The sequence below is a fragment of the Schistocerca nitens genome, chromosome 1, assembly GCF_023898315.1.
Source record: "Schistocerca nitens isolate TAMUIC-IGC-003100 chromosome 1, iqSchNite1.1, whole genome shotgun sequence".
NCBI classification, from domain to species: Eukaryota; Metazoa; Arthropoda; class Insecta; order Orthoptera; family Acrididae; genus Schistocerca; species Schistocerca nitens.
Genome location: NC_064614.1, coordinates 1,005,751,948 through 1,005,896,126, shown reverse-complemented (window position 1 = coordinate 1,005,896,126; position 144,179 = coordinate 1,005,751,948). Strand labels below are relative to the sequence as shown.

Here is a 144,179-nt window from a genome sequence, read left to right as displayed (position 1 = left end):
ACAGTTTACATGACAGAATTAAATATGCGGTGGTAATTGAGACCCATAAAAGTACTAAAGTAGTGTATAAGCTTTCTAGACGTTAAAACTACAAATGCTAGGCAATAGCATAATTTCAAGGTGTATCACAGAGAAACCACGATGGATATAATCTACAATAAGTAATGTCGCCCAAACATGCATGTTGCCCAATGTGATCAGCATTTTATTAGAAAGCCATGAGGTAGACAAAGCATTGTGAATTTTGTGATAGGTATCTCAAAAGAACAGTTTCAAGACGTTGATAATAAATAAAGTCTCCACATATAAATTGAAGAAAAGGAGGGGGCATACTGACGCAGAAATTACCCTGGCTAGAGATGACATAATGAGGAAACTAAAACATCTCGGTACTGTACATCCCTAAAATCTTCGACAGAATAACCTAGAAAAAAGTGAATATCACTTCTGTACTCAAAAGGAATTGAATAGGTTGATGTGCCAAACAACCAACAAAGTGGATGCTCTGTCAAGGCCTGGGACATACAAAATTAACTAAAACAGATGTCATTAATTTTATATTGGGCAGATTGGACATAATTTCAACACCAGATTTAAAGAGCAAAATAGGCCGACGGAGAGCAATAATTTCACAGTGGCAACACTTTTCAGAGAGAATTCCCATACTATTTCAGAGGCTGACAAAGCTCTACAAATGCTTCATACAAGGAAGAAAGCAAGTTGAAAATGGTTCAAATGGCTCTGAGCACTTTGGTACTTAACATCTGAGGTCATCAGTCCCCTAGAATTAGAACTACTTAAACCTAACTAACCTAAGGACATCACACACATCCATGCCTGAGGCAGGATTCGAACGTGCGACCGTAACAACAGCGCGGGTCCGGACCGAAGCGCCTAGAACCGCTCGGCTACAGCGGCCGGCAGAAAGCAAGTATTTGGGATCTACAAGAGAAAATGGAAATATACACACATGCTAAAAAAAAGAGTTCAACAGTATGTTGAATGACCAAACAGAATTACATAGGATAAGGTTTTTACGGAATTTCAAATGAATATTTGATGAAATGGAGTGGTATAATTGTAACAAATAAGTGAACACGTATTTTGATATTGCATGTATTTTATTAAATGGTAGCTTACATCTTTTATAATCTCGTGGGAGTTCTAAATTTCAATGAAGGAAATTATAAAGTTCTGACTTCCATTTTATATAATGACTTATTACATGAAATGAAGTAAACCCGAAATATGCATGTGTGCAAAATAAAAGACATACTGGTTTAGGATAATATGATTAAACTTGCCGACAAAAGATGTACATTATTGTACTTAGGCACCACGAGCTGCCTCTATAGGTAGACAGTGATGGCTGTTGGCGGCATTTCTTTCAACTGCTGTTCATTGTAGACTGGACAGTATCAACTCACCGTTTGAGGGCAATGTTCTATGGAATATACCCGTGATTTTTATATTTTCGTACATGTTCTTTACTCACTGATGAGGGTGAAATGTTGTTCTTGTACGAGTCTACTATGACAGCAGTTATATACCTTAATGACAAACATAAATGTTAACAAAAAGGTGTTGGGGTCCCTCAATTCTGTCATAGAACTGCTAGAAGCTACTTTGCCGGATTTGCAATCTATCAAAACCGCTCCCCCACCACATCGAAATATCAGTGTCGCTACTACGTCCCTTGTCAGTCCTTGTCGTCACATCGACGCCTAGAGGTTAAAGTCATCCTGTGTGGATGGACGATATCTTCATCGGCACATTGCACTATGACGACCAAGACATAAGAACGAGGACATCGCTCGATATTACTCCTACGAGAATAACTAGAGGAATCTACGCCACATTGCCTACTGCCTGGAATAAAACATGGGCAACGACTATCTTTTGGAGGTTCACTGTATCTCTCCACAACACTCCAGCATCATCCACAGTGCCACCAACAGCCCACACACCAGCACCGCCATCGCCAGCAATCGCAATATCCGCCGTAACATCGTAACAGTGACACCAGCCGTAACATCGCCAGCAACTGTAGTAGTCACATCATCACAAAGGGCAGCCACAACTCTGCCAGCAACATCACCATGTACAACGCTTTAATGGTACCTTGGGACACAGCCATCCCACAAACTCCCTTCCACATCTAACCTAAACCTATTGTCAAACCAACATAAAGCCCAGTACAAGACAGTGTCAAGGTGAAACCAAAATGACTCAGTTAAAAATATCATACATTGATGGCATGCAGGTCGATATCAATCCATAACTTCAAAAAGCAGTGTCTTCCTTTTCGTTATTATTAAGCAGATGCACCCCGAACTCTTAAACCCGATGATACTCCTCAGTGACATTCAGCATATTCCTACCATCATTGTAAACCCAGCAATTCATCTCCAGTGGAGATTATATCATCATCAAAACCAATGATCCGCGGTTCCATTCACACCTACACAGAATTAGCCCATCTTTTCGAGGAAAACATTCATAACATATCTCACAAATCCTCCGCCAGAATACAACGGCCCGTATGCTGACCCGCAACGTTTACAGTAGAAGCTAAAAAGTGCAGTGAACTCATAACCAGGAATTAGTGTACGCAAGATGTAGAGTCTTGTACCGCAAGGAAGCGAGGGAGAGGACATTGCTATGGGTGGCTGGTATCCTCTTTTTACAACATAAGTGCACACGTGGATTAATATCTTTCTTTATTTACATGAACTGGAAACATTTACCTAACTTGAATAGAGTCGATGTTTTGTGGTACAACCTCATCAGTAATAGTCCTTTTGTAGACTGATGTAATGTCAATATCGGTAATCTTGCTATTACAAACTTTAGTTTCTCACTGCTAGTAAAGTACAATACTAGTTGAGGTAAACTAGCCCTGCTATAGTCACTAATCTTGTCGCTATGTACAGTCGTAGCCTGTGACAAAGTAGACCTGCTCTGCGAGTAAACTGACAGACGCCAAACTGGATGATTGATTGAGGCTCTCCAGTCAGTGGCAGTGGCCTAAATACATGCTGTGGAGAGGGCGTTGGCAGCCCATTGCTCGTATGTGCGTCTCTGCCCTCTGTCGTGATAGGTGCACTTGATCCAGCGCCTTATAACCGATCTTCACGCTTCATCTTTGCCGACTGGTGTGCTGGCGAAAGCTTACGCCATCACACAAGGCACTAAGCATTGATAATGGACCTTGCTGCTTTGTAAGAGTGTTTCAATCGACATCATAGAAAAGTTTATAAAAAGGCCCTGATCTACCGCAGGAGGAATCCTCTGGAAGTATTTGGAACGAAGACACAAACTTACTGGTGTGAGGGTTACCTTCACCACTGCTTGAGCGAGAATTACAGGATCCCACACACATATCCTCACTGCAGACTACATCATGATCACAAACAATCCTTGAACTTAAAATGTCCAACAATTCAGTGGTGGTGCTGTCTTAGAGAAACCACTGTGTTCGCTGGCCTGTTTCAGAGACTCTTAGCCATGCTGCGGGCTGTTAGTCAGATCATATACCCAGAATATGCTTCTCTTGTGGGATCGCTTCGTGCTGGTAGGGCTTTCCTAAAGCCTTTCATCTGGTTTGATACAGCGCACCACGATTTATTCTCACTTAACGTTATCTTCATCTCAAAGTACTTACAGCTCACGTCCTCTGTTACTTCAATGTCTACATTTGCACTTCACAACTCACCTTACAGTGTGAAACCTTGCGTCACTTTAGCGCCAGCACAATTGGACAATCGGCTGCTGAATGGGAGGACTGCACCAGAAGGTGTAAAAAGAAATTTTCTGAAGCTTTGTTCACAGTAGTTTATTAAAACAGCAGTAAAAAATAAATAATAAATGATAGTGTGGAACAGTTACATAAGCCGTTCACTGCAACAGTTGAAGGGTATTAATTAACTTACAATTCGTAAAAAAATTTTTGAAGTCCATTTAAAAGCATACAAGCTAGCAATGAAAGACAATCAAGGACAATTTAAAATTAGTCAATTACTCAAAGCAAACATTATTAAGATAAAAAAAAATCTGTAACTCTGTGCAGCTATACGAAGTTCTTTGATATCGAAATAAATTTATCAAGAGAAATTTGAAATTAGCAAATCTCAGAGGCCCACACATTTGATGCAGCGTCTCAGACTGTGATACAAGATGTAATTTAATAAACTAAATACTTAAGTGCGGCCTTGTAGGTGCATATTAGCAATTCATCATTTACTTAATAACAAAAACACTTAATTAGAAAACAAATACAATATAACTTAGATGAGCTCAAAGACTCAGATTAATAAGTTAATCTAGCGATGATACATGAAAGGAGAGATTACAGAGAGAATGTACTCAAAGACAAGAAATTCAATGATTAAAGGGTTCCTTCAAAATTTAGTTAATACAACTATTACACAATTCTGACTTAATAAGATTCAGGCTACAAATCCATTACGGAGGACATACGCACTTACTATAAAACCACAATTGGTGGTGGTTTCAATGAATCAGATATTACAATTTCAATATTTCTCGGGTTATAGCTTATTACATTCGGTCTCAGACTCCTCATAGGGATCAGTCCAATCACAGACCACCAGAACATACAGGATACCCGGAAGCTCATTCTAGAACACAGAATGAGAAACTGTTTGACACTGGCGTAACGTAAGGAGATGGGGGGGGGGGGGGGGAGAGGGGAGGCACAATAAAATTTTATAGTCAGAATACAATTGCCGGCCGGTGTGGCCGAGCGGTTCTAGGCGCTTCAGTCTGGAACAACGCGACCGCTACGGTCGCAGATTCGAATCCTGCCTCGGGCATGGATGTGTGTGATGTCCTTAGGTTAGTTAGGTTTAAGTAGTTCTAAGTTCTAGGAGACTGATGACCTCAAATGTTAAGTCCCATAGTGCTCAGGGCCATTTGAACCAATACTACAATCGTATAAATAACAAAGTATCACACAGCAAGCAATGAGAAATACAGAACGGCTTGAGGGAGCTTTGAGGTAAAGGTAGGAGACAGTACTTGAGGCCAAGCTATTTAAAGGATTTGCCTATAACTGTAAATTCTATTGCACGTACACGGGTAGAATACCCGCTAAATGCTGCCCCTGATGAGCAGGCTATACAATTACCAAGTGCCAGGGAACTACCTACAGGAAATGACTGAGCTCAAACAGTTGGCCATTAGAAGACAGCTGCTAGCGGACGAAAACAAATTTCAGTTACACTTAGCACAGTATAACCCGTCTTGAACTTGTGTTACATCCCTCTCAAACAACGCCAACAAATGGCTCGCATCAAATAAAATATTATCTTTACTCGAAATCACTTGAGATTTTGTCACCCAATTTCAAAACAGCAGTATTTACGGCCGCCAAATTTTAACCTGAATATGGAGGTCCTTTTAAATAACAGACAGTACTTCACTTGTATCACTGAACACTTTAACACTTAATCCAATAATTACTGCAATACAACCCTGAATAAGGTACAGTTTCATAACAATATGATCGCTTAACCAAAAGCACTAGCGAACATTAAGAGTAGTTAAGTTTTGTCACGATAAATACACTTTCACCATTCTGTAAACAGAATCACGAGACCTGCTTAAGCAAGGCGGCAGGTTGAAACAGTTAAATTTAACTTCGCTCCAGTAACGTAACGTCGGACGCAGTTTCGATAAACAGAAACCACATGGCACCTTATACTGGTCGAACAACAGTTTCAGGTTTTCTCACCAAACGAATTAGATCAAAGTTTCCTTTTGACGATCCAGCGATTTGTCCTAGCCAAGGTGCACATAATTTGCGAAGCTGTTCCATCCGCCAGCAGCAGTAATTGCACAATCGGCCTTTGGTTCCGTGCATGACATATCGACGGCCCATTTCCGTCCTCTCGCTGTTGGCCCGCACACGTCGCGCAAATTTCGCATCCTGGAACCACTACACGAAACCTGCGCCACTGTCAAACTGCCCATCGCGATTTCGTGCCCGGCATTTCAAACCCAGAAGTGCGCGCCAAATCCTCCGACAAAGATTCCAGCGGCGGGCTGCGATGATCGACAGCGGCCGGATATGTCTGGGCCGTGGCCCGACCGTGGCGCGAGAAACTCATGCGATCGGCACAGCTGGTGCTGTAGGCGGAGGGAATTTTGAGTACCAAAGCCACTCATCCTCTCCTGTCCCAATGACGAATTGACCAGGATGGTGGTTTACAGGCCTCCATGTGACTTCGAATTCAATTCAACCTTCAAGGTCTTTTCGCGAAGTACATGTAGGAGGAAGCGATATGAATAGTGACTCTTCTAGGATCGTACATTGTCAGAATTATAGCAGGAAATACACAGTGATGCTCTATGACACACGTATAGCATCTCTCACTGGAGTTGAATGAGCATTTCCACGACGCTTTCGCACTTATTGACTGAACCTGAGGCGACACGAGCTGCTCTTCTTTAGCTCCTCTCTATTTGCTCTGTCAATCCTATCTGATACGGGACCCAGGCTGACTAACAATATTGAAGTATCGGTCGAACCAAGGCTGTATATATTTTACAATATCCAACTTACCCTATAATTCTTATACTCTAAGACTTTTGCAGGACTGTGGAAGCTATTATTTGATGTCTTAACATATGTTCTACCATGCAGTCCCTTATTCTAGTCACTGTTTTTCCTACTCCATTCCTCACCGACTCTGCGAAGGTTTCTTATCCTGTCAATCAATTTTCAGCATTCTTGCCGAACGCCATATCTTAAACGCTTTGGTTCTCTTCTGTTTCGGTTTCCGCACACTCGGTTATCAGTGTCACACAATGATGTGCAATTGAAGTAATTTTTTAGAAATTTCTTCCTCAAATTAATCCCTATTGTTGTTATTAGTAAACTTCTGTTTACGAGGATTGCCTTATTTGCTTGTGCTAGTATGTTTCTTATATCCAACGTGCTTCGTCCGTGATGTGTTATTTTGATTCCAAGATAGCAGAGTTCCTTCGCTTTTTCTGCTACGTGCTACGATGTTACGTTTATCACTAATTTAATCTCTGCTTCTTCACATTACTTTCTTCTTTATTTGGTTTACTCTCGATCCATATTCTGTGAAAATGATTCTGTTCATTCTATTCAACATGCTAAAACACTACCAAAAGTCCTGTAAAATTTCGTCACAGGTTCATTTAGTTCATGTGAAAGCGTCACGGGCGTGCTTAGCCAACGCTAGTGGCAGATGCCGCAAGAGAGGCGTTCTGCATGACCCTATGGTCCACCATTAAAAGTCAGATAACATACGTTCCTAGAAGATTCAACCAATATATATCTCTCGAAAAGACTATCAAAATAAAATTAGAGAGGTTCGAGCTTACACGAAAACTTATCACCAATCGTTCATCCCGCGAACCATACGCGATTGGGATAGGAAAACTGGCACAGAAAGTACTCTCCGCCACATACCATAGACATTGTAATTCTGCCTCATATTCACTGAGGATAGCAATGTAGTCAGCAAATGTTATCAACGATATCCTTTTACACTAAGTTTATTGCTATCTCTTAACCGTCCTTTTATTTCCGTCATTGCTTCTTTTTTCTTTAGGGTGAATAGTAGAGGAGAGTGACTGCATCCCTGCTTTTAACCCTTTTTAACCCGGACACCTCTTTCATGGTCTTCCATGTATACATTGTGCATCATCTTGCCCTATAGGTTATACCTGTCTCTCTGAGAATTTCAATAGTCTGGCACCATTTTTCGTTGCTGAACGCATTTTGGAGGTCGAAAAATTGTGGGAAACTGTCTTGCCTCCATTATCAACTGAAGCATGACAACTGCTTCTCTTTTGCCTTTAGATTTCCTACCTCAAACAGATATGTATCTTAGATATCACCAATTTTCTTTTCCATTCTGTGAATTATTCATGTCACCAACTCATTCTAGACAATTTATTAATCAAACGAGACATCAAATTAGCATTTGTGAGAGGGTAGAAAGCCTCTCTTCAGTGAACTTGTTAAAGTAGTCTAACAGTAACCTCTGGAAAATAAGAAAACATTTTGCGTTGTTACGTAGTCACGAACAATTGCCGAGAAAGCGACGGGCGCTGGCAGTGTGTTTGTTAGTGTGTCATAGCCTTGCAAATAGCAAGCAGGTCGTGAATAGCGCACCTCGCTGGCAGCAAGTGTGGTTGCATGGTGGAGCTAGTATCTGAACAATGTAGAGTAATTAGTTATTGGGAAAGTGATTTCTTGTCAACATGCAACTTTGTAATAAATGGTTTGATATTTTTATGAAGGTCAGCGTTGTGAATACTGTAACTGATACACCGGAGCGCCAAAGAAACTGATATAGGCATGCGTATTGAAATACAGAGATTTGTAAATAGGCAGCATAAGGCGCTGCTCTCGGCCACGCCTACATAAGACAAGTGTCTGGAGCAGTTGCCAGGTCGGTTACAGCTGCTATAATGGCAGGTTATCAAGATTTAAGTGAGTTTGAACGTGGTGTTACAATCGGCGCACAAGTGATAGGACACAGCATCTTCGAGGTAGCGATCAACTGTGGATTTTCCCATACGACCATTTCACGAGTATACCGTGACTATAAGGAATTCGGTAGAACATCAAATCTCCGACATTGCTGCGGCCGAAGATACATCCTACAGGAACGGGACCAGCGACGACTGAACAGAATCGCCCAACGTGACAGAAGTGCAACCTTTCCGCAGATTTCCTCAGGTTTCAATGCTGGGCCATCAAGTGTCAGCGTGCGAACCATTCAACGAAACATCATCGATATGAGCTTCTGAAGGCCCACTCGTGTACCCTTGATGACTGCACGACACAAAGCTTTACGCCTCGCCTGTGCTCGTCAACACTGACATTGGACCATGACTGGAAACGTGTTACCTGGTTGGACGAGACTCATTTCAAATTGCATCGAGCGGATGGACGTGTACCGGTATGGAGACAGCCTCATGAATCCGTGGACCCTGCATGTCAGCAGTGGACTGTTCAAGCCGGTGGGGGTTCCGTAATGGTGGAGTCGTGTGCAGTGCAGAGTGATATGGGACACCTGATACTTCTAGAAGTGACTCTGACAAGTGACACGTACGTAAGCATTTGGTTTGAACACCTGCGCCCATTCATGTCTATTGTGCATTCTGACGGACTTGCGTAATTCCAGCAGGACAATGCGACACTCCACAAGTCCAGAATTGCTACAGAGTGGCTCCAGGAATACTCTTCTGAGTTTAAACACTTCCGCTTGCCACCAAACTCACTAGAGGTGAACATTATTGAGCATATCTGGTATGCCTTGCAAAGGGCTGTTCAGAAGAGATCTCCACCACCTCATACTCTTACCGATTTATGTACAGCCCTGCAGGATTCATGGTGTCAATGCTATCCAGCACTAGTCCAGACATTAGTCGAGTCCATACCACGTCGTGTTACTATACTTCTGCCTGCTCGCGGAGGCGCTACACGATATTAAGCAGGTGTACCAGTTTCTTTATCCTGCATACCGTCTACTTCGTCACTTAACAGTCTCCATAAGCTTGAATATCAGAGTGGCTTATGTACGTAATCAATGTCATACAGCAGTACCTGATCAAGAACCAACCACCTATGACTGCACTGGGAGAAACTACTTGGAGTATCAGGCTCAAATGGCTCTGAGCACTATGGGATTTAACATCTGAGGTCATCAGTCCCCTAGAACTTAGAACTACTTAAACCTAACTAACCTAAGGACATCACACATATCCATGCCCGAGGCAGGTTTCGAACCTGCGACCGTAGCAGTCGCGCGGTTCCAGACTGAAGCGCCTAGAACCGCCCGGCCACTCCGGCCGGCACCAGGTTAGTATAACTTTCAAAAGACAGCGATAATTTACGATGAGTTAAGATCTTTCTGCAATCCGAACACTGATTACAGTCTCAGAACACCTGGCGTCAACACTGTAGACACAATGGTAGTATTTATGAAGTGAGGTTTATCTTTCTAACTATCGTAAACCTCTGACGGTTTGTTGCTAAGTTTGAACTCAGTCTGTATAACTTTTGTTTCGAATTATTTCTGGACAGCAGAATGTACGCCAAATACTAGTGAATCCATCAGAACTCTGCAGAAGGTTACAGAAAAACTGTCGTGAAATGTTTGGAAAAATTAAGGAGAATGTCATAAAATGTTGAGCCTGATGATTACTCTGTTTAATAATTTACAAATGATGTTTGGAAACCATTAACTACATAATAAAACAGATTTATTTATCTTTGCTTGTGTCATTTGATGAGGTACTTTCATGGGCAACTCCTGCAACACCCTACAGCTAAATGGCGCTACCTGCTGCCTAGTGCTTCCATGACAGCATGCAGAATCCGAGGGCTGTCTTTGGGTTGCCTGCCTGCAGGCGCCAAGTAGAGTTGCCTCTGTGAGGTACATTCTTAATATGCTACACAAAGCTGTGCATGTGGTACCGAGAATGTTGCTGGGGAAGGAGACCTAATAGGAGCCCTTTGCCATTTCATTCATGGATCTGTCAATGTCACAACCTTCCATGACCATGTCACAGGAAGCCTCAAAATAGGAAGGCTGCAAAAACACAAACAACCATTGCCGCTTTGGATCATGTTCCAGTTTCGTCGAATGATTCTGAATAGTTCCTAGAGGTTCCATGCAGAATTTGCAGGTTTGTTACACATCAAAGGCGTCAGATCACGTTCAGTGGAACTGCAGTCACAAAATGTCATTAGAGATGAAGTGAATCGTATAGGGTGGAGTCAGCAGTGTTGAAGGTTGTGAAAACGTCGTTCTGTTGCACATTACACTGCAATTTCATTTTCGGCCACAAAAGTGAATGCCCCAAGGGGAGGTGGTTCCATTGACGCTCTTTATGCAACATACTGGAGTCTTTCCAGGTCTCCTCTGAACGACAGTGCAATGTTTTCTCGGGCACCCAGAAGTAAATTGCAATTTCGACGCTGGGTGTCATGGTTCTGACCTCCATCGTAATGGCATCATGACAAGATGGGAGATGTTATTAAGGGTGGGGTGTCGTATGGGGACTTTGAGTCGTCTTGTCTGAATGTATTCCAATTGACCTTGTTATCTGATGTGAATCAATTAGTCATTCTCTAAAATAAGGAATTAGGAATTCGATGAGTGCAAAATGTGACAAGAATCGCAATTAATTCGTTTTATGGTGCTAAAGTAACTCATTAATTATCTGACAAGTGCTAGTACTTCTAAAGTAAAAATTTGGCATATACAGCTAAAAGGTCTGTGTAAGGTTCTAATGATCGCATGTAAAAATGAAACAACTGCAGTCGCAAAGTCGTACTGTGATTGTTGTGATTTTTGTATGAAAAACAGATGGTAGGGCTACTAGAAAGGAGAATGCGTTGCACATTTGACCAGAATTGGAAGCAAACAGATCAACCAAATCTCAAAGCAAGCCATCAGAGTGAAACTTGACATTATTGTAATTCTATAAAACTGCGAATCGTCTCGCCGTCATGGCTCCGTCTCACAGTAGTCTGACAGTGAAGGTTCCCGGAGACGAAGTAATTTTGTAATGACTGGCTACTAAAAGAAATACTGATATTTCTGAGATTTGCGTTCTTTTTTTGTGCTGGACTACGGATATTCTGGGTGCTGACCAATAAAAAAGATGCTGTAATGCTGGAAAAAGTCATCTCACTCTCTATCTATCTCATTCTGTGGGCACATCATATATTTACAGTAGGAATGGATGTTGACACACGAGCATACTTCACATCAGCAAAAGCAGAATCTCGAAAGCACAGTCGAGTTTCTTTCTCAGACTTCCAGTTTATTTAAATTACCTAATCCTGGCTGTTCTTGAATCATCTTTTCGTTTTCATGGACCTGACTTTCAGTGGAAACCCACACTTACCAAGCGGTCCCAGACTGAAGGTTCTCACTCCGTTTTCTAGATGTTAGCTGTTTGTCCGAAATAGTGCTTTTCCTGAACCTTGCTCAACACAGTATTTCTCCTCTTTCCACCTTCTATGTTGCCTCTGGGGCGCCTGGCGTCGAGTTGCTGCAGCTCAGAAGGAAAGTGTGGTCAAGTGAGTGGTGTAGTTCCCCTGTAGATGGTCCCCATATCCTGCAAAGGAGCCTTGCTGGTCGCCAGGTGGTGGCAGATAATTAACTACTAGCAATCACTGGTACTATTATGTATTTCATTCCTGGTGTTGATTAATTTTTCTGATCTAATGGGTTTTTATATTCTGATTTTATATTAGTTATGGGTCAGTTTTCGAAAAAAATAACAGAGATGTAACAGTATGATGGTCTTCCCATTGAGTGACATGTCACGGTGGCATTGAAAAGAATTATGGTGAATTTTGATGATCTTACACCTCATGTGAACTTTTGAGGTCTGGCCGTTTTTTTGTTTTTGTCGACACCTTAGCGTCTGAAGTGTTTCCGAACCGGAGGGTGACAGCGCAGGGCGTCAGGCTTTTGTACCATTACAGACGAAGGTTGTGGGCATCTTGCAGCCAAATTTTACTCTGCCGTGTGACAATAAGGAGAAATGATGGGATTTCAAAAAAGTGACTCTTTAATTCTTTTTCTCAGCGCAGACGTTCATGAACATTGAACTAGAGTATTGTAGTTTCCCTCATTTTATGAACCTGGAAGCAGTTTTGTGATTTGGCTATTCTGGGAATGTAGATCATTTATTCTCTGAAGCACTTATGTCTCGGCCTCGATAACCTAAATCTGAAAGCTATAATGAAGTTTTACGTATTTTTTAAAATGCAAAGCATTCACAACTTATCTTGGTATAGTAATTTAGCGCCTCACACAAGCGTGTTACATTGAGTGAAACCATCTCTTGCACTACTCGAAGTCCAGGATGTTCCCTCTGATAGCGTATCATCGGTAGCCTTCATATTTTGTCAATTCGAGCTTGTGCTTTGCCTCCAATGACCGTGTCGTCGACACAACGATAAAGCCAATCTGCCGCTCTTCATTAAGGGCTTAACTGGCCAAAGATAGGCAAAGACGTCACATCTGATCCTCTTAAGGAAACCACACCATTGTTCATGTGTAATGATTGATGGATAGCACAGAAAATTACGTTTTAAAGGCAATGATGTGAATCTTGGTTGATTCCAGGCTTTTGGAAAAAACCACCAACAGTATTAGAAAGAAAAGTAGAAAGATATCGTAATGTGAAGTTCCTGGTTTTTAAACTGTTTGGCAACAATGGGGATTAAATACGAAACATCGTCGCAATCTTGTCGACGTCTATGGCGCTGTGATGGTGATGGTTCACAAATGAGGACATGCGGCGTCGTGTACTACTATTTGGTGCAGATCCCACTGTAGTGACAGATATCAAAATAGGTGATCAAGGAATAGAAAAGCAATTGAAATCGCTCAACAGAGGAAAGACCACTGGACCTCACGGGACGCCAGTTTGATTCTACACAGGGTATGCCAACGAATTTGCCCTCCTTCCTAGTAGCAGTGCATCGTAGGTCTCTTGAGGAGCGAAGCGTTCCTAATGATTGGAAAAAACTCAGGTCAACCCCGTTTCCAAAAAGGGTTGTCGAAAAGGAGCATGAAACTACAGGCCTATGTATCTGACGTCGGCCTGATGTATAATTTTGGAAAAAATTGTATGCCCTCGTGTTATATTATTTGTGCAGACGGAAATATCCGTGATAGGAACCAACGTGGGTTCCGAAAATAGCGATCGTGTGACACCCAGCTCGCTCTCTTCGTCCTCGAGACACAGAGAGCAGCAGATACAAGCGCCTAGGTGAATACCATGTTCCTTGACTTCCACAAGGCATTCGATACATTTCCGCACTGCCAGATATTAAACAAAATAGGAACTTACGGAATACGAGGCCGACTGTGTGACTGGACTGAAGAGTTTCCTGCAAACAGAACAGAGCAAGTCATTCTGAACTGCGAGAAGTCTTCAGACGTAAAGGCAAATTCGATAATGCCCTAGGGCAGTGTTATAGGACCATTACTTCTCATAATATAAATAAATGACGTAGTAGGTAACGCCGGAAGTTCCATTAGACTTTTCGCGGATACACAGCGAAGTCGCGACGCTGGAAAAGTTCAACGAAATGCCGGAAGACCTCCAGAGGATCGATGCTTGGTGCAGGCAGTGGTAATTGTCTCTCAGCAAATACAAATCTAACGTATAGCGAATATTGCGAATACAAAGACAGAAAGACTCTTTACCGTTTTATTATAAAATTGCGGAATAATCACTCGAAGCAATTACTTCCATAAAATATCTACGGGAATGCGTACGGACTCTATGAAGTGGAACGACCACATGAAACTAACTGCCCGTAAGGCAGATTCAAGAGTGAGAATTCTCATGAAATGTATTTCATCAACAAAGGAAGTATCTTACAAAACACTCGTTCCACCAATACTCCAATTTTGTTTGTCAATATCGGATCCTTACCAGACAGGACTGATACAGGTAATAGAGAAGATCCGAAGAATAGCAGCGGCTTTCGTTACAGGTTCATTTAGTAAGCGCGGAAGGGTCATGGAAATCCTCAGTCAACTCAGTGGTAGACACGGCAAGAGAGGCGTTCTGCATCACACTATGTTACGAGAGCGAACATTCCTAGGAAAGTCAAACAATATATTGCTTCCCCCTATGTATATCTCTCTAAAAGACCACGAAGATAAAATTAGAAAGATCTGAGCCCACATGGAGACTTACCAGCAAGCGTTCTCCCCTCGAACCATACCCAACTGGAACAGAAGAGGGGGGAAAAGGCGTTGGTACACAGAACACCTTCCACCGAACACAGTAAGGAGCTTATACATAGATGCCGGTTGCAGAGTACCAACTTTCATATATCCACTTCCTTTCATTCCACACTGATCCAAGTACAACTCAGCATTACAGAAACACTCATCACAGTCATCTACAAGATACTGATATGTTTGACATTTGATGAAAGTAAGGTAATGAATAACGGCAAAGTACTTTCCTTTGCACAAGAGGGCAATGATGGATTCCCATGCCGCCTTGGCGTTGCAGCAGTTATCGAAGTTACTGACTTGGGAAATACAGAGAAATATGACGAATAGTTTGCCTGACTCAATACTTTTAACTTACTTCGCAGCACAGACATCTAATTGTTAATGAGTTCGATAGTATGTTCTCCACTTCCCGTTTCGTTTTTACGCTTTCTTACAAGATCATATTCCCCACGTGGTCACGTCTAATATTCCGAGTCAACCACAAGCTGCGGTTTTAGAGTACGGGTCTATTCGCTCTCGTCACGCCGAATTATTTCCGTAAAGTGGGAGCGAGGCAGTCTAAAATGAACTTTGCCACCGCCTGCCTGACGAACACATCGCCGCTCAGGTGGGGCTGTTATTGCATTCCTGGCGGTCTTCATAACGCGCTGAGGCAGCCGCGCGGAAGTCCCAGCAGCTCGATGACGCACTTCCGTCTCACTCCTGTACCTTGTTTCCGGAAGAGTGCAATTTTGCACGAGCAGAGTTATGTCTCAAAATTTCTACAGATCTAATGCAGTGGCTCCCACTATTTCTGAGACCAACACCCCTGAGTGCAATCAGATATTAGCATGCCTCCTCCCTTCTCCCCCCCCCCTCCCCTCCACCCCGTCGTAATAACATCATCATTATTAGCGTCTAACTAAACTTCAGTATGAAAAAGAATTAGCTTTGAACACTTCCCTTTTTTTAAAGCTACGAATGATAAATAATGTTTACATATTTCGGTATTTTATTAAACCACGAACTAATGAGTCAATGAAACAATACACAGGGTGTCCCATTTATCTTGACCACCCTAAATAACTGTTTGTCCAGATGGAAATTACAGAATGTTTCAAGCAGATGTTCTTTAGCCGTCAGGGAAAGATCAATCAGCTTGATTGCCTTCATTGTAGCTTCGTTTTTTACAAAGATGTGAACAGCGGTATGACTTTTTTAAATGGCACCCTGTATTTTTTATTCGGTAATTCATTTTCTCTCCTAAATACCTATTCAATAATGTATCACAGTGTACCATTCACTGTAACACAACGCTATTAATTACATAACACAGCATTGATTTTGAGCCCGGGATCACAAACTCGTCCACTTGCTGGAGTTGTCAGAAAACAAATGAAAACCAAGTAAAAAGAAAACACAAAATTGACTTTGAATCTCCTGTACCATTGTCCAGGAGTAGAAGATTCAAAGGTGCTGAGAGTGGTGACCCTGGATACCGAAACACTGCTGCACTCATTGAATGAAAGAATTACTTATTGCTTCCAGTGTTGCCTGCTTAAGAGTACTATAAGCAAGCACGATACGTTCCTGCATGTCCTCTGAAGTTATAGGAATATCGCGATAGACAACGTCTTTAATGAATCCCCAAAGAAAAAAGTCCAGAGGATTTAAATCAGGATACGTAGCAGGACAAGTAACTGTTCCTCCTCGTCCAATCCAATGCATCTGGCAGGATATCTGCAATTCAGAACACGACGTGCACGCAAGGCATTATGTGCTGGACATCCATAGTGTTGATACCACATAAACATTCTGGTTCTTAGCGGCAGCCGGCCGCTGGCGGCCGAGCGGTTCTAGGCGCTTCAGTCCGGAACCGCGCGACCGCTACGGTCTGAGGTTCGAATCCTGCCTCGGGCATGGATGCGTGTCATGTACTTAGGATAGTTAGGTTTAAATAGTTCTAAGTTCTCGGGGACTGATGACCTGAGATGTTAAGTCCCATAGTGCTCAGAGCCATTTTCTTAGCGGCATTTAATCCAGAAGAGGAGGAAGAATTCGTCTGAGGAAGTTGGCATACGCTGCGCCGTTTAGACTACCATTGACGAAATAAGGGCAATAATAGTACTACCAAGCATCCCACACGAGACGTTAACTCTCCATTGACGCTGATGTTCCACCAGTCTAAGGCATCGTGGGTTGTCCCTCGACCAATAATGCATGTTCCTTATGTTTACCTATCCTTTGTTTGAGAAGGAACATTCATCAATAAATAGAACATTGGAGAAGAAGTTCGGGGTGGCGAGGATTTGCTGCTGTGCCCACTGACAGAACTGTGCACGATTCTGGAAATCATACCCATGCAATTCTTGATGTAAGTGCACATGGTAAGGATGGAACCGGTGACGTGTAAGAATACGACGTACACTGGTTTCAGGAATGTCAGTCTCGTGCTCAAGCTTCCGTGTGCTCACATGTGGATTCATAGCGACGGAAGCGAGAACAGTAACTTCGGCAGCTCCGTCTGTGCGAGTGCTACGACGATTGCGTTGTCGTGGGTGGAAGCTTCCCGTATGCTGAAGCGTCGCAACAAGACGAGAAAACATCCATCGGGAAGGTGGGTTCTTGTCAGGATATCGCTCTCTGTACAGTTCCGCTGCCCGCGTAGCATTTCGCCTACCTTCAACAACAACAACAACAACAACAACGACAATATAAGAAACGTTATGTCGATGCAGCTTGTAGGAAGGATAGCCTTTACTGTACGCCTACTCTATACAACACTATTTAAAAGAACTAAACTACTATACTAAATGTACCCATAGACAAGAAAACAGTATTGCAATTACTGTTCTGTTGACTTACATTCCCCATAGATAAGTAGCATTTCTACCTTCTCTTTGCTGGTGCATATTCAACCCACACAACTCTTCAACGGACGATGGTTGACGGAATGACGGGTGTGCATTCCACTTATGTTTACATTAGTCCTCTGTCAATGTGGATGTGTTCCATTACCCCGACACCCGCACTAAGCGCTGGGAGCGTCAACGTCAATGCTGTGTTATGTAATTAATAACGTTGTGTTTGAATGAATCGTACACTGTGATAGATTTTTTAATAGGTCTTTAGGAGAGAAAATAAATTACCGAATAAAAAATACAGGGTGCCATTTAAAAAAGTCATACCGCTGTTCATATCTTTGTAGGAAACAAAACTACAACAAAGGCAATCATGCTGTTTGATGTCCCCCTGAAGGCTAAAGAACATTTGCTTCAAACATTTTGTAATTTGCATCTGGACAAATCGTTATTTAGCGTGGTCAAGATAAATGGGACACTATGTATACGGCTTATTTCTAATAATGCGCTTTTTATGAAATGGGGAATCAGTTTTAAGTGTCGCGTTATGCTAACTGCAACTGTTTCTCAGACTAGAAGGCTAACGGTCGTCATTGAGGGCAGACACCACTCCTCTTCCTAGCGGCATTTGTTTCACACAATTCTACACACCATTTAAAATCAATCAACTTAAAATGTGTAAACTATACTTTACGTCTGTAAATCGCCTGATTTCAGGTCTCCTTTTTTCTGAACTGTCGTAAATCGGAAGCTTTCGGGCTGTCAATGATTTGTGTCTGATCGCTGCCACTAATAGTCATAACACAGTGTAAGCCCTACAACGGTGTAATGGCCATTGAATGGATACTGTTGTGCTGTGCTGTCAGTTTATGAGGCGGTGAAGGCTATGTGATGTTTGTATCTCAATTTTACTGTCATTGATGTAAGGTACTAAATGCAAAGTAAGTGTCTAGTGGGTGAACTATGTGAGGAAGCTGTAACCTCCACAAGTTAACAGCAAACTGTAACCTCCACCACATTGTGTCACTCGTTAATGCAAGTAACTGAAAAGAAAAATACGGGACGATTGCATAAGTTACCATTTATTATACAGGGTGAGTGAAACAAGACTTTACAACTTTGGAATGCTATAAAAATTTATTGAGATAACAAACAGGATCGGTAGATGTGTCATTTTGTAGCAAACAATCTCAAGTTTCACAGAAAAGTGTCAAGTGTCAGTTCGGTTCAACTTGACTACCATTTCTGACGTGGGAAACATCCAATCTGTAATCAATTTTTTACGTTGGCTAAATTGTTTGGTAGGGCAGGAACATCGACACGGTCTTTAATGAAACCACAGATAAAGAAATCCAGTGGAGTCTAGTCTGGGGTACGAGATCGTCAAGCGAGTAGCCCTTCAAGGCCAATCCACCGTCCTGTGAAGCGATTAGCCAGGGAACCTCGAAATTCGGTGAGGAAATGAGGTGATGCAACGTCTTGTTGGTAGTAAATCATCGCATCTCGGTAATGTTTATCGACCTGCTCTAGAATTACAAGTTTTCAAGCATAGTGAGATGCACAATACTAGTGACAGTTTTCTTCATGTAGAAGAAAGGGCCATACATTTTAAGCTTATTAAGGGCACAAAACACTCTATCCGATGCAACATTTCCGCACAGAATTCCCCACGATCAACCTTATTTCCATAGCTAATGTGCTGTGGCATTATGAATTTGTATAGTTTGAAGCGTAAACGTCTTCGCAGTACTCACCAAACAGTTTTTTTGGAATGCCAGCATCGCGAGACACATATCGCGTTGGTTTTTGTAGACTGAGGCAAAGCTCTCTCTAACCTGTTCGACATAGTGATCAACACGCGGGCGACCTGGTTTTTATCATGTTCCAGCGAACAACCCTTCTAAACAAAGTTCTTGGGCTAAAAGTAAATTGTAGGCCTGCTTTGAGGTCCTTAGCGTATTCTGTGCGAAATTTACACCTAACAGTTGTTGCAGAGCTCGTTTCATGTAACCTCACGAACACTTCGCACCAAAGAAAGCAACTACTTTAACTGTGCCCTACGGTGGCGCTCCTAGTGTCGGAACGGGATACTGGCGCACTACGTGAATCAAACTTCAGGGTGTTAGGTGGAAAATGATATACCTGCCGATTCTGTAAGTTATCTCAATAAATTTCTGTATGATTCCAAAGTTGTAAAGTCCTGTTTCACTCACCCTGTGTAATAAATGGTAACTTATGCAATCAGTATTACGAAATAACAATGACAGTAATGATATGTCAAAAGCAATTTAGTTTCGCGACCGAAAGAAAGTTGAACGCTTTTACTTTTACGCCTCAGAAAATTACGTTTTACAACTCAGGTGATAAATATTCCCGCGTTGCAAACCACTCATCTAAAGAATGAAACAATGAAGAATTTGCTAAGTTCAGAATTAGACGATAACGATTTCGAAACAAATTTTCTGATATTTCACTGTGATTCATAAGCCCTTAGGAACGAACTGACCAAGATACGTGTGAAGACCAGTACAATTGCATCAATGGCATTGTGCAGCATAAAAACCTAATATAAATGAGGTGTGTCTTTTAAGTAAGTACTGTTTTGAAATAAAAATAAAACAGCTACATTTTCATAGCAGTTTTTTTTTCTTTTGCACGATAGCCTGTAATTTAAATTACTTTTATACATAATTTCCACCAATATTAAGGCACTTGTACTATAGTACTACCAGCTTTTCTATACCATCCTTGTAGAAATTTGCCGCCAGATTGGGTAACAACTGCAACACGATTGTTTTGGTATCTACATAGTCATCACGGTACTGACCACACAGACGCTTCTTCAAATGCAGAAACACGTGGTAATCATTGGACGCTAGATCAGGGCTGTACGGGGGCTGAACGAGTTGTTTTCAGCCGAGTAATCAGACCAGCTCTTGAGTTCTATTGGCTGCGTGTCGACAGGCATTGTCAGGAAACAAACCGATCCCCTTATTACCACTCAGTGCCTTTTGTTTTTGATTGCACGGTGCAGTTTTTTTAAGGTCACAGTAAGTCGTGGAATTTATGGTCTAATCACGAGGTAAAATATTCACAAGCAACGCCACCTTCCTGTCCCAAAAAATAGTGCACGTGATTTTCCAAGCTGAAATTATTTGCTTGAACTTCATTTTATTGTGCGATGTTGACCGCCGCCATTCCATGGATCACTGCTTTGATTTAGGTGTAACGTAAGCCACCCATGTTCCGTCGCCTGTGAACATTTGGCTTTAAAACTCGTCACCGCTCTACGAAAGTCAAAGAACTGGCTAAATGCTTGCTTTCTGCACCTCTGCCAACATTTTCGATACCATAATTTCCCATAATTTAAGCGTTCCCTAACAGTTACAAAAAGCGCACGTCTTCACACTTGATGAAACTTGTCATATAACGTCAAAATCGTGAAGCTTCTGTTGTCTCTCACTTTTTCTTTGAGTTTTTGCACCAAATCGTCAGTAGTGGCTGAAGTGGCCCACTTTGTTCCTCATCACGCAGATTCCAATGGCCAGCTTTGAAAGTTATCGACCGCTCAGTACCATCCCATCGCCCATAATGTCTTCTTTATATACTTCACTCAAGAACTTTAATTGGCTCGGCCCTCCCGCTTTCCCCCGCTGCAGGTAACTGGCTCACAGCCAACAAAATGGTTCAAATGGCTCTGAGCACTATGCGACTTAACTTCTGAGGTAATCAGTCACCTAGAACTTAAAACTAATTAAACCTAACTAACCTAAGGACATCACACACATCCATGCCCGAGGCAGGATTCGAACGTGCGACCGTAGCGGTCGCTCGGCTCCAGACTGTAGCGCCTAGAACCGCATGGCCACTCCGGCCGGCCACACCCAACACAAATGCCACGCTACGCCCTGCTGTCTCTAAGCGGTGTACCCAGTTCAAAAGACGCCTAACGTCGCCAGGAAGCGCCGCGAACATTTTGTCTGTAACAAAAGTTGTTCCCCACGATGTAATGCATTACCCCAAGACGTTTGATACAAGGACTTTCAAACATTTCGAATATAAACGGCGTAGAGAATGTGCCACACTTAGCAATAGGCGTGCGAATTCTCACCCCAAATCAAGACAAAAATGTATCTAGCAAAACCTAGTCCCGGATGCAGGTTTCATAGAAATTGTTTTTTCAATTAAAACATCAAATTGTATCCAGTTTACAGTTCCACAATGCTATATTTTGTGTATTTATTTCTGTTACTGTTACCTTTATTTAAATGTTAAGACATAACATGAACTTCTAACAGAAGTAAACGACCACATTGTTTCCCCGAAGACACAAATAAAGCCAGCGGAAAACAATAGTTGATACAGTAACATCGTCTGTATCCAGTGAGTTACAACACACACAGTAGCTAGGCTACACTAGATTGTAAGTTACGCCTAGCTCAATAATTCCATGCTGTACATTTGACGTCCCGCTTTATCTTCACAAAGCCGGTACGTACACCTAAGAGCAAAATTCGCTTTAGAGACTACGAACTTGCATTTACAAACACTTTGCAACTCGTTGGATCATACTTTTCTGGACCTTGCGCAACACACCTGTATCTACCATTACCAAAGCGGCATGCACACGAAGTGTTAGGTCATATACATCCAATGGTACTACAAACGTGTGTCTTTAAGTGTTCACAATAAATTATAATCTAATGGATTAAGCTCCGAGGTACGTGGAGGCCAGAACATTGGACTTCCACGACCAATCCATTTCGCTTGAAACGTTTCATTTAAATAGTTACGCACATTAATTCCAAAATGTTGTGGTGAACCACCATGTTGAAACCATAGCTGTCGTCGAACACCAAGTGGAACGTTTTCTGATGCGTCAAGCAAAGTATTGCAAAGAAACGTACGATACAGAGGCGTATTCATGTTGTCCCGCAATAGATGAAGACCCAAAACCACTCCTACCACGATTCCAGCCCACAGGTTTATGCCATTGCGTGCCTGAAGGCCACGTTGACGCATGAAATGTGGCTTCCATCAGATCAGTAATGGCTGTTGTGAAAACTCAGTTCTTGTGTCTGCGTTTGCTTAAAAAGATTCTGCCTTGAAATTTTTGGTAAGGTCTTATGGGACCAAACTGCTTAAGTCATCGGTCCCTAAGCTTACACACTACTTAATCTAACTTAAACTAACTTACGCTAAGGATAACACACACATCCATGCCCGAGGGAGCACTCGAACATCTGGCGGGGGGAGCCGCACGGACCGTGACAAAGCGCCTTAGACCGCTCGGCTACACCGTGCGGCACTGCCTTGAGAAAACACAAGTTTGCTCTTTTTTTTCTCCTGTACATGTAGGGCGACCAACATTTGATCACACATTTAAGGGAAATGAGCAACATCTGCCCATGATGTTAAGGGAGGTTTAATGGATATTTAGGGGAAGAAAATTAACTGCACGACTACATCACACGGGTTCCGGGGTTCGATTCCCGGCGGGGTCAGGGATTTTCTCTGCCTCGTGATGGCTGGGTGTTGTGTGATGTCCTTAGGTTAGTTAGGTTTCTGTAGTTCTAAGTTCTAGGGGACTGATGACCATAGATGTTAAGTCCCAGAGTGCTCAGAGCCATTTGAACCATTTGAACTACATCACATTTTCTTGGAATGGGTGACAATGGGGATGACGAAACGGGCATTCATTGCTTACATACTTTTACTCTGTTATACAACATCGTATTTTTGGGGTAACTCCACAACGGAGAAAAAGTGCACATTATGAAAACTGATACACTTCAGAAACACACGAACGCATATGCGTACGCTGAACACTATAGTCGTTATGATTACGAAAAGAAGGCTACACAAAGCGGAACGTTTAGTGTTGACTGTCTGGCTCTTTCAAATCGCACCGAATTAATTGGTAAATAAATAAAGTAATGACCTTGTTTAAACATAAGCCTCTCTGTAAATCACTTTGGCCAATTCTTGTTATTCCGTGTGTTACTTGTGACGTAGCTGCTAATCAGTACGAGGCGAGCGCATCAGTGTAGTGTCAGATTGTCGGTACATTTAATAACCAGGAAACAAGTAAAAATTCCGCGTCTCACTATTCTTCTAGATACGTACGCCACGGAATTCTTTTCCCACTGTTCGCATTTCCTTCTTCCGTTGAAGTAAATACAGGAAAAACAAACTATCTTTACGATACAATCGATCATTATACAAAAACGTTTCTAGATACACTTTGTGATCGAAAGTATCCGGACACCGAGCTGAAAATGACTTACAAGTTCATGGCGCCCTCCATCGGTAATGCTGGAATTCAGTATGGTGTTAGGTCACCCTTAGACTTGATGAGAGTTTCCACTCTCACAAGCATACGTTCTATGAGGTGCTGGAAAGTTTCTTTGGGAATGGCAGCCCATTCTTCACAGAGTGCTACCCTGAGGAGAGGTATCGAGGTCGGTCGCTGAGGACCGGCACGAAGTTGGCGTCCAAAGCATCCCAAAGGTGTTCTGTAGGGTTCAGGTCAGGACTCTGTGCAGGCCAGTCCATTGCAGGGATGTTATTGTCGTGAAACCACTTCGCCACAGGCCGTGTATTGTGAACAGGTGCTCGTTCGTGTTGAAAGATGCAATCGCCACTCCGAATTGCTCTTCAACAATGAGAGTAAGAAGGTGCTTAAGGTCGTGGTCGTGGTCGTGCGGTAGCGTTATCGCTTCCCGCGCTCGGGTTCCCGGGTTCGATTCCCGGCGGGGTCAGGGATTTTCTCTGCCTCGTGATGACTGGATGTTGTGTGATGTCATTAGGTTAGTTAGGTTTAAGTAGTTCTGAGTTCTAGGGGACTGATGACCATAGATGTTAAGTCCCATAGTGCTCAGAGCCAAGGTGCTTAAAACATCAATGTAGGCCTGTGCTGTGATATTGCCACGAAAAACAACAATGGGTGCAAGCCTCCTCCATGAAAAACACGACCACACCATAACACCACCGACTCCGAATTTTACTGTTGGCACTATACACGCTGGCAGATGACGTTCACCGGGCATTCGCCATATCCACACTCTGCCATCGGATTGTGTATCGTGATTCGTCACTGCACACAACGTTTTTCCACTGTTCAATTGTCCAGTGTTTGCGCTCCTTACACCAAGCGAGGCGTCGTTTGGCATTTACCTGCGTGATGTGTGGTTTATGAGCAGCCGCTCGGCCAAGAAATCCAAGTTTTTCCACCTCCGCCTAACAGTCATAGTACTTGCAGTGGATCTTGATGGTGTTTGGAATTCCTGTGTGATGGTCGTGATAGATATCTGCCTATTACATATTACGACCCTCTTCAACTGTCGGCGGTCTCTATCACTCAATAGACGAGACCGGCCTGTATGCTTTTGTGCTGTACGTGTCCCTTCACGTTTCCACTTCACTATCACTTCGGAAGCAGTGGACGAAGGGTTGTTTAGGAGCATGGAAATCTCGCATACATACGTATGACACAAGTGACACCCAATCACCTGATCACGTTCGCAGTCTGTGAGTACCGCCGAGCGTCCCATTCTCCTCTCTCACGATGTCTACTGACTATTGAGGTCGCTGTTATGGAGTACCTGGCAGTAGGAGGCAGCACAATGCACCTAATTTGAAAAACGTGTTTTTTTGGGGGTGTCTGGATACTTTTGATCACATAGTGTATATCGGTCAGGCAAACTGAACTATCAATAGAACTTTACGGAATTAATATTTATCATAATAACGACCACCGACGAAATCTGAGGGAGGAACAAGCGGACAATAAGAGAGTCGGAAAGATTAAAAAAATAATGCTATAATACGGGAGATCCCGGGAAATATGGAAGAGCTGGTTTCTCTCAATACGTGTATCAGTGAATTTTTACTAGCAGTAGCTTCCCTTCAATGTCACATGACAGTAGATGTATTTCTGGGGCTGTTATGAATACATTCAAAACATTTTAATAAAATGCGAACTTTAAAAGCACATATTGATGTTCATGTAGCTGTCTGCTACCTGCAATTCAGTTGGTTGGTTAGTACAGTTTGTCATATGCAAGTAATAATGAGTTCTCACTATACATCGCTTTATACAATTTAGAACGAAAACTTTTTTTCTAAAACGACACTATTGGCTTTCTGGATATTTTATACTTTATTAATGGTATTTATCTTATTGCTACTAATTTATGTGTTAATTTCTGCTGTCAAAACTGATATTTTGGGGCGATCCTTTACTAGCCTGTTATGATTGTTCTCGAATAATGTCGCTGGTTGTTGATTGTGAGGACATGTTTCTCCTATTGTGTTTTATAATTTTGTGAGCGTGTGTGGCGAAGAGCTCTATGTAATTCGTACTTACTTTTTGTGGTCTCAAAACTGCGACCAAACTCGAACTTCTATTGCAGTGACTACCATGTGAACGAATCTAATGTTACCTCCTTTCCTTCAAATGTGTACTTAATCGGAGAGTTAAATTTTACGTCTATCTTTTATCACCTTTGTAGCTATATTTTTATTTCCCATACAGTTACACGAAGATACGCTAAAGACAGATGATAATCCATTATCGGAACGTAAATAAACACTTCCCAACGTAGGAGGAGGTACAGTTTGCAGGGTCTTCAGGCTCTTCCAACGCCATTTATCAACATTTCTTGCTGTGTTTCCGTTCGACTCTGTGATGACGACTCTGTTAACGGTTTTTTTTTCTGGTTTGAAGTATCCTACGACGAATTTCGCTACTGCGCAAACCTCTTCATCTCAGAGTACCTACATCCTCAATTATTTGCTGGATGTATTCCAATCTCTGTCTTCCTACCCTCTACAGTCCTCTCTAGTACCACAGAAGTTAATGCCTGATGTATTAACGGATGTACTATCATTCTGTCCCTTCTTCTTGTCAGTGTTTTCCATATACTCCTGTCCTCTTCGACTCAGCGCAGAACCTCCTCATTCATTACCTTCTCAGTCACGTAATTTTCAGCATTTATCTGCAGCACCACATCTCAAATTCTCCGATTCTCTTCTGTTACACTTTTCTGACAGTCCATATTTTATTACCATACAATTCTGTGCTCCTACCGCACATTCTCAGAAATTCCTTCCGCAAATTAAGGCCTATTTTTGATAGTAACAGACCTCTTCTTGGCTAGGAATACTCTTTTTTCATGGTCTAGTCTGATTTTTAACTCGTCCTTCCTCCGTCCAGTATGGGTTATTTCGCTGCCTAGGTAACAGAATTTCTTAATTTCGTCTACTCCGTGCTCCACAATTCTGATGTTAAGCTTTTCGCTGTTGTCATTTCTGCTACTTTCGTCTTTCTTCGACTTTCTCTTAGTTCATATTCTATACTCATTACATTGAACAGATACTGTAGTTCTTCTTCACATTCTCTGAGAATAGCCGCGTCATCAGTGTATCTTGTCATTGATATCCTTTCATCTTGAATTCTAGTTCCACTCTTGAACCTTTCGTTTATTTCCGTCACTGCTTCTTCAGTCTATAGATTGAATAGTAGAGGGGGAAGGGGGAAAGACAACGTCCCTGTCTTACGCCCTTTTTAGTTCAAAAAATGTTCAAATGTGTGTGAAATCTTATGGGACTTGACTGCTAAGGTCATCAGTCCCTAAGCTTACACACTACTTAATCTAAATTATCCTAAGGACAAACACACACACCCATGCTCCGCCGGGACCAGCAACACAGTCTATGACCGCAGTGCCCTAGACCGCTCGATATCCTTTTTTCTTTTATTTTAGTGCGAGCCCTTTGTTCTTGGTCTTCACTCTTATTGTTCCCTCTTGGCTTTCGTGCAAACTGTATATCACGCCTCTTTCCCCATAACGTAACCCTATTATTTTCAGAATTTCGAACATCTTGTGCCATTTGACAACGTCGAACGCTACGCTTTTTCCAGGGCGACAAATCCTATAAATGTGTCTTGATTTTTATTTAGTCTTATTTCCATTGTCAACCGCTATGTCAGAACAGCCAATCTGGTACCTTTACCTTTCCTAAAACGAAATTGATCATCATTTAAGAGATCCTGTGTTAATTATAGACAATGAACAAAAAACGGGAGGCTGAGTGGGGGGTGGGGGTAGAAAATGAAGGGGATGGCGAGTTCTGTGTGTTTCTGTTGCTGGTGACAGCTACTCAAGCGCCGGGCGGCTGCTAACTGGCGCTGCTGGAAGCTGCACTGCGATTGACGTCTCTGCAATTAGAGGACTGAAACTCCTAACAACGTCGCACTAAGACACTATCGGAGAAATCAACTATCTGCAGTAACAGAGTTAGGACGAAGTACATTGAAAGTGATCCAACTGATTTTTGAATCAAACAATTTTCGTTCATTCTTTTTTTGAACCGTCGTCTTTCCGAAAGCGAGTCCAGAGTGCTAACACAGTGCTAATTCGCTCGGTGAGAGAAGTTCTGCTTTCTGCCCCCTGTAAAAAAGAAATATGTTATCCTGGTTAATCATGGCACACTCCTTAGCAGAACATCGTGTCGGCCGGCAGTCAGTGATTTTAACTCCTGACGTCGATGGCAGACACAAGCCCCGCCAGGGTAGCCGAGAGTGCTAATGCGCTGCTTCCTGGACTCGGGTAGGGGCGCTGACCCCGGATCGAATCCGCCCGGTAGATTAACGACGAGGGCCGCTAAGCCGACCAGCCTGAATGTGGTTTTTAGGCGGTTTTCCACATCCCACTAGGTGAATACCGGGCTGGTCCCCAAGTTCCGCCTCAGTTACACGCTTCACAGACATTTGAAAACGTTCGTACTCTATCCTGACTTAACTAGACACAGACAGCTGGGGTACACTACTTCCATCCCAGGGGGTTTCGGGGTGGCGTCAGTAAGGGCACCCGGCCACCCTCTGCCATTAACACTGCAAAATCCGTACTAACAAAGCCGATCCCGCGTTGGAGCGGGACACAGGCCCCTAGAAAGAAAGAAAGAAAGGTCGATGGCAGACACAACTATCGAAAGCTCGAGTTTTTTAATTGGAGTGAAGCGGCACGCAAACTGAGAAGTTATTAGAACACAGTCGTTAAAACTGATTATTATCGACCCAGTTTGTTCTACACTCGAAAATCAACTAAGGAAACTTTTGCGTACTCTCAAGGAAGAAGAATAGTTTCTTTGAGAGTAATTCACGATCTACAGACGTCAGTCTGCAGGAGGAATGTTTTAGACGCAATAGCGCGGAAAAATACCACGAAATTTGCTGACGGGTCGTCCTTTGGAGAGAGCTACTGGACGGGCTGCCCCCAGTCCTGCTTGATCATGTCGGCGGCCTTCTCGGCGATCATGTAGACGGGCGCGGCGGTGTGTCCCGAGGGCACGGCGGGCATCACAGAGGCGTCGACGACGCGCGCGCCCCGCACGCCGCGCAGGCGCAGCCGGCTGTCGACGACGGCGCCCATGGCGCAGGTGCCCGCCTGGTGGTGCAGGTTGAAGGCCAGCTGGCGCACCGCGCACGCCCAGTAGCCGTCCGAGCCGAAGGTCTCCCGCTCGCAGCCCGGCGCCGGCACTCGCAGCAGCCGGCTGTGGTAGCGCCGCAGCGGGCCCGACTCCCCCAGCGACGCCGCCTGTAACAGCGCCGTAGCTGCTGCAGACAGTGTTCCGACATAGCTCACCGAGCAACCACCGCAACTAAATCCAAACAAGAAGAGAGAGAACTCTGCGATATATAGTGCCGATGATGCAGTTCTGCTAGCAGACAGTAAAGATAATCCGCAGGCATTTTAACACATATTTAATGTGGCAACCGGAAACATAAATAGGGTCATGTCCATACAAACAACCAATCGTATGACCAAAACTGTTGATCCAATTAGATACAACTAGAGGTAGACGGAAAAATGACTTTTGATTATCTTGGTATTGAAGTGTCCAGCAATGGAAACGTCGAGAGGAAGTCAGAGAACAAGCAGAAAAAGCAAATAAAGCTTCAGGGTGTCTAAATGATACTGTTTGGAAAAATAAGTGAGCCGTGGTAAAAATTGCTGTTCAGAAGAGCGCGCTGCAGCACGTAGTGTAAAGCAGTCGCCCTCCGTTTCTGGCGGTGGCGCCGCTGTGGCAATCGCAGCTTTGGTGTCTCCCTCTGCTGGGAAAGGGGAATGGTTGCTTGTTCAGGTGCATTTAAGGGGCGCTATCAGCAGGGAGGTTAGTCAGTCAGTCTGAGTCGAGGCAGTCGGGGTGAGTCTGGGTCAGTCACTCGTCACCAGTTGCTGGTCTGTCTCTCGTTCGTATTTGTGCGGCAGTGTGTCTCTCTGTCGTCCGGAGTGCTAGTATGTGTTAGGCCACCAGTCTGCTCGAGTTGCTCGGGCAACGGTTATTGGCTGTTGAATCAATCGGGTGGTTGGTCGCGCACTGAGACACAAGATGACTTGTCTGCCTTGAGCGTCGGCGCATGTGAGGTCCCCACGTGAGTCCAGTGGGCCGCGCCGTATAGAAAGGGGTAGTGGCTTCGCGGTCGACTCGAGAGCAACAGGAGTCAAACCACGGCATCGGGCTTGCCGGTGCGAGCTGCGACGCCGTGAGACGGGAGATCGGCGCGCCTTCCTGCGTCCGTTGAAGCGGCTGGCAGCGGACGGTTCGGGAGAGGGTTTTGGGGGTGCTGCGCCAGGTCTTCGCCAGAAATCACAGTTTATTAGAAGTTAAGTGATTGGACATATGTGATTTCATTTACTTGTTAAATTCTACTTGTTTCTTGGTCAGTCTCTCCTCCCCAGCTTTCTCGTCTGTCTCCCGTCCGCATTTGTTAGGCAGTTAGTGTCTGTCTGTCTGTCTGTCTGTCGGTCTGCTGTACGTTAATAGCTGCCTCTGTCACGTTTGTCGCATTCGGTGTTAACGAATTTATTGCTTAAGGTGTAAAGGCCGAATTCCTGAAATATGTTTTTATCTTGCATATCATCTTGAGAGCCGGTATATGTGTAATGTGGACCATGTTGGTTCATTTTATGTAAAACTGCACTTCATGGATTTTATTTAAATGGTCATTTTGGTATATAACGTTCCCACCCTTCCACCGTAAGAGTGTTAAAAACAAGTTGCACTTTCAGTGGCAAATAATTTTAATGTTAGTGTTTTGTACCATTTCAATCCCTCCTACGGGGTGCATAGTTATGTGTTTGTGTGAGTTGTTAAAAATTTAGTTCAAAGTTATCTGGTTTGTTGCAGATTTGCACCAGTGTGGTCTTTCAGAGGTTGTTGTGAGCGGTCCTGACTACGGCCGTGTTAAAAGGGAGCGGCAAGGTTCTCAGCCCGAAAGCTCATACTATCAAATGCCTCTGAATGAATTGTAACTTGATATTTACAGGGTACTTTCTGATTATAATTTTAAATCTGTTTAAAAAAAGGCTTTTAGGAATAAAATTTCCATTTATAGAAAAAAAATTAATTTGTTTCATCAGTTACCAATTGGCAACTACTTCCACGCTCACATAGTGTGATTCAATGTGTTAATGTTCTCGATAAATCGCTAGTAAATAAAGTAAATTCTTAAGAAAAGGTTTTGAAAGTAAATTCACGGTTCAATAAGCATATACAGTGAAGCGCAAAAGAAACTGGTATATGCGTATTCCAATACAGAGATATCAAGTAGACAGAATACAGCGCTGAAGTCGGCAGCGCCTGTATAATACAAAAAGTATCTGTCGCAGTTTATCGAGATCTAAGTGAGTTTGAACGTGGTGTTACAGTCGGCGCACGAGCGATAGGATACAACATCTCCGAGACAGCGATAAAGTGGGCATTTTCCCGTAGGACAATTCCACGAGTGTACCGTGAATATCAGTAATCCGGTAAAACATCAAATCTCCGTCGTCTCTGCGGCCGGAGAAAGATCCTGCAAAAACGGAACCGACGATGACTGAAGAGAATCGTTAAACATGACAGAAGTGCAACCCTTCCGCAAATTGTTGCAGATTTCAACGCGTGTTAGCGTGGGAACAATTCAACGAATCTTCATCGATATCAGCTTTCGGAGCTGAAGGCCCACTCGTGTATCCTTGATGACTGCACGGCTCAAAGCTTTACGCCTCGCCTGGGCCCGTCGACACCGACATTGGACTGTTGGTGTCAGGAAACATGTTGCCTGGTCGGACGTGCTTCGTTCCAAATTGGATATAATGGATGGACGTGTACGGGTATGGAGACAACCTTATGAATCCGTGGACCCTGCATGTCAGCAGGAAACTGTTCAGCTGGTGCAGGCTCTGTAGTGGTGTGGGACATGTGTAGTTACGTCTAGATACAACCTGACAGGTGACAAGTACATAAGCATCCTGTCTGGTTACCTACATCCATTGATGTCCATTGCGCACTGCGATTGACTTGGGCAATTCCAGCAGGACAATGGGACACCCCACATGTCCAGAGTTGCTACAGAGTGGCTCCAGGAGCACTCTTCTGCGTCAAAACACTACCGCTGGTCACCAAATTCCCCAAACATGAACGTTATTGAGCATATCTGAGATGCCTTGTAACATGCTGTTCAGAAGAGATCTTCACCCCCTCGTACTCTTATGGATCTATGGACAGTCCCGCAGGATTCGTGGTTTCAGTTCCCTCCAGGACTACTTCAGACATTAGTCGAGTTCATGCCATGTCGTGTTGCGGCACTTCTGCGGGCTTGCGGGGGCCCTACACGTTATTAGGCAGGTGTACCAATTTCTTTGGTTCTTCAGTGTAGATGTAAAGGCAAGAATATTCAAAACGGTAGTGAAACCAACTATGATACATCAAAAACAGAATGACTGTTGGAAACCACTGACATAAAAATTCTGTGAAGGATTACTAAGAAGATGCCGCGAGATAGAAGTGAAATCATCAGAAAAGCATGAATGGAACGAACACCTAGACAAGATGAAGATTGTGAAAATCGTAAGAATTAAATCCAGGGAATAGATGGAGCGACACCTTCAGGGTAGACTGAGGAGTACCGAAGGAAACAGGGTTTAGCCTAGAAAGGAAGAAAGGAAGGAAGGAAGGAAGGAAGGAAGAAGAAGAAGAAGATGATGATGATGAAAATATAAAATTGGAAAACAATATTGCTAGTGAAATTCTCTATGTAAATTGCCTCAACCTCTTTGCACTGTGTCCATCTCCTGATAAATTTCCTAATTCAGTCGTGGTGCATCGCGCATCGCCTCCAAAACTTCGTCCTATGACGAAAATTTGACTTCGCGTCGTTGCTCCTTGGTTAGGTAAAATAAGTGAAAATCACTTGGAGCTACGTCAGGACTGTACGGTAGGAGATCTCCCAGCTCAATATTGAGATCTTGAATGCTCTGGATTGTTATTCCACGCCTGTGAAGATGGCTGTTATCCTGAACCAAATTACATCTTTTCAAAGCTACAGTGTCCTGTTCGTTCTTGTTTTGGGTTTCGGGTCTCGCAGTAGATCTCAAAGGATGTCACTCTTCGCTGTTTGACCTTCAGATGTGTAATCAATCAATAGTGGATATTTCATATTCCATTATACCGCCATCACCAATTTCCCTGCAGAAGCCTGACTGTTACTGTAGGTGAAGGTGGATGTCTCTACACCGTGCTCTGCTGCTTACTCTGTGCTTCGTAGTGATGGATCCACGTTTCATCAACGGTTGTTATGAGGATGAGAACATCTTCTCATTCCTTTCAAAATGTCTTAAATGTAGTTTCGACCTTTCGAAATACTATTTTTTGTGTTTATAGGTCAGCTGACGGGGTAACCTACAATCACAAGTTTAATGACTCGCAGGCGATTGTACACGGTAAATTGTAGATAATGTTCAAATCACGCGCAATATCGGCAGATATCGTACCATTACAATCAGGATTCCTTGGCTCAGGTGACACGATGCTCCTATTCGCTTTTTAAGTGATTGGTCCACCTGAACGTTGTTCAACGCATACAGATACACATCAACTTTCTAAGCAATATGTGGACTTGTAAATGTTCGCTGCCATTCTGTACAACTATCTCAGTTGCCACATCACCTCCTTTTCACAAACTTGTCGCAAGTACATATGCCTTTTCCCTTTCTAGTAAGTATTTTTCTTACTACTTCCAGAATCGATAACAGCACACCAAGAAATCTTGGAAATAAATAATTATGAAAATGATACCCAGTACCAGTGTTTCTGAGCTATATGTGTATCATAGCCTAATTACTGCCTTCTCTCTTTACTAGCGTGTTTCGAGATGTACGGGTCCGCTGTTTTCTAATTTGACAACCAGGATGGCCTTTCTGTCACCGCAGTCGTCAGTTACACTAATCGAGGGATTTAGTGTGCACCATCTGTTTGAGAATCGTTAAACTTCGTTCTGTATGTTAAAATGCTTTGAACTGTTTCGGTGTCGCCCACTATGAGATGGTGATTGGACAGCAGCCCAGTATTTGTACAAACGAGCGTGGAAAATCGCCGAATAACCAGAGTCTCGCTGGCTAGAATTCTACACAAACGGTTTTAAATGCTCCACGTAAGATATGATTCCGGTCACGCTAGCCTCCCTGCCCCACAAGCTGTTACGCTGCATGTCAAGCCACACGGCCAGGTCAGGCTGTTTATTGTTCTGCGTTGAGTTATATACTGTCACATATGTGCCAGGTCGCAAATAATCTTGGCAGCTTCAGCCTATCCAAGATACAGAAAACGAGTCACCCTCTTCATGTCTTCACTGGTGATCTGATATGAGCAGGAATTCAGCTGTTCACTGAACCAGCTCAACTTATGTACAAGATCAACAGTGGCATTAAGGCATGTCAATGGGTCATTCCTGTTAACCTGTAAATCATAAACTCGAATTACATCGTATTTCGGTTGAGAACACTTTTCGACTTATACATTGTAGCGGAAGGGACTTACCTGGCGACCTGGCACATATGTGACAGTATATAACTCAACGCAGAACAATAAACAGCCTGACCTGACCGTGTGGCTTGACGTGCAGCGTAACAGCTTGTGGGACAGGGAGGCTAGCGTGACCGGAATCATATCTTACGTGGAGCATTTAAAACCGTTTGTGTAGAATTCTAGCCAGCGAGACTCTGGTTATTCGGCGATTTTCCACGCTCGTTTGTACAAATACTGGGCTGCTGTCCAATCACCATCTCATAGTGGGCGACACAGAAACAGTTCAAAGCATTTTAACATACAGAACGAAGTTTAACGATTCTCAAACAGATGGTGCACACTAAATCCCTCGATTAGTGTAACTGACGACTGCGGTGACAGAAAGGCCATCCTGGTTGTCAAATTAGAAAACAGCGGACCCGTACATCTCGAAACACGCTAGTAAAGAGAGAAGGCAGTAATTAGGCTATGATACACATATAGCTCAGAAACACTGGTACTGGGTATCATTTTCATAATTATTTATTTCCAAGATTTCTTGGTGTGCTGTTATCGATTCTGGAAGTAGTAAGAAAAATACTTACTAGAAAGGGAAAAGGCATATGTACTTGCGACAAGTTTGTGAAAAGGAGGTGATCTGGCAACTGAGATAGTTGCACATAGATACAGAGGATTTTGTAGGGGAAAAGAAAGGATTCCAAGGTGTAGTCAAAAACGGATCACCTTTGCTCGTACATGGTGTGCCTCCGAAAAGTCGCCAGTTGCATTTTGTCTGGGGTTTAAGCAGCTGTTTCCAATTTCGTATTTGCAAATGTGTAACTGGAGTCAGCACAAATGTGTTTCCATGCAACGTCCCATGTCAATGAAAAGTGTCAGTTTGTTTCCTGTTACACAAAAAAAGGATTGTTAAAGTGGAATTTTACTTTGCCATGCGATATAGCGGTCCCAAATCAGTCTAGTTCGATATTATATTTCACGGCATGTATTAACAGGGAGAGTGATGCACGAAGATTAGCCAGCACTCCCACTGCGACAGCATCGCCCTGGCCAGTGCTGATTCCTACTACCATGCAGCAGCAATGTTCAGTCACTGCTGGAGACGGTTTCTTCTTCGTGTTTTACCGTCCCCCGTTAATATATATAGCAAGAAAATTTAATACAGATCGGAACAAAGACGAATGGGCAAGCAAAACTTGGCTTAAAAGTCATTATGTTTGTAACGCTAAACAAACCGACGCTTTCGGTCGACACTAGGAGTGACATGAAAGATGTAATGAGCTATACTTGTTTACTAAACCGAAATAGTGGATATCGTCAAAGCACCTGGCGAAAGGCGCCTGACGATTCTTTGGAAAGTCACCTTCTACAGTGGAATGAAAAATGTCGTCTAACTGAAAGGTATAAAAAGGAAAGATTGTTGACGGAAATAACGATTCTGTTGGACAGTCTCGCCATTTCAGCCCTGCCCTGCGACCAGTTTACGTAATCTCGGCCGTCAGAAGCCTATCAGACTCGTTCGCAGATTGTTGTTGTGGTGTTCAGTCCAGAGACTGGTATGATGAAGCTCTCCATGCTACTCTATGCTGTGCAAGCTTCTTCATCTCCCAGTACCTACTGCAACCCACATCCTTCTGAATCTGCTTACTGTATTCATCTCTTGGTCTCCCTCTATGATTTATACCCTCCACGCTGTCTTCCAATACTAAATTGCATGGATTTGCATTCCTACTCCGAATTTTTCTTTTGTTTCCTTTACAGCTGGCTCAATATACAGATTGAGTAACATCGGGGATAGACTACAGCCCTGTCTCACTCCCTTCCCAACCACTGCTTCCTTTCATGCCCCTCGACTCTTATAACTGCCATCTGGTTTCTGTACAAATTGTAAATAGCCTTTCGCTCCCTGTATTTTACCCCTTCACCTTCAGAATTTGAATGAGAGTATTCCAGTCAACATTGTCAAAAGCTACTGTCTACAAATGCTAGAAACGTAGGTTTGCCTTTCCTGAATCTATTTTCTAAGATAAGTCGTAGGGTCAGTGTTGTCTCAAGTGTTCCAACATTTCTATGGAATCCAAACTGATCTTTCCCGATGTTGGCTTCTACCAGTTTTTCCATTCGTCTGCAAAGAATTCGTGTTAGTATTTTGCAGCCGTGGCTTATTAAACTGATAGTTCGGTAATTTTCACATCCGTCAACACCTGCTTTCTTTTGGATTGGGATTATATTCTTCTTGAAGGCTGAGGGTATTTCGCCTGTCCCATACATTCTGCTCAACAGGTAGTAGAGTTTTGTCAGGGCTGGATCTCCCAAGGCTATCAGAAGTTCTAATGCAATGTTTTCTTCTCCCGGGGCCTTGTTTCGACTTAGATCTTTCAGTGCTCTGTCAAATTCTTCACGCAGTATCATATCTCCCATTAATTGGCAGATTAATGGTCGTATTTGTTTCAGCAATCTGGAATTCATTGTAGAACATACACTACTTCTTCTACAAAGGACTTTTCAAACATTATGCAATAATCCATTATCAAACAGAAGTTTTACTTGAACTCCATAGTGTTTTAACAGAGCAGGTATCGTGTACCTTTTTCTTCCTCCAGTCTGGTGAACGACGAATTGATCTAGTTTTAGGAACACCGAGAGTTTAATGTATAATCCAAACAATGGTGTGTCAGAGGTGAATTTCTACTGAGCACCAGAATAAACTGTAGAACAACCAAGGAAATTATTTTTCTAATCTTTCGAGTAACCATGAGGCTACATACGTTATCACAGAAGTAAGTGCCAATTTGTAAGTAGATTTACACTGTATGGCTGTCTTCTTACTTTAAAAGTGTGTCATTTTAGCAATTTTTTTTATTTTCCCAATCTCCTATATGTTCGGTACGAACCAGAAGCTATTTTGCTGCTCTGATTTTCGCAAGTATGTTATTGCCTACTAATAGAATTTGATAGGTTTACTTCGTGATTGCGCTCTGTTGCACAGTATACCGTACAGACACTGCCGGAAAAAAATTAGTACACTTTTTCAGATGTTTCCAATTCACACAAGATTTACTTTTGCAACAGTGCACGTATAGCACATGTAACGATCACGTTTACAGATCAACAGCACAAGCGGTTCTGAGGTGCAAAGCACCGAACCATGCTGAAACGCCCGTATCAGTTACTTGGTGTAGACTCCAAAGACGGAAATGCAGGTGCTGACCCTGGCAGCCAGTCGATCGTACAGATGGGGAATACTGTTCTGAGGTACGTTATGCCATGCATGATCGACCTGTTCACGCAGTTCTGTGACAGTTGTAGGTTGGCGAATTGCACGAGTCGCTTCTCGTCGCATCATATCCCACACGTGCTCGGTTAACGACGGGTCCAGATATCGTGCTGACCAGGGAAGTTTCTGAACATCTTTCAGAGCACATTGGGTTCCACGGGCACTTTGTGGGCGAGCGTTATCCTGCTGGAACAGCACATCACCTTCCTGTTGGAAGAGTGGCAAGAGAACGGGTCTGACCATATTCTGATCGTGCCGAGCACTGGATTACGTGCCCTCCAGAAGCAAAGGTGAGTGAGATTTGTAGCTTATCTCACCCCAGACAGTAAGGCCTTGGTGGGGGCGGTGTGTCTTGGAAGAACGCACTCTACGAGACAGCGCTCAGCCTGTCTTCGTCGTACGCACAAATTATAACACTCCCGTCTGCTACTGTTATACCATAACCTTAAAGTGGGAAGCAGATAGTAAAATGGAACTATTCTGTTAGAGTAATTATGGTATAAAGCAACAGAGCAGTGTTACCCTCTGAGAGGAATTTTGTTTGTGTTGACCCTGAAATACCTAACGGAGGTAGCTTATCGGAAGCGAAAGTCAGAATTACGTAAATATTCAAACAATAACAAACAATATTTTACCTATTTACACTGTTCAAAGAATAAAGAAAACGGCCGCCAGGCTAATTAGGCAAGAGAATGATTGACATTCTTGTTCAAGAGCCGGCCGTGGTGGCCGTGCGGTTCTAGGCGCTACAGTCCGGAGCCGCGGGACTGCTACGGTCGCAAGTTCGAATCCTGCCTCGGGCATGGATGTGTGTGATGTCCTTAGGTTAGTTAGGTTTAAGTAGTTCTAAGTTCTAGGGGACTGATGACCTCAGATGTTAAGTCCCATAGTGCTCAGAGCCATTTGAACCATCTTGTTCAAGAAAATAGGTATGAGTAGCTTTAACGGGCAAACACAACCTCTACTTTGCCACACGCGAGTGTAATGAACTCTGGCATCTGAATACAGTATGTTCACGTTAAGGTTGGAGCTACCAGATCAGAACAAACTATTTGCATAAATATAACCTTATAATGCTACTCACTATTACTTTCAAGGCTTATTCAAACTGAATGGTCTTTATAACATTACTTTTAATATTCACTGTAGAATCATAAATTGCACATAGGTTCAGTATTACTTTTCAAACATTTTCCTAGTTGACATAAAATTGTAAATGTAGTTCACTGCAAAATTATGAACTGATTACAGGTTAAGTCTCTCTCAGCTACATACTGAATGAAAGAAAGATAAATGGAATTCACTAACAGGTTACTTCTCACTGTCTTTTGAATAAAGAAATTATTGTTTTCATAAATAGTGGTCTTCCTATTAATCGTTATCTAGCATGAGCACTATAGATAGACTGTTGGTCCTGTTACGCCATTAATGTGCACTTTTAATACACAAGTGGAGCCCAATATTGTACAGAATTTGACTTGAATAGCAAGAGTAAGTAAAACTTTCTATAATTAAGTAACTCCGTGCATTTGAACTACTTTCAATGGAGGGGGGGCCCTTAATCTTGACCACTGTAGTGGAGCAAACTAAACACACTGTCAATACACTAGAGAAACAAGTACTTAGCAAGCATGAACATATAACTCTCAACAGTTGCAGTTCAGAACTTTTACTGCAGTGAAACACAACTTTGAGATATTTGTAAGATCCTTTCAACAAACAATATTAATTTTTGCACACTCTAATGCCATATTAATTTTAATATGCCTTCAATAAAGGACACTCGGTAAATACTTTGGCGTGGGAGGGGCCCTAAGTGGATATGTGACTCAGGATAAATCACAGTAGGTACAAGAATTCAGCGAAATTTTACCTCATATTTGTGTTCACTATAACATCCTATGAGCTGATCATGTGTTCCATTACAGTGATAGCGCTATGTGGTTGCGATTGCATGTTTGTAGGTGGATTCGCAGTTAGAATTGCTGGCGATGATAGATGATAGATACCAATTCCAGAATAGTTCCAGGTCCTTATCCATCCATCCGAGGCATTGGAAAGCATAAGGAAAAGCCTCTCTCAGAACCAGCACAATACCCAACTTTTACATGAGCAGTTGATAGTTTGGTAGCTCGTCCCGTACTGACTCTTGGTTCCACCTTTTTCTACCTAGGCCAACCACAATTTGAACGCGCTACACAGTTCCGTTTCCGAGGGGAACCACAACACCTTTTCCATACAAAATAACTAAGAACCCTAAGTGGAGGTCAGCAGTTTACATAACAGCAAGCAAATATTTTAAATAAAACAGAACATTTGCATATATGGTAGTTCTAAACAAAATATTTTAAATAAAATTATTTAATTTTAAAGATAACCAAAGAGATTATACGAAGAAGACAAAAGATCATTACAGAGATTATACTTCATTACAGTATCGAATTAATCGTACACTAATTACAGAAGTTCAACGATGGGATGTTGAACAAAATAGAAAGCTAAATCAATCAACAAAAGGTATGTAGTGTCTAAACTATGGTGTTACAAAATTACCATCACTTCCGCGCAGGCAGAATCCGCGCCGGCCGGTGCGGCCGAGCGGTTCTAGGCGCTTCAGTCTGGAACCGCGCGACCGCTACGGTCGCAGGTTCGAATCCTGCCTCGGGCATGGATGTGTGTGATGTCCTGAGGTTAGTTCGGTTTAAGTAGTTCTAAGTTCTAGGGGACTGATGACCTCAGATGTTAAGTCCCATAGTGCTCTGAGCCATTTGAACCATTTGAACGAAGCAGAATCCGCTTTTACCGTTGAAGACCACTGTGCATCCATCTTCCAAGGGATCCTCTGAAGGCACCAGTCGAGCCGTGCTTGTCGATCCTGTGGCTTGAGCGAAATACGAGCTAGAAGTGTAAGTGCCCACAGTTCCACTGCTAATAACCGGTTCGTAACACTATGTGTTGACATGTCTGGGCTCACAAGCCCTCTTATCTGTGCTGTGGTAGCTGCGCGATCTGGCACTGCTGGCCTTACATTACGATTCTGGCGGGCGTCAGTGATGCATGGACGTCCAGAACTCCGTCTACGGGTGAGAATGTTCACGTGACTACTGATAACAGTATCTCTGCAGAACTCACGTCCAAGTTTGTGGCATTTCCCCAAAGGACCATGGCGCCACTCGGAAGGCCGCAACCTGACCCCTTTCAAACTTGCTCAGTTCCCTGTAGGAGGTAGGAGTGCACCCCGTGGCGTGGTTGCCCGCTTGCTTCACACATCTGCACCACCCTGAGCCTTCCGGCTGTGAGCATTCCCTATAAAATTGTAGACACAGATGACCCTCTAGTAGCTATACTACTACTCTATCTGTAGGCGGACGACTTTGGAATCATTAGCAGTACACCTATTATCACCTTGAAGGCAATAGCGTCATCGGATCAATATCGTCGTCGTCTTCTTAAGTGTATTATTTTTTTTATTCTGTAAGAAATAAAGTATTCCATTACCTTTTATAACTAACGAAATCACATTTTCATTTAGTGCAATATTTCATCGTGTGGAACGACTGAGGTTCAAGTTCGACGGTTACTCATTATTGCTGCACTAGAAGAATGCTCGTGTTGTAACGTTATTGAATGATAGTGTTTTACTTTTTCTGCTATTAGTACCAGAAACAACCCACAATACTACAACTTACGTAGTTTCGTTTCAACACCAGTTTATTGATTAATTCCGTTCATCAACAACATTTTAAATTTATATTGCTTAGCAAATCATTTACATGTACCATGACGCTAATGAAATGTATTTTAATTGTCTGCTTACTCATGATTGTAATGAAAGTGATAATTGGATTTTTATTAGTCACCTACAACGGAGACATGTTATGTTGTTTCAGTCCTCTCAGTGTTAGAACAAAATGTAATTGAATACCCTACTCATAACCACGACCGATATTCTCCTTCGAGTAGCTGCAGTGGAAAAAAATTATTAACCTGTGGTTAGCAATATCTTGATTATAGTATAATTTCTATTTTCCGCATGTCTAATACATATAAAATACCGAAGTTTCTTGGTAATTATTTCATCTGTAACGTCGCCGGTGAATTACTTGTTTGTTTTGGCAGACCTGTTTAGCTACGTATGTTAATTTATGATGCGCCTGAAAACTGAATAAATTTTTGCGATAAGCGTAATTGTTAACGGGGTGCAAACGCACCGATTGAAAGTGACCATAATAGTCACCGTCTGATGTAGGCTCGAATGTCGTAAGTTCGCTTACCTCTGTACCGCGGTGTGATATTACAGAAATTAACATATTAAAAAAGGTGTTACAAAAAGGTACGGCCAAACTTTCAGGATACATTCCTCACACACAAATAAAGAAAAGATGTTATGTGGACATGTGTCTGGAAACGCTTAATTTCCATGTTAGAGCTCATTTTAGTTTCGTCAGTATGTACTGTACTTCCTCGATTCACCGCCAGTTGGCCCAATTGAAGGAAGGGAATGTTGACTTCGGTGCTTGTGTTGACATGCGACTCATTGCTCTACAGTACTAGCATCAAGCTCCTGCACATTTCAGTCGAAGTGTTCGTACGCTTCTCAACAACAGATTCGGTGACCGATGGATTGGTAGAGGCGGACCAATTCCATGGCCTCCACGCTCTCCTGACCTCAACCCTCTTGACTTTCATTTATGGGGGCATTTGAAAGCTCTTGTCTACGCAACCCCGGTACCAAATGTAGAAACTCTTCGTCCTCGTATTGTGGACGGCTGTGATACAATACGCCATTCTCCAGGGCTGCGTCAGCGCATCAGGGATTCCATGCGACGGAGGGTGGATGCATGTATCCTCGCTAACGGAGGACATTTTGAACATTTCCTGTAACAAAGTGTTTGAAGTCACGCTGGTACGTTCTTTGCTGTGTGTTTCCATTGCATGATTAATGTGATTTGAAGAGAAGTAATAAAATGAGCTCTAACATGGAAAGTAAGCGTTTCCGGAAACATGTCCACATAACATATTTTCTTTGTTTGTGTGTGAGGAATGTTTCCTGAAAGTTTGGCCGTACCTTTTTGTAACACCCTGTATATAGTAGTTGGTTATATACAGGGTACGTCAAAGTACTTATTACAGGCTTCTAAGGTTCGTAGAGGGGCTTACTAGAATAAATTTTGATAAGACACCCATGGCCGTAAATCTACCGATTGAACGCAAAGTATATTTGAACCTCGGCTTACTTTCAGACTTTCAAACCAGTCGCGGTACGCAAACAGCGGAGACAATGAGTTTCGACCTGTGTGCTCTACAGGAGCCCCTAGCGTGGACACTATTCCGATTCCTCGTCATCAGGTACTCTTTCTTCTATGTCACGAATGACGTCCCCTTCAGAGTCTAGAATATAGCCCGTTCGTGGAGCACCACAGTTAACCCTCTCTGTTGTGAATGTACCAATTTCCCGCAGCTGTAGCTGTGTAATTTCGTAATCAAAATAGGTACTGAAAACTGCACCCTCTTCCCAGTTTGTGTGCGTACCGTGAAACGGAAGATTCAAATGTGACTCAATTTTCAAACTTATTTTATATCACAACCTTCCATTTCCGGACATACGTTTTTTTCTTCTTCTGAAAATCCAGTTTTAGTCCTAGGGCCTGCTCTGGCCTCACCATATCATCTTCGGTCTTCCCACACTACCCTTGCTCCATCATTTATAACCAATTGCTAGTTTAAGAAGTCTTTGTGGCGGTATACGAAGTACATGCTCTCCCCGTATTTCTTCTGTATTACAGTGCCCTTCGCGTTATTGGTTTCCACCGTATCGTTCCCTTACTACCTCTTTTCTAATTTTTTCTTCTCTAGTACAGTCTTTCACAGATCTTAGAAATTTCATTTCTGATGCTTCTAGTTGCCATAAATCTAAATTTTTCGGCGTCATACTTTCCGTCCCATATAACAACGTTGGAACTGACATGACTTCATAAAATTTCAGCTGTATGCCTTTCCTTGCTTTATTCTTAAGCGATCTCCTTATTGTGCCACGTGTACACTGCTAAGCATTAGTTTTCTTCTGTATATCTGTATTTTAATCATATCATACAATAAATTTTTGAAATGAGCTACCTTTTCCACCGTTTTATTATTGAGGATTATTTTTATTCATATTACGTGAATACCTAAAAAGGCCATGATTCCCAGTTTTATTGGTAGATATAGTCAGATTGTAGCTTGCACCAATCTCATTTAGTTTATACAATTCCATTTATAATTTATCTTCACTATATTGTTGAGGATTATTTTTATTCATATTACGTGAATACCTAAAAAGGCCATGATCCTAGTTTTATTGGTAGATATAATCAGATTGTAGCTTGCACCAATCTCATTTAGTTTATGTAATCCCATTTATAACTTATCTTCACTATATTCTATGATAACTTAATCATCCGCGAAGAACAGCGTATTAATACATTTATTCCTACTAACGTTTATGCTTGGTGGTGTTCTAGCTTTTTCCCATTCTCTGACCAAGTCGTCCATACAGATATTGAATGTTGGTGATACGCTACATCCTTGCGTTATCTCTTTACCCGTGTCAATTCTAATTCTGGTGTCCTTATGTAGACTTCATCCGATTGCATCTGAGTTGAAGCAAACGTTTTTTCATGATCCACAAATGCTGTTTGAGCTTCCAGATTAAATTCTCGTCTGTTTTATGTTGTCTGTTTCAGTGCAAAAACACCATTTATATGTGACCTTTCCTTTCGGAAACCTGCTTGTTCATTCATTTAAATTACATCCGACTATTTCGTAGGCCTATTTTGTAGCCTTTCATTTAATATTCTGCTATAGATTTTCTGAGCAATATTCAGAACGCTTATACCCCACGGTTTCCTCATCTATCTCAAATTGCTAGAAGCCTATAATAAAAATTGCGAAACTGCCTGCATTTATGTGAAATATTTATGTCACAGAATAAACATTCAACACGATATGAGGTACCAGAAAGAGGAACGAGTAATTACAGAATATTTACAAAACACGAAGATGTAAATATGTGTTCAAATATTCAAGCTCTTTGCATAAAAATTAGACAGAAGCTACTATGAAACTTCCTGGCAGATTAAAACTGTGTGCCGGACTGAGACTCGACCTCGGGACCTTTGCCTTTCGCGGGCAAGTGCTCTACCAACTGAGCTACCCAAGCATGACTCACGACCCGTCCTCACAGCTTCAGTTCTGCCAGTACCTCGTCTCCTACCTTCCAAACTAAACAGAAGCTCTTCTTTCAGCAGTGCTAATTCTGCAAAGTTCGCAGAAGAGCCTCTGTGAAATTTGGAAGGTAGGAGAAGAGGTACTGGCAGAATTGAAGCTGTGAGGACAGGTCGTGAGTCAAGCTTGGGTGGCTCAGTTGGTAGAGCACTTGCCCGCGAAAGGCAAAGGTCCCGAGATCGAGTCTCGGTCCGGCTCACAGTGTTAATCTGCCAGGAAGTTTCATAACAGCGCACACGCCGCTGCAGAGTGAAAATCTCATTCTATAACCTACTATGATCTGCCAGAACATCATGACCACCCACCTACTGTCGATATAAACCCGGCCATGTGATTGCAGAGTCACCTGGCGAGGAATGACAGCTAATCAGAAACACGCATGATGAATGAGTAAAATGTGGAGTATGACCGAGGACAGACTGTGATCTCCCGCAGGCTCGGAATTAGCATTTAGGAAACTGCACGACTTTTTGGATGCCCGATGAATGCTGTGGTGAGTGTCTTCACCGAGTGGGGAAGCCAAGACTAAACCGCGCCCAGACGTCGTGGGGTTGGTTGGCCGCTTATTACAGATGTCGGATCTTGTAGACTGGGTAGACAGGTAAAACAAGAAAGGTGTCGAAATGTTCCGGAACTGACATCAGATTATAATGGTGGGTAGAGTACAAGTGTGTCTGAACACACAGTGTACGGAACGCTCCTAACAATGGGCCTCCGAAGCCGACAGCCCATTCTTGTACCAACATTAACACCACGACATCGGCAACCGCTACTGAAATGGGCACGTGACCATCGGCAATCGACGTTGGCGCAGAGACAGAGCGTTGCATGGTTTAATGTATCCAGATACGTTCTTCATCACGCCGATGGGAGAGCACGATTCAGTCGTCTTGCAGGGGAACAGCTCCTTGACACCTGTACTGCGGGTTCAGTCGAACTGACGGCGGCTCCACGGTGCTCTGAGGAACATTCACGTGGCCATCCATAGGTCCAGCGGACCTCATGGAAGGCACCATGGCGGCCAAGGATAACGTACATTGGTTGCAGACCACGTCACTCCTTTATGAGGATCATGTTTCCCAGCGGCAATGGCATTTTTCAACAAGATAATGCACCATGTCACAAGATCAGAAGTGTTATGGAATTGTTCGAGGAACACTATGGCAAATGGCAATTTATTTGCTAGCCCCCCAACTAACAAGATCTGAAACCCATCGGACACGTCTAGGATGTTATTAAATGTGGCGTCAGAGTTCATCGCCTCCTGCCCGGAATTTTCGGGAATTAGGTGACTTATGTATGCAGATGTGCCAACTCCCTCCAGCGACCTACCGAGGCCTCATTGCTTCCATGCCACGATACGTCGTCGCTGTTAACCGTCCCACAGGTGAACATACCGGCTATGAGGTAGGTGGTCATAATGTTCTGGCTGATCAATGTATATCGAGGGTTTGAGAAAAACTTCACGGAGATTAAAGTATTTCGTTCAGAGTCGAACGTCATGCTATATATCCTCAAAAATGTTTTCCTCGCGCAATAATTTCCTTGCATATAGTGCAAAATTCATTCAGATGTTCTCACAGAAAGACGTTTAATTTCAATGTTGATAGCGAAGCAGATCCGCAAAACAGTGTACTTCTCTTAAGTCGCATTCGAGTTCGCGTGTGGTATACAAACTTACAACTGAGAGATGGTCTTTTCGTCAACTATTATACGATAAGGAAACGAACATTCATTTTTCTATTGCTGAGCTAGTATTCACTATCAGCGATAAGCTGCAAACTTAACATGCCTTACAAAATTGTAATATTTTTTCCTTTGTTTCCTGTGCCGTTAGAGTAGTGCTGTTAGGCCGGTGCAGTCAATAAAACGCGATGCACATTTTTACTGAGTGTCTCTGCATTCTGTCAGCCAGCGCCTTTGTGCTGAAGCTCGGTGTCCGGCCGAAAGAAGGCCCTGGATAGCTCGGTGACAAGAGCATTTTCTGCGAAAGAAAAGTGAGTGCTTGAGCAACGACTTCGTGATTGAAATATGTCAGACTGTTTCGAAAATTTGTTATTTTTTTTATTTGTGGCTGTAATTTTCAGCAAGTGTAGTCTATGTTTCAAAATAAAATTGAGTTAACAGTTGCAAATTAATTTGACATCTTAAGAAACCTGAAAATTTGGGATGATATAAATCTTTAGACCTTCGCTATACATTTATGTGAAGTATAAGATGTGTATTACACAAACTTATTTAATATTGGTTTAGCAGATGTCAATTTCTTCTTCCCAGAAGCATGATAACATATGTCCAAAAATGAACACATTGTATTTGATTTCTGAAATCACAGACTGAAAATCTGCAGTAAGTGAATCACATCTATGTACATTCCAAACTGTTATTCTAGCAGCAAGGTCTATGAAAAGTTATATGTAATACATGTACACTGTATGTACTGATTATAAAAAGAATAGGTTGATTTTCACATTTTATAATAGATGCTATGCAGCCAAAATAGTGCCTCCTTTTAATGCAAGTTGATCATTCAACAATTCTTTTCAATGTAGGTGGGAATGCTTATATATTTCATATTCTTCTAAAAGGCTTATTTTATAACCCTTGTCAACTATACATAAAATTTCCATGATAAGCAAGGATGGGACAGGAAAGGCCTAAAGATTTGAAATACCTCTCATTTCGTAGGCTTCTGAAGAAGACAGATTAATTTGTCGAAACCGGTAAAGCGAAATAATAATATATTTTCAACTGACGACTGAATTTTTTTATCGCTAACACCGATCCCCTTAAACCCCTGTATATTGTCCTATGAGAAATGAGATGGTCTTCTCCATGAAAATTTTGTAACATGTGTGAGAGGAGACAATTTAGACATAAATGGTTAGAAAAGCAGGACCAGTAAGAAGAAATACCGAAATAAGAAGATCAATTTGGTCTTTCAAGTCAATTGGAAAGTGTTGGTCACAATACGCGAAACGTACACAAAATATTTCTCAGAAAATGTCAAAACATCATGTACAGTTGCACTGTATAAAACCAGTTTAGTGTGGAAAAATTTGAAGATAATGACTAAAAATGACTTCATAAGCCGAAACCGGCTGTGAAAAGAAAGAAAAATTAAAGAAATAACCGTCTAAGTAGAAAAATGCTGCATTCATGCGATAAATATTTGGCGGTGGCACCCTCCATGACTAAGATGTACAACTATCAGCAAGATCGCAGGATCGCAATCAGGCACTGACAAGGGGAGGCCACGACGTTTGGAACGCGGATTTACTGCAAACTTCGTACATTCGTAGTACTCCATGAGGACAACAAAATGTGTAAGCAGCAGCTTATGCTTATGTATGCCTGTCAGTGATTTGAGAAATCCCTTATATCTGGAAGGAGCCCGAAACTTCTTGTTACCTGGAAGTTTTGACCGGCACGGACGGCTTCCGAAAGATGTACAAATAATCGTCGTTTTCGGCATTATGAGTACAAGTTTCATGATGGTATTTTTCGAAAAAAACATGGAAAACATAAAGTTAAACGGCACCAGCTGCATTGAATAAATGCTATTCTTCCGCATACGTAACGTCTTTTGAGGTTTTCCGTGGAAAAATAAACCTTGTTAACGTTTTCATAAACTTCTCTTGCAGACGATAATTTCGAAGCAAACCATGCATAACGCAGCATTTCCTTAAATATCGGCGATGATAATTGGTCATGTAGTATCGACTGTATTTTAATAGCGTCTTAAAAACAACCAATTTCTCGTTCTTTGTCGATTATATACGAACAAATTTGAAGACACGGACAAGCATACATTTTCAGTATCACTTTATGCGTTTGGTCGTTTACTAGTCAACAGTTATGAATATTATATTATTTGTGATAGTAAAAATTTGTACACTGCCAAATAACATTGTAAATGTAAGAAAATTTCATCCAATTACACGTCTTTTCCCATTATATCAACTGTAACATACATAGTAAACAAAATGGCTGTGTTAGAAATACACTCCTGGAAATGGAAAAAAGAACACATTGACACCGGTGTTTCAGACACACCATACTTGCTCCGGACTCTGCGAGAGGGCTGTACAAGCAATGAGCACACGCACGGCACAGCGGACACACCAGGAACCGCGGTGTTGGCCGTCGAATGGCGCTAGCTGCGCAGCATTTGTGCACCGCCGCCGTCAGTGTCAGCCGGTTTGCCGTGGCATACGGAGCTCCATCGCAGTCTTTAACACTGGTAGCATGCCGCGACAGCGTGGACGTGAACCGTATGTGCAGTTGACGGACTTTGAGCGAGGGCGTATAGTGGCCATGCGGGAGGCCGGGTGGACGTACCGCCGAATTGCTCAACACATGGGGCGTGAGGTCTCCACAGTACATCGATGTTGTCGCCAGTGGTCGGCGGAAGGTGCACGTGCCCGTCGACCTGGGACCGAACCGCAGCGACGCACGGATGCACGCCAAGACCGTAGGATCCTACGCAGTGCCGTAGGGGACCGCACCGCCACTTCCCAGCAAATTAGGGACACTGTTGCTCCTGGGGTATCGGCGAGGACCATTCGCAACCGTCTCCATGAAGCTGGGCTACGGTCCCGCACACCGTTAGGCCGTCTTCCGCTCACGCCCCAACATCGTGCAGCCCGCCTCCAGTGGTGTCGTGACAGGCGTGAATGGAGGGACGAATGGAGACGTGTCGTCTTCAGCGATGAGAGTCGCTTCTGCCTTGGTGCCAATGATGGTCGTATGCGTGTTTGGCGCCGTGCAGGTGAGCGCCACAATCAGGACTGCATACGACCGAGGCACACAGGGCCAACACCCGGCATCATGGTGTGGGGAGCGATCTCCTACACTGGCCGTACACCACTGGTGATCGTCGAGGGGACACTGAATAGTGCACGGTACATCCAAACCGTCATCGAACCCATCGTTCCACCATTCCTAGACCGGCAAGGGAACTTGCTGTTCCAACAGGACAATGCACGTCCGCATGTATCCCGTGCCACCCAACGTGCTCTAGAAGGTGTAAGTCAACTACCCTGGCCAGCAAGATCTCCGGATCTGTCCCCCATTGAGCATGTTTGGGACTGGATGAAGCGTCGTCTCACGCGGTCTGCACGTCCAGCACGAACGCTGGTCCAACTGAGGCGCCAGGTGGAAATGGCATGGCAAGCCGTTCCACAGGACTACATCCAGCATCTCTACGATCGTCTCCATGGGAGAATAGCAGCCTGCATTGCTGCGAAAGGTGGATATACACTGTACTAGTGCCGACATTGTGCATGCTCTGTTGCCTGTGTCTATGTGCCTGTGGTTCTGTCAGTGTGATCATGTGATGTATCTGACCCCAGGAATGTGTCAATAAAGTTTCCCCTTCCTGGGACAATGAATTCACGGTGTTCTTAGTTCAATTTCCAGGAGTGTAAAAAAAGTGACGAACGGGACTCGATCGATCGATCCAGCCATTACGGGGCTAGAACGCCAACCATTTTTTTATCTCATTTTTGTTGGCTTTCGTTCGTTGCATCTGCTTGGGGTGACGCCATAAGACACCCGTTTAAGTTAGTTGTTGATCGATTAACTCAGTTTTTTATTACAGAAGGTAGCTAACCCTCTGACCGAACACGCTGAGTTACCGTGCTTCTACCACTCGGCTGCCACCGCTTCAGGGTAAAAATGGCCCCGCACAGGTATATGTTTGACGACCTAAATTATCTTGCGATTTTATCAATAACTCTTGAGAAGTACACGCTACTTCGTACACATTTTATTGTCCTCATGGAGTACTTCGATTGTACGAAGTTTGCAGTAAATCCGCGTTCCAAACGTCGTGGCCTCACCTTGTCAGTGCCTGATTGCGATCCTGCGATCTTCCTGATAGTTGTACATCTTAGTCATGGATGGTGCCACCCTTGTGAGACATGTGTGTGCCCGTCCCCTAGACAACAACCTAACCGACAAATTTCAAAATTTACCAGAGACTTTACTGAGTCCCTTTACGTGTATTACGTGTACAGGGATAGGGACAAGGTTGCATAAGGTAAAACGTACATCTTTCATTATCGCTAGCTACAGTACTACTCCGCGTGTAGAGTGGATCATTCACCGTGCTTCCTCGCTCATTTTCATGCTGTGCCATCGCCTATTATGTAGCATTATTAGTACTACTTTTACTTAACAGCCGTGAAATAATTTTCCAACTCCGAGTTTCCTCCGTATCGGCTCTACAACGACACACAGCGCATTGTAACAACCACTCGCCCAGAGAAAACCACTCTCAGTAACCTTTTACATTTTGTGCTAGCCACCTGCCATTTGCGATTTACTTCGTGATCGATGCTCACTCGTGGTAAAATTTGCTGTTTGAAGAGCACGCCGCAGTGCGTAGTGTAAAGCAGTCGCCCTCCGTTTCTGGCGGTGGCGCCGCTGTGGCAATCGCAGCTTTGGTGTCTCCCTCTGGTGTGAAAGGGCAAAGGTAGCCTGTTCACGTGCATTTAAGGGGCGCTATGAGCTCGCTAGGGGGCGAGTCTGGTTAGTTGGTCAGCCGGGTCAGTGTGGGGCAGTCAGTGTCTGTCTGGCGTCCGGAGTGCTAGTATGTATTAGACCGGCAGTCTGCTTGAGTTTGTTCAGACAATGGTCATTGGCGGTTGGATCGATCGGTTGGTCAGTCGTGCACTGGGACAAGATGACTCGTCCGTCTTGAGCGTCGGCGCATGTGAGGTCGCCACGTCAGTCCAGTGGGCCACGCCGTATAGCGAGGGGTAGTGGCTTCGCAGTCGACACGAGAGCAACAGGAGTCAACCCACGACATCTGGGCGGCTGGTGCGAGCTGCGACGTCGTGAGACGGGAGATCGGCGCGCCTTCCTGTGTCCGTTGAAGCGGCTGGCAGCGGACGGTTCGGGAGAGCGTTGGGGGTGCTGCGCCAGGTCTTCGCCAGAAATCGCAGTTTAATAGAAGTGATTGGAGATATGTTGTTTCATTTTCTTGTTAAATATTTCTTGTTTTCTTGGTGAGGTCACCAGCCGCTTTATTTTGGGGTCGTCCCACCATTCTTTTCCGTTTGCCCACCCGCGGGAAGGTGGTTATTTGTGAATTGGGTGGTCCGTTTCTCCCTTGTGGAGTAGGGGCGGGTTAGAGCAACCTGCGGCTGGTGTTGTTCAGTTATCTCCCTGTCCATCTGCCATACGTTAATAACTGGCTCTGTCATGTTTGTCGGATTCGGTGTTAACGAATTTATTGCCCGAAGTGTAACGTCCGAATTCCTGAAATACGTTTTTATGTTGCCTATCATCTTGAGAGGCGGTATAAGTGCAATGTAGAGTATGTTTGTATATTTCATGTAAGACTACATTTCATGGGTTTTTATTTAAATAGTCATTTTAGTATATAAAGTTGCCACCCTTCCACCTTAAGAGTTTTTTTTTTTTTTAAATCAAGTTGCACTTTCGGTGGCAAGTAATTTTTTTAATGTTAGTGTTTTGTACCATTTCCATCCCTCCTACGGGGTGGATAGTTTATGTGCTTGTGTGAGTTGTTAAAATTTTTAGTTTAAAGTAATCTGGTGTGTTGCAGATTTGCACCAGTGTAGTCTTTCAGAGGTTGTTGTGAACGGTCGTGATTACGGCCGTGTCAAAAGGCAGCGGCAAGGTTCCCAGCTCGAAAGTTCATACTGTCAATATTTGTTCTTTCTGCCTCTGAATAAAACTGTAACTTGATATTTTGAGGGTGCTTTCTGATTATAATTTTAAATCTGTTTCAAAAACAATAAAAGGGCTTTTAGGAATAACATTTCCATATGTTGAAAGAAATTTGTTTTCATCAGTTACGCACTGGCAACTACTTCCACGCTCACATGGTGTGATTAAATGTGTTAATGTTCTTGATGAATCGCTAGTAAATAAAGTAAATTCTTAAGAAAAGGATCTGAAAGTAAATTTACGGTTCAGATGTCTCTCGCTAAAAACAGAGGCTCAATTGTGGCCCTCAGTAACGCGAAAGCTCCAACATTCTAGCGACAAATGCTTCCTGTGCCCGGACCTGCACTGCCCCGGGCCGCGGCGCGCCTCTTTGATCTCACAGTGCAGCAGGAATGGTCTGGGGACCGGCGGTAAATCGGCCTAGCGAGGTGCGGCTAACGTACAAACTTGATGCCGTGCACGAGCGCCTGCAGGTCCCGCTCGTCGTCGTAGTAGTTGGCCCGCAGGACGGGCGCGTGCAGCGGGTTGCGGCTGCGCAGGCGCACGGAGCCGCGGGAGCGCGGCCGCAGCAGCACGGCAGCCAGGGACCAGGCGTCGGCGCCGCGGGCGGCGGCGGCGCCCCACACACTCCGCCACGCGCCGCGCCGCCAGCCCACGAGGCGCCGCAGGAAGCCCAGCGAGTCGCCGGAGGGCGCTCCTGCGCCCATCACCAGCTCCACGTCAGGGCCCGGGCCCTCCGCCAGCGGCGTCCGCACAAACGCCAACGCCTCTGCGCCGCCTGCGTAATCAAAAAGGACACTTTTTTTACTCCTCAAAGCAAATTGCCTTTCACGTACTACATAAGCGCTTTTTCTGCAGTTGGATGGGAAACGATTCGCAGGCAGGCAGGCAGCCGTCATCGCTTGTGCTCGATAGTGTGTCGACTGGCGTACCAGTTTAAACACTCTGCAATTGTACTGTACGCCAGGATCACAATGACCCTCAATTAACTGCTGGAAACATTGCCTGAATATAGTATATTTTGTAATGAAACGACTTTTATACAGGAAACGCATTTTGTTTCTCCAATGTCACGTTCTTTTTCAATCAACATTAATATTAATGTATCGAAATCCGAGACTAACAAGGGGAGGACACGACGTTCGGAACGCGGATTCACTGCAAACTTCGTACACTAGTAGTACTCCAAAAAAATGGTTCAAATCGCTCTGAGCACTATGGGACTTAACATCTGTGGTCATTAGTCCCCTAGAACTTAGAACTACTTAAACCTAACTAACCTAAGGACATCACACACGTCCATGCCCGAGGCAGGATTCGAACCGGCGACCGTAGAAGTCGCGCGGTTAGTAGTACTCCATTAGGGCAACAAAATGTGTAAACAGTAGCGCGTACTTCTCAAGCGTTATTGAGAAAATCGCAAGATAATTTCGGTCGTCAAACATATACCTGTGTGTAGCTCAAAATGGCCCAAATGGCTCTGAGCACTATGGGACTTAACATCTGTGGTCATGAGTCCCCTAGAACTTAGAACTACTTAAACCTAACTAACCTAAGGACATCACACACATCCATGCCCGAGGCAGGATTCGAACCTGCGACCGTAGCGGTCACGCGGTTCCAGACTGAAGCGCCTAGAACCGCACGGCCACACAGGCCGGCCCTGTGTGTAGCCGTTTTTATGATGAAGCGGCGCCAGCCCAGTGGTTTGCGTTCATGTTCTGTAATCGCTGAATGGAGTCCCGTTCTTCAGTTTTTTTTTTCCCAACACATTTCGTTACTATTTATATTACAATTGATGTAATGGAAAAAATACGAGTAGTCAGATAAACTTTTATTAAATTTGCAATGTTATTTGGCAGTCTACAAATTTTTGTTACATAAATAATATAATATTCATAACTATCGAATAGTAAACGACCAAACGCACAAAGTGATACTGAAAGTGTACGTTTGTCCGTGATTTGAGGAATCCCTTTTACCTGGAAGGAGCCCGAAAATACTTGTTACCTGCAAGTTTTGATGGGCAGAGATGGCTTTCAAAGGACGATGGGAGGGCCAGGCACGAACCGGGATAGAATGAGGAGCCGGCCGAAGTGGCCGTGCGGTTAAAGGCGCTGCAGTCTGGAACCGCAAGACCGCTACGGTCGCAGGTTCGAATCCTGCCTCGAGCATGGATGTTTGTGATGTCCTTAGGTTAGTTAGGTTTAACTAGTTCTAAGTTCTAGGGGACTAATGACCTCAGCAGTTGAGTCCCATAGTGCTCAGAGCCATTTGAACCATTTGATAGAATGAGGATCATTCGACGGTTAACTCGCATAGCGGTGAGACCTTGCTTATGTAGCAGGAAGAACTAATGTACGTGCGAATTGTTCGTGAAGTATAAAACCTTACATCATGACTAGAAAAATGGCAGTAACACCCGGTTAGTCGAGAACTGCGGACGAGGAATGTCATGAGTATTCAATCCATAGTGCAGCTGCGAAACGTCGGTTGAAAGATGCGTTCGTATATTGTGTTCGGGCTCCTTCCAGGTATAAGGGATTTCTCAAACCACGGATAAGAATACATTTTCAGTATCACTTCATGCCTTTGGTCGTGTACTAGTCGATAGTTATGAATATTATATTATTTATGATAACAAAAATTTGTAGACTGGCAAATAACATTGCAAATTTAATAAAAGTTCATCCGAGTACACGTATTTTTCCTATAATGTGAACTGTAATACAAATAGTAAAAAATATGACTGTGTTGGAAAAAAAAACCTGACGAACGGGACTCGATCCAGCGATTACGGGGCATGAACGCTAACCACTCGGCTGGCGCCGCTTCATGGTAAAAATGGCCACGCACAGATATATGTTTGACGACCGAAATTATCTTGCGATTTTCTCAATAAGGCTAGAGAAGTACGCGCTACTGCTTACACATTTTGTTTTCCTAATGAAGTACTGCGAGTGTACGAAGTTTGCAGTAAATCCTCGTTCCAAACGTGTCCTCCCCTTGTAAGTAAAAACTGTCAAGGAAACTTTTTCAATGATGGAACTTGAAAATAGTCCGGGTTTAAAGACTTTATTTGTAGTTTAATTAGCTGAAAATGCTATTCATTTTTTGAAATCCTCATATGAAATATTTTGTGGTTTTTTCAGTTATTAATAAATCCTTTCGCACATTTTTCGACACTCTTGGAATATAGACAACAATGTTATCGGCAACTGGCAGGCCTCTTCTGTTAGGAACAGCTGTGTTCCGACAATGACTGTGCTTTCCGAGGACTGATTTCTTCATCGCAGTCTTAGGATTCGATGGACTGATCAGTTTCATTATTGTCCATAACTGCCCCAGGAACATCAGCTTCAGGAATCACTTTCATCACAAAAGTCACTTATGTCACTTTCACGATTGACTTCTTCTAACAGTGCTTCCCATATAGCATCTTCCGACGGTAAAATGTCACTCTACGTTCCATTTTTACATAAATGTACGCCACTTTCGGCGACAGAACTGTAATCCTTCAAAAATATTTCTGTCAAATTAATTAAATAGCAGTGTCTCAGAACTACTAGGACCACTTATTGCTGAATTTACATTGGTGTCAGCGGAGTAGGTACGTGTAATGCCGCATGCACAGTTACCAACATAAAACTCCAGGGTCGGAGCGACCTGGGTGTACAGTTCTACCGAAATATTAAACTGTCTTAGAGAAGAGCAAGAGAAAATATGTATTTCACAGAGCTATGACCAAACTCAGTCTGAAACTTAACAAGCTGACTCAACAGCTCTGATACTTTTACGATATGTTGTACAGTCGCGAACGAAAACAGTGAAACAAAAATATAGAATTTATTTCTGCAATTGCAGCCTATCATCGCATAAAGTAGAATTATTCATTTCGATACTAGTATCCGTCTGCAGTTCCGATTAAAACAAACGAAGTCTTATATTCCAGAATGAAATTTACACTCTGCAGTGGAGTGTGTGCTGATATAAAACTGTGTGCAGGACCTAGACTTGAACTCGAGACCTTTGCCTTTCGCGGGCAAGTGCTCTACCACCTGAGCTTCCCAAGCATGAGTCACGATCCGCCCTCACAGCTTCAGTTCTGCCAGTACTTCGTCTCCTAGCTTCCAAACTTCACAGAAGCTCTTCTGCGAACCTTGCAGGACTAGCACTCCTGGAAGAAGGGATATTCCGGAGACATGGCTTAGCCACAGCCTGAAGGATGTTTCCAGGAATGCTAATTCTGCAAGGTTAGCAGAAGAGCTTCTGTGATTTTTGGAAGGTAAGAGACGAGATACTGGAAGAACTGAAACCGTGAGGGGGTGTTGTGAGTCGTGCTTCGGTAGCTCAGATGGTACAGCACTTCCCCGCCAAAGGCCAAGGCCCCGAGTTCGAGTCTAGGTCCGGCACACAGTTTTAATCTGCCAGGAAGTTTCATAGAAGCGTTATGTTATCCTAGTACGATTAAGTATTTATTGACGATGACATTTTGGTTTAACCATATCATGCTACGTGGTAATCAGATCTGTGGTACGAAATCGATAGTCTCTCCACCGATCGTAGACTGGAGTTGAAGAAACAAATTCTATAATTCAGGTATTGATGTTCGACATCTGCATTGCAACTGGGTGTTGCAGTGTGTTCATGATGGAGACGTCGATCACTAACTCCTCATTTTTTTCTGTTGAAGTTTGTCTGCATTTATTGGGGTGCGTACACTTGCAAAATAATCGACGCTGGAGTTCTGAAAAGCCCCGTCAGTTACATCAAGAGCCTATGTGTGATGTGAAAACAAGACTGTGGTCTGCCATTAGAGTAGCAGGAATTATTTTACCGGTGTTTTTAGACCAAACAGTAATGACTGGTAGGTACGCAAGAATATATGGCGACCTACCGCTATTTTATACAATGTAGTGCAGCAGCATACGTAGTGAATGCAATGAGGAAAACCCACATTTAAGGATCATTCCCGCCACAACTCACAGTTTGAGACAGTCACTTGCAGCACTAACAGATATCAACAGCCTGTCATACGCTCAGTCGACACGGCAAAGCTACTTTTTGTAAAGTTGCAGTCTGAGATTGACCACAGCTGAGTATTCGATACTTCTGTAATAATTATGCGCGCTAAATTTATATGCTAATTAGCTTAGAACCAGCTGCTCTACTATCGTAAACTGTGTTGACTGCACAGATTTTTTTCCTTAACTGAATTTTTATGTTGTTCACGAATTACAACATTATCTAGACTTTTCACACTAGTTAAGGGCATAGATGCACGGTCTTTTCCAAACGTACTTCTAACAAAAAAGCGGATCTGGTGGCTCGAGTCTGAGGTTTTTCTTGATACTGTCTATTGAATTCTTGTGGTGATATTTCCGTAGTAACTTTGATCCCCCCTACATAAAAATTTTCATCCTCTATTTCATCCCTTAGGGGTTCAATTTCTAAAAAGCATTGAAAGACGTATTTTTTATTACTAATCGAGAACTGAAATACCAGTTTTCGTAGACGTAGCTTTAAAATGCATTAGTAGTATTTTAATAATGATTTATTTCCAAAGAAGCTTTCATGCACTATTATACTCCCTTAGTGGTTGAATATTCAAAAATTCTGAAACGCATATTTTTTTTTACTTTTGACTGAGAAACGAAATACCAATTTTTGTAGTTGTAGCTCCAAATTTGCATTAATAGCCACATAATTTCAAAAAGCCTTTCGTACCCTATTTTACCCCCTTAGGAGTGGAATTTTGACAATCCTTTCTTAAACAGTCCCTACAGTATAAGATCCACAGCCTCACAAAATTTCCAGTTTCAGTCCTTAGCGGTTTGTAACCGAGAAGTCAAATGCCAATTTTCATGGATGTAGCTTTAAAAATACTTTATTAGCTTTGTAATAAGGATTTTTTTTTAAATCACCCACTATTTCGCACCAATGGCGATTAAATTCCCAAAAATGCTGAAAGACGTATTTTTTTATTTCTGACCTAGGAGCCAAATACCAGTTTTCATAGGTCTAGCTCCAAAATTGCCTTAACAGCGACAATTTTTCAAAAAAACCTTTCATCCCCTATTTCACCCCATTGTAGGTGAAATTTCGAAAAGTCTTTTCTTACGCTACTCCTACAATATAAGATCAACTCCCTCTGCAAATTTCAAGTGTTTATCCTTAATGATTTGGGTTGGGCGATAATGAGTTAGTGAGTGAGTCAGTCTGTCAGGACACTGATTTTTATATACAGAGATGATATTTCGTACAATATTAGTCAAGAAAACGCAACAATTCTGTGCAGCGCTTCCTTTAAAATCAACACTACAATGAAATAACTGAATCCATAGCGAAAGTGTCAGTGAAAGTTTGTTTACAAGAAGCATGTACACTACCAATACAACATCATAGGCCACCGTCCGATTTAATTTTTTTCTTGCAGCGGTGCTACACACTGGGCCTTCACACCGTCCATATCTGCGTTGCTCTTCGGGCTGTGTCCGATCGACTATCGTGCAACACAGTCACAGCGTCCTCCAGAAACTCTATATTTACACTGTGAAGGATGTCGACGCCCAGAACAAACATGGTTAGGAACGGGAATGGGTCACCCTAATCTACTGAATACCCGTCTTTACCCCTCAGGATTATTCGGCGTTGCACGGCGCATAATGAGGAAAGATCAATACTAGCTTGCTCGTCCTCGCTGTTCCCATTCTCACCATAGCCGTCGTTGGATGCATGATAAGATTATGGTTTTTCACATTCTGTAAACGAAGTCTGTCATATTGCTTATGAGCATGTTCACAAGGCGTGGACAATACGAAGCGATAGTCTACCTCCATATACCGTCTTTTTCGATGGTGCCGAAGCCCTCTAGCCGAAAAATACACTCTAAAAAGTGTATTTTTCGGTAAGAGGACTTCTGTACTGTCGAAAAAGACGGCATATTGAGACAGAATATCGCTTAGTATTGTAAACGAGTTGCGAGGGTCGTCTTCAGTCCGAAGATTGGTTTGATGCAGCTCTCCATGCTACTCTATCCTGTGCAAACCTCTTCATCTCCGAGTAACTATTGCAATCTAAATCCCTCTGAATCTGCATATTGTATTTATGTCTTGGTCTCCGTCCACGATTTTTATCCCCCCCCCCTTCCCCATCCCGCTTCCCTCCAGTACTAAATTGGTGATACCTTGATGACTCAGGATGTGTCCTACCAACCGACCCCTTCTTCTAGTCGGACTATGCCACAAATTTCTTTTGCCCCCAATTCTACTCAGTGCCTCCTTATTAGTTACGTGATCTAGTCTTCAGCATTCTTCTGAAGCATCACATTTCGAAAGCTTCTATTCTTTTCTTGTTTAAACTGTTTATCGTCCATTTTTCAGTTACATACTTGGCTACACTCCATATAAATACTTTCAGAAAAGGCTTCGATGTCAACAAATTTATCTTTTTCAGAAACGCTTTTTTGCCATTGATAGTCGGTGTTTTATATCCTCTCTACTTCGACCATCTTCAGTTATTTAGCTACCCAAATAGCAAAACTCATCTACTACTTTAAGTGGCTCATTTCCTAATCTAATTCCCTTAGGATCACCTGATGTAATCCGACTACTTTCCATTATCCTCGTTTTGTTTTTGTTGATGTTCATCTTATATCCTCCTTTCAAGACATTGTCCATTCCGTTCAACTGCTTTTCCAAGTCCTTTGCTGTCTCTGACAAAATTACAATGTCATCGACAAACCTCAAAGTTCTTATTTCTTCTCTCTGGACTTTAAATCCTACTCCAAATTTTCTTTTAGTATCACACATTGTTACGTTGTAATTAAATCTCCAATTTTAAATCCCTGGCCAAATTAATTGCTAAGCTTGGATGTCTCGGCAAATACGCTACTACAGTACCTTTTCAAGTCTTTTGCATGAATTGACAAAATATCTCTCTATAAATAAAAAATAATATAAGAAAATCATTACTGACACTTATCACGGCCTAAGCATATCGTACTCCATCACAAGATATAACTCGACTCTCTCTCTCTCTTTCTCTTTCTCTCTCTCTTGCTCTCTCGATCTCTTTCTCCAAGGCTGCACTTCACATAGAAGCACAGGTTCTACTGACAGTGTTTCGCAGCGCAATCTCTTTGGCAGAGATGTTGGCCGCTGTACTCATATGCGATGCCACTGAAACTTTAATTCTGCGCGTGACATCCAAAATATTACAAAAATTACAATTTTCTGAATAGAACAAAACCCTTATACGCATAAGTCCGGCAGATGTGATTACAAATGCTTTGGATATGGCGAAGAACTGCACTTGATTTCCTTGACGCTCGTTCGAGCTTCCTACTCTCGAATTGCCATGTCGTCTACTAGATACACGAGCATCGCTCAGACGCCCCCTGTAAGATGTGGCCCGTGAACAGAAGATGAAGGGGAGTGCGAAAATGAAAGTTGATTCGACAGAACATATATTGAGTGCGAAGGACAGTGGTCGTAACAACATTTGACAGAGATTTTCATTAGATACTGATAAAGTGCTGCGCACTCCTGTCTTACATAAACGCCACCACACATATGAAGGCACATGTGTGCAGAACACGGAAAAGTGTCAACTTTGATGCATTAGTAGTTACAGTGGAAATTCCGGTAGTTCAAAAGGTCTTCGTGTATTTACATTAATATTAGGTGTGTGATTTCGCGTTTTATGACAGGCGCTTGTAAACCTCATAGACGTCTCCAACAATTTGCCTCATCCTACGGCTGTAGCGCGAAACAATGAAAGACAAACCGCTGAAATACGGGCGTTACGAGTATCAGCTTTATTCATGCCATAGACGTGAATGAGTGTAGATGAAAAGCAGATATACGGACCAATACATATCGGATATATGTTACCTACCTATTACTATGCACTTTATTAGGCGTGCGTATTGTGATATTGGTGACAAGTCACTTTACTGAGAAGGAAAAGAAACTCTAGGAAATTTATTAAGAACTACATCGAGGAAACGTTATTTAACTTGTATGAGTAAATCCCCAGAGTTTTAGCGAGCTTTCGTTTGTTACTGAAGGAGGCGCTAATATATGGAAGGCATTGTAATCGTTTCAGCATTATGCAAGAATTATACATTTTTTGATCAAACAGTGCAAAGGAAGTAATGTTGCAACTCAGAGATGCACCAGAAGCGTTGGAAGGCGAGACGTTTCCAATAATTATGTTTGTTTTGTAATGGGAGCACAGTCTGAAAAGTCATTGTAATACAGCGCCCAAAGTTACAGAGGCGCGTTTAAATTACTCTAGACCCAGTTCTCTTATTTAATACATGTTACGTCTGCAGTAAATGAAAACTGTGCGTAACTGCAGGCGGGCAGCATTTTGCTGAAATGTAAGCCCAAGATGACTTGGCATGAAGGGCGGCAGAACCCAACATAGAATATCGTCGACGTAAGGGCGCAACGGATGACAACCAAAGGACTCTTGAAATGGAAACAAATGGCACCCTAGACCTCCACGGTTGGTTGTCAGGCCATATGCCGAACGACAGTTAGGTTGATTTTACGCTGCTGTCCAGGACGTCTCCAGATGTAGCTTCACTGGTCATCGGAGCTCAGTTAGAAGCGGAATTGATCACTGACGACAATTCTACGCCAATCAATAAGATTCCAGGTCAAAGGTAACGTAAGATAATGACCGCCTGCACATGACGAGCGTTTGTACAGCTTATCATCGTGCTTGCCAGACGCTACCATGGTCAATGAAGTCGCCGGATCTCTCCCCTACTGAGAACGTTTGAAGCATAATGGGCAAGACCCCACAAACAACACGGAATTTTAACGATCTAGCGCGTCAATTGGAGAGGTTTTGGAACGATATTCCCCAGGACGACATCCAACAACTCTATCAATCAATGCCAAGCCGAATAACTGGACCAACGGGTTACCGTCTTACTTGATTTGTTGAGCTCTTTCCCTTGAAAAAACATCCCATTTTTCTGAAATTCTGTGTCTGTACATGTACATTACATCTACCTATTTTCGTCCCATTCGGATAATTCCTTCGTGATGTGTCGTTTCTCTTGCCTTATAGTGTTATCTATAGTATTTTATTATTTATTTAGCGTTTGGCTAATACAGACATACCATGAAATTAAATTACATATACATATGTACATATTGACACACAAGAAACTTAAGTTTGTCTTTACAGCTGAATATCCAGTCCTTCAATCCAGCGCACTGCATCTGGAGTTGCTAGCAGGAAGTCCTCTTTGGCGCCGTGATAGGATCGAATCCTGCATTCACTGACAATGTGGTGAATAGTCTGGTATGGAGCCCCGCTGTCACAGACTGGATCAGGCAGCTTCTTCCACTTAAAGAGAGCATCCCTGCACCGGCCATGGCCGGTACGGATTCTGTTAAGCGTAGTCCAGGACTTGCGTGGTAGGTCGAATCCACTTGGAAGTTTAGCACCTGAGAAGATGTTATGCAGGTGCACATCTGTCACTGCTTCCCACCGACCTTTCCATTCTTCAAGAGGTTTGAAATCCTTAGCAACCATGTCAGCAGCATCGCACAGAGTTGCTCACGTCCGTAGGTTTAACCTTAAAATGCCCTACACTTGCCTCCTCGGTGGTGCTAATGGAGCAACAGTGATTACAGGCATCCAGACTATCCATAGGATCTCCTGGCAATGACATATCAACTAAATAGCAGAAACATATTTTTTCAGAGCTCATTAACAAGAAACATTGGACCAACTATCTATAGTAGTAGTTGCATGATCAAATCCATTTCGAACCTTTTAAGCCCTAGGTTGCTCTAAATTTTCATCAAACGGTAGGTCTATACTGTCAGTAATCCGTAGCAAAGAACTGTTTGCGATTGTCGTTGCTTTGCTGGTGTATGAAATTATGAAAGGAGGAAGGAAGCATAGGGTTTGACGTCACATCGACGACGAGGCAATTAAGGACGGAGCGCAAGGGCAGACTGCAGAAGCTTCAAACGAATTATCCCGGGATTTGCCTTAATAAATTTATGGAAGCATCGGAAAACAGAAATCTGGGTGTCTGGACAGGGATTAGAAGCGAATACGAGTGCAGTTCCTTATCACTGCATCACCTCGCTATTAGGTACAGAATGGTCCATCCATTTTGGGAGATGCATCAGATACCGATTATTTCCATTACTAAACCGACACTGTGATTGACGTCTGGGCATCAAGTCACTGAGACCCCCAAGAATTCGTGAAGCAACAATATTTTTTACTCTTAGGTTGAAGGTGACGTGTCGCAGATGACGTAGCACAAGTATCAGTTTCACAGGTACGAATAAAATTCACATAGCTCGACAAATCAAACTAGCTCCTAGAACAAGCAAGCACAAATTTGTTGAGCATAAACTGAAAACTCACAGTTATAGGAGTCATGAGTGTTGTTATTAAAATTGGTTCCTGACGTAGGAACCCAAGAAGTTTCATCTGTAAATGGTTCATTTATGGATCGATTATGTGTTCGGTAGCGCTTTCCATTACACTTCATATCGCTGTGAGTCTTGTTCATCGCCTATCAAGGATTCGGTAGTTCGAATTTTCTCTTAGTAGTCAGTCTCACCTAAACGATGGCTGGAATATCTACAGCCAAAGAAACAATGATGTCGCTGCTACACACCCGCTTGCTACTATTATCCCCGAGGGTGCAAGAGTTTTAATCATTGTCTATATGCCGCTCATGTCTTCCGTCTGCTTATGACGTCACTTTGGCGACAGTATGGAAGGTTGCCATAAAACGTGCAAGAGCAAGATGGATGCTTGTAACTAAAAACAAAATTCATTATCCACTCTGGACGAGGCGCTTATCCAGCAGTGAATTCCAAATGATGCTGATAATAACAGAGAATCAAACGGTTAACATACCGCTCGTCCACCCGTTTACATCGGGTTGTTTTAAACACCGATTGTCGTTGAAGTAGCTACTCTGTTGCTATTATGACGCTGTCATTGTTTGAATCTAATATCTGACATGATGAATCCGGAAGCGAGAGATAACATAAAATGGTTGACGTTCATCCGAACGCAGCGGGCAGGTACACTGCGCATGTTGATTACATCGTCGACTTTTATCTTAAAGGGGGGACGTTGATGAAATTGGCCAAAAATGCAAATTTTCGATTTATTTTTTATTTGTTAGTACAACTCATGGAAAATGAGTTCCCAAAGTTTCAGTGTTGAAATCGCAAAAAAATGGTTCAAATGGCTCTGAGCAATATGCGACTTAACTTCTGCGGTCATGAGTCGCCTAGAACTTAGAACTAATTAAACCTAACTAACCTATGGACATCACACACATCCATGCCCGAGGCAGGATTCGAACCTGCGACCGTAGCGGCCACGCTGTTCCAGACTGTAGCGCCTTTAACCGCTTGGCCACCACGGCCGGCTTGAAATCGCATCCGAAGTACCTGAAAATTAATTAAAAGTGCGACACGGCCTCCGCGACACGCCCACGTTTTGAAGCAGCACTTCAGTACCAGCTCAGTGAACAACGATTCTGTGTATTACTTTCAACTAAACGTATGCGGGATGCATCTAGAAGGCCGTGATACATACTCTTTGGTTTTACAGATCGTCTTTGACTTTGTTCCGTAACTTATAAACAATAACAAACTAGTTGCATCGTTTATGCCGAAGCAATTCTTTTTTTGCCTTGTGATACTGATGGAGATTTATGATGCAACTTATGATGCAGTTGTTGTATTTAATGATGGGAAAGTCGGGAGGATAAAGGTGTTAGAAAGAATGGGCTTCAAAATAGGAAATTTTACTCAAGACATCCTGAGAAAAATAGATTTAGAGCGCATCTCTGCAGACGAAAAGTCAGTTGAAGACCTGGTAACGGAATGAAGACAGACAACAAGAAGCCAGAGGAAAAGCCTTGAAAGGAAAGACGACCCAGAGTACAAATGTGGTGCCTTCTGAAGAAGTGACATAAGGAAAAAAGTTAGGTTGAACTTTAAATTGTGTTTCCTGCACAGTTTTTTTAATGTTTATGTACTTTTTCCTTCAGATTCTATGAATGCTAGTATTATGAAATTTTGTACACATATTTCTGTAAACCTAATAAACGTTGTCTCAAGAGCAAATTTTGAAATTCTGATTTCAAGCTGAGATATGGGACAAAGTGCTTGGAATTTTGCATGAATTTAAAATTGTACTTGTGGAATTATAATTAAAAAATTATGAAAATTCTCCTATGTGACCTATTCCGAAAACCCCATGAGAGAAGCTTACATCATATAAACAAATGAAATAGAGAAATTTTTGTAGAAATATCTTGAATACTTTATGAGAAAATGGAACATACATTATTTTTTGAAAATAAAACTTCAAATTTCATAAAATGTTGAATACATATAATCAAAGGATTTTATATGTAAATGTATTACTTTCGTGTAAAGCGTGGTACAAAATTTCATTACCACATCTCCAAAACTGTGGATTAGGTGCATTTTTGAAATAGTGTGTGTTTTTCATCAACGTCCCCCCTTAACGCAGTTCCACGTAGTGCCTGAGTGCAGTTGCTCTGCAGAAGCACAAATAATCCAGTAGAGGAAACAAACCCACGAAGAAACTGCACTTTTTAAAGAAAGTTGTTAGCAGATCGGATTCAAAGCTTTAAATCTCTGTTACGAATACTCTGTAAAAGGCATTAAAACAATAATACAAACTCCCAGAAACATAAAAGAAATTTGATCCATTTGGTAACTTAACTTCGAACAACTTATGTCACTATCTTGTAGCATCTTATATACATACACTCCTGGAAATTGAAATAAGAACACCGTGAATTCATTGTCCCAGGAAGGGGAAACTTTATTGACACATTCCTGGGGTCAGATACATCACATGATCACACTGACAGAACCACAGGCACATAGACACAGGCAACAGAGCATGCACAATGTCGGCACTAGTACAGTGTATATCCACCTTTCGCAGCAATGCAGGCTGCTATTCTCCCATGGAGACGATCGTAGAGATGCTGGATGTAGTCCTGTGGAACGGCTTGCCATGCCATTTCCACCTGGCGCCTCAGTTGGACCAGCGTTCGTGCTGGACGTGCAGACCGCGTGAGACGACGCTTCATCCAGTCCCAAACATGCTCAATGGGGGACAGATCCGGAGATCTTTCTGGCCAGGGTAGTTGGCTTACACCTTCTAGAGCACGTTGGGTGGCACGGGATACATGCGGACGTGCATTGTCCTGTTGGAACAGCAAGATCCCTTGCCGGTCTAGGAATGGTAGAACGATGGGTTCGATGACGGTTTGGATGTACCGTGCACTATTCAGTGTCCCCTCGACGATCACCAGTGGTGTACGGCCAGTGTAGGAGATCGCTCCCCACATCATGATGCCGGGTGTTGGCCCTGTGTGCCTCGGTCGTATGCAGTCCTGATTGTGGCGCTCACCTGCACGGCGCCAAACACGCATACGACCATCATTGGCACCAAGGCAGAAGCGACTCTCATCGCTGAAGACGACACGTCTCCATTCGTCCCTCCATTCACGCCTGTCGCGACACCACTGGAGGCGGGCTGCACGATGTTGGGGCGTGAGCGGAAGACGGCCTAACGGTGTGCGGGACCGTAGCCCAGCTTCATGGAGACGGTTGCGAATGGTCCTCGCCGATACCCCAGGAGCAACAGTGTCCCTAATTTGCTGGGAAGTGGCGGTGCGTTCCCCTACGGCACTGCGTAGGATCCTACGGTTTTGGCGTGCATCCGTGCGTCGCTGCGGTCCCGTCCCAGGTCGACGGGCACGTGCACCTTCCGCCGACCACTGGCGACAACATCGATGTACTGTGGAGACCTCACGCCCCACGTGTTGAGCAATTGGGCGGTACGTCCACCCGGCCTCCCGCATGCCCACTATACGCCCTCGCTCAAAGTCCGTCAACTGCACATACGGTTCACGTCCACGCTGTCGCGGCATGCTACCAGTGTTAAAGACTGCGATGGAGCTCCGTATGCCACGGCAAACTGGCTGACACTGACGGCGGCGGTGCACAAATGCTGCGCAGCTAGCGCCATTCGACGGCCAACACCGCGGTTCCTGGTGTGTCCGCTGTGCCGTGCGTGTGATCATTGCTTGTACAGCCCTCTCGCAGTGTCCGGAGAAAGTATGGTGGGTCTGACACACCGGTGTCAATGTGTTCTTTTTTCCATTTCCAGGAGTGTATATCAAAAACAGTTTTCCATCACCGCGGTTCTCAGAGCTCCTGAAGGTAGACGTTGACTGTGGATATTGTATCACAGACACATTCCCTTTGACTGTTCAGAGATGTCACTAAACCCGCCCAAATACATAAACAACCATGCAAGAGAAGCGCCTATTTGAAGGAGGGGGTCCACAGCCGATCAGTTCCAGTCATTCCACGAGGAAAGAGGTACATGGCTCATGTAGTCTATAGTTCAACCATGCTTAGACTGTCAATACCGCGGTTCGAAAACGTCCGCGTTGTTGCTTTCTGCCAGGAAGCGCTCTCAGTAATGGAAGTGTCCAGGCGCCTCGGAGTGAACCAAATCGATGTTGTTCGGACGTGGAGACAGAGAGACAGGAACTGTCAATGATATGCCTCGCTCACGCCGCCCAAGAACTACTACTGCAGTTGATGACCGCTGTCTACGGGTTATGGCTCGGAGGAAACCTGACAGCAACGCCAGCATGTTGAATAATGCTTTTCTTGCAGCCACAGGACGTTGTGTTACGACTCAAACTGTGCCCAATAGACTGCATGATGCGCAACTTCACTCCCGACGTTCATGGGAAGTTCCAGCTTTGCAACCACGACACCATGCAGCGCGTTACAGATGGGCCCAACAACACGCCGAATGGATCGCTCAGGATTGGCATCACGTTCTCTTCGCCGTTGAGTGTCGCATATGCCTTCAAACAGACAATTATCGGAGAAGTGTTTGGAGGCAACCCGGTCAGGCTAAACAGACACACTGTCCAGCGAGTGCAGCAAGGTGGAGGCTCTCTGATGTTTGGGGTGGCATTATGTGTGGCCGACGTACGCCGCTGGTGGTCATGGAAGGCGCCATAACGGTTTTCCGATAGCGAAAGTCATCCTCCGACCGATAGTGCAACCATATCGGCAGCATACTGGCGAGGCATTCGTCTTCATCGACGACAATTCGCGCCCCTATCGTGCACGTCTTGTGAATGACTTCCTTCAGGATAACGACATCGCTCGACTAAAGTGGCCAGCACGTTCTCTCGACATAAACCCTATCGAACATGCCTGGGATAGAACGAGATTTTCACTTTGCAGCGGAGTGTGCGCTGATATGAAACTTCCTGGCAGATTAAAACTGTGTGCCCGACCGAGACTCGAACTCGGGACCTTTGCCTTTCGCGGGCGAGATACTGGCAGAAGTAAAGCTGTGAGGTCCGGGCGTGAGTCGTGCTTCAGTAGCTCAGATGGTAGAGCACTTGCCCACGAAAGGCAAAGGTCCCGAGTTCGAGTATCGGTCTGGCACACAGTTTTAATCTGCCAGGATGTTTCATGCCTGGGATAGCGTGAAAAGGGCTGTTTATGGACGATGTGATCCACCAACCACTCTGAGGGCCCTACGCCGAATCGCTGTTGAGGTGTGGGACAATCTGGACCAACAGTGCTTTGATGAACTTGTGGGTAGTATGCCACGACTAATACAGGCGTGCATCAATGCAAGGGGACGTGCTACTGGGTATTAGAGGTACCGGCGTGTACAGCACTCTGGACCACCACCTCTGAAGGTCTCGCTGTATGGTGGTACAACACGTAATGTGTGGTTTTCATGAGCAATAAAAAGGCGGAAATAATGTTTATGTTGGTCTATCTTCCAGTTTTCGGTACAGTTTCCGGAACACTCGGAACCGAGGAGATGCAGAACTTTTTTTGAATGTATGTATATACGTATATGTATGTACTACTTTACTGTCTTACACACAAGGTGTGTAAGACACACATATAGACAAGCAGTTGGGCATCACACTTTTGTGTACCGTAACGTCCCAGAGATAAAAATAGTTTCAGTATTATGTTTCAGATCGTGAACTTAGAGAGATTTTCCCCGGCTGTGTAACAAATGCCGGAACTGGAATCCCCTACCAATATTCCTAACTGGGAGCTTCTGCCTCACTGGCAGCTGGCAGTATTTGCTTGAGGATCTACGGTGGGCTTCGAACAACCCATAATAGCCTTCAGAGCAGAAAATGAAGAGTATTATAAGAACTGTACACCGTGGTATTATGAGCGGTTAAACAGTCATTTATAAACAAATGTTAACGCCGAAACTCACTATCCACTCGTGGAGACACTGAGACGCGAGCCACTTGTGTCCCAGAAAAGCACGCGACATCGGAAAAAAAATGAGGCTTTGGGAGAAAATGACAGGATACGTGTAGCTCACAACTCACAGTTTAAGGAAGAAATATTTACTCGAACGAGTAGAAAATTACAAAATGCGCCAAGAAAAAGAGTAAATAATTTCACGACTGTTTGTAACGTGCCTAGCACGGAGAAAATCTTAATTGTCTAGATGTGTATGCAGAGCCAGAAATCTGCAGTAATACTTCTCTGTAACCAACGATCCGAGACTTTTTGTTCTCCACATATTTGTAAAGATTTCTGCCTCTCGATACACGCGAGTAGCCAACGTAGAGCTGTCCGTGCGAAAAACGTGGTGTTCCCAGATCAGGATCTGCCGCTTTCAACATTTGTCCTTGACTCTTATTTATAGTGATCCCGATAATTTCACAATCCATCACACTTCCAAAATACTCCACGTACTGCGAAGTATCTTGATGCGCTTACGTTACATTGTTATGGAGTTTAGTGATGTTTTATCTTGCAGGAATATTTCTACTGACCTGTAGCTATGTAGTTACTTACCTCATTTGTGAAAAACGTTAGAAACTAATCTCCAGGTAAATTTAATGAATTCATTTGGTAGTTAAGTTTCATGGATGTCTTTTTAGCCACGCTACACAACCAACGCAAACAGTAATCAAGTTGACCACCACGCGGGAACAGTGATTTTTTTTCGGATTAAAGGGTAGCCAATGTGTTAATTCAGGGTAATTCTATTCAAAAGTTCATGCAAATCCATGCAGCCTCTTTGTTCAAAGAGAAATTATTTTTATATACTTTGCCCGACAATATCAGAGGGTGTTCCGTACATAAGTTGTCAGTCGTATTGTACATCCGTAATAAATTTATTTATGGGTTATAATTATATACACTTTTTGAGTCCTTTTTCGTTCACTCTTACTTGGGTTTTTAAACACCAAATCTACATATAAGAAAACTTTTCTCATGATACTAAGTGTGTTTCATTACCTTCCCTTTATTGTGAGTGTAGGTGAAAAATAAGTAAGATAAAATCCGTAAAGTTTGAGTAAATTTTCTACCTATAATCCGTCAAACTACCATATATTGCTTTCAGGCTGTTCAGGTCTTATCGTAGTGGCGTTGCACTGGCTATTCCTTTCAGTGTGACATTGTGTGTAAGATCAGTATGCTGCACTAGTTGAGTCATGTTCTGTTCTAGGAGTAGTGTAAAGCCAACTCGCACCTTTGTAGTAACAGACAGCACCAGCTCGGTCTGAGACTCGCGCTATTATCGCCACTTCGCACACGTGGCTACATCGATCCATCAGCGCAGTTTACACTTGCGCCGTGCATTCTTCTACGCTGTCTACGGCAGAGTGCCACGCTATCCCAGTCACTTAAATCATACGCGTGCTATCGGTTTCCCCTAGACGATGAACGAAGGAATTTGGCTCTAAGCAACCACTTCGCTGCGTCATAATTTCTAAAAACCCTGTCACCTAAAGATCGATCTCTATATAAAAAAACCGTTAGTGACGTTTTAATAAAAATATTTTAACAGCCAGTGGGGAAGATTTTATTTACCATGTTACTAACAAGTGTACAGTCGTGGAGTGAATTTGCGTGATAGCTCACATTTTCGTTATGCTGAACTGAAAAGGTTTACTATCTGTTACGCAGTATGACATTCAAAGGGGCGCAGTGCCACCTACATGCTGTCAACCCTTATGTGTATCTAGTGTACCTTACAGACACAATAAATTAGATGCCTACTGGATCGAAAATACGTTACTATATAATTTTTTCTTCAGAATTTTAAGCCTTTCACGACAGACACCTGCTTTTCTACATCCATAAGCACTTCATTTCATCGTTGTTTAAGTGACTTGAGCTGCTACAATTCAGAACAGTGCTTGATATTTCTGACACACATGAGATGAAGCGGTGCATACATCATAAGGAATTCAGTGAGTTAGATGACGGGCAGCAAACTATTGACAGTAGCTACTGCTTTAGTTTTGTCGATCACGCCAGAGTGGGAAGATGTACGTTCGGCGGGTAGCTTAAGGTGACATTAATGATAACTTCAGAATAGTATAAGATAAAACCCGTAAGCATACTTCTTCACTGGTATTAACACGGTTTTACGACTATGTGTGATCCAAATGACGTATAAAAATAGTCCTTATAGTAAATCTAGATACGTTTTTCATCTTATTCCTCATTGTCAAACATATGGCTAAAAGGAAACTAGCTAAACGGCTGGATCGGTTCTAACAGCCCTATTCTTGTCATAACACGAAGGAGAGCTCATTATTTGCACTCTGTGTTAGGAATCAGAATGCTACAGGGATCAATCGTATTCGGAAAGGCCGTGTGACAATTTCCGCCACAGGTTCTATCAGGTGCAACGATGGCGACAACCGTTTGCTCGACGAGTTACGGTGATTTTCTGGGAGTTGAAGATTTAATTTGCGTGTCGTTTCCGCTGGTCTTTAACACTTAGACAAGGAGGCCAGAGACGGAACGGGAAGGATGAGCGCCCATCCCAGAGAGCCCTTCGCGAAGTTTAGGGCAATCATGGTGGATCTAAAGTAGGATGACCAGACGTGATTTGAACCACTATCTTTCCGAATGAAGGTGTAGGGGTACTGTGTACTCCAATCAATGAGTGTCCCTATATGCGGCGGAATATTGTCTGCTGCCTCAGTGAGCATAGCTATCGAATATCTTTACCGCTGACAGGTGACGTTAATTTTATTAGTTGACCCCTAACAAAAACGTCTCAAGAAACGACCTGTGTGAGTCCACAACGATAACGTTACGCATCTCTTAACACAAGAAAGGTGTTGTGTACCATGAGTTATTTCCAGAGGCATATCCAAGGCAGCTGATCTTTATTTGCAATAACTGGGGCAACCTGTGGTCGTAATGTAAGAAAACTTACCAAACTATGATAACGCTCGCCTGCACTCAGCTATTCTTTCTGCCTCAATTACCTTTTACGCTCCTTATCGAGCAACGGTAAAGAAAATATGCTTTTAACTTAGTTGACGAAATCTTTAACTCCAAATTAATGGATTTCTAAAGGGGTTGAGTGGAAAATGTGAGCATTATCTTACTGTTTTAGATACTGTTATAGTGTTAGATAATAAATTGCTGATTAATTTGTCTCTTACATTTATCCATTGTGTTCAATAAATTAACAAGAAAACGCTATAAAATATCCACTGTACTCATACAAATGAATTGCAGTTTATTATTATAACCGTATAATGAAACCCCTTACTAATACGACCATGTTCCGTAACATGAGCATGCCAAAATTGTCACGAATTGGCCAGAAATTATGTACTTTTGGGTCTCAAATTGGTCTGTATCAATCTGCAATACACAGCCATACTGCAGTATTATTACTGTACTACCACAAAAGTATGGAAATGTAAGAGTGGGAATAGACACACAACGAAATGCAGTTAACAGATTTTTCACTATCTCAGTTTAGTCAATACAGCTATGTATTTTCAAAAGGCTAAAGCATCGTACCAGAAGATGACAAAAGCAGGTATTGACAAGTGCGGAATTCTGCAAGATTTTTTGCGTTTAACTCTGCAGGATACTGAATCAAGGTAGCGAGAAGAGTTTTGGGGGACAAGTTCTCTTAAGATTTCCTTACTGATTATCGATCTGCCTGCTTGTTGCTGAGTCACAACAGAGGTACAGCTTTTCGTCTGCAGTGAGACTGGAACTAACAGCTAACGCCATCTTCCCTTTGAAGAGCAAACAGCTCATTGCTGAGATCGTGAAGAACTGCGGCTGACACCGCTCCCTCTCCGTTCAGTGATGGATGAGACAGGTATTTTAGGAATGAAAAAGACGAGATTACTTGAAATTTTTGCTTCGAACGAGCTTCCTGGACTCACGAATATAAATGTACTACCTTGATGTCATCCCTTAAACGAGAATTATTCTGTATATTTAATTGAAATGGCAAGAAAATATCAAGGGAATATAGCAGGTCAACTGAAAACCACACCATGAAGTAAGCTGACGGTCAGAGTTGTCAAATATATTATTCGATCTTGCCACATCTGAGGCTAGAAGCAGGTAAAACATGTCTCCACGAATTAATTGTATCTTGGACGACTCGTACTTGCTTTTTGAAGGACTAGGGGCAGGCAACCGCTAAGTTGAGCAAATGGACACCTCAACAAATTTCTTCCCATCTCCGTACCTGAGAGGCAGTACTAGAATGTAGCTGTAAATAATATTAAGAATCACCAATTGCAACATAAGCACCAGAATTAGGATCAGGGGTGATTATTTGGGCACCTATAGCCTTCAGTAGCTTCCATAATAACTTTTGTTTTTCGTTTTACATGTATTACAAAATGAAAAGCTCATTAGCCAGAAAAATTCAACAGCAGTTGTTTGTTGCATCACTGTAATCCTTACATAATCTCTAACATGGATAGAATCGCTCAACTATATGTGAACTGCATTGACACCGTAGGTACGACCCTCACCCCCCCTCCTCTCCCCCTCTCCCACTACACTTTCGTCCCACCTTGATTGGTGGATAATTTATTTACACTATCTATTACACTGTTATCAAAATGTAAATTCCTGTTGGAACTAAATCCCTTTGATTAAGAATTGTTGCAGAAAGGCATAACACTGACAGCAGTTTTGGGTGATAATCAAAATCCTCAAATAAAGATGAGATATTGAATTTAATGGACGAAAGAAGAATATTTTTAAGTGCATCAAATGAAGCAGATATTCGTCTAAAAGTTGAGATTGACAAGAAATGCAAAAGGACTAAAAAAAAGGCTAAAGGGGAAATGCAGTTTCAGTATAAGTCGATCATCAACGTTTGTGTTTACCAACATCATTTTTGTAGCTTTAGGTGGTCTAGTGGACTGGCTCTTGCACAATATTCTGAAGGTCTCGTGTTTGATTTCCACCTTAGCCATAAATATTAACAAATGTCGAAACACGTCCACCGCGTCTGGGAAAGCCAAGTGAAGAACAGGTTGGTTGGTTTGTGGGATTAAAGGGGCCAGACTGCTACGGTCATCGGTCCCAAGTGAAGAACACTCTGCTCGACCATTATTCGGGATTCCATTTAAACATGACGTTTCCTGCTGTCAGCTGGTCTAACATCGGTTTAGTTTAGACAATCACAGAGGCGGATGCTGCAGAAAATGAAAAGTCTGAATGTTACTTACACATGAAATTTAGTTTACATATAATTATCGATAAAATAATAAGTAAAGAAAATTATCCATGTGCAAATAGATGGAGTTGAGAAATTCCTCTAGCGCTAAACAATTCTCTGTGTTTTCTTACACTACTGGCCATTAAAATTGCTACATCATGAAGAAATGCAGATGATAAACGGGTATTCATTGGACAAATATATTATACTAAAACTGACATGTGATTACATTTTCACGCAATTTGGGTGCATAGATCCTGAGAAATCAGTACCCAGAACAACCACCTCTGGCCGTAGTAACGGCCTTGATACGCCTGGGCATTGAGTCAAACAGAGCTTGGATAGCGTGTACAGGTACAGCTGCCCATGCAGCTTCAACACGATACCACAGTTCATCAAGAGTAGTGACTAGCGTATTGTGACGAGCCAGTTGCTCGGCCACCATTGACCAGACGTTTCCAATTGGAGAGAGATCTGGAGAATGTGCTGGCCAGGACAGCAGTCGAACATTTTCTGTATAGAGAAAGGCCCGTAGAGGACCTGCAACATGCGGTCGTGCATTATTCTGCTGAAATGTAGGGTTTCGCAGGGATCGAATGAAGGGTAGAGCCACGAGTCGTAACACATCTTAAATGTGACGTCCACTGTTCAAAGTGCCGTCATTGCGAACAAGAGGTGACCGAGACGTGTAGCCAATGACACCCCATACCATCACGCCGGGTGATACGCCAGTATGGCGATGACGAATACACGCTACCAATGTGCGTTCACCGCGATGTCGTCAAACACGGATGCGACCATCATAATGCTGTAAATAGAACCTGGATTCATCCGAAAAAATACCGTTTTGCCATTCATGCACCCAGGTTCGTCGTTGAGTACACCATCGCTGGCGCTCCTGTCTGTGATGCAGCGTCAAGGGTAATCGCAGCCATGGTCTCCGAGCTCATAGTCCATGCTGCTGCAAACGTCGTCGAACTGTTCGTGCAGATGGTTGTTGTCTTGCAAACGTCCCTATCTGTTGACTCAGGGATCGAGACGTGGCTGCACGATCAGTTACAGCCATGCGGATACGATGCCTGTCATCTAGACTGCTAGTGATACGAGGCCGTTGGGATCCAGCACGGCGTTCCGTATTACCCTCCTGAACCCACCGATTCAATATTCTGCTAACAGCCATTGGATCTCGAGCAACGCGAGCAGCAATGTCACGATACGATAAACTGCAATCGCCATAGGCTACAATCCGATGTTTATCAAAGTCGGAAACATGATGGTACGCATTTCTCCTCCTTACACGTGGCATCTCAGCAACGTTTGACCAGACAACGCCGCTCAACTGCTGTTTGTGTATGGGAAATCGGTTGGAAACTTTCCTCGTGTCAGCAAGTTGTAGGTGTCGCCACGGTCGCCAACCTTGTGTGAATGCTCTGAAAAGCTAATCCTTTGCATATCACAGCATCTTCTTCCGGTCGGTTAAATTTCGAGCCTGTAGCTCGTCATCTTCGTGGTGTAGCAATTTTAATGGCCAGTAGTGTAATATCCAGATTCCTATTAATGGCCACAATAGTTTCTTCGTAGTGTTTACAATCTTGCAGTATTTTTAAAATTATAAGGGCAGTTAAATGAAAACGAGACAGATGGAAAAAAGTAAGTAAACAGTTTATTATGTCAAAAGGTATCGCCATAACTATTAATATATTTATGCCACTGTGAGACAAGACGGTCAATGAATTCAAGGAAAGATGTCTGCGGTTGGCTACGGAAAAATGACTGTAACGAGGCGAACATCTCTTCGTGCGAAGCAAATCGACGGCCAAGTATGTCTTTCTTCAGGGCTCCAAAAGTAGGGGCAATTCTTGGAGAAAGATCGGGAACATATGGAGAACGTGTAAGGGCTTCCCAGCGAAACTTCTGCAGTGGACTCAAAACAGTCTTGCCAAGTTATGGGCGGGCTTTTATTTGTCTTAGAATAAAATTACTTTTTCGGTTGTTACGTTTACTGTGGATGTTAAAAACTAGTGCAGATGATAATCAGTATGAAATCTTCACTTTCTAAAAAAACACCAGTGACCAATCGCGCAAACAGTTGTCGCCGATATGTTGCCTGACGGAGCTGGTGTGCGGAACCTGCTCACCGAGCGTCCGTATCCTGAGTCTGGTGGGATCAAGGTGTCAGGAACTTGAATTACTAGCTACTTTTGATAGTCTTCTGCCCGTCATCTAACTCACGGCATTATATGTGGTGTATGCAGTGGTTTATGCCAATGGACAGGCATGTAGAAGAGCAACCGTCTAAATATCCTGTCACAAAAGGACTATATAAAGCAGAGAATCTTTACCAACTTCTTCTGTTATCAGACTACACTCGCTATACAACTACTCACCTTGACGTACCTCACGTCTCAGTTCCGCAAGATATTACATTTAAAACACGTGTTTTTCCTTACGTGCACGGCGGCCCATTCGTCAAGAGTCTAAAAAGCAGTGAGAAATATAAAACTACAGTTGTAGAAAAAGGCGTGCATCACGAAGAACGTAGATATATATTCATTCTGGAAACGTAGATATTACTGGTTGTAATGCTTGTAGATGACTATTTTTCTACCCCGTCTTATGGTTGAAAATGGACCATTTTGTTGAGCCATTTTTGCCTAAAATTTGTTTTCTTTAACTCGTAACTGCGATCCAGTAGGGGCCTCTCCTGTAAGGTACTCTAGATAAACATGTGTGCTGGCAGTATGTCTCCTTGACTGTTATGCTATGTAACAGACAGGAAAACCTTATAGTTCAGCATAACGAAAAACCGAAGCGTGTCATGAATTATGACTTCGATTGTAGATAGACTGAGTTGAGAGTAATGATTCAAATTGAAAACTGTTGCAAAGGCGAGTTTCTAAAGAAAAGGGATTTGGGGCCATAGCTGTATCCATCTTCCACAAATACTTTTTCTATCTGCGGATTTGTTGAAAATTTATACCATTAAATAGAGTTAGTCACTTGTGGATATGTTTGTCTTTAACATTTGAAAGATTTTTGAATCCTCGTGGAAACGTATTTTTACTACTTTTCTTCATTCTCTAATGCGAGGTGTAGAAAGCGCTGTTGAAGATCCTGCCCATTGCAGAGTGTCAATTTTTTGACCGAAATATCAAGTAAGCTGATAATAGAACGGAGAGGTTTTTGAGTTGGTAATAAATAGGAGGGGATTGCTCGTTCCGGTATTTCGCTTAAAAACTTCAGAGTGTAATGCACGTACATCAGACTAGATGGTGACGGGACAGAGGGAATAGCTTTTGGAAGTACTTGGGAGGGCGTTTCTATTTCCAGCGTTTACTGTACAACCAAAGGAAACCACCCAAAAACCCTGGCTATAAGTGAGGCATCAGAACTACTTCACTTTAGTCCCAGTACATAACGTTCAGCCCGCCCGGCTAGAAGCATGGTCTAACGCTCTGCCTCCCAAGCGGGAAGGCCTACCAGGCCCCGGTACGAATCCGCCCGGTGGATTAGTGTCGAGGTCCGGTGTGCCGGCCAGCCTGTGGATGGTTTTTAAGGCAGTTTTCCATCTGCCTCGGCGAATGCGGGCTGTTTCCCCTTATTACGCCTCAGTTACACTATGTCGGCGATTGATGCGCAAACACTGTCTCCACGTATGTGTACACCATAATTACTCTAACACGCAATTTTCGGGGTTACACTCGTCTGGGAGCCGAACCGCACAATAACCCTGGGTTCGGTGTGGGGCGACGATGAGGTGGGTGGACTGCTGTGGCCTGTTGTGGGGTTGTGAACCACTGAGGGCTGCGGCGGGACGAAGCCTCTCCGTCGTTTCTATGTCTCCGGTTCAATACACAATACACAAACACACACATAATGTCCAAGACACAGAATAAAACCCAAATGTATGTGAAAATGTGTTATGGCTACACAGAGTAAACGCGATGACTTTCTCGACATCTGAAGAGTATTTGTATCTTGTGGTCGTAAACTGCTCACACTGGTCTTTGCTGAATGAGATTCTATGCATGCTCAATACTTGAAAGGAAAAAGACACTTTTTGTGAGACCTTGCGTAACTGAGCCACGAGGAACGACAAGTTGAACAGTCGTATAACGGCTCTATGCTGATAACAGACGAAGCTGGCATAGGTAATATTCCCTGCATTAGGTAGCCCTTTTGTGGCAGGATATTTGAACAGCTGCATTTTCAACGATATGATGTTTGAGGAACATGGTGTCAAATAGTTCAGAGTTAACATTAGACCAATAACAAGAGAGGGGACAAAACGTAGGTTATAGGAGGTATGACTACGCTGTCTACGGCAGCTTCATTATGTGGGAGGCATCACAAAACTCAAAGAAATACCTGTAAGCACAAAGCAGGGCTCACAACCGAGCTAGATTTGTTCGCTTGCGGAAATCATGCGTATTACAGAAGTGAAATGGGGTGGTATTCTCCGAGTTTTAGAAAGTCAAACCGATAGCTAAATTGTTTGGTTTTCTTCTTGTGCCCCTACATTTTGCAGTGAAGTCATCCAGGAAACACCAAGCTAAGTGGTATAAATGTTAAATGACTGCTTATCTAGAGTGCCTTTCATGAATTCTGAATGAATTCCGCTTCAGTATCAATCTCAGTGACTTGCGAGTACAGTTTTATATCAACATGAATGAGCTCTCTTCATTTAAACAAACAGTTTAATTATTCGTCTAAGAATGGCAGTGCGTTAATAACATAAATCGGAAGAGTTCTACAACTAGCAAGCAATGACGTCCCACGCGTTTAGGAGTTCCATGAGCACGTGTATGATTTTACACTTCACGGTATGTAAATGTATGAATGAAACAATAGAACTTCCGTTTCTAATAGTGTTTAATATAGGGGAGAGTGTTTCGGACTTCCACCTCTAGCTAATTTCTTAATAGAGGTATAACATATTTTCTTATTCGATTCTTAAACAATAGTACTCACTTTTACTGTGTTGCAGTCCTTTTCTGAAATTACAAAAATTGCTCCATAAAAGAAAAGAGTCTGCAAATATGATAAAGTGTTCCAAAGAACAACATGGTCTTGTACCTACTAACAGGTATCTACTAAAGATTAAAGGCAACTGGAAAAATCTCGCCATATTTATTAACAGTATACCTTTTACACTAATATTCTATGACATCTCAGTAATCAGTAAGCGAAATCAAATTAAGTACATCAAAAACCAGTTACCAGTTAAATACATTTAGGGAAAGACGCTATTGGAATATAAGCAGATTTCCCATATTCAAGACAGGTAATATGTTCAAGACATAAAATCAATTCATTTCCAAATATCACGTGTTTCTTGGCTAAACACCTTCTTCCGTTTCAAGGCACAAGATGATACACGACAGATGGAGTAGGGCTTAACCATCCACACGTTATGTAAATATAGACCAGTTAAATGTTAATCACGAAAATTTTTTCTCAACGGATATATATGTTTCTTGTGGCGCTGAATCCGAGTTTTAAGTTTGCTGCCTTGCAGGAGGTCGGCTCCACAACGATAAACGCAAAAATCTCATTATTTTAGTCCTTGTCTTAGGTTTCATGTTTATGTCTCGAAAGGTATGCATTTTTCTAAGATGACTATCCGAAAATTAAAGTAGAGGAACTTTCCTACAAAGCGTGCTGTCCGATTTGAACGTCTACAGAGCAGCACCGACGCTAGGGCACGCAGGAAAGAAGCGATTATTGTGGCCCTTCTAAGATAACATAAGGAATGTCCACTCTCACCCACTACAACCCGAAAAATGTTATCAACAAAACACCCTACACTACCTGGATGCACATTAAATTTCCTACAAGAGACGTCTTCCATCACTCAATTTTCTCATAAGGGGAAAGGAGAAAATCGCCCTACAGCCAAAGGACGCCTTCCACTTTTCTATCCCTCATCGACGATTCTTTCGGTGCACTGCGCTTAAAGAGGCTTTTTTGAATGGAAACATATCAGGTACATGACACTAAACAGAAAAATGAATATGAAATTTGTGTGTTGTAATGTACATGGGTGAAGAAATGTGTGACTTTCCAGCCCAGGATTAGGTCAGCTCTTGGAGTACGTTCTCCATCTGGAGAAGGAGGAAGGGATTTAGTGCTAGAATATGGATACAAAAGACATATAAAAAGTGAGCAATCGATGTGTGCAGAAATACCTGTACCGATGTCATGTGTCTAGTTATTTTACTCGTCTCCATCTGGCTGTTGGTGGTCCAGGAAAAGTTTCTTGGGTACTAGAAGTTCCAGGAGAAGGATCTTGGCAATAGAGGGCCCAGGAAAAGGGGAAGAGGTTTACAAGGTCCGGACAGAACTGCTAGTTGTTACTGTTCTTCAACTAAGGAAATTGTATTTGAGTGGTTAATGTTACGAGAAAGAACAAATTATTTGTAAAGATGCATAATGCTGCAAAATATTACATGAAGTAAAACCTTCTGTCGCCTCAGTGGATTCAGACAGTGATACTGCAAGGAGCTCGTCCAGGTCGTCTTCGTCCTCTGTATTAAAACCGTCATCGATGTTGGAGCACGATCCTTCACGTTGCTAATACAGTTTTGCGGAAAACAATCCTTCTCGTCTGCACCCGTACCGACTCTGTCAATCTGCCCTGCATTTACAATATATAAGCTGAAGAAGTCTTTTGGGACCCATTGTATCAGTGTGGTAATGGGAACCAACCCATTTGTGGTCAATTTCCCCCCTCCTCTCCCAACTGCTTTGGATCCATGTGGTATCCGAACCACTGTTGCACCTGATGGAAAACTCTGGTGGCATGTTGTTGAGCTGCAGCTTCAGTGGGAGGTATGGAAGCTGTGTTTGCTGATGATTTGTAGGCTAATGTCGCGTACTGCTTGTTGAATGTTTTGGTTGGATGATTACCGCCATAAATGGCTATCAGAAATTTCTCATCAGTAGCTGTTATTCCCGTTGGATGGGCTGAAGGATCTGTAAATTTAGTAATGTATGTTTAGAGATCCGAAGTTTTTGAGAGGTTTTTGAGAAATTTAACCTTGAGTTGGTTGAGTAACGTGGATGTAGAGTCGCAGCTCATTGCATGCAGGAAGAGCATGTGATTGGCGCATACCTCTTTATTGCACTTCCCGGATGTGGAGGAGCTGAGGCGCTGTACTAGGAAATATACAATGGAGGGAGAGGGGGCTAGGTTGAGGAGTGTGGAGACCCATCATTATGACCGAAAGATCGACATCCCCCCCACCCCCCTCCCCTCGACAACTGCGACGTTCTTGTGAGCCTAGGTCAGGGATTCCGCCGTCCGCACTTTCACTGATTTTTAATTTTCCTTTAAGTTAAAGTTCCTCTCAGTTATAAATTAAACGGTAAGGAAATTTTTCTTTTCGTGTAACTTAGAAAAAGTATTAATATATTAAAGTCCCTTCTGACGACTATATACTCATTCCCTCTTAAAGCACAATTTCTCCTTGTACTAAAATCCTCTGTCTCTTTCTGTTATGAAAATGAAATTTATGCTTTTTTATAAATGCATGTTTTCTGATACCTGATCTAAAATAATTGCTTCCACATCTAGCAAACTGTTATCGCTACCTTGTTAAGGAAAAAAAAATAATAAAATAAAATTCCTCTCCTATGTTGTAGCATTTTCCCTTTCTACTATCATTATCCTACTTCGAGTGCGTAAGCTGAATCTAAAATACGTGTAATTTATTAGATAAACGAATGTTAAATAGAAAATAAAAATTACAGGACTGATTACCATAACTCAGATCCACGGATGCCATACTCGTCTGTAGATTGCAGAATTGTTTTAATAGTTACGTTTTCCCTACAGTTAATGGTGTAAAGTTACTAATCTACAGTGTCGTCGAAATCGAATTTTCTGGTGTTATCACGTATTGTGAGGTGTAGCCCGATTACCAACCTAGAGCGCGGTGATCTACGTGAATATCCGGCACCAGTTAAAGTTAGGGAGACGAGAAAGTCCATGTCCTTGGCGTATTGCATTAGGGGAGCAGGCGTTTTCATGCGTGTGGGCTGTTTTTTGTTTGTGGTCTCGCTCCTCCTTGCTCTTCAAAAATAATGACTAGCCTTTTGCCAAGCGACTGCCCTTTGAGGTAGGAGCAGAGGGTTTTTCTCTTACATTGCAGGGAAAGAGGCTGCTAATACACCGGCGTCTGTCTCACAAAAGACTTGTCGAAAGGGCTGTGATACATGTTGTACGTCACATTCTTTGTAACCTCAGAGGAAATGGAACTTCTATAGAGTAAGCAAACTATTATTGGGCTACAAGCACATTAAAATTGCGTCCTGTACAAGTGCCTGAAACCGATTTTCCTGCCAGTCGCAGGCAGTGTGCTACAAATTACATTATCCGTAGACGCTTCTTGTACTGATTTAAAATTACTAGTCGTCACTTGTTTCCCTCCATACCTCACAATCGCTGTTTGTTCTTACAAATTTATAAAAATTGCGACAGGTCGCCTTCTACAGTTGTAGAGTAAGGGTTATAAAGTGGAACCTTGTATAGCGAGCATAGTTCGTTCCAAAGTCTTACTCGTAGTGCGAAACACTCGTTAAGTGAAATAACTTACCTCCTATAAATTAATCTAAAATACGATAATGCCTTCCATGCAGAAAAAGGACTAAACTTCTTATCTTACTCCTACCATTTATTCAAAGAAAATTGTACATACAGTATTATGTACTTTATTATTCACGATACATAACTAATTCTTTTTTAATAGGAAGCTATATCTAAATTCATTTGTTTCTGCCGACGATTAAACGCTTGGCGAAAATGCGACACAGCAATAAATTTGTCGCAGGCGTAACCACTGCTTTATTGGGGCGATGATTTTCAATGTACGATGCAATCGATTCCCATGCTTTCAGCGTTATCTTATTGCGCCAGAAGGTTGTTGCTTTGCTGTAACCGCCTCCTCCTCCTTCTCCTCTGAAGAAATTCTCTCCACAACTTCCTGCTGTGAAACACACTGCAACTATATAATCTCTTCGGTACGGTCATTTCCTGCCTTTGATCTTCCAGAAGCTCATCGATGTAATCGCTATCCATTTATAATCTCATGCTCTTGGCCGAAGACATAATATAGTTGACTATAGGCTCCACAGGTACTGATTCAAATGCCTCAGACTCACATTCGACAACGCACTCCGCCGAAAGCTTCTTCCAATCAGAAGTGAGAGTTCTCTTGGTAAGCCCCTCCCACGCCTTTTCGATCACCTTCACGCAGGCAACGATGTAGAAGTTATATTTTCAAAACTCTCTGAGAGTGAGTCTGTTAGCTTCAGTCCACTCAAAGCAGGCTCAAAGAGTGCTTTAGTGTAGAGCTTCTTACAGTTAGAAATACTCGTAATATGCTGGTCCATAGGCTGGAGTAACGGAGTGGTGTTGGGAGGCAGAAATTGGATCTTGATGAACTGAACATTTTCAAGGAGGTGGTCTTGCAGGACTGGTGAATGGGAAGGAGCGTTGTTCATAACAAGCAAGACACGGGGATGCAGATTCATCTCAAGCAAACATCTTTTTGATCGAAGGACAAAACACCTCATTGAGTGAATCACAAAAAAGATCACGTCTCACCCAAGCCTTGTTGTTCTAAATCCACATGACAGTTAATCTGTTCTGGGATTTTACGCTTCTAGAAAGCTCGTGGAGTTCGCCATTGTCTTGTGACCGGGCAATACATTCTCTTCTGCTGTTATAAAAATACGCTTCAGCACCTTTTTCCAGGAAAGACCCGTCTTGTCACAATTAAAAACCGATTGCGGCAGATAATCCTCGGAATCTGTGAACGTCTTGAAATTGCTGATGAAGTTCTCTGCTGCCTTTGTGTGGGAGTTTGCTGCTTCGCAGTGGCTCACAACGCAGTGGATGCCGGTTAAACTACTCGAGCCACCTACGGCTTCCCTTAAACACTTCTTCGGCAGCTGATGATCCTGGCGTCTTCTTAACGAGGTCGGCGAAAAACATTCTCACCTTTTCACAAATGATGTTCTCGTTAGTAGTGTCGCCTTGCAATTGGTTTTCATTTATCCATATAAGGAGCAACCCTTCGACGTCGTCCAGAGTGCGAAACCATTGTTTTGAGAATAGTGCAAATAGTTGATGTAGGCCGACTGCATGTGCGTTCTAAATCAGCAACGCTCACGCCACGTTTGCGTTTTTCAATGATTTTATGTTTCATTTGCAAGGACATTTTCTTTCTCTTACGCTCGTCTTTCTACGGATTTATCTTCGGAGACCTTTCTACGAAGATTATAAAAACTTGCACACAAAAAAACACTTTGTGAACACAAGTTTAGAAAAATGTGCATTAAGATGGCAGGAGAATCATGTAAGAACCCACCCAAATTCTGGCATCGGCCATGTCAAAGAATTGGGTGGAATGGATACTACGTTGTTTCACTGTAAATACTGCTTCCAGCTGTTTGGTGGCGTTATGCTAGTGCGTAATTCTTACACATTACTAACAAACATTTTATATAACATATTTTTGTGCACTCATACTTCGGGTATTACCGAGCGAGGTGGCGCACTGGTTATAACACTGAACTCGCATTCGTAAGGACGACGGTTCAAACCTGCGTCCGGTGATCCTGATTTATGTTTACCGCGATTTCCCTAAATCGCTTCAGACAAATACCGGAATGGTTCCTTTGAAAGGGCACGGACAACTTCCTTCCCCATCTTTCCCTGACCCTATTGGACCGATGATCTCGCTGTTTGCCCCCCCCCCCCTCCCTCCCCCTGTATCAAACAACTTCCTGGGAGATTATTAAAACTGTGTGCCGGACCTTTCGTCCAGGAATGCTGGTTCAGCAAGTTTCGCAAGAGAGCTTCTGTGAAGTCTGGAAGGTATGAGACGAGATGCTGGTGGAAGTAAGGCTGTGAGGACAGGTCGTGAGACGTGCTTGGGTAACTCAGATGGATGCCGGCGCGGTAGCTCAGCGTGTTCGGTCAGAGGGTTAGCTGCGCTCTGTAATAAAAAAACTTTGTGACTGGATCAAAGACGAACTTCGACGGGTGTCATGGGACGTCCACACTGAACAAATGGAACGAACGATAAAGAACAAAATGAAATTAAAAAAAAGGTAGGCCACTTGCCCGCGAAAGGTAAAGGTCCCGAGTTCGAGTCTCTGTCAGGCACACTGTTTTAATTTGCCAGGAAGTTTCATATCAGCGCACACTCCGCTGCAGAGTGAAAATCTCATTCTGGAAACTTCGATATTCTCTTCTGTGTCCTAATTATTCCTCTACTGAATGTGCATTTTGTTTAGGTTGTGTCGCCTAGTATTTTACGATGGCTTAAAACAATCGTAGAGGAAAGTGTTGTGTGTGGAGGACAGTGACCCATGCTGTTCCCTGGTTGGTCGATGTTAGATGTAGTGACCTATTTTAGAATCAAATGAAGGCACTAGACAGCCACAAGCAATTCTCGGTATTTTTTGCTGTTTCTGTGGTGAGGCACGAGGTTGTGTTTTGTATAACATTTGTAAATATCCTTACTGCCGGACATTTAAGTGCTGCATAAGACACTGTTCATTCTTCAGTTACAGGATATTATCCTGGTTGAAATTCTACACAATTTTTTTTTAACTAGTCCAGCCAGATGGTGTCAAAACAGCTGTCTTCGTAATTAAATTGGGAAAATTTTTTCCTCAACGGTTTTATAAGTATTTTGGGGCGTTAAATCCGAATTCTAATTTTGCTCCCTTGTAAGAGGTCGGCTTCACAACAAAAAACGCAAAAAATCTTAATATTTTAGCCATTTTTAAAATTTTTCGGTTATATCTCAAAAACTAGGTATTTTTAGAAGGTGACTACTCTACACAAACTTAGAGTAGAGGAAACTTCCTATAAAATGCAATAGTCACGTCTGAAGTTCTACTACCTAGAGCGCGCAGAAAAGAAGAGGTTTTTGGCCTGTCTGCAAAAAACATCAGAAACGCCCACCTCGAAAAATAGACAACAAAGCCCACTACACCAAGTGGAAACACATTTAATTTCCTTCAAGAGACGCCTTTAACATTCAATTTTCTCATAAGGGGGAAGAGAGAAACAAGAAAAATACGTAAAATGCTTTCTGCACCCTACTGCCAAAGGGTGGCTCCTACCTATCTATCACCGGCGTTATTCTTTCGGTATATTATGATTAAAACAGGTTCCTTTGAATGAATTGTTGGTAAAGCATGATTAAAACATTAATAGCCTATATCATATAGGTGCATGGCACTAATAGAAAGATGATTATGAAATTTGTATGTAGTGAATGTCGAGCCCAGGATTGGGCCATTACTTAGAGAAAATTCTCTGTCTGGAAAAAAATAAGGCGTTTGATGATAGAATATGAACACAAAATGCGTGTAAGTTGTACAGTGAACCTATGAAGTATGAGTGTGAAGACAAACCTGTCGGCATTAAGCCATCCACTATGTTTTAAAGGATGATTATCGCCAAACAATGAGACAAAGAAGTAGAGCATTTCTTAACCTACGGACTGGCTCCAAACGCCCTGCCTTCTTTCGATAAGGATGGAATCGAAAAGGAACAAAATCTGCGTCGTATAAAGATTTTAAACCTCTTTCAGGCACCGCATTATTGGATTGCAGTACGGTACATGTAACTCGTCAGTCGCATGTTGCACAGATTCATATGGTGAAGTGGCTTACCTTGTAAGGATTGTGCGACGCGTATATCCATAACGTACCAACTAAGTACAATCACAGTGCGTCGTTTATGTTCAGTGTATATTTGGATGGACAGGAGACTACCAAGCTCATGGAGTGCTTAACGATGGTGGGAGAGTAGAGATACAATTTAGCAGCAGCATGACACCAACAGTTTCACAACTAAATTTTCCATCGAATGGAAAAAACAAGGGTAGTGTAATTACCATGCTGATGACAAAATGCCATGAAAGTAACCTTGCGTCCAAGCAGACAGCTGATGAGGCAGACAAAAAAAAAAAAAAAAAAAGAAGTTGCCTCATTACACGAACTACCTATTTCAGTTAATTTCTTCCATCGTACAAGAGAATTATTATGTTACAACAAACACTATAAAATTCCAGACGCAGAAAACAACTAAGATTAGTCAATAGAAGGGCTATAAAGTAAGGAAGGTCACGTAGTTAAAAACTAAAAACGGATGCCCCCTTTCACTAGTAACAAAAAAGTCCAGAATTCGAACCAAACCACTGCTTTTGAATAGCAATCGCCAGCACTGGTGGCCGAAGACTTCCGATATAAGGTGTCACCCCAGTTCCTCCGACAGTCTTGTCAAAGACGGAGGTGCAGCGGACATAGATTCATGCCAACTTCTGGACCGTGATGTGGAACTTTTTTTTGGGTCATCAGTCTTCTACTGAGTTCATCTACTGTGCCAGACTATTCATCTCAAAACAGCACATGCCCCCAAAGTCCTCAGTTATTTGTTGGATGTATTGCAATCTCTATCTTCCCCCGCAGGTGTTATTCTCTATAGCTCCGTCAAGTACTGTGGATGATATTTCCCGATCTCTTAACACATACAATTATCGTCTTTCTTCGGTTTACTATCAGAGCATATTCTGTGCTCATTAGACTGTTTTTCCGATGTAGCGATGTAACTGTAGGGGAGAGAAACGGCATCCCGATCTTACATACTTTTTAATCCGAGCATTTCGTTTTTGGTGTTCCACTCTTGTTCTTCGTTCTTGGTTCTTATACGGGATGATTATAATTAAACTTTAGCTGTTTAACACGTTATTAAACAACTACCGCACGAGGGCAAAACTTGGTTGCATTAATGTCAAGAACATGGGGAAAAGAAATAATGCAGAATCAGTTCAATTTAACCACTTTTAATGTGCTGCTACCGTGCATCATACCATTACATACCGATTATATTGCTGCTACAAAAGGAGCTCAATATGGCGCCCGTCAGTCCAGAAGAGTCTGAAAGCGCAAGACTGCATTCTGCACAGCAAAACGAAGCATGCCAGTAGGTATGCTGGCTACCTCTCTTGGTATGCTGCGCTCCAGATCAGCATATGTGTGAACCCTGTCCTCCAGGTAGTCCCCACAACCAGAAACCACAGGGAGTGAGATTAGGCGACCGCGCCGGCCAAGCGTTTGGAAACCATCGGCTGATAATTCGATCGTTTACAAATGTTTTTGGGAGAAGCAGGTGAACTTCACGAGCGTTGTGCGGTGGGGCTCCAGCTTGCGTGAAGACTGTTGAGTTTAATGTGTCTGTCTCCTGTAGGGCAAGTATGACACGCTGGCGAAGTAGATCGCAGTAATGCTGGCCAGTCACACTGCGCATATTTGGTCCTTCAGTGCCAACCTGTTCAAAAAAGGGTAGACCAATGATGAACGTAGCCATGAAGCCACATCATACGGTGACACGTTCACCATTCAGAGGAACTTTATGCACAGTGACTGGAGGTGAAGATCCCCACACTCGGCAGTTCTGTGTGTACACTTCACCCGTCAGAGAAAAATGAGCTTCTTGTGTCCATAGGATGATCCAGGGTCAGTCCTCGCAACTTCCTTGCGAGAAAGTGGAGAGCGAGGTCAACACGTCGTTGCGCGTCCTATGGTGCAAGCTGCTGTACGATATGGACCTTGTACGGATACCGTTTGAGAATGATTCGAAGCACCTTCCTTACAGTGGACCACGGGATGTTCAACCGTCTTGGCACAGCACGCGCACTGCCTGACGATCGGAAATTGCGCGCAGCATTGTCTGCTATAGCAACAGCGATTTCTTCAACCACCTGTGGTGCAACCGGGCGTCGACCTCTTCCCAGATCGATGCCCAGTTCTCCAGATGATTCGAACTTCTTCATCATGCTCCACACAGCAGGTGGAGAAAGATGACGCTTCCGTAATCTACATCTACATCACACTCCGCAAGCCGCCTAATTTCGTATGGCGGAGGGTGCTTTCGGTACCACTATCCGATCCCTCCAATCCAGCTCCACGCGCGAATAGTGCGTGGGAAGAATGATTGTCGGTAAGCCTCTGTACTGGCTCTAAGTTCTCGAATTTTTCTAGTCGTGGTCAATACGCGAGATGTATGTGGGGGGAAGCAATATGTTGTCCGACTCCTCCTGAAAAGTGCTGTCCCAAAATTTCAATGTAAATCTCTCCGTGATGCACAACGCCTCTCTTGTAACTGCCAGTGGAGTTTGTTTAGCGTCTTCGTAACGCTCTCTCGCCAGCTAAACGATCCCGTGACGAAACACGCCGCTCTTCTTTGGATCTTCTTTGTCTCCTCTATCAGTCCTACCCGATAGAGATCCCAGGTAGATGAATACTATTCAAGAATCTGGAGGACAAGCGCCTAATAAGCCACTTCTTTCGTGGATGAGTTACATTTCCTTAAGATTCTTCCGATGAATCTGAGTCTGGTATATGCTTTTTCCACTATCTGTTTTATGCGGTCATTCCACTTGAGGTCGCCGTGGATAGTTACGCCTAGATATTTTACGGTAGACGTTGTCTACCGCTGTTTGTCATTTTACATTTATTAACGCTCAGGGTCAACTTCCAGAGCCTGCACTATTCATCAGTTCTCTGCAGGTCGTTCTGTAAATTCTTACTATCTTCTGGTGCTGCTACTTTGACATATACAACTGCATCATTTGCGAATAGCCTTAAAGAGCATCCGACACTTTCCACTAAATCATTTATATATATTGTAAACAGCAACGGTCCTATCACACCTCCCTGTAGTACTCCGGATATTACCTTTACATCTGCCGATGTAGTTCCGTTAAGAGCGACGTGTTGATTTCTGTCTGCAAGAACGTCCTGAATCCAATCGCAAGTCTGCTCCGATACTCCAAAGCTCGTATTTTTTTCAATGCGGAACGATGTCAAATGCCTTACTGAAAACAAGGAACACGGCATCAACCTGACTGCCGTTATTCACTGCGCTGTACATCTCATGTAGGAACAGAGTGAGTCGAGTTTCGCAGGATATCAGTCTGCGAAGTCCTTGTTGATTTTCATAGAGCAGATGTTCATTTTCCAGAAACGTCAGACTTCTTGAACATAAATCATGTTCTATAATTCTACGACAGATTGACGTCAACGATATAGGTCTATAATTGTGTGGATTTGTCTTACAGCCGTTCTTACAAACGGGAATGATCTGCTCTTTTTTCCAGTCGTTAGGTACCTTTCGTTGCTCAAGCCATCTACGATAAATTACTGCTAGAAGGGGAGCAAGTTCTTTCGCATATTCTTTATAGAATCTTGTACGTATCTCATCTGGTCCTGACGCCTTTCCACTACTAAGCGATTGTAGCTGATTTTCAGTTCCCCGATCATTTACCTCAATATCTGCCATTTCGACGTTCGTACGACGATTGAAAGGAGGGACAGTGTTACGATCTTCCGCGGTGAAACAACTTCGGAAGGCCGAATTCAGTATTTCGGCCTTCTCTCTGTTCTTCCGTTTCGGTGGCGGTTTGGTCGCTGAGAGAATGAATAGATGATGATTTTGAGCCACTTACTGATTTTACATACGACCAAAATCTCTTAGGGTTTTTAGGCAGGTCTGTTGACAACGTCTTAAAATGTGTGTGAAATCTTATGAGACTTAACTGTTGCGGTCATCAGTCCCTAAGCTTACACACTACTTAACCTAAATTATCCTAAGGACAAACACACACACCCATGCCCAAGGGAGGACTCGAACCTCCGCCGGGACCAGCTGCACAGTCCATGACTGCAGCACCCGAGACCGCTCGGCTAATCCCGCGCGGCTGACAACGTCTTACTTTCAAAATCATTGAACGCTTCTCTAATTGCTCTCCTTACGCTCATTTTCGCTTCGTCCAGCTTCTGTTAGACAGCTTGGATTTTACTTCTCTTGAATCTGAGATGAAGTGCTCTTTGTTTACGTAGAGCTTTTCTAGGACGACTATTAAACCATGGTAGATATTGAACGACACCTTTGAATTTTTTCCTTTTGTTCTCCACATCTCCGTCTTCATCCCCGATTATTTGATGCTGACTGTTAAGATATTCTGAGATTTGCATCCTGTCACCCTTGCTGAGCAAATATATCTTTCTACCTTTCTTAACATTCCCTGTAGAACACGTCGCCATAGATGCTGTCACAGACTTATGTTCACTGACCCTTTCCGCTTCGTTAACTGATTAGATAAGTTCAGGGCTGCTTGTTGCCAGGAGCTCTAAGAAGTTACCCTCACGAGTTGGTTCTCTACCTATCTGCTCAAGGTAACTTTCGGACAAGACATCCAGAAAAATGCCAGACGAATCCCTGCCTATGGCACCAGCTTTGATAGCATAACACTCCCAATCTATACCTGGCAGGTTGAAGTCAACCCCTATTACAACAGCACGATCAGGAAAATTACTAATGATATTCTGCGAGTTCTGTTTGAAGCTCTCTACAACTACAGATTCTGATCCAGGTGGTCTATAAAAGCATGCAATCACCATTTTTTACCGTTATTTGATACTCAGTTTCACTCAGATTAATTCACATTCGGAATCCGTGATAACCTCGCTAGACTTTATCGAATTTTTTACTGCAATGAACATGCCGCCACCATTGGCAACTAAGGTTACGATAAACATTCCAATCTGAATGTAGGATTTCGTTGTCATTGATGTCTGGTTTGAACCAGCTTTCTGTTCCCAATACAATCTGTGCATTATAACCTTCAGTAAGGTATATTAATTCTGGGACCTTTCTTTGCATGCTCCTGCAGTTTATTAAAATCATGTTAATCTTTTCTATCTCTGATCTGCGAGGACCAAGAGTCTCTGAGGTCGCTGTGGCTGATGTAACAGGCAAATCGTCTTTGATCCCAAGGGAGGGGTTCTGTAACCTAAGAAAGCCCCATGTACAAGTCACAGACAATTCATTGAAAAAAGCTGTATTTTTTGCTTTAGGGAGGAAAAAGAAAGGAAATAAAAGCCAATGGACACATAATTACTTTCAATAGAGGCGTGCTTTTCATGACTATGCTCCAATAAAAGCATTTTTCATACTGTTTTGCTTATTTTTTGGTTCATACAAGTAACATTGGTCAATATTGTATGTGATAAAATAAATTCAGAGATGGATTTAGTGCGCAAAATGTATGAAAGTAAGCTATGTCCTAAGAAAAGGCAATCAGAAATATTTTACTGGCTTTTTGTCGTTGATTTTACTCTACGCTACCGTGCAGACCAGAAGAAACGCCATTGGTAATGTGAGCTAAAATCTTGGTGAGACATTTCTGTATTCAAGCTGTGGCATGTAGTCACTCAGGAGGTCTATGTCCATTTTATGAAATTGAAAATGTTGAACGGTGCTGATATGGATGCTGGATAAAAACTTAATGGTCACCAGATATATGGCAACTGCTTTAGTGATGCGTTTCGAACGCGCTCATCATTAGAAGATCTGTAAAAAGTTACAAAAATTAAGAGTAACACAGTCATATTAGCTAAAAAATAAACAATAATATATAATAAAAAGTGCATGAAAAACACATACCAAGATAATAAAGTGCCTGCTAGGTGGCGCTAGTGGTATGTGTCATATTCACATGACCGCATACTGCCTGTATGAAGTTTTTCTCCCTCACTTGGTATGTGTTTTTCATTAACTCTTTATTGCATTTTCTGGTTTGTTTTCTGGATACTCTCACCGTGCTACTTTTGAGTTCTGTAACCTTTTATGGATATTGTAATAATGCGTGTATTTGAAACGCGTCAGTAAAGCTGTTTCTTTACGAGTGGTAACTATTAAGTATTTCTCCAGCGTCCATGCCATTTCTGCACAAATTTAATATATTCTTTGTATGGCTCGTAGTTTTTGCACAGTCATCGCCTGAAACACCGGAAATACTTATGAATAACCCTGTGTCTCCTCATTCTATACCTGGCAGTGTGAGAGGCCCTTTGCCACGTAACAGGTCGAGCCAGTTGACCGGGTTGAGGGCGTCCCTCTTGTCGATGATGGTGACGGACTCGTTGACGGTGAAAGTGATTCCGCCCATGGCGGGGTGGTCCTGCAGGTTCTGCCCCACGGCTGGCAGGTCCTGCACGACGGGGATTCCCAGGCTCTCCAAGTGGTCGCGGGGTCCCACGCCGGACAGCATCAGCATCTGCGGGGAGTTGATGGCGCCCGCCGACAAAATCACCTCCTTGTCTGCCAGCACCTCCTGGTACCGGCAACACAACAGCGTCCACATGTTCAATAATAAGCAGCAGATTCATCACCAAAAACAAAATAATATGCCTGCTGAAGCTTAAACTATGCTCGTGTTCTCATGTAGACGGATCGTTGTTAGAAACTGAATAAAGACGCAGTGTGAGAATGGAATGTACCAGGCTTGGACAACAAATGATCAACTGTCAGCCCAAGTCGGTGGGAAGTTACATTACAAGCACATAGTTACCTCACTAGCTTATTGTTGTGCGGAACTGCATGCCATTATCACCAGAAGATGGACACATGTTTTCACCTTTGATGTACAAAATAACAAATTTGCCCTTTCATTTGCCCTTCCGACCATCCTGATTTATTATTTAATGCGAATACAAGGTTGGTACCTTTAAAAGGAATCCAAGGGATTCTAAAACCTATCATAAGTGAAGCAAATGTCTGTAAGAGGAAAATTTGCTGCCGAAGTCATAAGACCTCTGGTCGGATGATTTTTGTTGTACACTCTCTCCACTTTCTGGCACAGTTCATATCTACGATGCCGCATTTCTGACCAGGATTATGTGACCATTTTGTCTGGTCACGTCCACCCCACAATACAATGTTTGTTCAACAATGGTGATGCCGTGTTTCGGCAGGGCTTCTGTTCACATAGCTCTCATCGTCCAGAACTGCTTTTGTGAGCACGATGATGAATTGTCGCATCTCCCTTGGCCACAATATCAAATTGTTCAAATGGCTCTGAGCACTACGGGACTTAACATCTGAGGTCATCAGTCCCCTAGACTTAGAACTACTTAAACATAACTAACCTAAGGACATCACACTCATCCATGCCCGAGGCAGGATTCGAACCTGCGACCGTAGCAGCAGCGTGGTTCCGGACTGAAACGCCTAGAACCGCTTGGCGAACGCGGCCGGCCACCAATATCATCAGATCTAAAAGTTATTTAGCCTTTTGGTCTACTCTGGAGAGAAGGTGCGTGATTACCATTCACTTCCGTCATCTTGACTTAACCTGGCGATATTTAGCAGAAATATTGTATAAAAACTATACAGGACTTTTATTCCTCTATTCCGAGACGAGTAGAAAATTGTTTTGAATGCCAACAGTTTTTCTACACCGTATTGGATATGTTAGTGTGTCGTGTTTTTGACGTTTCCATATTTCTTTCACTCCACTGTAGATTCTTCTCGTTCATGTTATCTGGGTTGGATGTGCTCCACGTACGCCGGATGAACAGAGGAGGACCACGCTAGAACTTAAACCGCAGTTTCTAGTGAACAAGACATTGTCGAATGTTCCCAGACGAGCGAGGCCTTTGTGAAGTAGTATTCACCCGGTGTACCGCCGGGGATAGAAAGCAACGTTTCGAAGCTGATGATACGCCGTTTGGCAGAAGGTGGAGACCAGAGGCTTACGCGACTTATTTGGCCAGGTCAGCTGTTGTGCAGTTTAAGGCAATCCCGACTCTAAGGTGTACTACATTTCCCGACTTAAGTGATATTTCACCGAGATAAGAGGCGCAATGTTAAGGTACTGGATTCGTATCAGGGAAAATGATATTTCAAACAGCCTCTCCGACGATCCTGATTTACATTTCTTGTGGTGTTCCTAAATCGATTAAGGAAAATCCTGATCGTTTCTCTTCGCCATCCATCTCTAATCCGAGCTTGTGCGTCGTTCGCTTCGTTTCTTGTGACCTCCTCACCGACGGTGTGCTAAACTCTAACCTTAATTCAGCTGTTGATGTTTCTCCTCTCCTGCATTCTTTTCCACAGCCATGAAATGTCGCAGCTCTCGACACAGAACTCCCTGTGCTGACCGTGGGTGGCCTCTAACCTTCCAGTGAACTGGCTACGCTTAATGTCACTCAGATGCGTTCGCTACGGCGTCCTACCTGCTACAGGTCAAGTACAATATGACAATAGCACATAGTTGTAATCACTACTCCCAAGACAGACTATTGCATAAAAACATCGATCTCGTGCTTCTGTGTCACTACGTTACGTTTCTCTGTATTGTCCCACAATATTCCAGGCTACACCATATCGCTACGACCTATCGTCGCTCCGGGATATGTTTTACAAATATGAGTATACTTTTCGTCAAGCATCCCTTCTCTGGACATTCAGTGCATCGCTAACAGGAGTTCGCTTTTGCTTGAACGCATGTATCGAGTGGTTATAATTAAAATGCTGTTATGCACAGATGTAATTATCGTATGGTGGCAAAACTTGGTAGATATTCTAACTAGTTAATGCGAATAATATTTGCACTGGAAAAAATAGTTCCAATTAAGACCACCAGGTGCAATTCGGCGTTGTATACAGTTTTTTATAATGGTAGGACACTCAGGCTATCATTTTACACGCCATAACATGTGTCAGTAGTATGACTATTGAGAAAACAGATCGTGTACTGTTTAGTGAAATTGCTTTATGTGAACGACAGCAATTATAGTGCCATATTGAGAGAGTGTCCCCAACAGAAAGGTCTGAAGAGAGACCCGTTGTCATTAAGTGGCTTCAAGAAAATGATAATGAAATTCGAAAACACGGGTAGTCTTGGTGTGACACCTGGAAGAGAAAGGCGTCCTATACCGGTGGAAGCAGTGGACCAGGTTGCCGTTGCTGTAATTGACCACGCAGCACGCAGCACGCGCCCCGAGTAGTGCTAGTGCTCGTGCAGTCTCACGAAAATCATCCATCCAGTGGTCAACAGTACGGGAAGTTTTGCACTGGTACCCGTACACGATACAGATGGTACAATAGCTGAACCTTCGTGATCCGCAGCAACTTTCTGATTTGCTCTTCCGTCTCTGGCACGGATCGAATATGACGACACGCGACCGAACAATATTATACGGAGTGACGAGGCACATCTTATACTACAGAACTGCCGAATTTGATGTTCCGTTAAACCGAGTGTTGTGCACGAAGAGCCATTGGACTTGCACAGTGACCATGTCGGCGTTGATTCACAAGCGCATTTACTCTCGGTTCGGTCTTCTTTGAAAACAATGCAACCAGAGGGACCATCACGTCTGCATGTTATCGAAACCTCCTTGTACAGCATGTGATTCCTGCTCTCGAAGAGCGCAGTTATGTTACAACCAATGTTTTCATGTAAGATGGATCAACACCTCATGTCACTCACCAGTGGAAGATACGCTTACTGCAAACTTTCAGGAACGTGTTATTACCAGAGGTTTTTCAGCTGCATGGCCTACAAGGTCACCAGACCTGAATCCATGTGCCTTTTGATTCTTGGGATATCTAAAAGAATGCATTTATCAGGAATAAGTTCGATCTCTACCTCATCTGGAGGCCAGTGAGCACTTTTCTCAGATGCCTCCAGAACTGCTGCGAGCAACTGTTGGTAAGGTCGTTTCAAGGATTCTGCATCTCTTCGACGTCTCTGGAGCTCATACTGAAAGAATTGTGTAAGCGGTAGTTAGTAATGAAAAGAACGTTTTCCGATACACATCCATTCCTAATCCATTACACATGGAAACGTATATATTTGTCTTTCTTAAATTCACAGAGTTAGATTTGCACCTGGTGAACAACTTGGAACTGATCCTTTTGCAGAGTGTTTTCAAATTTCAGAACAGTCATGTGTGGGGTAATATGCAGAACCCCCATCGTTGGTGACAGCGAATCATCAGCATCGTTGCGCCCGGAATGTGTGGGCCAGGATAATTGGCGACCGTCTTTTGAGACCAGTCCTCCTTCCACGTCGCCTAGCAGACCGAAACTACCGATATTTGTTGCGTGTGGCTTTTTCCCCCCTGCTGGAAGAAGAGCCATTGATACTTCGAAGGAGTATGTGGCTTCTACATGTTGGTGCTCCAGCCCACTTCACCGTTAACGTCCGGACGCATCTCAATCATGTTTTCCCTGGTCGATGTATCGGACGAGGGGGTCCAGTTGCATGGCCTGCCCTCTCACCGGTTCTCAAACCGTGCGATTTCTGATTATGGGGTCGTCTCGAAAGGATCATGTATGCAGAGTCCATTCCAGATGTAGAGACACTGGAGCAGCGTATTCATGCTGTCTTCGACACTGTTTGTTGGATGTAGTTTGGCCGACATGAACGTGTGAGACAGAACATGCTACGGCGGTTACACGCATGCGTTAGGGCACATGGCAATCATTTTCAACACATACCGTAATGTGGCTGCGTGGTACAGCGCGTTTTAGACAGCAATCTCTGAAATAATGTATGACTGAATAAATGGTCTCTAGCAAGGAAACTATGCATTTCCTGTCGTAAGTTCGTTAGACCTCTTTTGTTCCCTATCCTCTCATCGATCAGTCCCTAGAGTTTGTACACGATGGAAAAAATTACCATGTATGACTGTATTCCAAGAACAGAGAAGAAATCAGGTCAAGTTAATTGTCACGAACAATATTTGTTTGGAGGACCTTCGAAGTGACATTTGGTGACACTGTGAAACCGTATCAGAACTCATTTTGACCCAATGAATAAACGCCCATCAGTTCAAAAATGGTTCAAATGGCTCTGAGCACTATGGGACTTAACATCTATGGTCATCAGTCCCCTAGAACTTAGAACAACTTAAACCTAACTAACCTAAGGACAGCACACAACACCCAGCCATCACGAGGCAGAGAAAATCCCTGACCCCGCCGGGAATCGAACCCGGGAAACCGGGCGCGCCCATCAGTAGCATATGTTACATAAGATGTGAATTATTCTTTGTTCTGTCGATAAACACGATGTGTCTTTAATGCAGTGTTTCTGCATTCTCATGCCGGTGATCATTGCTGATTCTTCCGCCTTTAGGGAGAGTTTCCCACCTCAAAGGCAAAAGAGTGCCCTGAACCTCTGAAAACCTACCAAACACTTATTGAATCTATCCCACACACAATCGCAGCTGCATTGCGTTCAATATTTCGACCAAAGCGCTATTAAGCAGGAGGTCATAATGCTTTGACCCCTCATTGTATTCATGATCACAGTTTCTGGTCAGACTGTAAAGAACTAAGACAGTTTAGGTAGCGTCTGTTGTTACGTTAAATAACTGGACAACATTTGTAGATAATATGCAGAAGTTTGTGATGATATTTCAACGATGTTAGCTGACAAAGATTACGACATCACCTTAATAAATAAATGCATGGAGACAGTCATAGAAATGTCATGGGCAGTAGAGGGATAGTACCTGGTGCACACATCAGTTTCTCTCCTTCATGTATGTAAACAGGAGTGTGTAGCCACACTCACTGGAATTACAGTTGACCTTAGGGTGTAATATTTCCAGCATAAGTATCTGAACGGAAAACTGAAGAAACTGTGAAATACCAAAGTTGTGTACAGTTCAAACTATTGTTACTATTACATTCTTCTGCCGTGGTACTTCAGCCTAAGAGTAACATCCTGAGCAAAAGCGTAGTTGAACATCCGAGTTTCCAAAGCAATCGTCTAACGGAAGGCGAGGGAGCACAGATTCCGTGCAGCTGCATCGCGCTTCTTTTTTATAAATGGGTTGTATTCATACACTTGGAGCCACTCTAGCTGTCACAGCATGATCATTAATCCACCTGCTGGCTGCGATATCTCCTATCGTAAAGCACAGCAGAGAAATCTTCTGGGCTGTGTACATGTGAACCCTAAAGGATACGAGAGAAAAGCTTTAGTCCTTCAGACTTACGAATTCAGATAAAAGGTAGCATTGGGGATAGACAGGAGAGCGAAGATGCATTATTGAGCAGGTGCACCCTCAGGGCAACATTGGGATGAAATTGCGGAAACGTAATTCCGCAATTCCTTTAAACGCTAAGTAACTGATAGCACGAGAAAGTGGCGTATTGTACCTCATATGTACTTCCGGTCTTAAATTAGAGGAGGCAGGACAATAGAACGATGAATGCATATTGTTCCTATTGTATGAACATCATATTATCACTCTGTATCGTATCGTGAACCCACGGCAATTACTACAACGAAGAACAGTTTTTCATTTGATATGTGTGATGTACACAAATGTGAAATATGTAGCAAAACTCGCCATTGCCTTTCAAGTATAATATTTTCTTTATCACTCTCGCCTTTTTTGCTGTTGCGTTTAATGTCCGCTGTGCATTAATTTCGATGTAATTACGATACTGAATTGTACTTGGCACACACTTCAGTTACTCTTCTTTGCCTATTTAAAATAAAAGGCGTAACTCTCACCGGAACTCGAATTCAACTTGGAGTGTAATAAATGCTGCAGCATCAGTATCAGAACGCAGTATAAAAATGTGTTCGTGGACCTGCTCCTGTAGTGCACAAACACGTTGACTGTAGATATTTAATCACAGAGACAGTCCCTTTGACTGTTCAGAGTCAAGATGTAAACAACCACGCATGAGCAGCGCCTAGTAGATGGAGGGTGTCCGACAGCCGATCAGTTCGAGTCATTCCACCAGGAAGGAGGTACACGGCTCGTGTTTCCTGTAGTTCAACCCTGCCTCGACGGTCAATAGCGCGGTTCGATAGCGTGCGCATTGTTACTCAACAAGGGAACTGTCCAGGCGTCTCGAAGTGTTGCGATGTTGTTCGGACATGGAGCAGATACGGTGAGACAGGAACTGTCGATGACATGCCTCGCTCATGATCCCCAAGGGCTACTATTCGAATGGATGACCGCTACCTAGGGATTATGGCTCGGAGGAACCCTGACAGCAACTCCACCATGTTGGTTAATGCTTTTAGAGCAGCCACAGGACGTCGTGTTACGACTCAAACTGTGTGCAATAAGCTGCATGATGCGTAACTTCACTCCCGACGTCCATGGCGAGGTCCATCTTTGCATCCACGGTACCATGCAGCGCGGTACGGATGAGCCCAACAAATGTCGAATGTACCGCTCAGGATTGGCATCACATTCTCTTCACCGATGAGTGTCGCAAATGCCTTAAACCAGACAATCGTCGGAGACGTATTTGGAGGCAACCCGGTCAGGCTGAACGCCTTAGACAAACTGTCCAGCGAGTGCAGCAAGCTGGAAGTTCCCTGCTGTTTTTGGAGAACATTATATGGGGCCGACGTACGTCGCTGGTGGTCATCGAAGGCGCCGTGACGGTTGTACGATACGTGATTGCCATCCTCCGAATTATAGTGCAACCATATCGGCAGGATACTGGCGAGGCATTCGTCTTCATGGATGACAATTCGCGCACCCATTGTGCACATCTTGTGAATGACTTCCTTCAGGATAACGACATCACTCGACTAGAGTGGTCAGCATGTTCTCCAGACATGAACCCTATCGATCATGCCTTGGATAATTTGAAAAGGGCTGTTTATGGACGACGTGAGCCACCAACCACTCTGAGGGATGTACGCCGAATCGCCGTTGAGGAGTGGTACAATCTGGACCAACAGTGCCTTGATGAACTTGTGGATAGTATGCCACGACCAATAGATGCATGCATCAATGCAAGAGGACGTGCTACTGGGCATCAGAAGTACCAGTGTGAACAGCAATCTGGCCACCACCTCTGGAGGTCTCGCTGTATGGTGGTACAAGATGCAATGTGTGGTTTTCATGAGCAACAAAAAGGGAGGAAATGATGTTTGTGTTGCTCTCAGTTCCAATTTTCTGTACAGGTTCCGGAACTCTTGGAACCGAGGTGATGCAAAACTTTTTTTGATGTGTACAAGGTGGTCCTGCTGCCCGTACTGATGTCGTTCTACGCAACCCCACAGGCAGGACAATGTTGTTGGCCGGTTAACACTGCTGTTGTGAATCACATTCTCAAAATGTCGAAGAAAAACTGGTAGAGTATACGAAGACTTCGCAGACCTATTGAACATATTTTGTTTATGAAACTACTTGAACACATTAAGGTGACGAATCATATACACTCCTGGAAATTGAAATAAGAACACCGTGAATTCATTGTCCCAGGAAGGGGAAACTTTATTGACACATTCTTGGGGTCAGATACATCACATGATCACACTGACAGAACCACAGGCACATAGACACAGGCAACAGAGCATGCACAATGTCGGCACTAGTACAGTGTATATCCACCTTTCGCAGCAATGCAGGCTGCTATTCTCCCATGGAGACGATCGTAGAGATGCTGGATGTAGTCCTGTGGAACGGCTTGCCATGCCATTTCCACCTGGCGCCTCAGTTGGACCAGCGTTCGTGCTGGACGTGCAGACCGCGTGAGACGACGCTTCATCCAGTCCCAAACATGCTCAATGGGGGACAGATCCGGAGATCTTGCTGGCCAGGGTAGTTGACTTACACCTTCTAGAGCACGTTGGGTGGCACGGGATACATGCGGACGTGCATTGTCCTGTTGGAACAGCAAGTTCCCTTGCCGGTCTAGGAATGGTAGAACGATGGGTTCGATGACGGTTTGGATGTACCGTGCACTATTCAGTGTCCCCTCGACGATCACCAGTGGTGTACGGCCAGTGTAGGAGATCGCTCCCCACACCATGATGCCGGGTGTTGGCCCTGTGTGCCTCGGTCGTATGCAGTCCTGATTGTGGCGCTCACCTGCACGGCGCCAAACACGCATACGACCATCATTGGCACCAAGGCAGAAGCGACTCTCATCGCTGAAGACGACACGTCTCCATTCGTCCCTCCATTCACGCCTGTCGCGACACCACTGGAGGCGGGCTGCACGATGTTGGGGCGTGAGCGGAAGACGGCCTAACGGTGTGCGGGACCGTAGCCCAGGTTCATGGAGACGGTTGCGAATGGTCCTCGCCGATACCCCAGGAGCAACAGTGTCCCTAATTTGCTGGGAAGTGGCGGTGCGGTCCCCTACGGCACTGCGTAGGATCCTACGGTCTTGGCGTGCATCCGTGCGTCGCTGCGGTCCGGTCCCAGGTCGACGGGCACGTGCACCTTCCGCCGACCACTGGCGACAACATCGATGTACTGTGGAGACCTCACGCCCCACGTGTTGAGCAATTCGGCGGTACGTCCACCCGGCCTCCCGCATGCCCACTATACGCCCTCGCTCAAAGTCCGTCAACTGCACATACGGTTCACGTCCACGCTGTCGCGGCATGCTACCAGTGTTAAAGACTGCGATGGAGCTCCGTATGCCACGGCAAACTGGCTGACACTGACGGCGGCGGTGCACAAATGCTGCGCAGCTAGCGCCATTCGACGGCCAACACCGCGGTTCCTGGTGTGTCCGCTGTGCCGTGCGTGTGATCATTGCTTGTACAGCCCTCTCGCAGTGTCCGGAGCAAGTATGGTGGGTCTGACACACCGGTGTCAATGTGTTCTTTTTTCCATTTCCAGGAGTGTATTAATCTTTTCATTGGATTGTATGAAAGTTGTTAGTTCCACTCCTGTTAGCTTCGTTGTTTCCGATGGGGAAAGACACGTTATAAGCCAACGTTTCTGAACCATTTACGAAATATGAAGTTCTGTAAGCGGAATAAAGCTACAGAGACTTCCAAAACATGTATGACTACACTGCTATTTACACAAAGAAAATTTGCAGACACGAACAGAAAAAACTAAACGAGTTAGTTTCCTCCTCCCACTTTGACAAAGATCTATGTTGGAACGAGGGTGCCTCCTATTGCCAGAAGCTTTCGGTTGCCACTGATTATAAATTTCAGTGAGAAAGTATGCAGTTGTTGTGACCCAATCCAGGACGCAGGACGTTCTGATTACCAGTCGAATACCTAGAGGCCAAGGGGTTTTTAATGAATCAAAAGAATGTCGCAAGAACCGCACAAGTTTCTTATTGACAACCACTGTGATTATTTTGAGAATAATCTATCCAGCACAACCACATTTATTTGTCAAGAAATGAACAGTTTTAGCTGCCATCAGTCGTCCTGAGGTCATACCTGAGGATGGTCGATGTCTCTTCCGCAAACGGTGACTCCGTCAGAAATAAATGATTGTTGAGGATAATTAGATTATTCTGTATTGGGAAGCAATGCAATAGTGAAAGTGAAAGTGGAAACAGTCTGCTGTTGTTGTGGTCCTTGAGTGGACGAGAGTGATGATGCATGCAGATTTACAGTTTCGTCAGCGCTCACATGAATACCGTCAACGACCAGAGATTGAGGAGATGTAGAGTAAGCACATTTCCCTTTTATTAGATATAAATTCTTTCCGCGTCAAGGTGCTTTGGGAAAAGAACTTTTGCAGATAATTTCTCCATCACAAGGTCAGTTCACAAGGTTTCTCGGTCTCAACTACACTGAGGAGCCAAAGAAAGTTGTACACCTGCCTAATATCGTGTAGCCGGCCGGAATAACCGAGCGGTTCTAGGAGCTACAGTCTGGAACAGCGCGACCGCTACGGTCGCAGGTTCGAATCCTGCCTCGGGCATGGATGTGTGTGATGTGCTTAGGTTAGTTAGGTTTAAGTAGTTCTAAGTTCTAGGGGACTGACGATCACAGCAGTTAAGTCCCATAGTGCTCAGAGCCATTTGAACCTAATACCGTGTAGGACTCCAGCGAGCACGCAGAAGTGCCGAAACACGACGTGGGATGGACTCGACTGATGTCTGAAGTAGTGCTGGAGGAAACTGACACTAAGAATCCTGCAGGGCTGTCCATAAATCCGTAAGAGTACGAGGCGGTGAAGATCTCTTTTCAATAGCAAGTTGCAAGGCATTTCAGATATGCGCAATAATGTTCATGTCTGGGAAGTTTCGTGGCCAGCGCAAGTGTTTAAATTCAGAAGAGTGTTCCTGGAGTCACTCTGTAGCGATTATGGACGTGTGGAGTGTCGCATTGTCCTGCTGGAATTGCCCAAGTGCGTTGGAATGCACAATGAATATGAATGGATGCAGGTGATCAGACAGGATGCTTACCAACGTTTCACTTGTCAGAGTCGTATCTAGACGCATAAGGGTCCCATATCACTCCAACTGCACACGCCCCATAGCATTACAGAGCCTCCATCAGCTTGAGCGGTCCCCTGCTGACATGAAGGGTCTATGGATTCGTGAGGTTTTCTCCACGCCCGTACACGACCATCCGCTCGATACAATTTGAAACGAGACTCGTCCGACCAGGCAACATGTTTCCAACCACCAACAGTACAATGTTGCTTTCTGTCGTTCAGTTATCAAGGGTACACGAGTGGGCCTTCGTTTCCGAAAGCCCATATCGGTGATGTTTCGAAGAATGGTTCGCACGCTGAGACTTGTTGATGGCCTAGCATTTAAATCTGCAACAATTTGCGGAGACTTGCACTTCCGTCACTTTGAACGATTCTGCCCAGTCGTCGTTGGTCCCGTTCTTGCAGAATCTTTTTTCGGCCGCAGCGATGTCGGAGATCTGATTTTTTGTCGGATTCCTGATATTCACGGTACATTCGTCAAATGGTCGTATGGAAAAATCTCCACTTCATCGCTACCTCCGGGATGCTGTGTCTCATCGCTCGTGGCGCAGTCTATAATACCACGTTCAAACTCACTAACCTTGATAACTTGCCATTGCTGCAGCAGTAACCCATCTAACAACTGCGAAAGACTCTTCTTGTCTTATATAGGCGTTGCCGACCGCAGCGCTGTAATCTACCTACTTACATGTTTCACTGTTTGAATACGGATGCCTATATCAGTTTCTTTGGTGCTTCAATGTATATACAGAGGATGAATCCGAAATGCAAACACAATACTTCTGTTGATCAGTGATGTATTCTCAGTATTTTGGTAAAGAACCCGTGGTCTCTAGTGGTTCGTTGCAGAGTAATAGTCTACACAACGATTTATTCGGTTTATTATCCAAGCTATCTCTGTTTTCCCGAAACAAATCTGTAACATGAAATCACCCAAACGTACAACACAAAACATAGAATCGTCTAATGCAACAATTCTCACGTGCAAAAGTATTGTCACGTGATTGCCGTCGATGCGGGAACAGATCAATATAGCGCTGTTGTCGCTTTTGCGTGGCATTCAGAGAATCCGTAAACATGGTGTACATCGGCCAACTTTCCGTAAGTAAGCCTATTCCTACTGCTGTGCACCATCTTTAACGTACGATTAATACTGCCAGAAAGCAAACCCAAGACAGAACCGAACAGTACAGAATCCAAGGGAGAAGACGAAGATTAAAATGGATACTACTGTTGTCTACAGCAGTACCATGAGCGGAACAAGACCTAAAGTGAATATCCACTGTTGTGCATAACCTAAAGTGCAACACACATACAAAGCTGAAGACAGGACGAGTCACAATCTCACTGTTCTCCACATTCAAGGGTACAATTTAATGTTGATTTTTCACCCGAGACATCGTGTTTGTGAGACAGAAGGTGCACTGATAGAAGCGTGTATGTTGTTAACGCATGCAAGATTTTTATGGTGGCTCTCCTTCGTATGGTTTTTTTTCTGGAGTGGAGAACAAGCAGGCAATTTGGTCATTTAACAGTAAATCTTGCAGTGGACATTTGGAGCTTAAAGGCACGCACTGCTTTAGGGATAGGAACGTCTTGAAGCACTTACCGGGTACAGAAAGCTGGAGCCAAGAATTTCAGTAAATGATGTGCAGACAGTGCATTTGGTCAAAGAGGTAAAGAAACGGCCTACCTCGGTCTACCTGTCAGGCGCCTCTTGCCACAGCACGGTGAGGGTGTAAGTAGGCTGTTTAGGTTTTTTTATTGGTAACGCCACCTCTGTATGAAAATCACTGGCTGTGCTGTGTGCAGTCTGTGGCTGCTTTGCATTGTTGTAATACTCGCCATTGTAGTGTTAGGCAGCTGGCTGTGAACAGCGCGTAGCGTTGCGCAGTTGGAGGTGAGCCGCCAGCAGTGGTGGATGTGGGGAGAGAGATGGCGGAGTTTTGTAATTTGTCATGAACTGATATATATATATATATATGATGATATCAAGGTAAATACATTGTTTGTTCTCTATTAATATCTTTCATTTGCTAACTATCCCTATCAGTAGTTAGTGCCTTCCATAGTTTGAATCTTTTATTTAGCTGGCAGTAGTGGCGCTTGCTGTATTGCAGTAGTGGGAGTAACCAAGATTTTTGTGAGGTAAGTGATTTGTGAAAAGTACAGGTTAATGTTAGTCAGGGCCATTCTCTTGTAGAGATTATTGAAAGTCAGATTGCGTTGCGCTAAAAATATTGTGCGTCAATTTAAGCACAGTCTTGTATCAAATTTTTCTAAAGGGGACGTTTCAAGAGGACTCAAGAGAAATCTAGGTTGCCTAGCCACTGCATTACGACAGGGTGGTATATGCTCATGGTGAACGGGGATAGCGGCCGTAAAAATCAGTGAGTTTTCATGTTCACTGTGGACTGGACACTATCGAGGAAGCCATCAGGTGGTGTCGTCCCTCAGCTTCCAGAGTTTTTTTTGAAGGCTCAGGTCTTCAGAACAATTTTAGAAGGAACGCAACATTTATGGCAGCTCTGAAATGATGTATGTTGGGATACAAAAGCACTTCTCTTACGTTAGCCGGGGCCCCTGATCGACACACAGTAAGATTCAGGTCATCGGGATAATGGTCACCATGATAAACGTGTTAATCATTTTAGAGCTATATGGAAACTGAAAATAACATGCAGCCTACAGTGTCAGGGGGGGGGGGAGGGGGGGAGGGGGGGGGACAAGTTGGGAACAAAACGTATCCTCCTATCTGTGTGAGAATTTGCAAGTCAAGGAGATGACGCTTCTCCTCAAATGGGAAGAGCCTTGATTAGGATTTGGCGATGAATGGAGCAGATAAGTTAGAGGGGTGACATGAAGCTTATGGAATCTTATGATCGACACAAGACCCTTGTGGGGGCAGTTTTAGGAGTGCCTTACTGGAGTTTCCAGAGGTTTGATGGATAGTGAGGAAGGGATAAGCTAAATCTTCTGATTCAGACTATGGTCTGGAGAGGATACTGGTCTTGAATTTTCTCATGAGTGGGGTGCACTTGGGATTCTTGTCCTGAGCGTGACTTCGCATTAGTAGTATTGGTCTTGAATGTGAAGCCTGTGGCGAGGTGTCAGCTGTAATGGCAGTGTAGACTTCAGTCATCACGGGCAATTCGCTCTGCCGAGGGCAATTTTATGTGTGTCAGGTCTGCTGCTTTGACGTTTGATCTTCTTGTCCACACTGCCGTATAAGTGAGTCACATTGGTCCATGATATGACCGACGAAGGGAGTGTTATAATAGCTTGCCAGATGAGACTTGGCGTATTTCGTACCCGCGATAGGGAATTACAGGCGAAGCATATTGCCACTCTGCAGACGCTGAAACCACAACCGTCACCTGAGACAGCACTACTCATAGAGAAAAGGGGCCTGTATTGCTGCTCCGGCTTGTTAGGGGAAACAGTATCACAATATCTCATTTCGATGGTAGGTAATGAAAACCTCGTAACTCCTACTGCCTGTGAGAACCTCTATTTTCAGTTATCAGTGACTCCATTGCCAAAGAGAGATTTGAAAGTGCATGAATTTCTCAGATCTCTCTATAACTAGATTTCTACTACACAATTACATATGTAGCAACATTATCTGTACCACTTCACATATTTTTAAGAAACCTTTTTTGCTTCCTCTATAAAATTTAACAAAATGGAGTTACGAGGTTTTTATTGCCTCCCATCGATTTGTTATTAGCTGCAACAGCGTAGTATAACTTCTGTATAGAATAAATCCATCAAAGTCTTTTCAGTGCTAGATAATTTCAGATTGCGTTACCTGTGTTTTGAGCCAGAGAAATAGTTCAGTCAGACAAATGTTAGACACTGCCAACCAACCACCACCAAAGCGAATGTTGACTGTTTGTAGCATATCTGTACTGCCATCAGTTCATGTTTTTTGTCATCACACTTAGCGTCTATTTTTGTACTATTTTAAATCGACAAACTTGTGTCATAAGTCTTATAAAAGATCACTCCTGTGTTGATATAGTAACCACCCATCAACGACTGAATGACAGGGCCACCATTTCATCAATATTATTTCAGCGTTCAAGTTTATTTGAATTCTGGTTAATGTGATAACTTCTAATGCACGCTGTCAACAACAAACAAGGTCAAAGGGCAAAATCAACTTAATATACACGTGATACATGTAGTCAAGTGGAAATACAAATAGTTAAAATTATTGCTGTCAGGGCGGTAACTCAGAGTCGCCTGTCGCCTTCCAAAACGTATCGCAAGCCTAGTGTAGTCTTACTGCCACGATCCTGAATTGATGGCACCATTTGTGACCGTCGTATGCAATTTTCTTTAAAAGGTCTTCACATGTTGAAATTCAACTGGTGCACTGAGGTAAAATAGTTACGCATAACGATAAGGATTTTCTTTAAAAGGTCTTCACATGTTGAAATTCAACTGGTGCACTGAGGTAAAATAGTTACGCATAACGATAAGGATTGCTGGCGCCAACTACATTGATGTCTTGTAAATTTTGTGTGTGTTGTTTGTTTGTTTTCTTACTCATTTGTTGTTGTGATTTCTGTGTCATTTGGTGATTGTTCCTGACGGAGCGGCAGTGTGTTAACATTTGGGATGGTAGATTATCTGTGTATCTTTCATTTTATCGTAGATTAGGGCTGTTTTATTGGATAAGCGTCATCAGGGACTTATAATTAGTGGCTCGCCAGATCAAATTTTCTGGTAGCATTGTGTGGCATTGCGAAGAGGAGCAATTGCAATTTCTAGGGAGTAGAAAGATGAATGCATGCTCACTAGAAGTAAGTCACGTTTGCTCCAAAGTAGTGAGTATATTCTAATCACACCACAAATGGATCGAAATTAGACCGGTATCACTGAACAAGAGAAAGTTGCGGAGACTTCTCAGCTGAATGTGGTAGCTGACCTTACGGATACGTCAAACGCAGAATTTTCTGATTATGACGAGGTACTTCCCAGACAATTAGCGCGAATGTGAAACCGCAGCAGAGCGCCAGGAAGAATCTGTACGCATAGGAAGAGGTACCGTAGTGAGAGTGGCAGATCAGATTAACGAATAGTGCGTTACAGAGAGATGGAATCACTTTCGTCTAGTCCTGGATGTATTAGCAGAGGATCTCAATTTGAGGCCCTCCTGCATTTCATGCAGGAAGCGGAGAAGATTGGTTGGTTGCTTTGGGGAAGGAGACCAGACAGCGAGGTCATCGGTCGCGGAGAAGAAGAGAGAGGAGATAGCCACGGAGGTCGTGAAGGAATTAGTCGCCAAGCAGACGAAGAAGATACGGATGGTAGCTGAACAGCTTGTTTAAAGTACAGAGCCGGTTAAGAAGTAAGTCGCGGGTGTTAAAGAAGAGGTAGAAAGCGTCGAGAAAACATCGAAAATTAAGCAAGAGGCGCGATCGAGGCGAAACGCGGCACTAGGACGGCCAGATGCCTTAATTAAACAAGGAGAACAAATAAAACATGCCAAAACAGAAATTTGCGAAACCAAAAAGGCTCTTGCCACGCTACAAAAACGCGGAAGAAGGGCCGTCCATGAAACGCAAGCGAGAACGTGAAGCGCATCTAGCAGTCGGAGCACAAACAGGCAGAAATACCCGAAGTTAAACACGAGCAGACTCGGATCACCTCATAGCAAAACGAGGTAGCAAGCGACGTCGAGCAAGAATGTCACTGGGTTGCGCTATTAGAATCACGATCTCGTACGGCAGCTCTCCTCTAGGATCAGGGAATGAGAGAAGAGCATGTTTTACGATTTTTCGATGAGTATCATGAGGCAAGACAAGCAGGAAAGAATCAAGCAGGAGATTATGCTGGGCAGAAATCAGGAAGCATTAGGATTTTGTAGCCCGATGAAGTTCTTTGAGCCGCTAATTAAGAAGGATCGGTTATTGACCCAGCCGTACAGTTTCCAAAGAAATTATGAGGCACTGTTACATCAAATTACCTCTGCACTACCAACAACTTCTCATCGGAAGGTGCAACGATTCCTCTGAATCCTTCAAGAGCGCGCTACGAGAACTGGCTATGTCAGCGAGGTACAAAACGCAAGAATCAAGAACTGAAACGATGACCGCCAAATTCGTCAGAATGGAACAACAACAGGCGAAATGGGGGAAATTATCGATCACGGGAAAACCACAACTCGAATTATAGAATGAGTAACTAGCCATCTTGGGAGAACAGATACAGGCGTGGCAATTACAACGATAATTACAACGAACGGCAAAAAGGAAACTGGAGAGAATAATGAAACCCAAACCAGCTGCAGCGAGATATTGGAGAACTACATCAGCAAAGAAAAATTTGGCAGACTCACAGTCGAGGGCAACAAGGAATCCAACAAGTTCATAATATTCAGATTATGCCACACAACCCGTCACAGGGGAGACGAAGCAGGAGTTCAAATAGGAACTGTCACACGGGTGTTGCTTGCGGACAGAGCTCAATACAAGGCCGCAGGAACAATCGGAGAGAGCATTGTCGTCATGCTAGAGTATGACGACACAAGAGAGCTTTTGCGTGAGGAAAAAGAAATAATGACATGACCGGACCTACATCCTGTTATTCAAGTCACCGTAGGCAACATCAATCTGACAGGAATTGTGGACAGTGGAAACCACGTTACGGTGATTTCGGAATCTGAGTACAAGAGATGCACTGAAAATCAGCCGTGGCCAGCAGTCACACTGAAGACAACGATAATCACTGGCATATTGAGAGGAAAGCACACAGATATGCGGATAAAAACCCACGTGATGTTTAGTTGCCACGGCACATCACTGAAACAAACTTTCTGGTGGCCCCTTCGTTGGCAATTGAAAAAATATTCGACACGGATTTCCTGAACCAACATCAGGCCATATTGGATGTGGGACGAGAAGAGATCACATTGTAAAAATATGGTGTCCAGAAAACTACGTCTGCTGATCACATAACATGGACAAAAATTCCTGCCGAATGCCGCAACCTAAGGTACACCACAAAACGCAGGAAAGATGGTAAATAATCGTTCTGTGATGAGCATTGGCGCACCATGCAAGGAGTTGAACAACTTTACGGGAGGTGCTCAGTGTGATTGATAACAGGGAACCTAGAGCACATTCCAGTGAATGACAAGGAAGACCTGGAAGTAATATTACTTGAAAACGTGGATGTATTTCTGCCGAAAATGGAAGCTATTCATAATTTTCAATATGCATTCCGAGTGCGCGAACACACAAAATTCTCCGTGAAAGCTTACCAGATCCCCCTGGCCTACCGTCACAAAGCTTTCTTAGAGATCAAGACGATGCTAGACGATGAGATGATTGAACCAGCAACCTCTATGTACAACAACATCCTGATGGTAGTAGAAAAGTTCAACAGCTCAATCCGTTTGATGCTATATTCACCCCAAATTAATACCATCATGGAACCAGAAACAGATCGTCCTGAGAAACTGGAGGAGCTCCTATGAAACATCCATGGCGTGACAGTATTCATGTCCCTTGACTTACGGTCCAGTTTCTGGCAAATTACACTTCGCCCAGACTGCAGGAAATACACTGAATTTCTCACCTTCGGTAGATGTTACCAATTCAAATGGCTTAAATGTGTCCGCAGCTGCTTCATTAAGGAACTTGATGGTAATCTTAACATATTCTGTGAAACAGAGTGTCACCATTTATGTAGAAGATCTCTCAACTGCGGAACCGACATGGAAAAGAAACAATGTAATCTTAAGGGAAATACTACAGACCTTCAAGGAGTACGGCTTAACATCCAACATCATGAAGTCGTGTATTGGGATCTCACGAGTAAAATTCATTGGCCATGTCAGGACCACAGAGGGAATCTCGTCAGATCCGGACAAGATCGAGGCGATAGCAAAATTTGCAGTGCCAACAACAAAGAAACAACTCCAAGGCTTTCTCGCTGTCGCAAACTTCTGTATGAGTTTCATTCAAATGAAGAAACCAGCTACACCACGATTGTGCCAAATCACTGGGAAGAAGGCGCCATGGGACTGTGACGATGTGATAGGAGATGAATTCCAGACAGAGCTGCTCTGGTCAATGCATCGATTTTGACGTATCCAAATATGGCGGAGGAATTTGGCATGTCAACAGACAGTTCATATTCTGGTGTAGGTGTAGTAATTTTCCCGAGATATCATCAAATTCGGAACATGGTGCATAAGACCATTGCTTTTGTAAGCCGTGTCCTCATGTGAGAGAAACTCCTCGGTAACGTAGTTGGAAGCTTTGGCGGTCGCGTTTGGCTCCGAAAAATTTCGATTCTTCCTGTATGGGGGAAAACCACGGGTCTTCACCGATCACAGAGCCTTAGAGTTCCGCCGGGGTGGCCGAGCGTTTCTAGGCACTACGGTCTGGAACTGCGCGACTGCTACGGTCGCAGGTTCGAATCCTGCCTCGGGCATGGATGTGTGTGATGTCCTTAGGTTAGTTAGGTTTAAGTAGTTCTAAGGTCTAGGGGACTGATGACCTCAGAAGTTAAGTCCCATAGTGCTCAGAGCCATTTTTGAACTTTAGAGTTCCTACTCACGGCGAAACCTCGCATGAAGACTCCCGAGATGGCCATTATTGCTAAAGGCATACGCTTTTAATATTACGTTCATACTAGGAGAGTAGGACATCATTACAAGTGCACTGTCAAGTTCACCTGTGGGAGTGGCGGAAACCCATTAGAAGAAGAACACTACAGCCTGTAAAAAAGAAGTGCGCGTTTGAGAATTACGTCACCACGAGCCTAAAGGACATCAGCAGAGACCAATATAAGCATCCTGCTCTGCTTACTCTGAAGAAAAGCTTAAAGGATTGGAAGGAAACTGAGCTCAGGCTATTAGTGGAACGGAATCTTGTTCTTTCACAGTAAAGCAGAAGGAGAACCCTGGCATGTTTGCGTTACAGATGAGCTTGTGAACAAGATTATCTGGCACACTGAGGTTAGTTATGCACATTTTGGAACCAGGAAATGCTATCTGAAATTACACACACTGTGGCACTTTAAAAATATGGACAGACGAATTCGAAAGGTTTTGGCGATGTTTAAGGCCTGTCAGAAACTACAGCATTATAGAGTAACAATGCAGACATTTCTGCACCGTATAATTCCAACCAAACTAAAACATCTCGCTACAACCGATTTAATGGGCCTTCTTGGTTGCAAAGGTGGATTATACAGGATGAGTCACTAACAATTGCCACCAAGAATAACTCCGAAAGTACGATAGGGGCTGAAAAGTTTGTGGGACAAAAGTTGCATGGGACGACGGGGGCCATAATAAAACGTTGGTTTTTTGTTGCTAGGTCCTAGCAACCATCACACCTGCAGGAAAGGGGTCCTGTATTGCTGATCCGGCTTGTCAGGGAAAACAGGATCACAATATCGCCACTTGCTCTCAGCTGCACCAACATAGTATAACTTCTGTGTAGAATAAATATATCAAAGTCTTTTCACTGCTCGATTGTTTCTGATCACATTATCCATGTTTTGAGCCAGAGTGAATAGTTCACTCAAACAAACCTTAGTCTTTGCCAACCAGCCGCCACCTAAGCGAGTGTTAAGTGTGTGTGGCATATTTTTACTTTCATTAGTTCATTTTTTTGTCATCACACTTAACATGTATTCTTTTATTTAATTAAATGAACTTGTGTCACAGCTTTTATAAATGATCAATCCTTTGTTGATATATTGACTATACATCAACGTCTGACTAAAATAATGACAGGGCCACCATTTAATTAATCTTATTTTAGCACTCAAATTTATTTGAATTCTGATAAATGTGATACCCTCTAATGCCGGTTGTCAACAACAAACACAGTCAAAGAACAAAATATATTTATCAGATGCATGGGGCGCGCAGTAAGTGGAAGACTTACTAGTTAAAGTGTTTTCTGTCAGAGCGTAACTCAGAATCGCTTATCGCCTCCCGAAACGTACCGCAGATCAAGAGTAGTCTTACAAGCTAATCGGAGCAAGAAACCAAACGAACTGCAATAGTTCTTTAACGAACCAGCAAAGACCGTTAGTCCCTGGTATGAAAATCGTTAGAATGTATCCCTGAACGACGTCTGAAAGTTTTATCGGTGGAGTTCTGGTTCGTCCCGTATATGACTACTGATCTCGTGGGCCAACAGAGGAACCTGAGTTTCACAAATTCGTTAACTGTGGAACCCATGTCAATTCCCACAGGGATACTTTTCGTCTCCGAGAATGTCGCTCTGCGCAGTCATAAAACATGTTCCGAAGTTCAACGAGAGGGCTACGTCGGCGATAAGTTATAGTTTTGCGTGTATGTTTGACACTCTCTTCTGGAAACGGGAATGACTTTAGAAAAATTTGAGTTATTACAAATGCTCTGTTCCTCAACAGACCTACCGTAGAGTGCCTGACGTAGAGGAGCAGGTGCTTTGAATACTTTACGTAGAATGATACAGACATCTCACCAGGCTCAACTTTCCGCTGTTTAGTGGTAGCAGTCGACTATCTCGCGGTCGGTTAATCCGACATATGTCGTTTTGACGTTGAAGAGGGAACGGTCTCCTCTCTGCCATTCTCTGTTTAGATGCCATTATGGTCGCAGAATTGCTGCTCAGATGGCTTTGATCTGATTACTGATTTCAAATAATACTGAAATTTGTGAGGATACTCTATCAGATCGTTAAACAGAATTTGTTTCCTAAATCGTTGAATGCCTCACCCGTGGATCTCCTTTGGCTTCAGTCAGTGTTTGTTTGTCTACGAGGTTTGTCTGCGTTCAAATTTGCTTTCGGTGCAGCTTCCTAACAAGCTGGCGGACACACAATGGTAGCGTGTAAGTGAAGTAGAACGCCCACCGACGTAGCGTGACAAGTGACGTGACGCGAGGCGTGGCACATACATGGCAGTGGCGTGGTGAGCGTCGGGTTCGACACCAACAGAGGTCATTAGAGGTTAATAATGAGGGGCCACACCATTTTTTGGCGACGGAGGTGTCAGCCTTTAGTCACCAAAATTTTTTTAATCAACCCTACTTTAAAAGACTTTGTTAACATCCTTACTAATATATAATACTAATGTGAAGGCACGTGGCGCTTTTGAGATGTTTAAAGAGTTAATATGTATCCTGATTTTCTTTTATTTTTTTCCCGAGAGCTCGCTACCGTTCGAAAATTTGTAACAAGGCTGGGATTTGGAGCTGCGTTTCTTCCTCGCCAGGCCGATGCGCTGACCACAGCGCCACCCTGCCACCCTGCGCCTTGCGCAACTGCACGGACTTCTGTAGCACCTTTCCCTTCTCAGTTCAAATTTTCCTTCAAGCCTCAGTAGGAGAGATCCATGAAATACCGTTCAAGCTTAGGGGGAGTACCATGTGGGCTGAGGCATGAATAGGAATTTCCATTTAGTCCCATAACATTTTTCTTTTCCACAAATAAATTAAATGGCTTTAAATTCGTGTAACTGACAATGATATTTCACTACGTTACATTAATTCTTGTTCCATAGATTATGAATACTGTAATGGGTAACTATGTGAAACGTGTGAGTTTAACATACGGTTTCTTTACAGGACTTTTTTACAATTACTGCTTAATATCTCAAAATTCATCAATTGTCATTCAGAGATTATTTTAGCCTGTTTTAAAGCTTTTTCAATGTTGAAAGATTGTCCATATCGGCAACTGCGAATATATTTCATGTATTTCATAACCGTAGTAATCGCCGCAGTGACCTGGTGGATGACATCGGAAGTTCAGTGAGGCTTTTTGCAGATGATGCTGTGGTGTATCGAGAGGTTGTAACAATGGAAAATTGTACTGAAATGCAGGAGGATCTGCAGCGAATTGACGCATGGTGCAGGGAACGGCAATTGAATCTCAATGTAGACAAGTGTAATGTGCTGCGAATACATAGAAAGATAGATCCCTTATCATTTAGCTACAAAATAGCAGGTCAGCAACTGGAAGCAATTAATTCCACAAAGTATCTGGGAGTACGCATTAGGAGTGATTTAAAATGGAATGATCATATAAAGTTGATCGTCGGTAAAGCAGATGCCAGACTGAGATTCATTGGAAGAATCCTAAGGAAATGCAATCCGAAAACAAAGGAAGTAGGTTACAGTACGCTTGTTCGCCCGCTGCTGGAATACTGCTCAGCGGTGTGGGATCCGTACCAGATAGGGTTGATAGAAGAGATAGAGAAGATCCAACGGAGAGCAACGCGCTTCGTTACAGGATCATTCAGTAATCGCGAAAGCGTTACGGAGATGATAGATAAACTCCAGTGGAAGACTCTGCAGGAGAGACGCTCAGTAGCTCGGTACGGGCTTTTGTTAAAGTTTCGAGAACATACCTTCACCGACGAGTGCAGCAGTATATTGCTCTCTCCTACGTATATCTCGCGAAGAGACCATGAGGATAAAATCAGAGAGATTAGAGCCCACACAGAAGCATACCGACAATCCTTCTTTCCACGAACAATATGAGACTGGAATAGAAGGGAGAACCGATAGAGGTAATCAGGGTACCCTCCGCCACACACCGTCCGGTGGCTTGCGGAGTATGGATGTAGATGTAGATGTAGATAGATGTTCCTTCAGAGATACATGTACTGTAATATCGTACAGCAACAACTGTACGCGCAAATAATATTTTGTAGTGAGAGTGAGATGCAGGCCGTGTGTAGCGCTGGGACACAGAGTGAAAGCGCAACGGCGACACAGCACTGTTCTCCGTCTCTGTCCGCTTAGGACGTGCCACACGCGCGGCTTGTTAGTTATTACCAGTGCTCGATTTGTGGAGAAAAAGGGACTTCTGGGGGGAGGGAGATTGATTTAGAAATTTTGACTTCTGAAAACGCTTTTCTTTTAATGCTTTTTCTCCAATTCAGAAGTTGGAATACAACGTCTGTACTGGTAAAAAAAATCTTCTATCACACCACATCTCAAAATCTGCGGGTCCAATTTTTTTCGTCAGAGGTTACGGTGCGGGGTATCGGTGCTTAACGTCAAAAATCAAACACTTGCCACACTAGACAAACAGAAGCTAAGCGATGTCAAAGTTAGCGTCAGGAGGGCTACGCGTGAAGCGTTCAGTGAATTAGAAAGTAAAATTCTATATACCGACTTGACAGAAAATCCTAGGAGGTTCTGGTCTTACGTTAAATCAGTAAGTGGATCGAAACAGCATATCCAGACACTCTGGGATGATAGTGGCATTGGAACAGAGGATGACACGCCTAAAGCTGAAATACTAAACACCTTTTTCCGAAGGTGTTTCACACAGGAAGACCGCACTGCAGTTCCTTCTCTAAATCCTCGCAAGCACGAAAAAATGGCCGACATCGAAATAAGTGTCCAAGGAATATAAAAGCTACTGAAATCACTCAACAGAGGGAAGTCCACTGGACCTGACGGGATAGCAATTCGATTCTACACAGAGTAAGTGAAAGAACTTGCCCCCCTTCTAACAGCCGCGTACCGCAAGTCTCTAGAGGGACGAAAGGTTCCAAATGATTGGAAAAGAGCACACGTAGTTCCACTTTTCAAGAAGGGTCGTCTAGCAGATGCGCAAAACTATAGGCCTATATCTCTGACATCGATTTCTTGTAGTATTTTAGAACATGTTTTTTGCTCGCGTATCATGTCATTTCTGGAAACTCAGAATCTACTCTGTAGGAATCGACATGGATTCCGGAAACAGCGATCGTGTGAGACCTAACTCGCTTTATTTGTTCATGAGACCCAGAAAATATTAGATACAGGCTCCCAGGTAGATGCCATTTTCCTTGACTTTTGGAAGGCGTTCGATACAGTTCCGCACTGTCACCTGATAAACAAAGTAAGAGCCTACGGAATATCAGACCAGCTGTGTGGCTCGATTGAAGAGTTTATAGCAAACAGAACACAGCAACAGGGGAGTGTTATGGGACCATTGCTTTTCAAAGTATATATAAATGACCTAGTAGATAGTGTTGAAACTTCCATGCGGCTTCGCGGCCTTATTGGCCCAGCGGTTCTAGGCGCTACATTTTGGAACCGGTCGCAGGTTCCAATCCTGCCTCGGGCATGGATGTGTGTGATGTCCTTAGGTTAGTTAGGTTTAAGTAGTTCTAAGTTCTAGGGTACAAAGAAGGTAGCTGCGAAGAAACCATGGGTAACAGAAGAAATACTTCAGTTGATTGATGAAAGGAGGAAGTACAAACATGTTCCGGGAAAATCAGGAATACAGAAATACAAGTCGCTGAGGAATGAAATAAATAGGAAGTGCAGGGAAACTAAGACGAAATGGCTGCAGGAAAAATGTGAAGACATCGAAAAAAGATATGATTGTCGAAAGGACAGACTCAGCATACAGGAAAGTCAAAACAATCTTTGGTGACATTAAAAGCAACGGTGGTGACATTAAGAGTGCAACGGGAATTCCACTGTTAAATGCAGAGGAGAGAGCAGATAGGTGGAAAGAGTACATTGAAAGTCTCTATGAGGGTTAAGATTTGCCTGATGTGATAGAAGAAGAAACAGGAGTCTATTTAGAAGAGATAGGGGATCCAGTATTAGAATTGGAATTTAAAAGATCTTTGGAGGACTTACGGTCAAATAAGGCAGAAGGGATAGATAACATTCCATCAGAATTTCTAAAATCATTGGGGGAAGTGGCAACAAAACGACTATTCACGTTGGTGTGTAGAATATATGAGTCTGGCGACATACCATCTGACTTTCGGAAAAGCATCATCCACACAATTCCGAAGACGGCGAGAGCTGACAAGTGCGAGAATTATCGCACCATCAGCTTAACAGCTCATGCATCGAAGCTGCTTACAAGAATAATATACAGAAGAATGGAAAAGAAAATTGAGAATGCGCTAGGTGACGATCGGTTTGGCTTTAGGAAAAGTAAAGGGACGAGAGAGGCAATTCTGACGTTACGGCTAATAATGGAAGCAAGGCTGAAGAAAAATCAAGACACTTTCATAGGATTTGTCGACCTGGAAAAAGCTTTCGACAATATAAAATGGTGCAAGCTGTTCGAGATTCTGAAAAAAGTAGGGGTAAGCTATAGGGAGAGACGGGTCAAATACATTATGTACAACAACCGAGAGGGAATAATAAGAGTGGACGATCAAGAACGAAGTGCTCGTATTAAGAAGGGTGTAAGACAAGGCTGCAGCCTTTCGCCCCTACTCTTCAATCTGTACATCGAGGAAGCAATGATGGAAATAAAAGAAAGGTTCAGGAGTGGAATTAAAATACAAGGTGAAAGGATATCAATAATACGATTCGCTGATGACATTGCTATCCTGAGTGAAAGTGAAGAAGAATTAAATGATCTGCTGAACGGAATGAACAGTCTAATGAGTACACAGTATGGTTTGAGAGTAAATCGGAGAAAGACGAAGGTAATGAGAAGTAGTAGAAATGAGAACAGCGAGAAACTTAACATCAGGATTGATGGTCACGAAGTCAATGAAGTTAAGGAATTCTGCTACCTAGGCAGTAAAATAACCAATGACGGACGGAGCAAGTAGGACATCATAAGCAGACTCGCTATGGCACAAAAGGCATTTCTGGCCAAGAGAAGTCTACTAATATCAAATACCGGCCTTAATTTGAGGAAGAAATTTCTGAGGATGTACGTCTGGAGTACGGCATTGTATGGTAGTGAAACATGGACTGTGGGAAAACCGGAACAGAAGAGAATCGAAGCATTTGAGATGTAGTGCTATAGACGAATGTTGAAAATTAGGTAGACTGATAAGGTAAGGAATGAGGAGGTTCTATGGAGAATCGGAGAGGAAAGGAATATGTGGAAAACACTGATAAGGAGAAGGGACAGGATGATAGGACATCTGCTAGGACATGAGGGAATGACTTCCATGGTACTAGAGGGAGCTGTAGAGGGCAAAAACTGTAGAGGAAGACAGAGATTGGAATACGTCAAGCAAATAATTGAGGACGTAGGTTGCAAGTGCTACTCTGAGATGAAGAGGTTAGCACAGGAAAGGAATTCGTGGCGGGCCGCATCAAACCAGTCAGTAGACTGATGGAAAAAAAAAAAAAAAGTTCTAGGGGACTGATGACCTCAGAAGTTAAGTCCCATAGTGCTCAGAGCCATTTGAACCATTTGAAACATGCGGCTTTTCGCGGATGATGCTGTAGTATACAGAGAAGTTGCAGCATTAGAAAATTGCAGCGAAATGCAGGAAGATCTGCAGCGGATAGGCACTTGGTGCAGGGAGTGGCAACTGACCGTTAACATATACAAATATAATGTATTGCGAATACATAGAAAGAAGGATCCTTTATTGTATGATTATATGATATCGGAAGAAACACTGGTAGCAGTTATTTCTGTAAAATATCTGGCAGTATTTGTACGGGATTTGAAGTGGAATGATCATATAAAATTAACTGTTGGTAATGGCGGGTGCCAGGTTGAGATTCATTGGTAAAGTCCTTAAAAATATAGTGCATCAACAAAGGAGGTGGCTTACAAAACACTCGTTCGACCTATACTTGAATATTGCTCATCAGTGTGGGATCCGTACCAGGTGGGGTTGACAGAGGAGATAGAGAAGATCCAAAGAAGGGCGGCGCGTGTCGTCACAGGGTTATTTGGTATGCGTGATAGCGTTACGGAGATGTTTAGCACACTCGAGTGACAGACTCTGCAAGAGAGGCGCTCTGCCTCATGGTGTAGCTTGCTGTCCAGGTTTCCAGATGGTGCGTTTCTGGATGAGGTATCGAATATATTGCTTCCCCCTACTTATACCTCCCGAGGAGATCACGAATGTAAAATTAGAGAGATTCGAGCACACACGGAGGCTTTCCGGCAGTCGTTCTTCCCGCGACCCATACGCGACTGGAACAGGAACGGGAGGTAATGACAGTGGCACGTAAAGTGCCCTCCGCCACACACCGTTGGGTGGCTTGCGGAGTATGAATGTGGATGGAGATGTAGTACCTTGTAGATGACACAGAATGGGGTAGACGTACCTGCGCACGTCCGCCTCGTATGAAGCAGACGCCGCGCGTGGAGTTGGTGGCCGGGTCGATGATGAGCCGGGTGGCCGTCGCTCCGGTGAGGACGCGCAGGTGGGGCCTGCCCAGCGCCGGCCGCAGGTAGGCTCGCTCCGCGCTCCACCGCCGGCCGCCGCGCACCGTCGCCTGCGCAGCGTCACACGGCGTCGATCAACCGGTAGCCAACGAGTTCCACGCACAGCAGAGTACAACATTACACTCTACAGAAGGCTACAAACCGCTAATTTGCGTACCATAATGACTGCTTTTGCTCGTCATACACACATGCAAGTACTGACACACACACATACACACACACAAACACACACACACACACACACACACACACACACACACCACAAATAATTCTTAGTTTTTCATAGCCCCATTAGCACATTGGCAGCATCTTATAGATTTAATGCATCGGTCAGCACCATCGGCGACACGAAGTTGTAAACATTGTGACCCGAGTGATAATACAAAAAGAAATTTTTGACGCAATTTGTAGGCACAGTTTTGAGGGAATGTCTGTTACCTTTTCATATGAAATACTCTTTTAGTGGAGTCAGGAGGGATGCCCTTAAGCATTAGAAGTGAAATGTTCACAGATAAAGTTTTCGTTCAAGGACTGACCTTCACGGAAAGTCCTGTCAATAATAGTAGAGACTGCATTTACCAATCACAAAACGCTCCAAAGAGAAGAACTAAAATTTCGGCCATCTGCACAAGCTTTAACTCTTGATATCCTGTCATGCATTCTATGGGATGTTCTTTAGATTTGCCTTTATTTGAATACGATTTTCACACACTCACCTGTGTAATTCCAGTCTAATAAGACAAGCACGCTGGATCCCAGAGCATTCAAAACAGATTATGGGAGTAGTGGGACAAATAGGTTTCTGCCCCACATTCCATTGTTGCCAGATGTATCCAAGATGTCGGCGATGACGTCATCCAAGATGGCGGCCTGTAGACGTGGCAACAGCGCATGACATCATGCAAGATGGCGGATTTAAATTTTAGTGGGAAGATAGGGCAATTGGGCTACCCCCACTAACCTAACCCTTCAAAAAAAATTGGCGGGAAATTCAAATTCCAGCAGGATAATGCATCACACTACAAAAATGGCGGGAAAACAGACCAATTGGGCTACCTTCTCTAACCTAACCCACTCCCCATGAAAAATGATGGGAAGTTGTAATTCCAACAGGATAATGCACCACACCACTCTTATCTCTACTAAGCAAAGAAAATCACAGGGAAAAATCCTCCACTAACCTAAGTCACCAGACCGCCACCTCTTCCTAGGGGCGGGTGGTAAGAGGACTCAGCCCACATTAGGCGGGTGGAGAGAGGAAGGACTGTACTTTATTTATTTGGGAGCAATTTATTTAGGGATGGAGTACATGTATCACAGAACACACGCTCTGACATGCCCCAAAGCATACAGACAGGCAAAATTCTACGTAACTCATATATAAAGCTCTACACACACTCTTGCTAGTTGTAAACCGTCAAAATGAAATGAAATGTCGTGTGACTAGGGCTTCCCGTCGGGTAGGCCATTCGCCTGGTGCCAGTCTTTCGATTTGACGCCACTTCGGCGACTTGCGCGTCGATAGGGATGAAAAGATGATGATTAGGACAACACAACACCCAGTCCCTGAGCGGAGAAAAATCTCCGACCCAGCCGGGAATCGAACCCGGGCACTTAGGATTGACAGTCTAATGCGCAGACCACAGTTTCATTTTGTTCGCTTTCGTTCGTTGCATCTGCTCGGGGCGGACGTCGTAGGACGTCCGTTTTAAGATCGTTGTTGATCGCAGGCTAATCGTCGAAATCATACACCAACCTTTATTTAAACAATTAGAGGCAGCACCACCACCAACTGTATTCGCCACTGAGTCCATAGCCCAACTGACTTAGTTCATATCGATGCCACTAGAGGACACAGTAGTGCTGTGGTGCTGTAGTGCTTTGTCCCACTACTAATGGGTGGAACAACCAACCGCTATATTTTGAATGTGGTACTGGAATATTTTCACTATAAACGGAGAGAGTAGACAATTACTCTGCTGTGCGTGCATTCCCACGCTGGTATCCGCTATAATAAGGAATCTGACGTCCTAGCGAAGTAAGCTCAATCTTGAGGAACTGTTCTCGATTTGAAAATAACTTGGACAGACTACTTGTGTGAAGTCAAGAACCAAGGAAAACAGCGATGGCAAGGGATGTGGAATGAGTGTCAATAATCTAAAGGTGGATACTGTGCGACATTATAACCTCAAATTCCTGCAAGGCCCTGGTTTACGATGACACATTTATACAGATTTACGATTTCCGCCATCATTAGACATTCATTCGACATTCATTAACCATGCTTCGTTTCCTGTTCATCTGTTCAGTATCAACATTTATGATTCCCTTGCGATTCCGCGTCAGAAGTTAATGTAAACCACATCTTCTTATCGTGTTCCACATTTGACATTCAACGATAGGAATTTCTGAAGACTATAATGAGAATCAATTACCACTTTCCTCAAACAGTGTCTTCTCTTTTGGTTTCTAAATACAATCGTCTGTCTAAACAGACTGTCAATTTTCTTAAGCGTGTAGGGAAAAATCTGTAGGACTCATCTATTCGTTTATATGTATAACTAATAATTAAATTTAAGAAGTAGTGTTAGATGACAACATAAATGTTTAGTTTGCTTATCATTTTATATGTTAAACAGTTATGGTAGAGAAAATATTGACGGCTTGAGCATTCAATTCTGTAAATCCTTATTTACGTATCTTTTCAGTAGAATTATGTATTTTATATAAACATGTGTTCTCGATAGCTAAACGGCGTACAAACTCTGGAGGTCAAATAAAAAAAACTAACAAATAAACAAACAATATTTCCAGATGGCCTGCTAGGAGACAGACTATCTTTGCCTGTTTGTCTTGAATTTAGTAAGCACTTTTAATATTACACAGCACATACACAATTTAAATGCAGCGGTATGATTCGCTGCCTTGGGTTTTGGCGGATTTTGGTATTTTTTAGGCGTGCAAGGTTGGCCTGATCGTCGGCTCCCAGCTCGGGGCGATGAACGGTTCGTCGGTGGGTGACACGTACAAAGACTTCACGTGGCTTCCCGAATATTTTTCGGCATATGCCTACCTCTGCTCACTACTTTCCTTTTCTGCATCAGCACCCATACTACTCCTGTGCGTAACCACGGCACCTTATATCGCACTTGCCTCCTTAAATATGTGTTCCGTTCCGTTACAAACCATAGAATACTTTATTTGTGAGTGGTTAGTTCATGCCAAATGTTTCAATTAATTCACTGAGTTTGGAGACAGACTAGTTACTACAAGCCATTTAAAACGTACTGTAGTCGACATACAATCCTGAAAGAACCATGACAAAAATGTGAATGAGAAATACGGGGAACCTGGCAACGAAACATACACTACTGGCCATTAAAATTGCTACACTATGAAGATGACGTGCTACAGACGCGAAATTTAACCGACAGGAAGAATATGCTGTGATATGCTAATGATTAGCTTTTCAGAGCATTCACACAAGGTTGGCGTCGGTGGCGACACCTACAACGTGCTGACATGAGGAAAGTTTCCAACCGATTTCTCATACACAAACAGCAGTTGACCGGCGTTGGCTGATGAAACGTTCTTTTGATGCCTCTTGTAAGGAGGAGAAATGCGTACCATCACGTTTCCGGCTTTGATAAAGGTCGGATTGTAGCCTATCGCGATTGCGGTTTATCGTATCGCGACATTGCTGCTAGGGTTGGTCGAGATCCAATGATTGTCAGCAGAATATGGAATCCGTGGGTTCAGGAGGGTAATGCGGAACGCCATGCTGGATCCCAACGGCATCGTATCACTAGCAGTCGAGATGACAGGCATCTTATGCGCATGGCTGTAACGGAACGTGCAGCCATGTCTCGATCCCTGAGTCAACAGATGGGGACGTTTGCAAGACAACAACGATCTGCACGAACAGTTCGACGACGTTTGCAGCAGCATGGACTATCAGCTCAGAGACCATGGCTGGGGTTACCCTTGACGCTGCATCACAGACAGGAGCGACTGCGATGGTGTACACAACGACGAACCTAGGTGCACGAGTGGCAAAACGTGATTTTTTCGGATGAATCCAGGTTCTGCGAAACCCTACATTTCAGCAGGATAATGCACGACCGCATGTTGCAGGTCCTCTACGGACCTTTCTGGATACATAAAATGTTCTACTGCTGCCATGGCGAGCACATCCTCCAGATCTCTCACCAACTGAAAGCGTCTGGTCAATGGTGGCCGAGCAAGTGTCTCGTCACAAGACGCCAGTCACTACTCTTGATGAACTGTGGTATCGTGTTGAAGCTTCATGGGCAGCTATAACTGTACACGCCATCCAAGCTCTGTTTAACTCAATGCCCAGTCGTATCAAGGCCGTTATTACGGCCAGAGGTGGTTGTTCTGGGTACTGATTTCTCAGGGTCTATGCACCCATATTGCGTGAAAATGTAATCACATGTCAGTTCTAGTATAATATATTTATACAATGAATACCCGTTTATCACCTGCATTCCTTCTTGGTGTAGCAATTTTAATGGCCAGTGGTGTATTTTGATAATAAAACGTGTTTAACCATTACAGATTGCCACAAACACATGACAGAATCTATACTACGGAGTGACTGGCTGATAAAAACACATATTCTCTGGCTGCTCATAGAGAAAGAATCTCCCAGGACGCACTACCAGAGCAAGAAGAGACGCGTATTACGTGAAGTAACAAGCTCTGTTCTACAGAAGCACAAGGCGTAGTTAAAGAAAAAGGTTACTGCTTCCTGAAGTGAAGAAGCGCGAGTCGAGCAAGAGCAGGTGGCGGCTGGCGACTCAACAGCAGTGGTGACACAGTGCAGTCCGTGTGTGATTGCGCTATCAGGTGTCGTTTCACCGGATGGGAAGACACTCAACGTTTTCAATTGCAGAGCGTGGACGAGGCAGCAGTGACGGACATTGGCAACGCTACCATATCAAAGGAACAGCGAATAATGAGCTATCTCGAGTCCTACAACAACCCAACAAACCAGAACTCTCCTGTGAAGTGTTCTCTTGCAGTAGCTCTTCTTTGCCGTGGCTGTCTCTGCACAGTTTTTCGGATGTACGTTCTCCAGCTAGCGGAGTGTGGCATTACAAACTCGTGGTTTGCACTAACTCTCCTTTGTGCCAATTTCTTCATGCTTCAACGAATTCCCAACACATTGTGTTCGTTTCGCGTTTGTCTGGCACGTGTGTTTGAACGTGGGAAAGTTCCTTCTACTACGACTCCGCTCCCATCGATTCACATCTTCGATGTAGACGTTGTGCACCCCCGCCTTCGTTTCCAGGGATGGACGTCTGTGTGTCCGATTCGAAGCTTAGGGCTAAACTGTTTAGAGAGGTCAGCCAGACCAAGCCAGGTCAAGACAACTGAAGGCAAACAGCTAATGTAAAATTCCTAAGCTGACCTACCCTCACACCAACGGCAGTCATTCTTTACACACAAAGCGATGCGGAATGGAATTGTATACAGTGTTTATAACAGCTGTTGAAATCAAATTACACGCACATAGCATCACTCGCACAATAAATCACTCTTATGTTTTCTATCACATATACAGGATGTTACGTGCATAATAGCAGAATTTTAATCATTGGTACTGTAATATGTACCGACTTCAGTGTTACTTGTTTTTTCTCTGCGTCTAACAATCTTCCCGGCAACACGCCACATAATTTACTACCTGATGTTTTCTACAGAGTCGTAACTGCACCACTAAGTGGACTACGCCTGTCAGTATAAACCAACCATTTTGCCTCCGCATGCCCATACTTCAATACCTGCCCTACTGCCCAGAGGAAAATAAACATTAATGGTTTATTCTTGCCACATGTGCTTGAAGGTATGGACCAACCTACAAACACCCTACACCTAATAGCTATAATTATTAGTCTGAAAATGAAGTATATATTGATGAAATATTGTTCAGTGCACTGTCCTCAGTCACCAATAAAAATATCTGCACTTTACCCCTAACACCCTGAACACAAAGTGGTTCAGCTTCCCCTACCACTGTCGTTTTATGCAACCCGCAATGTTAAGTCTGGCCGTCAAAAATCACATGCAAAATTTTTGTATTTTGTATTTTGAAGAACTATTAGTTCTTCAGAAAAAATGAATAGAATCTTTTTTATAGGAATTTTAATGTAGTTAAATTTCGAACCGTGATACGTTTTCGCTAGAGGCCGTAGTTTTCGAGTTATTCAAGAATAAGGTACAAAACTGAACTTCGAACGGCCGGCCGCGGTGGTCTAGCGGTTCTAGGCGCGCAGTCAGGAACCGCGCGACTGCTACGGTCGCAGGTTCGAATCCTGCTTCGGGCATGGATGTGTGTGATGTCCTTAGGTTAGTTAGGTTTAAGTAGTTCTAAGTTCTAGGGGACTGATGACCACAGATGTTAAGTCCCATAGTGCTCAGAGCCATTTGAACCATTTTTTTGAACTTCGAACGCACCCTCACTCTCACCTTTAGCCCCCTCAGGTGAGGATTTCTAGTATTCGTTCATGCCATTCCCTCCTACCTCGGTAAAAAAAATTTGCGACTGCACGAATTATTTCCCGCATTCGACCTTTTTTGGTCCTCATTGACTGGTCTTCTTACGCCACCGGCTTAGTAGAGCGCTTACAGGTTGTAGAACTGACGTTTCTGTAAAGTTTAACTGACCTTACGACTTATCTTAGAAGAAAGATTAAGGAAAGCAAACCTACGTTTCTAGCATTTGTAGACTTAGAGAAAGCTTTTACAGTGTTGACTGGAATACTCTCATTCAAATTCTAAAGGTGGCAGGGGTAAAATACAGGGAGTGAAAGGGTATTTACAATTTGTACAGAAACCAGATGGCAGTTATAAGAGTCGAGGGGCATGAAAGGGAAGCAGTGGTTGGGAAAGGAGTGAGACAGGGTTGTAGCCTCTCCCCGATGTTATTCAATCTGTATATTGAGCAAACAGTAAAGGAAACAAAAGAAAAATTTGGAGTAGGTAATAAAATCGATGGAGAAGAAATAAAAACTTTGAAGTTCGCCGAGGACATTGTAATTCTGTCAGAGATAGCAAAGGACTTGGAAGAGCAGTTGAACGGAATGGACAGTGTCTTGAAAGGAGGATATAAGATGAACATTAACAAAAGCAAAACAAGGATAATGGAATGTGGTAGAGTTAAGTCAGGTGATGCTGTGGGAATTAGATTAGTAAATGACACACTTAAAGTAGTAAAGGAGTTTTGCTATTTGGGGAGCAAAATAACTGATGATGGTCGAAGTAGAGAGGATATAAAATGTAGACTGGCAATGGCAAGGAAAGCGTTTCTGAAGAAGAGAAATTTGTTAACATCGAGTATAGATTTAAGTGTCAGGAAATCGTTTCTGAAAGTATTTGTATGGAGTGTAGCCATGTATGGAAGTGAAACGTGGACGATAAATAGTTTGGACAAGAAAAGAATAGAAGCTTTCGAAATGTGGTGCTACAGAAGAATGCTGAAGATTAGATGGGTAGATCACATAACTAACGAGGAGGTATTGAATAGAACTGGGGAGAAGAGGAGTTTCTGGCACAACCTGACAAGAAGAAGGGACCGGTTGGTAGAACATGTTCTGAGGCATCAAGCGATCACAAATTTAGCGTTGGAGAGCAACGTGGAGTGTAAGAATCGTAGAGAGAGACCAAAAGATGAATACACTTAGCAGATTCAGAAGATTGTAGGTTGCAGTCAGTACTGGGAGATGAAGAAGCTTGTACAGGATAGAGTAGCAAGGAGGGCTGCATCAAACCAGTCTCAGGACTGAAGACAACAACAACAACAACGTCACTATGAGTTTGAACGGCGCAAAATACATGATTGTATCTCGGACTACGGAACTAATGTGCTTGCAGGAATTGAATCTTGACCGAGCTGTCAAAGTAATTACTTTTATCGTAACGTTTACAAAAGTCATTTTCTTTCATTACCCTCAGGGGAACGTTTAATTTAGTAATTTTAACGAAATAGCCAACTATGCTAGTGATGATATAGCTCGATGAATAGTGAACAAAGAAGTCGAATATTGGGTATAGTTCGTGTAGTCGAAAAATGTTATACAGGCAGAAGTAGTGCCACAAACAACGTACAAGAAATCGCGATTCGTGAGTGATCAATGTGAGGGTGGACGTGCGTTTGAAGGTCAGCTTCGTTTGTTTTTCTTTAATAACTCGAAAATCGTGGCCTCCAGTGAAAACTTATCACTGTACAAAATTTAACTACGAGTACATTAAATTTCCTACAAAAAGGTAGCATTAATTTTTTCTATATGATTCATTGTTGGTGCATATCGAACGAGAGAATATGAAAATCTCTGACTTGGTTCTTGAAGGCCAATTGTAATGTAGTGTGTTGCCTAAAACGTCAGCGCTAGGGCCAGCTTAATTATGCTGTGTAGGTGTGTGTTTCTGAAATGAAGATTTGCAACAAGCATATTATCTTAATTAGAGAATGAAATGTTGCTAAAGCAAATGGACAGTTCGTTTGTGAAATAAAGCAGAAAAAGTGTCCAGGGGTTTTTAATTATACTCAAATATCGTTACAATCAATTTTCTTAACATCAAAAGATGCGAATTTTATTGCAGGTGTTGAATAAAATAGATATTTTATGGAAGTTAAAGACTTGCTTTCCTGTGCAGTTCATGAAAAAAGAACTTTATGGTTTTTTATGAAAGAAAAGCCAAATAATCAATTTCCGCTTTAATTCCGCCAGTACCTCGTCTCCAGCCTTCCAAATTTCACAGTTCTCCTGCAGCCCTTGCAGAACTAGCACTGCCGGAAGAAAGCTGTGAGGACAGCTCGTGGTCGTGCATGGTTAGCTGAGATGGTAGAGCACCACCCGAAGGACAAAGGTCTCGAGTTAGAGTTCCGGTCCAGCACGTAGTTTTAATCTGCCAGGAAGCCTCATAACAGCGCACACTACGCTGAAAATTTCGTTCTCGAATCTATTTCAGTTTCGTACTTTCTCAGAGAAACTGAAATGGAGTGAAGTCAATTCTTCGAGCAATTGGCGCAACTGTGCTGTTCGTTTTGAAAGGTAAAGAACTTTTAATCAGTGATTGTCCGTTTCATTATGTAATTGGTACACTCGATGGTGATTATTTTATTTCTTAAGCTTTTTTCGAAACAATCAAACGAGTATTTCATATAGTGTAATAACAGGCATGTCGAAACCGGTTATGGCAATGTGAAATACTCATGTGATTGCATTGTATAGAGTACGATAGTAAAAAGATTCTAATGAATCATTCAGTTAATGTCCACAGAAAACATGTATTTATCCCATTATTTTGTTAATAAAATACAATTTTCAGAATCCTCTTTCTTAAATTTTATATTAAGAGCGTGTGGAAATAAAGTCTTTTTGCCTGAGTAAAAAATTAAAAAATGAACATCCGGCTTTAGTCGTAAAGAAAGAAAGTGGCAAAACTGCTGAACTGTCACACAGTTTTACCTACACAGATACCTTGTATGAAGCAGTACAACTACTGTTAAAACATCAGTCGTCATGAGTGCGATAGACTCAGTATTGAACTGAAAATATTTTTCACGTCTGTCTAATTAATGGCAGAATAGAACATTCGAATATTTTAATATAAACGAGATACTCCAGGGTGAGCAATATTCTAAGATTCAACACCGCAATGCAGCCGCGCGGGTAGCCGTGCTGTCTTGGGCGCCTTGCCAGGGTTCGTGTGGCTCTTCCCGTCGGAGATTCGAGTCCTCCCTCGGGCATGGGTGTGTGTATGTTGTCCTTCGAGTAAATTAGTTTCACTTAGATTAAACTGTGTAAGCCTAGGGACCAATGACTTCAACAGTTTGGTCCCATAGAAACCTACGACCACCACCACCACCACCACCACCACCACCACCACCACCATCGCAATCCGTGCTGCATTTAAAAATTTCAGAGGTTCTCTGTAGGGGCGGTGTCTCTGAGCTGCAGTGGTAAATGAATTATTGGGTGTCTACGAGCTCTTACAATGGCGTCTAAACACGGTGCGAAGTATTGTGGTCACAACATAAATGATACTGTCAGAGAGTCTAGACCACCTCGAAGTCTGAGCTATAAAAGTGTTACTCCACTTACATTATTTTATACCGTTAATTTTACAGATCCCTAAAGCATCATATTCTTTTCACTGCGACTGCAGTCGGAGCACGTCCTGCAGTAGGTTTTAATGCTTTACAAGCATGACGCCACCATGGCCAGCTGCTTAATATCGTGTTGATCCGCCCTTGGAACGCAGTACAGCAGCGATTCTGTGTGGTGTGGATTTGACAAATGCTTGGTAGGTATGTAGCACCATAGAACCAGATGTCTTCGCAAAAGGCATTCACTGCTCGTAAATTAAACACCGGTGGTTTGTGGGCACGGAGTTGGCACTCCGTATTGTCCCAGCTGTTTTCCATCTGTTAGAGGTCAGGCAAATTTGGTGGCCAAGACATGAACGTGACCTCACTATATGCTCCTCAAACCACTGTAGTAAAGTTCTGCACATGTACTTGGAGAGATATCCTGCTCGTAAATTCCACCGCGGTCAGGAAGACACAAAGCATGCAGGGGTGCACGTAGTCTGCTATAATGTTCACGTAGACCAAAACTGTCTTTGTGCCTTCGATTACTACCACAGTTCCCATGAAAGCCCAGTTGAATGTCCCTCACAGCACAATACTGCTCCTACGGGCCAACGTCCGTGGGGCGATGGATGACGGCATATCCCGACTCAGGCATCGGCCTGATGTTAAAACAAGACTGTGTGCTGGACCAAGACTCGAACTCGGGACCTTTGCCTTTCGCGGGCAAGTGCTCTACCATCTGAGCTACCCAAGCACGATTCACGCCCCGTCCTCACAGCCTTACTTCTGCCAGTACCTCATCTCCTACCTTCTTCTGTAAAGAAACTATAAGCCGGAAGTATATTGTAACAAAACATATGGTATCTGTAAGCTACAAGAGCCTATATCGACAAGAATTAGCAAGATATTACCCACACTGCTCCATAAAATTCTCAGTTACTATAGAGATGTGGCAGTTCATAAATAAAATAAATAAGATTTCCTTGTTGATCTGGATGCCTGTAACTCTGAAACAAAACTAATACAAATATGGCCTTCATCAAAACTGGAAACGCGAGCCAAAGCAGTCTTTTTTCAGAGCTAGCGAAGATCTACATTATACGTGTCTCTCTTATAGCCTCAGTTGTGGCTTGAAAGCTAAATCGCGACGTAAAAGATGAGTTGCATTTTCGACATGGAGCCGGCCGCGGTGGTCTAGAGGTTCTAGGCGCACAGTCAGGAACCGCGCGGCTGCTACGGTCGCAGGTTCGAATCCTGCCTCGGGCATGGATGTGTGTGATGTCCTTAGGTTAGTTAGGTTTAAGTAGTTCTAAGTTCTAGGGGACTTATGACCACAGATGTTGAGTCCCATAGTGCTCAGAGCAATTTGAACCATTTTTCGACATGGAACGACTTTCCTGGAATGAAAACCATAAATTGATAACCTTATTTCAGACCTTATGTGCAATGATACGAATAGATGAAGTGGTTTTAGCAGGATAATTCTGCACCATCCAGGAAGTAACTTGTTTACAGAGCTGTTCAACTATTTTAGAAGTAGTCCTATGATTATAACTCATGCTTAACGAAGAAGAATAGTAATAATAACAAAACAAGCATATCTGGTCAGGGCACTGCAACAATGTAATGTATCAGAAAAAATATGTAGCTCCAATGCAAAATCTACTTATGCAATTTACATGTCTACGAATTCTGAGAATCAAGCAGTGAACTGGCTGCAGGCAACGGTAATGTACATGCAGAGGACAAACAACAGAACAATGTAGATGAAAACAATAACATATCATTCGAACACCTTTAGACACACAATCCTCCACGTCAATGTATGTGGCTAGAAGCTATGAAGACGACAGAGGAGACACTCAGAATATCATGAGCAGAACAAAATGCAGTAACAATACCGGGGACATCAGAAGAATACCAAACGACAGAGCAGGATGGTTGCTTCGACAAGTTTTAGCGTTCAGGAAATGAGAGAGTAGGATGGTTTGCTTCGACAATTTTTAGTCTTTAGAAAATGAATGGGCGAATATTTGAAAACAATAAAAAAGGCTTTTACGCTGGTTGCTATTCACACCCGTGGGAAATACATGTCTTCTTGAAATGACAGTAGGTCAACGCTAGGCTTCATTATGTATTGTAGAATATTAACATAGGTCTCTCTGTCGAGAAAGCCCAGAGTTATCCACATGCATGCTGCTCACCGTGCCGAGATCTAACCCCAAACGAAAACAGGAAAGTGTCACTTCTCTCCCTTTCCACAAGATATTTTGGATCAAAAATCCGGTAAAACCAGTAATATCAGGAGCGTTTGCCTGTTAACAAAACCGCTCACAAATTCATTTATTTAACAAAAATGCAAGATGAGACAGGTGTAACTAAAAAATAAGGGAAACAGATTTTATGAAGAGTGTTGTACACAACAATAACGTAAAGCCAGGTTTGCGTAACACATTTCATTTGCGATCTTCTTCTTCTTCTTCCTCCTCCTCCTCCTCTTCTTCTTCTTCTTCTTCTCCTTCTGCACTTCAAAACTTAGGCAGTTGTGCCTGATCCGCATTCGCTTTTCACTAAGATCTCAATGTGGATGTTCCTACGGCCGTTCTTCCTATTGGCTGGTACAGCATGGCCAGACGTGGGATACTCTCTGCACTCATTATTTTATAAATGATGTTGCCATAATTTATCTTATTCAGTTTCTTCATTAATGTTACAAACATCTAGTTCGTTACCTATTATCTTCGTTTCTTGGAGTTGGAGATAACCTAGGCAAATCAAGGATAAACGATTAGGTATCACAAATGGGATGAAAATTGATACATGAAACATAAGAGGGATTGGAAACAAACATGTGGAGCTAGATCATAAACTTTCACGAAACTACCGAGCGAGGTGGCGCAGTGGTTAGACACTGGACTCGAATTCGGGAGGACGACGGTTCAATCCCGTCTCCAGCCATCCTGATTTAGGTTTTCCGTGATTTCCCTAAATCGTTTCAGGCAAATGCCGGGATGGTTCCTTTCAAAGGGCACGGCCGGTTTCCTTCCCATTCCTTCCCTAACCCGAGCTAGCGCTTCGTCTCTAATGACCTCGTTGTCGACGGGACGTTAAACAACATTAACCTAACCTTTCACGAAACTATCTATATAAAATCAATTTATTGATATCTTACCAGAAATTGGCATTGGTAACGGCAGAAAATATTTTCTAGTCAGAAAATATGACTCCGCTCCAATCAGTGTCAATATGCCCTTCCGTGGTCGTCTCCTGATGCCGGCCGCTCTGGCCGAGCGGTTCTAGGCGCTTCAGTCCGGAACTGCGCTGCTCCTACGGTCGCAGGTTCGAATCCTGCCTCGGGCCTGGCTATGTGTGAAGTCCTTAGGTTAGTTAGGTTTCATTTATTCTAAGTCTAGGGGACTGATGACCTCAGATGTTAAGTCCCATAGTTCTTAGAGCCATTTGCACCATTTTTCGTCTCCTGATAAAGAGCAAAGCGTTGCTTTGTAGCTGATCTTCGGCATATCTTCGCACAAACGAAAAAATGGCTGACATCGAAATAAGTGTCCAAGGAATAGAAAAGCAACTGGAATCACTCAACAGAGGAAAGTCCACTGGACTTGACGGGATACCAATTCGATTCTACACAGAGTACGCGAAAGAACTTGCCCCCCTTCTAACAGCCGTGTACCGCAAGTCTCTAGAGGAACGGAGGGTTCCAAATGATTGGAAAAGAGCACAGATAGTCCCAGTCTTCAAGAAGGGTCGTCGAGCAGATGCGCAAAACTATAGACCTATATCTCTGACGTCGATCTGTTGTAGAATTTTAGAACATGTTTTTTGCTCGAGTATCATGTCGTTTTTCGAAACCCAGAATCTACTATGTAGGAATCAACATGGATTCCGGAAACAGCGATCGTGTGAGACCCAACTCGCTTTATTTGTTCATGAGACCCAGAAAATATTAGGTACAGGCTCCCAGGTAGATGCTATTTTTCTTGACTTCCGGAGGGCGTTCGATACAGTTCCGCACTGTCGCATGATAAACAAAGTAAGAGCCTACGGAATATCAGACCAGCTGTGTGGCTGGATTGAAGAGTTTTTAGCAAACAGAACACAGCATGTTGTTATCAATGGAGAGACGTCTACAGACGTTAAAGTAACCTCTGGCGTGCCATAGGGGAGTGTTATGGGACCATTGCTTTTCACAATATATATAAATGACCTAGTAGATAGTGTCGGAAGTTCCATGCGGCTTTTCGCGGATGATGCTGTAGTATACACAGAAGTTGCAGCATTAGAAAATTGTAGCGAAATGCAGGAAGATCTGCAGCGGATAGGCACTTGGTGCAGGGAGTGGCAACTGTCCCTTAACATAGACAAATGTAATGTATTGCGAATACATAGAAAGAAGGATCCTTTATTGTATGATTATATGATAGCGGAACAAACACTGGTAGCAGTTACTTCTGTAAAATATCTGGGAGTATGCGTGCGGAACGATTTGAAGTGGAATGATCATATAAAATTAATTGTTGGTAAGGCGGGTACCAGGTTGAGATTCATTGGGAGAGTCCTTAGAAAATGTAGTCCATCAACAAAGGAGGTAGCTTACAAAACACTCGTTCGACCTATACTGAGTATTGCTCATCAGTGTGGGATCCGTACCAGGTCGGGCTGACGGAGGAGATAGAGAAGACCGAAAGAAGAGCGGCGCGTTTCGTCACAGGGTTATTTGGTAACCGTGATAGCGTTACGGAGATGTTTAATAAACTCAAGTGACAGACTCTGCAAGAGAGGCGCTCTGCATCGCGGTGTAGCTTGCTCGCCAGGTTTCTAGAGGGTGCGTTTCTGGATGAGGTATCGAATATATTGCTTCCCCCTACTTATACCTCCCAAGGAGATCACGAATGTAAAATTAGAGAGATTAGAGCGCGCGCGGAGGCTTTCAGACAGTCGTTCTTCCCGCGAACCATACGCGACTGGAACAGGAAAGGGAGGTAATGACAGTGGCACGTAAAGTGCCCTCCGCCACACACCGTTGGGTGGCTTGCGGAGTATAAATGTAGATGTAGATAGATATAAGTCCATTATCGTTCATTCTCACAGTTTTCTCACTTCCAGGCAACTGAGAGATGTACCTCACCTGACAGCAACTTAGAAATGGATCGGCACTGTGTTGCTGAACATCCATTTGTTGTCTGTCTCACTAGACACACGCGGTCGCCCACTGCCACTTTTCCACTCGATACGGCCTGTTCCGACATAACCACTCCACCAAAGCCTCGCCGTCCTTTTTGGTATGCCGCATCTCGCACCTTCTTCGGAAGGGCAGCATCAGCCTGGGCTTGCGCCACATTTCTGTCTGTTCCCTTTCATGCAGAACTGCTGCTCGCAGATTCTTATTTAAGGACTTGTGGACATTAAGTTTTTCAGCAGGATGAGCCTTTTGTTATTTTACTGGGGAACATGAAGCAAGAAGCAGTGGAGATATCTGCACATGTCTACATTCAGCACTTACTGCTAGATGCGCAACTCCTTCCAAAAATCAGGCGACAGGCAGCACAACTGTCAGAACAGATCAGACATCATTTTGTAATTCGTCAGGATATTGTCAAATTAACGTCAGATTCAGAATCATTTTCAACCCAACATGGAGTATCGCTTCAAGTAACAGAGTGTGAAAACAAAACGTTGATAATACCCATACGAAATAATACCCGGAAGAACCAGATAGTGCGCAACTATCATGAAATGATTAAGATCAAGCTGCAAGAACTCGAGGAAATTCGAGGAGACTCTGCCCTTCGCTTCTTTTCGTTAACTTCTTATTGTTATTTAGGATCTCAGTCTTAGGCGTGCAGGAAACAGAAATTGTCTTTCATAAGGCACTATTCGCTTTTCTTGGCAAAGCATCAGCAGCAACTATATTGTAATTTTTGCGAGTAGTTGACAGTAGCTACTGTACGATCAGAATGACAGGGACTCGGTGAATGTGGTATACTTTCGCTGTACACCCGTCTCGAGGCCCACGAGAGAGAGAGCCCGCGGCGCTTACGTCACGAAGGTTGTTCCCAACTCGCCCGCTCGCTCAGCTCAGCAGATAAAATGCATTTCTAGACCTGTTAACTCGTAGCTGGGCGTGTAACTACTAACGAGAATTGCATCTTCCACTAGAATCTGCTATTATGAAGTCTTACTGATTAAAAGTACTACAGCAAAATTTAATTTAAGACAAATCCTCGATATAAATGGTACTCGTATAACGGCTTGTTTATAGCATTTAGTCTCTTCTGCTTAACAGTACTCATTACATGCTGGAAGTGGTGCCTTATGCAACTGATAATCATTTTAGCATGATTTTATTTTATTGTACGCCAGCACAGCCGTAACAAATTATAAGTAGGCCCATGGACTTCCCATCATTATAGGACTAATAACAGATTCCGTAATAGCGGATTCCAGTAGAAGATTTAGTTTTCGTTTGTACTGACACGCCTAGTTACAACAGGTGTAGAACCGTAGCTTGTCTGCTGATTTGAGCGAGTGAGCGAGCGTAGGACTACTTTCGTGGCATACTCGCCGCGGCCTGTCTTTCTCGTAGGCCTCGACCTGTCTTGAATGACGTTAGCGGTGATGCAGTTACTCTAGCACTAACCACCTGACTATAAACAGTGTTGGAGCGTCGGCGCTTCTTATGAGCTTCTTATGGTTAAGCTCTGCGAGCGAGCATACACTGTACGCTGTTGTGCGCCTCGGAACACCTGGCCTGCTACACCGCCTCACGTTTCTCTCGAGAACAAGCAGAGAATGGAACCAAAAACTCCTGACATCTGCAGGGAAACACCCGGCAGTCTACTCAGCCTAATGCGTGAAGCACCAAGGAAGCACGGAGTTCTCACTTGTGTTAATTAAATTAAACCTTCAGATAATCGTTAACACATATTACCGTCCGCTATGTAACTGAAATGACAATCACTACACATGTTTTATATGTTATACGAGTATTTAGATAAGTAATAAGCTAATTGGATACCAGCTTCCACTACTCTGAAACATACTAATCATTAGTTATATGACTATGTAGGCGGTACACTCTGATTCACATGTATTTGACATGAATTAAGGACATCACGAATCAGTGACTAAGGAAAGGATGCCTTAGGGTGTTGTTACACAGACAACAAGACAAATATTCGTAAATCACCAGTATTGTCTCATAAAGAGTTACACACAAAATATCATCCGTGAAATATCTGTCGGCGTACTTCCAGGATTGGGTCTGAATTATCCTTCCACGTTCGTTTTGTGTGTACATATAACTTTGATGAAACATTCTGAAACATCCGTGTTAATTAAGTGATTCAGAGTTGGAAAACTGCATTTTCGACTGAAAGAAGGTTATGTTACGAGTAGATTACAATTTCTCTTACGTTTCGGTAAACCTGCTTCATTCTACCTTTGCCTCTACTACAGTAGTGTTCATATCCTTGCTGCCTCACTAGCTGTAACAGGTTTAACTTTCAACGGCTTCTTAAGACGACATTTTCTATCATTGCATGTGGTTTCCAACGTAGTAGCCTTTCTTGATTGGAACTTTGTTACTCGTAGCTTATGGAATCTCCCTGTGGATATTCACGTTTTGCAATCAATGCCATGTTCTTGTCTCTTCATTCCGCTCTTTTGGGGATAGTGCCAATGACAGCGATCTCAAGAAAAATATATTCTAAATCTATAATCATAAAAAAATATGTATTGCTCACTCATAAAGTTGACAGTATGAACACTGGAGATGCTCCAGAAATGTGAATCACTCCTGGTGATAAGCTTTTTAGTTTTCAGTACACTTACGGCAGAAAAACACAAATAATGGTGTCAGTTCTTGATCTATGACGTTTAGTTTGCAGTCAGTGCATCTTAATATTAATATTAACTACGCTCCAGTCCCCAAATCTAGTATGAGAGATGCGGACAAGACTCAATGAGATATACTTTTGGTATTCCGACCATCGGCAATCGCGCCTTTGGGACTGAATCTGTAGTCAGTCACTTTGTAACCGACTCTGGGATCACATCGTCTCGGATTCATCCTGCTAGTAGTATAACTCAATCTTGATTAGAACGCTAGATATATCTTACAATTCTGTGAACGAGAAGTTACTTCCTGGAGGGCACAGAACTATCCTACTAAGTTCACTTGTTCTATTCGTAAAACTATCATTAAATAATCCGTGGATTTGCACAAAAGGTGTGAAATAAGTTCATCGATGTAACGTTTTGTTTCCAGGAAACTCGTCCCATGTGAAAAGTGCAACTAATCTCGTCTTTTACCTTGCGATTTAGCTGTTGTAGCCAGAGCTGGGGCAACAAGGGTGACAACTTATATTGTAGGTCTTTGCTAGCTCTGAGGCAATTTGGTTGCCTATAAAACAAAGGCTGGTTTGGCTCGTGTTTCCAACCTCAATGAAGGCCATATACTTGTCAGTTTTGTTACAGAGCTACAGGCACCCAGATCAACAAGGAAATCTTATTTATTTTATTTATGAACTGCCGCATTTCTATCACTCCTGACAGTAAGTAACCACAGACCGTTTCGAAGCGCAGTGTGAGTAATATCTTACTAATTCGTGTCTGTATAGGCTCATCCATGTTACAGCTACTTTATCTTTTGTTACAATAGACTTTCGGTGTATGGTTTCCATGGTAAGTAGCATTCCATTTGTATTATTTCAGTGTATAATCTAACAGCGTTTTCTATGACTTTACTTCGGAGACAAATTAATCAACAGTCTATTCTCTCTCATTATCTAAAACAGTCTGGCGACACTCAGGTAGTTTATCGATTCCACGCCTGCAAAATTATACTAGATCTGAATTAAAGATGTAGTCAGACAACGTTTGAAGTGAATTTGCATCTAGTTCAAATGGTTCACATGGTTCAAATGGCTCTGAGCACTATGGGACTCAACTGCTGTGGTCATAAGTCCCCTAGAACTTAGAACTACTTAAACCTAACTAACCTAAGGACAGCACACAACACCCAGCCATCACGAGGCAGAGAAAATCCCCGACCCCGCCGGGAATCGAACCCGGGAACCCGGGCGTGGGAAGCGAGAACGCTACCGCACGACCACGAGATATGCATCTAGTAAGGTACTGTTTTCGATAATGAGCGAGAATGGTAAAAATTTGAGGGCATAATACCAGAAGAATAACCGTGCGAGGGATGACTTTTAAAAGAAAGTCCTGGTTAGTTTTGATTGTGAAAAAACGTTACCTTATACACTGAAGCACCAATGAAACTATGTAAACAGGCAGAATACGGCACTGCGGTTGTCAACGCCTATGTAAGACAACAAGTGTGTGGCGCAGTGTTTAGATCGGTTACTGCTGCTACAATGGCAGGTTATCAAGATTTAAGTGAATTTGAACGTGGTGTTATCGTCGGCGCACGAACAATGGGACACATCATCTCCGAGGTAGCGATGAAGTGGGGATATTCACGTACGACTATTTCACGAGTATACCCTGAATATCAGAAATCCGGTGAAACATCAAATCTCCGACATCGCTGCAGCCAGGGAAATATCCTGCAAGAACTGGGCCAACTACGACTGAACAGAATCGTTCTATGTGACAGAAGTGCAAACCTTCCGTAGATTGCTGCAGATTTCAATGCTGGACCATCAACAAGTGTCATCGTGGGAACTATTCAACGAAAGGTCATCGATATTGAGTTTCGAAGCCGAAGACGCACTCGTGTACCCTTGATGACAGCATGACACAAAGCTTTACGCCTCACCTGGGCCCGTCGACACCGATATTGGACGGTTGACGGCTGGGAACATGGTGCCTGGTCGGGCGATTCTCATTTCAAAGTGTATCGAGCGGATGGACGTGCTCGGGTGTGGAGACAAGCTTATGAATCCATGGAACTGCATGTCAGCAGGGGACCGTTTGAAGCTGGTGGAGGCTCTGTAATGGTGTGGGGCGTGTGCAGGTGGAGTGATATGGGACCCCTGATATGTCTATACACCACTCTGGCAGGCAACACGTACGTAAGCATCCTATCTGATCACCAACATCCATTCATGTCCGTTGCACATTCCGACGGACCTCGGCAATTCCAGCAGGACAATGCGACATCCCACACATCCAAAATCGCTACAGAGTGACTCCAGGAACACTCTTCTGAGTTTAAAGGCTTCCGATGGCCACCAAACTCACCAGTATTGAGCTTATCTGGGATGCCTCGCAACGTGCTGTTGAGAAGAGATCTCCACCCCCTCCTACTCTTACGGATTTGTGGACAGCCTTGCAGGATTCATGGTGTCAGTTCCCTCCAGTACTACTTCAGGAATTGGTCGAGTCCATGCCATGTGGTGTTGCAGCGCTTCTGCGTGTTCGCGGGGGTGCGAGACGATATTAGGAAGGTGTAACAGTTTCTTTGGCTCTTAAGTGTAGTAGCAACAGGTGATGCGGTGTTGAAGACAGTTTTTCTTACATTGTGACCAAAAGGTGTAGTTGGTGGCAACAAATAGCAGCTGTGATAGGTACATTTTTGGAAACGGATCCGTAGTGCACAACAGTCTTTTTGAGGCATCAGATACAAAATTTTATGTTCAGATTGCCCTTTTCCCACGTTGAAACACGTATGTTGTGCGGCAGCGATGCTGAGACATTGTAGAATCTCTGACCAGAGCAGTTGCGCTCGACTCGCAGTAGCGAGCAGTCAGTCAGTCTGCAGTAGTCAGTCCTCAGTAGTGCTAGGAGTCTGTGAGTAGTGGTAGCCCAGAGCAGTCGGCGGGCGTCGGCACAGCGATGGTCAAGATTCAGGACAAGGTATAATTTTATTAAATAAATGTTTATGCAGCTTTGCGCTTATCAGATAATGTAAGGTCCACTCATTGTAATTTAACTTTCAAAAATCGCCCCCAATAATAATTTGGATTTAAAAACAAATTTACAAACAATCATTCAAATTCCCTCCATTTCCCTTTAACAAAATTTTTTAAAAAAAAAAAAAAAAAAAAAAAAAGGAAAAAAAAAAAAGGCAATTGCAATGTTTTTCCTCCAAGCCGCAGCCAACAATAAGAGCAGAATTTTGACATGCAGTTTTAATAAGGTAAGAAATTTATTCTGAATTCGCACAGGGCAAAGACCGACATTTCGGTTTAAATTGAGTTTTGATTAACAGTGTAGGTCAGATTGCTAATTATTATTTAATTGTCTTTGTCATTTAAATATTTTTGCGGGAAGGTTACGCTTGGCTCAATTTCTATTAAGTATTGTCACTTTTCTTTTTAATATTTTTGCGGGGAGGTTACACTTGGCGACACCCAGTCCAGGATCGTATTTCGTGAGAATCTTTTGAAAAACAGTCAGATATCTGCTCTTATTTGCTTAAATATAATTAGAATTTGGCGCAACGCTTTTACTAATCTTGTGACTTTCTTTCCTCAGATCATCGGCAATTCGTTGCTCTGTTGTATTTGTGTGTTGCTTTTGTATTGTGCTTATTTCTTTTGTGAATAA

General features: G+C 43.3%; 1 protein-coding gene across 1 annotated transcript; it reads right to left on the bottom strand.

Annotated features, from left to right (window-relative positions):
• Nucleotides 1-28,893: 28,893 nt before the first annotated feature.
• Nucleotides 28,894-132,448, bottom strand: LOC126219283 (glucose dehydrogenase [FAD, quinone]-like). Its single transcript, XM_049942144.1, has 6 exons — nucleotides 132,407-132,448; nucleotides 122,407-122,577; nucleotides 94,240-94,522; nucleotides 53,373-53,505; nucleotides 53,171-53,258; nucleotides 28,894-29,232 (listed from the first exon to the last, which is right to left on the bottom strand). Exons 1-6 carry the CDS (start codon nucleotides 132,446-132,448, stop codon nucleotides 28,894-28,896), a joined length of 1,056 nt encoding a protein of 351 aa, XP_049798101.1.
• Between the last annotated feature and the right edge of the window lie 11,731 nt (nucleotides 132,449-144,179).

What these genes read in the sequence shown, in the direction of transcription:
- LOC126219283 (XM_049942144.1), bottom strand. Translation starts at nt 132,448, where the DNA reads ATGGTGGTGGTGGTGGTGGTGGTGGTGGTGGTGGTGGTGGTC. An exon ending in TGGTGGTGGTGGTGGTGGTC is followed by an intron (nt 122,578 to 132,406) that starts GTAGGTTTCTAT and finishes GACGCTGCGCAG; the next exon opens with GCGACGGTGCGCGGCGGCCG. An exon ending in TCGTGCACGGCATCAAGTTT is followed by an intron (nt 29,233 to 53,170) that starts GTACGTTAGCCG and finishes GCGCTGTTACAG; the next exon opens with GCGGCGTCGCTGGGGGAGTC.